This window comes from Petromyzon marinus, unplaced genomic scaffold (assembly GCF_048934315.1).
Source record: "Petromyzon marinus isolate PM22_M1 ecotype Great Lakes invasive population unplaced genomic scaffold, UKy_Petmar_22M1.pri1.0 PM_Scaffold_138, whole genome shotgun sequence".
Taxonomy (NCBI): Eukaryota; Metazoa; Chordata; class Hyperoartia; order Petromyzontiformes; family Petromyzontidae; genus Petromyzon; species Petromyzon marinus.
Window position 1 is genome coordinate 93,126 of NW_027423100.1, and position 141,875 is coordinate 235,000.

Genomic DNA, 141,875 nt, shown 5'->3' on the forward strand with positions numbered 1-141,875 from the left:
TATGGTGTAGTGTTGAGTCTATGGTGCAGTGTTGAGTTTATGGTGCAGTGTTGAGTCTATGGTGCAGTGTTGAGTCTATGGGCAGTGTTGAGTCTATGGTGTAGTGTTGAGTCTATGGTGCAGTGTTGAGTTTATGGTGCAGTGTTGAGTCTATGGTGCAGTGTTGAGTCTATGGTGCAGTGTTGAGTCTATGGTGCAGTGTTGAGTCTATTGGCAGTACTCACTCATTGTTTTTTTCGGTAAAGTCACGTATATAGAAATACAATAAAATTATATTAAAACAAAAAGCAATCACGACGTTTCGATCACAACGCAAGCGATCTTCATCAGGTGTCAAGAACAAATCTCGAGAGGTAAATACAGCAAAAAGATGAGAGACGAGAATTCAACAAACCTGAAAAAAACATTATGTGAAGCACATCCAGTGACCCCACTCACTGACCTCTGAGCGAGTGACCCCACTCACTGACCTCTGAGTGAGTGACCCCACTCACTGACCTCTGAGTGAGTGACTCCACTCACTGACCTCTGAGCGAGTGACCCCACTCACTGAACTCTGAGTGAGTGACCCCACTCACTGACAACTGAGTGACCCCACTCACTGACCTCTGAGTGAGTGACCCCACTCACTGACCTCTGAGCGAGTGACCCCACTCACTGACCTCTGAGTGAGTGACCCCACTCACTGAACTCTGAGTGAGTGACCCCACTCACTGACAACTGAGTGACCCACTCACTGACCTCTGAGTGAGTGACCCCACTCACTGACCTCTGAGTGAGTGACCCCACTCACTGACCTCTGAGTGAGAAGTAGTAGTGAGTGGTGAGTGAGTAGTGGGTGGTGAGTGGTGGTGAGTGGTGAATGGTGAGTGGCGAGTGAGTGAGTGGTGAGTGAGTGGTGAGAGTGGTGGTGAGTGGTGAATGAGTGGTGAGTGGTGAGTGAGTAGTGAGTGAGTGGTGAGTGAGTGGTGAGTGTGAGTGGTGAGTGTGAGTGGAGTGTGAGTGGTGAGTAGTGAGTGGTGGTGAGTGAGTGGTGAGTGGTGGTGAGTGGTGAGTCAGTGGTGAGTGGTGGTGAGTGTAAGTGGTGAGTGGTGAGTGAGTAGTGAGTGGTGAGTGAGTGGTGAGTGAGTAGTGAGTGGTGAGTGAGTGGTGGTGAGTGTAAGTGGTGAGTGAGTGGTGAGTGAGTGAGTGGTGAGTGAGTGAGTGGTGAGTGAGTGGTGGTGAGTGTAAGTGGTGGTGAGTGGTGGTGAGTGTGAGTGGTGAGTGTGAGTGGTGAGTGAGTGGTGAGAGTTGTCACTCAACTGGATCACGGAGCGATGTCTCCTCGTGGTGTCTCGCCACGAGCCTCGCTCCACTACCACCACAACCACCACCACATTCACCACCACCACAACCACCACATTCACCACCACCACTACCACCACCACAACCACCACCACCACCACAACTACCACCACAACCACCACCACAACCACCACCACCACCACAACCACCACCACCACAACCACCACCACCACAACCACCACCACCACTACTACCACCACCACAACCACCACCACAACCACCACCACAACCACCACCACCACCGTTCTCTGTTCGCGGTGCGAGGCACTCTGAGTCGACTTTGCGGAAGTGGGCAGTGAATGGGAAGGTGTGGGCGGGGCTTGTGGTAAAGGGCGGGGCATTGGAAATATTGGGCGGGGCTTGTGGATAGAGGGCGTGGCATGGGAAACATTGGGCGGGGCTTGGGGGAAAGAGGGCTTTGGGGTAAAAGGGGGCGGGGAGTAAGAATCGATGGGCGGGGCTAAAAATGAAGGGGGTGGGGCTAGTGTTTAAGGGGGCGGGGCTTCGAGGAAGTGTTCAACATAGAGGCTTTGGTTAGATCGCTGTGTGGTTTATATATCGAGCTGTGTGGTTTATATATAGAGCGGTGTGGTTTATATATAGACCTGTGTGGTTTATATATAGAGCTGTGTGGTTTATATATAGAGCTGTGTGGTTTATATATAAAGCTGTGTGGTTTATATATAGAGCTGTGTGGTTTATATATAGAGCTGTGTGGTATATATATAGAGCTGTGTGGTTTATATATAGAACTGGTTTATATATAGAACTGTGTGGTTTATATATAGAGCTGTGTGGTTTATATATAAAGCTGTGTGGTTTATATATAGAGCTGTGTGGTTTATATATAGAGCTGTGTGGTGTATATATAGAGCTGTGTGGTTTATATATAGAGCTGTGTGGTTTATATATAGAGATGTGTGGTTTATATATAAAGCTGTGTGGTTTATATATAAAGCTGTGTGGTTTATATATATAGAGCTGTGTGGTTTATATATAGAGCTGTGTGGTTTATATATAAAGCTGTGTGGTTTATATATAGAGCTGTGTGGTTTATATATCGAGCTGTGTGGTTTATATATAGAGCTGTGTGGTGTATATATAGAGCGGTGTGGTTTATATATAGAGCTGTGTGGTTTATATATAGAGCTGTGTGGTTTATATATAAAGCTGTGTGGTTTATATATAGAGCTGTGTGGTTTATATATAGAGCTGTGTGGTATATATATAGAGCTGTGTGGTGTATATATAGAGCTGTGTGGTTTATATATAGAGCTGTGTGGTTTATATATAGAGCTGTGTGGTTTATATATAAAGCTGTGTGGTTTATATATAAAGCTGTGTGGTTTATATATAGAGCTGTGTGGTTTATATATAGAGCGGTGTGGTTTATATATAGACCTGTGTGGTTTATATATAGAGCTGTGTGGTTTATATATAGAGCTGTGTGGTTTATATATAAAGCTGTGTGGTTTATATATAGAGCTGTGTGGTTTATATATAGAGCTGTGTGGTATATATATAGAGCTGTGTGGTTTATATATAGAACTGGTTTATATATAGAACTGTGTGGTTTATATATAGAGCTGTGTGGTTTATATATAAAGCTGTGTGGTTTATATATAGAGCTGTGTGGTTTATATATAGAGCTGTGTGGTGTATATATAGAGCTGTGTGGTTTATATATAGAGCTGTGTGGTTTATATATAGAGATGTGTGGTTTATATATAAAGCTGTGTGGTTTATATATAAAGCTGTGTGGTTTATATATATAGAGCTGTGTGGTTTATATATAGAGCTGTGTGGTTTATATATAAAGCTGTGTGGTTTATATATAGAGCTGTGTGGTTTATATATCGAGCTGTGTGGTTTATATATAGAGCTGTGTGGTGTATATATAGAGCGGTGTGGTTTATATATAGAGCTGTGTGGTTTATATATAGAGCTGTGTGGTTTATATATAAAGCTGTGTGGTTTATATATAGAGCTGTGTGGTTTATATATAGAGCTGTGTGGTATATATATAGAGCTGTGTGGTGTATATATAGAGCTGTGTGGTTTATATATAGAGCTGTGTGGTTTATATATAGAGCTGTGTGGTTTATATATAAAGCTGTGTGGTTTATATATAAAGCTGTGTGGTTTATATATAGAGCTGTGTGGTTTATATATAGAGCTGTGTGGTTTATATATAAAGCTGGGTGGTTTATATATAGAGCTGTGTGGTTTATATATAGAGCTGTGTGGTTTATATATGGAGCTGTGTGGTTTATATATAGAGCTGGTTTATATATAGATCTGTGTGGTTTACATATATAGAGCTGTGTGGTTTAGATATAGAGCTGTGTGGTTTATATACAGAGCTGTGTGGTTTATATATAAAGCTGTGTGGTTTATATATAGAGCTGTGTGGTTTATATATAGAACTGGTTTATATATAGAGCTGGTTTATATATAGAACTGTGTGGTTTATATATAGAGCTGTGTGGTTTATATATAGAGCTGGTTTATATATAGAGTTGTGTGGTTTATATATAGAGCTCTGTGGTTTATATATAGAGCTGTGTGGTTTATATATAGAGCTGTGTGGTTTATATATAGAGCTGTGTGGTTTATATATAGAGCTGTGTGGTTTATATATAGAGCTGGTTTATATATAGAACTGTGTGGTTTATATATAGAACTGTGTGGTTTAAATATAGAGCTGTGTGGTTTATATATAGAGCTGTGTGGTTTATATATAGAGCTGGTTTATATAGAGAGCTGTGTTGTTTATATATAGAGCTGTGTTGTTTATATATAGAGCTGTGTGGTTTATATATAGAGCTGGTTTATATATAGAGCTGTGTGGTTTATATATAGAGCTGTGTGGTTTATATATAGAGCTGTGTGGTTTATATATAGAGCTGTGTGGTTTATATATAGAGCTGTGTGGTTTATATATAGAGCTGTGTGGTTTATATATAGAGCTGTGTGGTTTATATATAGAGCTGTGTGGTTTATATGTAGAGCTGTGTGGTTTATATATAGAGCTGTGTGGTTTATATCTAGAGCTGGTTAATACATAGAGCTGTGTGGTTTATATATAGAGCTGTGTGGTTTATATAGAAAGCTGGTTTATATATAGAGCTGTGTGGTTTATATATAGAGCTGTGTTGTTTATATATAGAGCTGTGTGGTTTATATATAGAGCTGTGTGGTTTATATATAGAGAGAGCTGTGTGGTTTATATATAGAGCTGTGTGGTTTATATATAGAGCTGTGTGGTTTATATATAGAGCTGTGTGGTTTATATAAAGAGCTGTGTGGTTTATATATAGAGCTGTGTGGTTTATATATAGAGCTGTGTGGTTTCAATATAGAGCTGTGTGGTTTATATGTAGAGCTGTGTGGTTTATATATAGAGCTGTGTGGTTTATATATAGAGCTGTGTGGTTTATATATAGAGCTGTGTGGTTTATATCTAGAGCTGGTTTATATATAGAGTTGTGTGGTTTATATATAGAGCTGTGTGGTTTATATATAGAGCTGTGTGGTTTATATATAGAGCTGTGTGGTTTATATATAGAGCTGTGTGGTTTATATATAGAGCTGTGTGGTTTATATATAGATCTGGTTTATATATAGAACTGTGTGGTTTATATATAGAACTGTGTGGTTTATATATAGAGCTGTGTGGTTTATATATAGAGCTGTGTGGTTTATATATAGAGCTGGTTTATATAGAGAGCTGTGTTGTTTATATATAGAGCTGTGTTGTTTATATATAGAGCTGTGTGGTTTATATATAGAGCTGGTTTATATATAGAGCTGTGTGGTTTATATATAGAGCTGTGTGGTTTATATATAGAGCTGTGTGGTTTATATATAGAGCTGTGTGGTTTATATATAGAGCTGTGTGGTTTATATATAGAGCTGTGTGGTTTATATATAGAGCTGTGTGGTTTATATATAGAGCTGTGTGGTTTATATGTAGAGCTGTGTGGTTTATATATAGAGCTGTGTGGTTTATATCTAGAGCTGGTTTATATATAGAGCTGTGTGGTTTATATATAGAACTGTGTGGTTTATATATAGAGCTGGTTCATATATAGAGCTGTGTGGTTTATATATAGAGCTGTGTTGTTTATATATAGAGCTGTGTGGTTTATATATAGAGCTGGTTCATATATAGAGCTGTGTGGTTTATATATAGAGCTGTGTTGTTTATATATAGAGCTGTGTGGTTTATATATAGAGCTGGTTCATATATAGAGCTGTGTGGTTTATATATAGAGCTGTGTGGTTTATATATATAGAGAGCTGTGTGGTTTATATATAGAGCTGTGTGGTTTAAATATAGAGCTGTGTGGTTTATATATAGAGCTGTGTGGTTTATATATAGAGCTGTGTGGTTTATATATAGAGCTGTGTGGTTTATATATAGAGCTGTGTGGTTTATATGTAGAGCTGTGTGGTTTCTATATAGAGCTGTGTGGTTTATATATAGAGCTGTGTGGTTTATATATAGAGCTGTGTGGTTTATATCTAGAGCTGGTTTATATATAGAGCTGTGTGGTTTATATATAGAGCTGTGTGGTTTATATATAGAGCTGTGTGGTTTATATATAGAGCTGTGTGGTTTATATATAGAGCTGTGTAGTTTATATGTAGAGCTGTGTGGTTTATATATAGAGCTGTGTGGTTTATCTCTAGAGCTGGTTTATATATAGAGCTGTGTGGTTTATATATAGAGCTGTGTGGTTTATATATAGAGCTGGTTCATATATAGAGCTGTGTGGTTTATATATAGAGCTGTGTTGTTTATATATAGAGCTGTGTGGTTTATATATAGAGCTGGTTCATATATAGAGCTGTGTGGTTTATATATAGAGCTGTGTGGTTTATATATATATAGAGAGCTGTGTGGTTTATATATAGAGCTGTGTGGTTTAAATATAGAGCTGTGTGGTTTATATATAGAGCTGTGTGGTTTATATATAGAGCTGTGTGGTTTATATATAGAGCTGTGTGGTTTATATATAGAGCTGTGTGGTTTATATATAGAGCTGTGTGGTTTATATGTAGAGCTGTGTAGTTTCTATATAGAGCTGTGTGGTTTATATATAGAGATGTGTGGTTTATATATAGAGCTGTGTGGTTTATATCTAGAGTTGGTTTATATATAGAGCTGTGTGGTTTATATATAGAGCTGTGTGGTTTATATATAGAGCTGGTTTATATATAGAGCTGTGTGGTTTATATATAGAGCTGTGTGGTTTATATATAGAGCTGTGTGGTTTATATATAGAGCTGTGTGGTTTATATATAAAGATGTGTGGTTTATATATAGAGCTGTGTGGTTTATATATAGAGCTGTGTGGTTTATATATAGAGCTGTGTGGTTTATATATAGAGCTGTGTGGTTTATATATAGAGCTGTGTGGTTTATATCTAGAGCTGTGTGGTTTATATATAGAGCTGTGTGGTTTATATATAGAGCTGTGTGGTTTATATCTAGAGCTGTGTGGTTTATATATAGAGCTGTGTGGTTTATATAGAGAGCTGGTTTATATATAGAGCTGTGTTGTTTATATATAGAGCTGTGTTGTTTATATATAGAGCTGTGTGGTTTATATATAGAGCTGGTTTATATATAGAGCTGTGTGGTTTATATATAGAGCTGTGTGGTTTATATATAGAGCTGTGTGGTTTATATATATAGAGCTGTGTGGTTTATATATACAGCTGTGTGGTTTATATATAGAGCTGGTTTATATATAGAGCTGTGTGGTTTATATATAGAGCTGTGTGTTTATATATAGAGCTGGTTTATATATAGAGCTGTGTGGTTTATATATAGAGCTGTGTGGTTTATATATAGAGCTGTGTGGTTTATATATAGAGCTGTGTGATTTATATATAGAGCTGTGTGGTTTAAATATAGAGCTGGTTTATATATAGAACTGTGTGGTTTATATATAGAGCTGTGTGGTTTGTATATAGTGCTGTGTGGTTTATATATAGAGCTGTGTAGTTTCTGTATAGAGCTGGTTTATATATAGAGCTGTGTGGTTTATATATACAGCTGTGTGGTTTATATATAGAGCTGTGTGGTTTATATATAGAGCTGGGTGGCTTATATATAGAGCTGTGTTTTTTTATATATAGAGCTGGTTTATATATAGAGATGTGTGGTTTATATATAGAGCTGTGTGGTTTATATATAGAGCTGGTTTATATATAGAGCTGTGTGGTTTATATATAGAGCTGTGTGGTTTATATATAGAGCTGTGTGGTTTATATATAGAGCTGTGTGATTTATATATAGAGCTGTGTGGTTTATATATAGAGCTGGTTTATATATAGAACTGTGACGTTTATATATAGAGCTGGGTGGTTTATATATAGAGCTGGTTTATATATGGAGCCGTGTGGTTTATATATAGAGCTGGTTTATATATAGAGCTGGTTTATATATAGAGGTGTGTGGTTTATATATAGAGCTGTGTGGTTTATATATAGAGATGTGTGGTTTATATATAGATCTGGTTTATATATAGAGCTGGTTTATATATAGAACTGTGTGGTTTATATATAGAGCTGTGTGGTTTATATATAGAGCTGTGTGGTTTATATATAGAGCTGGTTTATACATAGAGCTGTGTGGTTTATATATACAGCTGTGTGGTTTATATATAGAGCTGTGTGGTTTATATATAGAGCTGTGTGGTTTATATATAGAGCTGTGTGGTTTATATATAGAGCTGTGTGGTTTATATATAGTGCTGTGTGGTTTATATATAGAGCTGTGTGGTTTATAAATAGAGCTGTGTGGTTTATATATAGAGCTGTGTGGTTTATATATAGATCTGGTTTATATATAGAGCTGGTTTATATATAGAACGGTGTGGTTTATATATAGAGCTGTGTGGTTTATATATAGAGCTGTGTGGTTTATATATAGAGCTGTGTGGTTTATATATAGAGCCGTGTGGTTTATATATAGAGCTGTGTGGTTTATATATAGTGCTGTGTGATTTATATATAGAGCTGTGTGGTTTATATATATAGAGCTGTGTGGTTTATATATAGAGCTGGTTTATATATAGAGCTGGTTTATACATAGAGCTGTGTGGTTTATATATAGAGCTGTGTGGTTTATATATAGAGCTGGTTTATACATAGAGCTGTGTGGTTTATATATACAGCTGTGTGGTTTATATATAGAGCTGTGTAGTTTATATATAGAGCTGTGTGGTTTATATATAGAGCTGTGTGGTTTATATATAGAGCTGTGTGGTTTATATATAGAGCTGTGTGGTTTATATATAGAGGTGTTTGGTTTATATATAGAGCTGTGTGGTTTATATATAGTGCTGTGTGGTTTATATATAGAGCTGTGTGGTTTATATATAGAGCTGTGTGGTTTATATATAGAGCTGTGTGGTTTATATATAGATCTGGTTTATATATAGAGCTGGTTTATATATAGAACTGTGTGGTTTATATATAGAGCTGTGTAGTTTATATATAGAGCTGTGTGGTTTATATATAGAGCTGGTTTATACATAGAGCTGTGTGGTTTATATATACAGCTGTGTGGTTTATATATAGAGCTGTGTGGTTTATATATAGAGCTGTGTGGTTTATATATAGAGCTGTGTGGTTTATATATAGAGCTGTGTGGTTTATATATAGAGCTGTGTGGTTTATATATAGAGCTGTGTGGTTTATATATAGTCCTGTGTGGTTTATATATAGAGCTGTGTGGTTTATATATAGAGCTGTGTTGTTTATATATAGAGCTGTGTGGTTTATATATAGATCTGGTTTATATATAGAGCTGGTTTATATATAGAACGGTGTGGTTTATATATAGAGCTGTGTGGTTTATATATAGAGCTGTGTGGTTTATATATAGAGCTGTGTGGTTTATATATAGAGCTGTGTGGTTTATATATAGAGCTGTGTGGTTTCTATATAGAGCTGTGTGGTTTATATATAGAGCTGTGTGGTTTATATATAGATCTGGTTTATATATAGAGCTGGTTTATATATAGAACGGTGTGGTTTATATATAGAGCTGTATGGTTTATATATAGAGCTCTGTGGTTTATATATAGAGCTGTGTGGTTTATATATAGAGCTGTGTGGTTTATATATAGAGCTGTGTGGTTTATATATAGAGCTGTGTGGTTTATATATAGAGCTGTGTGGTTTATATATAGAGCTGTGTGGTTTATATATAGAGATGTGTGGTTTATATATAGAGCTGTGTGGTTTATATATAGAGCTGTGTGGTTTATATATAGTGCTGTGTGGTTTATATATAGAGCTGTGTGGTTTATATATAGAGCTGTGTGGTTTATATATAGAGCTGTGTGGTTTATATATAGATCTGGGTTATATATAGAGCTGGTTTATATATAGAACGGTGTGGTTTATATATAGAGCTGTGTGGCTTATATATAGAGCTGTGTGGTTTATATATAGAGCTGTGTGGTTTATATATAGAGCTGTGTGGTTTATATATAGAGCTGTGTGGTTTATATATAGTGCTGTGTGGTTTATATATAGAGCTGTGTGGTTTATATATAGAGCTGTGTGGTTTATATATAGAGCTGGTTTATATATAGAGCTGGTTTATATATAGAGCTGTGTGGTTTATATATAGAGCTGTGTGGTTTATATATAGAGCTGGTTTATACATAGAGCTGTGTGGTTTTTATATACAGCTGTGTAGTTTATATATAGAGCTGTGAAGTTTATATATAGAGCTGTGTGGTTTATATATAGAGCTGTGTGGTTTATATATAGAGCTGTGTGGTTTATATATAGAGCTGTGTGGTTTATATATAGAGGTGTTAGGTTTATATATAGAGCTGTGTGGTTTATATATAGTGCTGTGTGGTTTATATATAGAGCTGTGTGGTTTATATATAGAGCTGTGTGGTTTATATATAGAGCTGTGTGGTTTATATATAGATCTGGGTTATATATAGAGCTGGTTTATATATAGAGCTGTGTGGTTTATATATAGATCTGGTTTATATATAGAACTGTGTGGTTTATATATAGAACTGTGTGGTTTATATATAGAGCTGTGTGGTTTATATATAGAGCTGTGTGGTTTATATATAGAGCTGGTTTATATAGAGAGCTGTGTTGTTTATATATAGAGCTGTGTTGTTTATATATAGAGCTGTGTGGTTTATATATAGAGCTGGTTTATATATAGAGCTGTGTGGTTTATATATAGAGCTGTGTGGTTTATATATAGAGCTGTGTAGTTTATATATAGAGCTGTGTGGTTTATATATAGAGCTGTGTGGTTTATATATAGAGCTGTGTGGTTTATATATAGAGCTGTGTGGTTTATATATAGAGCTGTGTGGTTTATATATAGAGCTGTGTGGTTTATATATAGAGCTGTGTGGTTTATATGTAGAGCTGTGTGGTTTATATATAGAGCTGTGTGGTTTATATCTAGAGCTGGTTTATATATAGAGCTGTGTGGTTTATATATAGAGCTGTGTGGTTTATATATAGAGCTGGTTCATATATAGAGCTGTGTGGTTTATATATAGAGCTGTGTTGTTTATATATAGAGCTGTGTGGTTTATATATAGAGCTGGTTCATATATAGAGCTGTGTGGTTTATATATAGAGCTGTGTTGTTTATATATAGAGCTGTGTGGTTTATATATAGAGCTGGTTCATATATAGAGCTGTGTGGTATATATATAGAGCTGTGTGGTTTATATATATATAGTGCTGTGTGGTTTATATATAGAGCTGTGTGGTTTAAATATAGAGCTGTGTGGTTTATATATAGAGCTGTGTGGTTTATATATAGAGCTGTGTGGTTTATATATAGAGCTGTGTGGTTTATATATAGAGCTGTGTGGTTTATATATAGAGCTGTGTGGTTTATATGTAGAGCTGTGTGGTTTCTATATAGAGCTGTGTGGTTTATATATAGAGCTGTGTGGTTTATATATAGAGCTGTGTGGTTTATATCTAGAGCTGGTTTATATATAGAGCTGTGTGGTTTATATATAGAGCTGTGTGGTTTATATATAGAGCTGTGTGGTTTATATATAGATCTGTGTGGTTTATATATAGAGCTGTGTAGTTTATATGTAGAGCTGTGTGGTTTATATATAGAGCTGTGTGGTTTATATCTAGAGCTGGTTTATATATAGAGCTGTGTGGTTTATATATAGAGCTGTGTGGTTTATATATAGAGCTGGTTCATATATAGAGCTGTGTGGTTTATATATAGAGCTGTGTTGTTTATATATAGAGCTGTGTGGTTTATATATAGAGCTGGTTCATATATAGAGCTGTGTGGTTTATATATAGAGCTGTGTGGTTTATATATATAGAGAGAGCTGTGTGGTTTATATATAGAGCTGTGTGGTTTAAATATAGAGCTGTGTGGTTTATATATAGAGCTGTGTGGTTTATATATAGAGCTGTGTGGTTTATATATAGAGCTGTGTGGTTTATATATAGAGCTGTGTGGTTTATATATAGAGCTGTGTGGTTTATATGTAGAGCTGTGTAGTTTCTATATAGAGCTGTGTGGTTTATATATAGAGATGTGTGGTTTATATATAGAGCTGTGTGGTTTATATCTAGAGCTGGTTTATATATAGAGCTGTGTGGTTTATATATAGAGCTGTGTGGTTTATATATAGAGCTGGTTTATATATAGAGCTGTGTGGTTTATATATAGAGCTGTGTGGTTTATATATAGAGCTGTGTGGTTTATATATAGAGCTGTGTGGTTTATATATAAAGATGTGTGGTTTATATATAGAGCTGTGTGGTTTATATATAGAGCTGTGTGGTTTATATATAGAGCTGTGTGGTTTATATATAGAGCTGTGTGGTTTATATATAGAGCTGTGTGGTTTATATCTAGAGCTGTGTGGTTTATATATAGAGCTGTGTGGTTTATATATAGAGCTGTGTGGTTTATATCTAGAGCTGTGTGGTTTATATATAGAGCTGTGTGGTTTATATAGAGAGCTGGTTTATATATAGAGCTGTGTTGTTTATATATAGAGCTGTGTTGTTTATATATAGAGCTGTGTGGTTTATATATAGAGCTGGTTTATATATAGAGCTGTGTGGTTTATATATAGAGCTGTGTGGTTTATATATAGAGCTGTGTGGTTTATATATATAGAGCTGTGTGGTTTATATATACAGCTGTGTGGTTTATATATAGAGCTGGTTTATATATAGAGCTGTGTGGTTTATATATAGAGCTGTGTGTTTATATATAGAGCTGGTTTATATATAGAGCTGTGTGGTTTATATATAGAGCTGTGTGGTTTATATATAGAGCTGTGTGGTTTATATATAGAGCTGTGTGATTTATATATAGAGCTGTGTGGTTTAAATATAGAGCTGGTTTATATATAGAACTGTGTGGTTTATATATAGAGCTGTGTGGTTTGTATATAGTGCTGTGTGGTTTATATATAGAGCTGTGTAGTTTCTGTATAGAGCTGGTTTATATATAGAGCTGTGTGGTTTATATATACAGCTGTGTGGTTTATATATAGAGCTGTGTGGTTTATATATAGAGCTGGGTGGCTTATATATAGAGCTGTGTTTTTTTATATATAGAGCTGGTTTATATATAGAGATGTGTGGTTTATATATAGAGCTGTGTGGTTTATATATAGAGCTGGTTTATATATAGAGCTGGTTTATATATAGAGGTGTGTGGTTTATATATAGAGCTGTGTGGTTTATATATAGAGCTGGTTTATATATAGAGCTGGTTTATATATAGAGCTGTGTGGTTTATATATAGAGCTGTGTGGTTTATATATAGAGCTGGTTTATACATAGAGCTGTGTGGTTTATATATACAGCTGTGTGGTTTATATATAGAGCTGTGTAGTTTATATATAGAGCAGTGTGGTTTATATATAGAGCTGTGTGGTTTATATATAGAGCTGTGTGGTTTATATATAGAGCTGTGTGGTTTATATATAGAGGTGTGTGGTTTATATATAGAGCTGTGTGGTTTATATATAGTGCTGTGTGGTTTATATATAGAGCTGTGTGGTTTATATATAGAGCTGTGTGGTTTATATATAGAGATGTGTGGTTTATATATAGATCTGGTTTATATATAGAGCTGGTTTATATATAGAACTGTGTGGTTTATATATAGAGCTGTGTGGTTTATATATAGAGCTGTGTGGTTTATATATAGAGCTGGTTTATACATAGAGCTGTGTGGTTTATATATACAGCTGTGTGGTTTATATATAGAGCTGTGTGGTTTATATATAGAGCTGTGTGGTTTATATATAGAGCTGTGTGGTTTATATATAGAGCTGTGTGGTTTATATATAGTGCTGTGTGGTTTATATATAGAGCTGTGTGGTTTATAATAGAGCTGTGTGGTTTATATATAGAGCTGTGTGGTTTATATATAGATCTGGTTTATATATAGAGCTGGTTTATATATAGAACGGTGTGGTTTATATATAGAGCTGTGTGGTTTATATATAGAGCTGTGTGGTTTATATATAGAGCTGTGTGGTTTATATATAGAGCCGTGTGGTTTATATATAGAGCTGTGTGGTTTATATATAGTGCTGTGTGATTTATATATAGAGCTGTGTGGTTTATATATATAGAGCTGTGTGGTTTATATATAGAGCTGGTTTATATATAGAGCTGGTTTATACATAGAGCTGTGTGGTTTATATATAGAGCTGTGTGGTTTATATATAGAGCTGGTTTATACATAGAGCTGTGTGGTTTATATATACAGCTGTGTGGTTTATATATAGAGCTGTGTAGTTTATATATAGAGCTGTGTGGTTTATATATAGAGCTGTGTGGTTTATATATAGAGCTGTGTGGTTTATATATAGAGCTGTGTGGTTTATATATAGAGGTGTTTGGTTTATATATAGAGCTGTGTGGTTTATATATAGTGCTGTGTGGTTTATATATAGAGCTGTGTGGTTTATATATAGAGCTGTGTGGTTTATATATAGAGCTGTGTGGTTTATATATAGATCTGGTTTATATATAGAGCTGGTTTATATATAGAACTGTGTGGTTTATATATAGAGCTGTGTAGTTTATATATAGAGCTGTGTGGTTTATATATAGAGCTGGTTTATACATAGAGCTGTGTGGTTTATATATACAGCTGTGTGGTTTATATATAGAGCTGTGTGGTTTATATATAGAGCTGTGTGGTTTATATATAGAGCTGTGTGGTTTATATATAGAGCTGTGTGGTTTATATATAGAGCTGTGTGGTTTATATATAGAGCTGTGTGGTTTATATATAGTCCTGTGTGGTTTATATATAGAGCTGTGTGGTTTATATATAGAGCTGTGTTGTTTATATATAGAGCTGTGTGGTTTATATATAGATCTGGTTTATATATAGAGCTGGTTTATATATAGAACGGTGTGGTTTATATATAGAGCTGTGTGGTTTATATATAGAGCTGTGTGGTTTATATATAGAGCTGTGTGGTTTATATATAGAGCTGTGTGGTTTATATATAGAGCTGTGTGGTTTCTATATAGAGCTGTGTCGTTTATATATAGAGCTGTGTGGTTTATATATAGATCTGGTTTATATATAGAGCTGGTTTATATATAGAACGGTGTGGTTTATATATAGAGCTGTATGGTTTATATATAGAGCTCTGTGGTTTATATATAGAGCTGTGTGGTTTATATATAGAGCTGTGTGGTTTATATATAGAGCTGTGTGGTTTATATATAGAGCTGTGTGGTTTATATATAGAGCTGTGTGGTTTATATATAGAGCTGTGTGGTTTATATATAGAGATGTGTGGTTTATATATAGAGCTGTGTGGTTTATATATAGAGCTGTGTGGTTTATATATAGTGCTGTGTGGTTTATATATAGAGCTTTGTGGTTTATATATAGAGCTGTGTGGTTTATATATAGAGCTGTGTGGTTTATATATAGATCTGGGTTATATATAGAGCTGGTTTATATATAGAACGGTGTGGTTTATATATAGAGCTGTGTGGTTTATATATAGAGCTGTGTGGTTTATATATAGAGCTGTGTGGTTTATATATAGAGCTGTGTGGTTTATATATAGAGCTGTGTGGTTTATATATAGTCCTGTGTGGTTTATATATAGAGCTGTGTGGTTTATATATAGAGCTGTGTGGTTTATATATAGAGCTGGTTTATATATAGAGCTGGTTTATATATAGAGCTGTGTGGTTTATATATAGAGCTGTGTGGTTTATATATAGAGCTGGTTTATACATAGAGCTGTGTGGTTTTTATATACAGCTGTGTAGTTTATATATAGAGCTGTGTAGTTTATATATAGAGCTGTGTGGTTTATATATAGAGCTGTGTGGTTTATATATAGAGCTGTGTGGTTTATATATAGAGCTGTGTGGTTTATATATAGAGCTGGTTTATATAGAGAGCTGTGTTGTTTATATATAGAGCTGTGTTGTTTACATATAGAGCTGTGTGGTTTATATATAGAGCTGGTTTATATATAGAGCTGTGTGGTTTATATATAGAGCTGTGTGGTTTATATATAGAGCTGTGTAGTTTATATATAGAGCTGTGTGGTTTATATATAGAGCTGTGTGGTTTATATATAGAGCTGTGTGGTTTATATATAGAGCTGTGTGGTTTATATATAGAGCTGTGTGGTTTATATATAGAGCTGTGTGGTTTATATATAGAGCTGTGTGGTTTATATGTAGAGCTGTGTGGTTTATATATAGAGCTGTGTGGTTTATATCTAGAGCTGGTTTATATATAGAGCTGTGTGGTTTATATATAGAGCTGTGTGGTTTATATATAGAGCTGGTTCATATATAGAGCTGTGTGGTTTATATATAGAGCTGTGTTGTTTATATATAGAGCTGTGTGGTTTATATATAGAGCTGGTTCATATATAGAGCTGTGTGGTATATATATAGAGCTGTGTGGTTTATATATATAGTGCTGTGTGGTTTATATATAGAGCTGTGTGGTTTAAATATAGAGCTGTGTGGTTTATATATAGAGCTGTGTGGTTTATATATAGAGCTGTGTGGTTTATATATAGAGCTGTGTGGTTTATATATAGAGCTGTGTGGTTTATATATAGAGCTGTGTGGTTTATATGTAGAGCTGTGTGGTTTCTATATAGAGCTGTGTGGTTTATATATAGAGCTGTGTGGTTTATATATAGAGCTGTGTGGTTTATATCTAGAGCTGGTTTATATATAGAGCTGTGTGGTTTATATATAGAGCTGTGTGGTTTATATATAGAGCTGTGTGGTTTATATATAGAGCTGTGTGGTTTATATATAGAGCTGTGTAGTTTATATGTAGAGCTGTGTGGTTTATATATAGAGCTGTGTGGTTTATATCTAGAGCTGGTTTATATATAGAGCTGTGTGGTTTATATATAGAGCTGTGTGGTTTATATATAGAGCTGGTTCATATATAGAGCTGTGTGGTTTATATATAGAGCTGTGTTGTTTATATATAGAGCTGTGTGGTTTATATATAGAGCTGGTTCATATATAGAGCTGTGTGGTTTATATATAGAGCTGTGTGGTTTATATATATATAGAGAGCTGTGTGGTTTATATATAGAGCTGTGTGGTTTAAATATAGAGCTGTGTGGTTTATATATAGAGCTGTGTGGTTTATATATAGAGCTGTGTGGTTTATATATAGAGCTGTGTGGTTTATATATAGAGCTGTGTGGTTTATATATAGAGCTGTGTGGTTTATATGTAGAGCTGTGTAGTTTCTATATAGAGCTGTGTGGTTTATATATAGAGATGTGTGGTTTATATATAGAGCTGTGTGGTTTATATCTAGAGCTGGTTTATATATAGAGCTGTGTGGTTTATACATAGAGCTGTGTGGTTTATATATAGAGCTGGTTTATATATAGAGCTGTGTGGTTTATATATAGAGCTGTGTGGTTTATATATAGAGCTGTGTGGTTTATATATAGAGCTGTGTGGTTTATATATAAAGATGTGTGGTTTATATATAGAGCTGTGTGGTTTATATATAGAGCTGTGTGGTTTATATATAGAGCTGTGTGGTTTATATATAGAGCTGTGTGGTTTATATATAGAGCTGTGTGGTTTATATCTAGAGCTGTGTGGTTTATATATAGAGCTGTGTGGTTTATATATAGAGCTGTGTGGTTTATATCTAGAGCTGTGTGGTTTATATATAGAGCTGTGTGGTTTATATAGAGAGCTGGTTTATATATAGAGCTGTGTTGTTTATATATAGAGCTGTGTTGTTTATATATAGAGCTGTGTGGTTTATATTTAGAGCTGGTTTATATATAGAGCTGTGTGGTTTATATATAGAGCTGTGTGGTTTATATATAGAGCTGTGTGGTTTATATATATAGAGCTGTGTGGTTTATATATACAGCTGTGTGGTTTATATATAGAGCTGGTTTATATATAGAGCTGTGTGGTTTATATATAGAGCTGTGTGTTTATATATAGAGCTGGTTTATATATAGAGCTGTGTGGTTTATATATAGAGCTGTGTGGTTTATATATAGAGCTGTGTGATTTATATATAGAGCTGTGTGGTTTAAATATAGAGCTGGTTTATATATAGAACTGTGTGGTTTATATATAGAGCTGTGTGGTTTGTATATAGTGCTGTGTGGTTTATATATAGAGCTGTGTAGTTTCTGTATAGAGCTGGTTTATATATAGAGCTGTGTGGTTTATATATACAGCTGTGTGGTTTATATATAGAGCTGTGTGGTTTATATATAGAGCTGGGTGGCTTATATATAGAGCTGTGTTTTTTTATATATAGAGCTGGTTTATATATAGAGATGTGTGGTTTATATATAGAGCTGTGTGGTTTATATATAGAGCTGGTTTATATATAGAGCTGTGTGGTTTATATATAGAGCTGTGTGGTTTATATATAGAGCTGTGTGGTTTATATATAGAGCTGTGTGATTTATATATAGAGCTGTGTGGTTTATATATAGAGCTGGTTTATATATAGAACTGTGACGTTTATATATAGAGCTGTGTGGTTTATATATAGAGCTGGTTTATATATGGAGCCGTGTGGTTTATATATAGAGCTGGTTTATATATAGAGCTGGTTTATATATAGAGGTGTGTGGTTTATATATAGAGCTGTGTGGTTTATATATAGAGCTGGTTTATATATAGAGCTGGTTTATATATAGAGCTGTGTGGTTTATATATAGAGCTGTGTGGTTTATATATAGAGCTGGTTTATACATAGAGCTGTGTGGTTTATATATACAGCTGTGTGGTTTATATATAGAGCTGTGTAGTTTATATATAGAGCAGTGTGGTTTATATATAGAGCTGTGTGGTTTATATATAGAGCTGTGTGGTTTATATATAGAGCTGTGTGGTTTATATATAGAGGTGTGTGGTTTATATATAGAGCTGTGTGGTTTATATATAGTGCTGTGTGGTTTATATATAGAGCTGTGTGGTTTATATATAGAGCTGTGTGGTTTATATATAGAGATGTGTGGTTTATATATAGATCTGGTTTATATATAGAGCTGGTTTATATATAGAACTGTGTGGTTTATATATAGAGCTGTGGTTTATATATAGAGCTGTGTGGTTTATATATAGAGCTGGTTTATACATAGAGCTGTGTGGTTTATATATACAGCTGTGTGGTTTATATATAGAGCTGTGTGGTTTATATATAGAGCTGTGTGGTTTATATATAGAGATGTGTGGTTTATATATAGAGCTGTGTGGTTTATATATAGTGCTGTGTGGTTTATATATAGAGCTGTGTGGTTTATAAATAGAGCTGTGTGGTTTATATATAGAGCTGTGTGGTTTATATATAGGTCTGGTTTATATATAGAGCTGGTTTATATATAGAACGGTGTGGTTTATATATAGAGCTGTGTGGTTTATATATAGAGCTGTGTGGTTTATATATAGAGCTGTGTGGTTTATATATAGAGCCGTGTGGTTTATATATAGAGCTGTGTGGTTTATATATAGTGCTGTGTGATTTATATATAGAGCTGTGTGGTTTATATATATAGAGCTGTGTGGTTTATATATAGAGCTGGTTTATATATAGAGCTGGTTTATACATAGAGCTGTGTGGTTTATATATAGAGCTGTGTGGTTTATATATAGAGCTGGTTTATACATAGAGCTGTGTGGTTTATATATAGAGCTGTGTGGTTTATATATAGAGCTGTGTAGTTTATATATAGAGCTGTGTGGTTTATATATAGAGCTGTGTGGTTTATATATAGAGCTGTGTGGTTTATATATAGAGCTGTGTGGTTTATATATAGAGGTGTTTGGTTTATATATAGAGCTGTGTGGTTTATATATAGTGCTGTGTGGTTTATATATAGAGCTGTGTGGTTTATATATAGAGCTGTGTGGTTTATATATAGAGCTGTGTGGTTTATATATAGATCTGGTTTATATATAGAGCTGGTTTATATATAGAACTGTGTGGTTTATATATAGAGCTGTGTAGTTTATATATAGAGCTGTGTGGTTTATATATAGAGCTGGTTTATACATAGAGCTGTGTGGTTTATATATACAGCTGTGTGGTTTATATATAGAGCTGTGTGGTTTATATATAGAGCTGTGTGGTTTATATATAGAGCTGTGTGGTTTATATATAGAGCTGTGTGGTTTATATATAGAGCTGTGTGGTTTATATATAGAGCTGTGTGGTTTATATATAGAGCTGGTTCATATATAGAGCTGTGTGGTATATATATAGAGCTGTGTGGTTTATATGTAGAGCTGTGTGGTTTATATATAGAGCTGTGTGGTTTATATCTAGAGCTGGTTTATATATAGAGCTGTGTGGTTTATATATAGAGCTGTGTGGTTTATATATAGAGCTGGTTCATATATAGAGCTGTGTGGTTTATATATAGAGCTGTGTTGTTTATATATAGAGCTGTGTGGTTTATATATAGAGCTGGTTCATATATAGAGCTGTGTGGTTTATATATAGAGCTGTGTTGTTTATATATAGAGCTGTGTGGTTTATATATAGAGCTGGTTCATATATAGAGCTGTGTGGTATATATATAGAGCTGTGTGGTTTATATATATAGTGCTGTGTGGTTTATATATAGAGCTGTGTGGTTTAAATATAGAGCTGTGTGGTTTATATATAGAGCTGTGTGGTTTATATATAGAGCTGTGTGGTTTATATATAGAGCTGTGTGGTTTATATGTAGAGCTGTGTGGTTTCTATATAGAGCTGTGTGGTTTATATATAGAGCTGTGTGGTTTATATATAGAGCTGTGTGGTTTATATCTAGAGCTGGTTTATATATAGAGCTGTGTGGTTTATATATAGAGCTGTGTTGTTTATATATAGAGCTGTGTGGTTTATATATAGAGCTGGTTCATATATAGAGCTGTGTGGTATATATATAGAGCTGTGTGGTTTATATATATAGTGCTGTGTGGTTTATATATAGAGCTGTGTGGTTTAAATATAGAGCTGTGTGGTTTATATATAGAGCTGTGTGGTTTATATATAGAGCTGTGTGGTTTATATATAGAGCTGTGTGGTTTATATGTAGAGCTGTGTGGTTTCTATATAGAGCTGTGTGGTTTATATATAGAGCTGTGTGGTTTATATATAGAGCTGTGTGGTTTATATCTAGAGCTGGTTTATATATAGAGCTGTGTGGTTTATATATAGAGCTGTGTGGTTTATATATAGAGCTGTGTGGTTTATATATAGAGCTGTGTGGTTTATATATAGAGCTGTGTAGTTTATATGTAGAGCTGTGTGGTTTATATATAGAGCTGTGTGGTTTATATCTAGAGCTGGTTTATATATAGAGCTGTGTGGTTTATATATAGAGCTGTGTGGTTTATATATAGAGCTGGTTCATATATAGAGCTGTGTGGTTTATATATAGAGCTGTGTTGTTTATATATAGAGCTGTGTGGTTTATATATAGAGCTGGTTCATATATAGAGCTGTGTGGTTTATATATAGAGCTGTGTGGTTTATATATATATAGAGAGCTGTGTGGTTTATATATAGAGCTGTGTGGTTTAAATATAGAGCTGTGTGGTTTATATATAGAGCTGTGTGGTTTATATATAGAGCTGTGTGGTTTATATATAGAGCTGTGTGGTTTATATATAGAGCTGTGTTGTTTATATATAGAGCTGTGTGGTTTATATATAGATCTGGTTTATATATAGAGCTGGTTTATATATAGAGCTGTGTGGTTTATATATAGAGCTGTGTGGTTTATATATAGAGCTGTGTGGTTTATATATAGAGCTGTGTGGTTTATATATAGAGCTGTGTGGTTTATATATAGATCTGGTTTATATATAGAGCTGGTTTATATATAGAGCTGTGTGGTTTATATATAGAGCTGTGTGGTTTATATATAGAGCTGTGTGGTTTATATATAGAGCTGGTTCATATATAGAGCTGTGTGGTATATATATAGAGCTGTGTGGTTTATATGTAGAGCTGTGCGGTTTATATATAGAGCTGTGTGGTTTATATCTAGAGCTGGTTTATATATAGAGCTGTGTGGTTTATATATAGAGCTGTGTGGTTTATATATAGAGCTGGTTCATATATAGAGCTGTGTGGTTTATATATAGAGCTGTGTTGTTTATATATAGAGCTGTGTGGTTTATATATAGAGCTGGTTCATATATAGAGCTGTGTGGTTTATATATAGAGCTGTGTTGTTTATATATAGAGCTGTGTGGTTTATATATAGAGCTGGTTCATATATAGAGCTGTGTGGTATATATATAGAGCTGTGTGGTTTATATATATAGTGCTGTGTGGTTTATATATAGAGCTGTGTGGTTTAAATATAGAGCTGTGTGGTTTATATATAGAGCTGTGTGGTTTATATATAGAGCTGTGTGGTTTATATATAGAGCTGTGTGGTTTATATGTAGAGCTGTGTGGTTTCTATATAGAGCTGTGTGGTTTATATATAGAGCTGTGTGGTTTATATATAGAGCTGTGTGGTTTATATCTAGAGCTGGTTTATATATAGAGCTGTGTGGTTTATATATAGAGCTGTGTTGTTTATATATAGAGCTGTGTGGTTTATATATAGAGCTGGTTCATATATAGAGCTGTGTGGTATATATATAGAGCTGTGTGGTTTATATATATAGTGCTGTGTGGTTTATATATAGAGCTGTGTGGTTTAAATATAGAGCTGTGTGGTTTATATATAGAGCTGTGTGGTTTATATATAGAGCTGTGTGGTTTATATATAGAGCTGTGTGGTTTATATGTAGAGCTGTGTGGTTTCTATATAGAGCTGTGTGGTTTATATATAGAGCTGTGTGGTTTATATATAGAGCTGTGTGGTTTATATCTAGAGCTGGTTTATATATAGAGCTGTGTGGTTTATATATAGAGCTGTGTGGTTTATATATAGAGCTGTGTGGTTTATATATAGAGCTGTGTGGTTTATATATAGAGCTGTGTAGTTTATATGTAGAGCTGTGTGGTTTATATATAGAGCTGTGTGGTTTATATCTAGAGCTGGTTTATATATAGAGCTGTGTGGTTTATATATAGAGCTGTGTGGTTTATATATAGAGCTGGTTCATATATAGAGCTGTGTGGTTTATATATAGAGCTGTGTTGTTTATATATAGAGCTGTGTGGTTTATATATAGAGCTGGTTCATATATAGAGCTGTGTGGTTTATATATAGAGCTGTGTGGTTTATATATATATAGAGAGCTGTGTGGTTTATATATAGAGCTGTGTGGTTTAAATATAGAGCTGTGTGGTTTATATATAGAGCTGTGTGGTTTATATATAGAGCTGTGTGGTTTATATATAGAGCTGTGTGGTTTATATATAGAGCTGTGTTGTTTATATATAGAGCTGTGTGGTTTATATATAGATCTGGTTTATATATAGAGCTGGTTTATATATAGAGCTGTGTGGTTTATATATAGAGCTGTGTGGTTTATATATAGAGCTGTGTGGTTTATATATAGAGCTGTGTGGTTTCTATATAGAGCTGTGTGGTTTATATATAGAGCTGTGTGGTTTATATATAGATCTGGTTTATATATAGAGCTGGTTTATATATAGAACGGTGTGGTTTATATATAGAGCTGTATGGTTTATATATAGAGCTCTGTGGTTTATATATAGAGCTGTGTGGTTTATATATAGAGCTGTGTGGTTTATATATAGAGCTGTGTGGTTTATATATAGAGCTGTGTGGTTTATATATAGAGCTGTGTGGTTTATATATAGAGCTGTGTGGTTTATATATAGAGCTGTGTGGTTTATATATAGAGCTGTGTGGTTTATATATAGAGCTGTGTGGTTTATATATAGAGCTGTGTTGTTTATATATAGAGCTGTGTGGTTTATATATAGAGCTGGTTCATATATAGAGCTGTGTGGTATATATATAGAGCTGTGTGGTTTATATATATAGTGCTGTGTGGTTTATATATAGAGCTGTGTGGTTTAAATATAGAGCTGTGTGGTTTATATATAGAGCTGTGTGGTTTATATATAGAGCTGTGTGGTTTATATATAGAGCTGTGTGGTTTATATGTAGAGCTGTGTGGTTTCTATATAGAGCTGTGTGGTTTATATATAGAGCTGTGTGGTTTATATATAGAGCTGTGTGGTTTATATCTAGAGCTGGTTTATATATAGAGCTGTGTGGTTTATATATAGAGCTGTGTTGTTTATATATAGAGCTGTGTGGTTTATATATAGAGCTGGTTCATATATAGAGCTGTGTGGTATATATATAGAGCTGTGTGGTTTATATATATAGTGCTGTGTGGTTTATATATAGAGCTGTGTGGTTTAAATATAGAGCTGTGTGGTTTATATATAGAGCTGTGTGGTTTATATATAGAGCTGTGTGGTTTATATATAGAGCTGTGTGGTTTATATGTAGAGCTGTGTGGTTTCTATATAGAGCTGTGTGGTTTATATATAGAGCTGTGTGGTTTATATATAGAGCTGAGTGGTTTATATCTAGAGCTGGTTTATATATAGAGCTGTGTGGTTTATATATAGAGCTGTGTGGTTTATATATAGAGCTGTGTGGTTTATATATAGAGCTGTGTGGTTTATATATAGAGCTGTGTAGTTTATATGTAGAGCTGTGTGGTTTATATATAGAGCTGTGTGGTTTATATCTAGAGCTGGTTTATATATAGAGCTGTGTGGTTTATATATAGAGCTGTGTGGTTTATATATAGAGCTGGTTCATATATAGAGCTGTGTGGTTTATATATAGAGCTGTGTTGTTTATATATAGAGCTGTGTGGTTTATATATAGAGCTGGTTCATATATAGAGCTGTGTGGTTTATATATAGAGCTGTGTGGTTTATATATATAGAGAGCTGTGTGGTTTATATATAGAGCTGTGTGGTTTAAATATAGAGCTGTGTGGTTTATATATAGAGCTGTGTGGTTTATATATAGAGCTGTGTGGTTTATATATAGAGCTGTGTGGTTTATATATAGAGCTGTGTTGTTTATATATAGAGCTGTGTGGTTTATATATAGATCTGGTTTATATATAGAGCTGGTTTATATATAGAGCTGTGTGGTTTATATATAGAGCTGTGTGGTTTATATATAGAGCTGTGTGGTTTCTATATAGAGCTGTGTGGTTTATATATAGAGCTGTGTGGTTTATATATAGATCTGGTTTATATATAGAGCTGGTTTATATATAGAGCTGTGTGGTTTATATATAGAGCTGTGTGGTTTATATATAGAGCTGTGTGGTTTATATATAGAGCTGGTTCATATATAGAGCTGTGTGGTATATATATAGAGCTGTGTGATTTATATGTAGAGCTGTGTGGTTTATATATAGAGCTGTGTGGTTTATATCTAGAGCTGGTTTATATATAGAGCTGTGTGGTTTATATATAGAGCTGTGTGGTTTATATATAGAGCTGGTTCATATATAGAGCTGTGTGGTTTATATATAGACCTGTGTTGTTTATATATAGAGCTGTGTGGTTTATATATAGAGCTGGTTCATATATAGAGCTGTGTGGTTTATATATAGAGCTGTGTTGTTTATATATAGAGCTGTGTGGTTTATATATAGAGCTGGTTCATATATAGAGCTGTGTGGTATATATATAGAGCTGTGTGGTTTATATATATAGTGCTGTGTGGTTTATATATAGAGCTGTGTGGTTTAAATATAGAGCTGTGTGGTTTATATATAGAGCTGTGTGGTTTATATATAGAGCTGTGTGGTTTATATATAGAGCTGTGTGGTTTATATGTAGAGCTGTGTGGTTTCTATATAGAGCTGTGTGGTTTATATATAGAGCTGTGTGGTTTATATATAGAGCTGTGTGGTTTATATCTAGAGCTGGTTTATATATAGAGCTGTGTGGTTTATATATAGAGCTGTGTTGTTTATATATAGAGCTGTGTGGTTTATATATAGAGCTGGTTCATATATAGAGCTGTGTGGTATATATATAGAGCTGTGTGGTTTATATATATAGTGCTGTGTGGTTTATATATAGAGCTGTGTGGTTTAAATATAGAGCTGTGTGGTTTATATATAGAGCTGTGTGGTTTATATATAGAGCTGTGTGGTTAATATATAGAGCTGTGTGGTTTATATGTAGAGCTGTGTGGTTTCTATATAGAGCTGTGTGGTTTATATATAGAGCTGTGTGGTTTATATATAGAGCTGTGTGGTTTATATCTAGAGCTGGTTTATATATAGAGCTGTGTGGTTTATATATAGAGCTGTGTGGTTTATATATAGAGCTGTGTGGTTTATATATAGAGCTGTGTGGTTTATATATAGAGCTGTGTAGTTTATATGTAGAGCTGTGTGGTTTATATATAGAGCTGTGTGGTTTATATCTAGAGCTGGTTTATATATAGAGCTGTGTGGTTTATATATAGAGCTGTGTGGTTTATATATAGAGCTGGTTCATATATAGAGCTGTGTGGTTTATATATAGAGCTGTGTTGTTTATATATAGAGCTGTGTGGTTTATATATAGAGCTGGTTCATATATAGAGCTGTGTGGTTTATATATAGAGCTGTGTGGTTTATATATATATAGAGAGCTGTGTGGTTTATATATAGAGCTGTGTGGTTTAAATATAGAGCTGTGTGGTTTATATATAGAGCTGTGTGGTTTATATATAGAGCTGTGTGGTTTATATGTAGAGCTGTGTGGTTTCTATATAGAGCTGTGTGGTTTATATATAGAGCTGTGTGGTTTATATATAGAGCTGTGTGGTTTATATCTAGAGCTGGTTTATATATAGAGCTGTGTGGTTTATATATAGAGCTGTGTTGTTTATATATAGAGCTGTGTGGTTTATATATAGAGCTGGTTCATATATAGAGCTGTGTGGTATATATATAGAGCTGTGTGGTTTATATATATAGTGCTGTGTGGTTTATATATAGAGCTGTGTGGTTTAAATATAGAGCTGTGTGGTTTATATATAGAGCTGTGTGGTTTATATATAGAGCTGTGTGGTTTATATATAGAGCTGTGTGGTTCATATGTAGAGCTGTGTGGTTTCTATATAGAGCTGTGTGGTTTATATATAGAGCTGTGTGGTTTATATATAGAGCTGTGTGGTTTATATCTAGAGCTGGTTTATATATAGAGCTGTGTGGTTTATATATAGAGCTGTGTGGTTTATATATAGAGCTGTGTGGTTTATATATAGAGCTGTGTGGTTTATATATAGAGCTGTGTAGTTTATATGTAGAGCTGTGTGGTTTATATATAGAGCTGTGTGGTTTATATCTAGAGCTGGTTTATATATAGAGCTGTGTGGTTTATATATAGAGCTGGTTCATATATAGAGCTGTGTGGTTTATATATAGAGCTGTGTTGTTTATATATAGAGCTGTGTGGTTTATATATAGAGCTGGTTCATATATAGAGCTGTGTGGTTTATATATAGAGCTGTGTGGTTTATATATATATAGAGAGCTGTGTGGTTTATATATAGAGCTGTGTGGTTTAAATATAGAGCTGTGTGGTTTATATATAGAGCTGTGTGGTTTATATATAGAGCTGTGTGGTTTATATATAGAGCTGTGTGGTTTATATATAGAGCTGTGTTGTTTATATATAGAGCTGTGTGGTTTATATATAGATCTGGTTTATATATAGAGCTGGTTTATATATAGAGCTGTGTGGTTTATATATAGAGCTGTGTGGTTTATATATAGAGCTGTGTGGTTTATATATAGAGCTGTGTGGTTTATATATAGAGCTGTGTGGTTTATATATAGATCTGGTTTATATATAGAGCTGGTTTATATATAGAGCTGTGTGGTTTATATATAGAGCTGTGTGGTTTATATATAGAGCTGTGTGGTTTATATATAGAGCTGGTTCATATATAGAGCTGTGTGGTATATATATAGAGCTGTGTGGTTTATATGTAGAGCTGTGTGGTTTATATATAGAGCTGTGTGGTTTATATCTAGAGCTGGTTTATATATAGAGCTGTGTGGTTTATATATAGAGCTGTGTGGTTTATATATAGAGCTGGTTCATATATAGAGCTGTGTGGTTTATATATAGAGCTGTGTTGTTTATATATAGAGCTGTGTGGTTTATATATAGAGCTGGTTCATATATAGAGCTGTGTGGTTTATATATAGAGCTGTGTTGTTTATATATAGAGCTGTGTGGTTTATATATAGAGCTGGTTCATATATAGAGCTGTGTGGTATATATATAGAGCTGTGTGGTTTATATATATAGTGCTGTGTGGTTTATATATAGAGCTGTGTGGTTTAAATATAGAGCTGTGTGGTTTATATATAGAGCTGTGTGGTTTATATATAGAGCTGTGTGGTTTATATATAGAGCTGTGTGGTTTATATGTAGAGCTGTGTGGTTTCTATATAGAGCTGTGTGGTTTATATATAGAGCTGTGTGGTTTATATATAGAGCTGTGTGGTTTATATCTAGAGCTGGTTTATATATAGAGCTGTGTGGTTTATATATAGAGCTGTGTTGTTTATATATAGAGCTGTGTGGTTTATATATAGAGCTGGTTCATATATAGAGCTGTGTGGTATATATATAGAGCTGTGTGGTTTATATATATAGTGCTGTGTGGTTTATATATAGAGCTGTGTGGTTTAAATATAGAGCTGTGTGGTTTATATATAGAGCTGTGTGGTTTATATATAGAGCTGTGTGGTTTATATATAGAGCTGTGTGGTTTATATGTAGAGCTGTGTGGTTTCTATATAGAGCTGTGTGGTTTATATATAGAGCTGTGTGGTTTATATATAGAGCTGTGTGGTTTATATCTAGAGCTGGTTTATATATAGAGCTGTGTGGTTTATATATAGAGCTGTGTGGTTTATATATAGAGCTGTGTGGTTTATATATAGAGCTGTGTGGTTTATATATAGAGCTGTGTAGTTTATATGTAGAGCTGTGTGGTTTATATATAGAGCTGTGTGGTTTATATCTAGAGCTGGTTTATATATAGAGCTGTGTGGTTTATATATAGAGCTGTGTGGTTTATATATAGAGCTGGTTCATATATAGAGCTGTGTGGTTTATATATAGAGCTGTGTTGTTTATATATAGAGCTGTGTGGTTTATATATAGAGCTGGTTCATATATAGAGCTGTGTGGTTTATATATAGAGCTGTGTGGTTTATATATATATAGAGAGCTGTGTGGTTTATATATAGAGCTGTGTGGTTTAAATATAGAGCTGTGTGGTTTATATATAGAGCTGTGTGGTTTATATATAGAGCTGTGTGGTTTATATATAGAGCTGTGTGGTTTATATATAGAGCTGTGTTGTTTATATATAGAGCTGTGTGGTTTATATATAGATCTGGTTTATATATAGAGCTGGTTTATATATAGAGCTGTGTGGTTTATATATAGAGCTGTGTGGTTTATATATAGAGCTGTGTGGTTTATATATAGAGCTGTGTGGTTTATATATAGAGCTGTGTGGTTTATATATAGATCTGGTTTATATATAGAGCTGGTTTATATATAGAGCTGTGTGGTTTATATATAGAGCTGTGTGGTTTATATATAGAGCTGTGTGGTTTATATATAGAGCTGGTTCATATATAGAGCTGTGTGGTATATATATAGAGCTGTGTGGTTTATATGTAGAGCTGTGTGGTTTATATATAGAGCTGTGTGGTTTATATCTAGAGCTGGTTTATATATAGAGCTGTGTGGTTTATATATAGAGCTGTGTGGTTTATATATAGAGCTGGTTCATATATAGAGCTGTGTGGTTTATATATAGAGCTGTGTTGTTTATATATAGAGCTGTGTGGTTTATATATAGAGCTGGTTCATATATAGAGCTGTGTGGTTTATATATAGAGCTGTGTTGTTTATATATAGAGCTGTGTGGTTTATATATAGAGCTGGTTCATATATAGAGCTGTGTGGTATATATATAGAGCTGTGTGGTTTATATATATAGTGCTGTGTGGTTTATATATAGAGCTGTGTGGTTTAAATATAGAGCTGTGTGGTTTATATATAGAGCTGTGTGGTTTATATATAGAGCTGTGTGGTTTATATATAGAGCTGTGTGGTTTATATGTAGAGCTGTGTGGTTTCTATATAGAGCTGTGTGGTTTATATATAGAGCTGTGTGGTTTATATATAGAGCTGTGTGGTTTATATCTAGAGCTGGTTTATATATAGAGCTGTGTGGTTTATATATAGAGCTGTGTTGTTTATATATAGAGCTGTGTGGTTTATATATAGAGCTGGTTCATATATAGAGCTGTGTGGTATATATATAGAGCTGTGTGGTTTATATATATAGTGCTGTGTGGTTTATATATAGAGCTGTGTGGTTTAAATATAGAGCTGTGTGGTTTATATATAGAGCTGTGTGGTTTATATATAGAGCTGTGTGGTTTATATATAGAGCTGTGTGGTTTATATGTAGAGCTGTGTGGTTTCTATATAGAGCTGTGTGGTTTATATATAGAGCTGTGTGGTTTATATATAGAGCTGTGTGGTTTATATCTAGAGCTGGTTTATATATAGAGCTGTGTGGTTTATATATAGAGCTGTGTGGTTTATATATAGAGCTGTGTGGTTTATATATAGAGCTGTGTGGTTTATATATAGAGCTGTGTAGTTTATATGTAGAGCTGTGTGGTTTATATATAGAGCTGTGTGGTTTATATCTAGAGCTGGTTTATATATAGAGCTGTGTGGTTTATATATAGAGCTGTGTGGTTTATATATAGAGCTGGTTCATATATAGAGCTGTGTGGTTTATATATAGAGCTGTGTTGTTTATATATAGAGCTGTGTGGTTTATATATAGAGCTGGTTCATATATAGAGCTGTGTGGTTTATATATAGAGCTGTGTGGTTTATATATATATAGAGAGCTGTGTGGTTTATATATAGAGCTGTGTGGTTTAAATATAGAGCTGTGTGGTTTATATATAGAGCTGTGTGGTTTATATATAGAGCTGTGTGGTTTATATATAGAGCTGTGTGGTTTATATATAGAGCTGTGTTGTTTATATATAGAGCTGTGTGGTTTATATATAGATCTGGTTTATATATAGAGCTGGTTTATATATAGAGCTGTGTGGTTTATATATAGAGCTGTGTGGTTTATATATAGAGCTGTGTGGTTTATATATAGAGCTGTGTGGTTTCTATATAGAGCTGTGTGGTTTATATATAGAGCTGTGTGGTTTATATATAGATCTGGTTTATATATAGAGCTGGTTTATATATAGAACGGTGTGGTTTATATATAGAGCTGTATGGTTTATATATAGAGCTCTGTGGTTTATATATAGAGCTGTGTGGTTTATATATAGAGCTGTGTGGTTTATATATAGAGCTGTGTGGTTTATATATAGAGCTGTGTGGTTTATATATAGAGCTGTGTGGTTTATATATAGAGCTGTGTGGTTTATATATAGAGCTGTGTGGTTTATATATAGAGCTGTGTGGTTTATATATAGAGCTGTGTGGTTTATATATAGAGCTGTGTTGTTTATATATAGAGCTGTGTGGTTTATATATAGAGCTGGTTCATATATAGAGCTGTGTGGTATATATATAGAGCTATGTGGTTTATATATATAGTGCTGTGTGGTTTATATATAGAGCTGTGTGGTTTAAATATAGAGCTGTGTGGTTTATATATAGAGCTGTGTGGTTTATATATAGAGCTGTGTGGTTTATATATAGAGCTGTGTGGTTTATATGTAGAGCTGTGTGGTTTCTATATAGAGCTGTGTGGTTTATATATAGAGCTGTGTGGTTTATATATAGAGCTGTGTGGTTTATATCTAGAGCTGGTTTATATATAGAGCTGTGTGGTTTATATATAGAGCTGTGTTGTTTATATATAGAGCTGTGTGGTTTATATATAGAGCTGGTTCATATATAGAGCTGTGTGGTATATATATAGAGCTGTGTGGTTTATATATATAGTGCTGTGTGGTTTATATATAGAGCTGTGTGGTTTAAATATAGAGCTGTGTGGTTTATATATAGAGCTGTGTGGTTTATATATAGAGCTGTGTGGTTTATATATAGAGCTGTGTGGTTTATATGTAGAGCTGTGTGGTTTCTATATAGAGCTGTGTGGTTTATATATAGAGCTGTGTGGTTTATATATAGAGCTGTGTGGTTTATATCTAGAGCTGGTTTATATATAGAGCTGTGTGGTTTATATATAGAGCTGTGTGGTTTATATATAGAGCTGTGTGGTTTATATATAGAGCTGTGTGGTTTATATATAGAGCTGTGTAGTTTATATGTAGAGCTGTGTGGTTTATATATAGAGCTGTGTGGTTTATATCTAGAGCTGGTTTATATATAGAGCTGTGTGGTTTATATATAGAGCTGTGTGGTTTATATATAGAGCTGGTTCATATATAGAGCTGTGTGGTTTATATATAGAGCTGTGTTGTTTATATATAGAGCTGTGTGGTTTATATATAGAGCTGGTTCATATATAGAGCTGTGTGGTTTATATATAGAGCTGTGTGGTTTATATATATATAGAGAGCTGTGTGGTTTATATATAGAGCTGTGTGGTTTAAATATAGAGCTGTGTGGTTTATATATAGAGCTGTGTGGTTTATATATAGAGCTGTGTGGTTTATATATAGAGCTGTGTGGTTTATATATAGAGCTGTGTTGTTTATATATAGAGCTGTGTGGTTTATATATAGATCTGGTTTATATATAGAGCTGGTTTATATATAGAGCTGTGTGGTTTATATATAGAGCTGTGTGGTTTATATATAGAGCTGTGTGGTTTCTATATAGAGCTGTGTGGTTTATATATAGAGCTGTGTGGTTTATATATAGATCTGGTTTATATATAGAGCTGGTTTATATATAGAGCTGTGTGGTTTATATATAGAGCTGTGTGGTTTATATATAGAGCTGTGTGGTTTATATATAGAGCTGGTTCATATATAGAGCTGTGTGGTATATATATAGAGCTGTGTGGTTTATATGTAGAGCTGTGTGGTTTATATATAGAGCTGTGTGGTTTATATCTAGAGCTGGTTTATATATAGAGCTGTGTGGTTTATATATAGAGCTGTGTGGTTTATATATAGAGCTGGTTCATATATAGAGCTGTGTGGTTTATATATAGAGCTGTGTTGTTTATATATAGAGCTGTGTGGTTTATATATAGAGCTGGTTCATATATAGAGCTGTGCGGTTTATATATAGAGCTGTGTTGTTTATATATAGAGCTGTGTGGTTTATATATAGAGCTGGTTCATATATAGAGCTGTGTGGTATATATATAGAGCTGTGTGGTTTATATATATAGTGCTGTGTGGTTTATATATAGAGCTGTGTGGTTTAAATATAGAGCTGTGTGGTTTATATATAGAGCTGTGTGGTTTATATATAGAGCTGTGTGGTTTATATATAGAGCTGTGTGGTTTATATGTAGAGCTGTGTGGTTTCTATATAGAGCTGTGTGGTTTATATATAGAGCTGTGTGGTTTATATATAGAGCTGTGTGGTTTATATCTAGAGCTGGTTTATATATAGAGCTGTGTGGTTTATATATAGAGCTGTGTTGTTTATATATAGAGCTGTGTGGTTTATATATAGAGCTGGTTCATATATAGAGCTGTGTGGTATATATATAGAGCTGTGTGGTTTATATATATAGTGCTGTGTGGTTTATATATAGAGCTGTGTGGTTTAAATATAGAGCTGTGTGGTTTATATATAGAGCTGTGTGGTTTATATATAGAGCTGTGTGGTTTATATATAGAGCTGTGTGGTTTATATGTAGAGCTGTGTGGTTTCTATATAGAGCTGTGTGGTTTATATATAGAGCTGTGTGGTTTATATATAGAGCTGTGTGGTTTATATCTAGAGCTGGTTTATATATAGAGCTGTGTGGTTTATATATAGAGCTGTGTGGTTTATATATAGAGCTGTGTGGTTTATATATAGAGCTGTGTGGTTTATATATAGAGCTGTGTAGTTTATATGTAGAGCTGTGTGGTTTATATATAGAGCTGTGTGGTTTATATCTAGAGCTGGTTTATATATAGAGCTGTGTGGTTTATATATAGAGCTGTGTGGTTTATATATAGAGCTGGTTCATATATAGAGCTGTGTGGTTTATATATAGAGCTGTGTTGTTTATATATAGAGCTGTGTGGTTTATATATAGAGCTGGTTCATATATAGAGCTGTGTGGTTTATATATAGAGCTGTGTGGTTTATATATATATAGAGAGCTGTGTGGTTTATATATAGAGCTGTGTGGTTTAAATATAGAGCTGTGTGGTTTATATATAGAGCTGTGTGGTTTATATATAGAGCTGTGTGGTTTATATATAGAGCTGTGTGGTTTATATATAGAGCTGTGTTGTTTATATATAGAGCTGTGTGGTTTATATATAGATCTGCTTTATATATAGAGCTGGTTTATATATAGAGCTGTGTGGTTTATATATAGAGCTGTGTGGTTTATATATAGAGCTGTGTGGTTTATATATAGAGCTGTGTGGTTTCTATATAGAGCTGTGTGGTTTATATATAGAGCTGTGTGGTTTATATATAGATCTGGTTTATATATAGAGCTGGTTTATATATAGAACGGTGTGGTTTATATATAGAGCTGTATGGTTTATATATAGAGCTCTGTGGTTTATATATAGAGCTGTGTGGTTTATATATAGAGCTGTGTGGTTTATATATAGAGCTGTGTGGTTTATATATAGAGCTGTGTGGTTTATATATAGAGCTGTGTGGTTTATATATAGAGCTGTGTGGTTTATATATAGAGATGTGTGGTTTATATATAGAGCTGTGTGGTTTATATATAGAGCTGTGTGGTTTATATATAGTGCTGTGTGGTTTATATATAGAGCTGTGTGGTTTATATATAGAGCTGTGTGGTTTATATATAGAGCTGTGTGGTTTATATATAGATCTGGGTTATATATATATAGAGCTGGTTTATATATAGAACGGTGTGGTTTATATATAGAGCTGTGTGGTTTATATATAGAGCTGTGTGGTTTATATATAGAGCTGTGTGGTTTATATATAGAGCTGTGTGGTTTATATATAGAGCTGTGTGGTTTATATATAGTGCTGTGTGGTTTATATATAGAGCTGTGTGGTTTATATATAGAGCTGTGTGGTTTATATATAGAGCTGGTTTATATATAGAGCTGGTTTATATATAGAGCTGTGTGGTTTATATATAGAGCTGTGTGGTTTATATATAGAGCTGGTTTATACATAGAGCTGTGTGGTTTTTATATACAGCTGTGTGGTTTATATATAGAGCTGTGTAGTTTATATATAGAGCTGTGTGGTTTATATATAGAGCTGTGTGGTTTATATATAGAGCTGTGTGGTTTATATATAGAGCTGTGTGGTTTATATATAGAGGTGTTAGGTTTATATATAGAGCTGTGTGGTTTATATATAGTGCTGTGTGGTTTATATATAGAGCTGTGTGGTTTATATATAGAGCTGTGTGGTTTATATATAGAGCTGTGTGGTTTATATATAGATCTGGTTTATATATAGAGTTGGTTTATATATAGAACTGTGTGGTTTATATATAGAGCTGTGTAGTTTATATATAGAGCTGTGTGGTTTATATATAGAGCTGGTTTATACATAGAGCTGTGTGGTTTATATATACAGCTGTGGTTTATATATAGAGCTGTGTGGTTTATATATAGAGCTGTGTGGTTTATATATAGAGCTGTGTGGTTTATATATAGAGCTGTGTGGTTTATATATAGAGCTGTGTGGTTTATATATAGATCTGGTTTATATATAGAGTTGGTTTATATATAGAACTGTGTGGTTTATATATAGAGCTGTGTAGTTTATATATAGAGCTGTGTGGTTTATATGTAGAGCTGTGTGGTTTATATACAGAGCTGTGTGGTTTATATATAGAGCTGTGTGGTTTATATATAGAGCTGTGTGGTTTATATATAGAGCTGTGTGGTTTATATATAGTCCTGTGTGGTTTATATATAGAGTTGGTTTATATATAGAACTGTGTGGTTTATATATAGAGCTGTGTAGTTTATATATAGAGCTGTGTGGTTTATATATAGAGTTGGTTTATATATAGAACTGTGTGGTTTATATATAGAGCTGTGTAGTTTATATACAGAGCTGTGTGGTTTATATATAGAGCTGGTTTATACATAGAGCTGTGTGGTTTATATATACAGCTGTGTGGTTTATATCTAGAGCTGGTTAATATATAGAGCTGTGTGGTTTATATATAGAGCTGTGTGGTTTATATATAGAGCTGTGTGGTTTATATATAGAGCTGTGTGGTTTATATATAGAGGTGTTAGGTTTATATATAGAGCTGTGTGGTTTATATATAGTGCTGTGTGGTTTATATATAGAGCTGTGTGGTTTATATATAGAGCTGTGTGGTTTATATATAGAGCTGTGTGGTTTATATATAGATCTGGTTTATATATAGAGTTGGTTTATATATAGAACTGTGTGGTTTATATATAGAGCTGTGTAGTTTATATATAGAGCTGTGTGGTTTATATATAGAGCTGGTTTATACATAGAGCTGTGTGGTTTATATATACAGCTGTGGTTTATATATAGAGCTGTGTGGTTTATATATAGAGCTGTGTGGTTTATATATAGAGCTGTGTGGTTTATATATAGAGCTGTGTGGTTTATATATAGAGCTGTGTGGTTTATATATAGATCTGGTTTATATATAGAGTTGGTTTATATATAGAACTGTGTGGTTTATATATAGAGCTGTGTAGTTTATATATAGAGCTGTGTGGTTTATATGTAGAGCTGTGTGGTTTATATACAGAGCTGTGTGGTTTATATATAGAGCTGTGTGGTTTATATATAGAGCTGTGTGGTTTATATATAGAGCTGTGTGGTTTATATATAGTCCTGTGTGGTTTATATATAGAGTTGGTTTATATATAGAACTGTGTGGTTTATATATAGAGCTGTGTAGTTTATATATAGAGCTGTGTGGTTTATATATAGAGTTGGTTTATATATAGAACTGTGTGGTTTATATATAGAGCTGTGTAGTTTATATACAGAGCTGTGTGGTTTATATATAGAGCTGGTTTATACATAGAGCTGTGTGGTTTATATATACAGCTGTGTGGTTTATATCTAGAGCTGGTTAATATATAGAGCTGTGTGGTTTATATATAGAGCTGTGTGGTTTATATATAGAGCTGTGTGGTTTATATATAGAGCTGTGTGGTTTATATATAGAGCTGTGTGGTTTATATATAGTCCTGTGTGGTTTATATATAGAGTTGGTTTATATATAGAACTGTGTGGTTTATATATAGAGCTGTGTAGTTTATATATAGAGCTGTGTGGTTTATATATAGAGTTGGTTTATATATAGAACTGTGTGGTTTATATATAGAGCTGTGTAGTTTATATACAGAGCTGTGTGGTTTATATATAGAGCTGGTTTATACATAGAGCTGTGTGGTTTATATATACAGCTGTGTGGTTTATATCTAGAGCTGGTTAATATATAGAGCTGTGTGGTTTATATATAGAGCTGTGTGGTTTATATATAGAGCTGGTTCATATATAGAGCTGTGTGGTTTATATATAGAGCTGTGTTGTTTATATATAGAGCTGTGTGGTTTATATATAGAGCTGGTTCATATATAGAGCTGTGTGGTTTATATATAGAGCTGTGTGGTTTATATATATATAGAGAGCTGTGTGGTTTATATATAGAGCTGTGTGGTTTAAATATAGAGCTGTGTGGTTTATATATAGAGCTGTGTGGTTTATATATAGAGCTGTGTGGTTTATATATAGAGCTGTGTGGTTTATATATAGAGCTGTGTGGTTTATATATAGAGCTGTGTGGTTTATATGTAGAGCTGTGTAGTTTCTATATAGAGCTGTGTGGTTTATATATAGAGATGTGTGGTTTATATATAGAGCTGTGTGGTTTATATCTAGAGCTGGTTTATATATAGAGCTGTGTGGTTTATATATAGAGCTGTGTGGTTTATATATAGAGCTGGTTTATATATAGAGCTGTGTGGTTTATATATAGAGCTGTGTGGTTTATATATAGAGCTGTGTGGTTTATATATAGAGCTGTGTGGTTTATATATAAAGATGTGTGGTTTATATATAGAGCTGTGTGGTTTATATATAGAGCTGTGTGGTTTATATATAGAGCTGTGTGGTTTATATATAGAGCTGTGTGGTTTATATATAGAGCTGTGTGGTTTATATCTAGAGCTGTGTGGTTTATATATAGAGCTGTGTGGTTTATATATAGAGCTGTGTGGTTTATATCTAGAGCTGTGTGGTTTATATATAGAGCTGTGTGGTTTATATAGAGAGCTGGTTTATATATAGAGCTGTGTTGTTTATATATAGAGCTGTGTTGTTTATATATAGAGCTGTGTGGTTTATATATAGAGCTGGTTTATATATAGAGCTGTGTGGTTTATATATAGAGCTGTGTGGTTTATATATAGAGCTGTGTGGTTTATATATATAGAGCTGTGTGGTTTATATATACAGCTGTGTGGTTTATATATAGAGCTGGTTTATATATAGAGCTGTGTGGTTTATATATAGAGCTGTGTGTTTATATATAGAGCTGGTTTATATATAGAGCTGTGTGGTTTATATATAGAGCTGTGTGGTTTATATATAGAGCTGTGTGGTTTATATATAGAGCTGTGTGATTTATATATAGAGCTGTGTGGTTTAAATATAGAGCTGGTTTATATATAGAACTGTGTGGTTTATATATAGAGCTGTGTGGTTTGTATATAGTGCTGTGTGGTTTATATATAGAGCTGTGTAGTTTCTGTATAGAGCTGGTTTATATATAGAGCTGTGTGGTTTATATATACAGCTGTGTGGTTTATATATAGAGCTGTGTGGTTTATATATAGAGCTGGGTGGCTTATATATAGAGCTGTGTTTTTTTATATATAGAGCTGGTTTATATATAGAGATGTGTGGTTTATATATAGAGCTGTGTGGTTTATATATAGAGCTGGTTTATATATAGAGCTGTGTGGTTTATATATAGAGCTGTGTGGTTTATATATAGAGCTGTGTGGTTTATATATAGAGCTGTGTGATTTATATATAGAGCTGTGTGGTTTATATATAGAGCTGGTTTATATATAGAACTGTGACGTTTATATATAGAGCTGTGTGGTTTATATATAGAGCTGGTTTATATATGGAGCCGTGTGGTTTATATATATAGCTGGTTTATATATAGAGCTGGTTTATATATAGAGGTGTGTGGTTTATATATAGAGCTGTGTGGTTTATATATAGAGCTGGTTTATATATAGAGCTGGTTTATATATAGAGCTGTGTGGTTTATATATAGAGCTGTGTGGTTTATATATAGAGCTGGTTTATACATAGAGCTGTGTGGTTTATATATACAGCTGTGTGGTTTATATATAGAGCTGTGTAGTTTATATATAGAGCAGTGTGGTTTATATATAGAGCTGTGTGGTTTATATATAGAGCTGTGTGGTTTATATATAGAGCTGTGTGGTTTATATATAGAGGTGTGTGGTTTATATATAGAGCTGTGTGGTTTATATATAGTGCTGTGTGGTTTATATATAGAGCTGTGTGGTTTATATATAGAGCTGTGTGGTTTATATATAGAGATGTGTGGTTTATATATAGATCTGGTTTATATATAGAGCTGGTTTATATATAGAACTGTGTGGTTTATATATAGAGCTGTGTGGTTTATATATAGAGCTGTGTGGTTTATATATAGAGCTGGTTTATACATAGAGCTGTGTGGTTTATATATACAGCTGTGTGGTTTATATATAGAGCTGTGTGGTTTATATATAGAGCTGTGTGGTTTATATATAGAGCTGTGTGGTTTATATATAGAGCTGTGTGGTTTATATATAGTGCTGTGTGGTTTATATATAGAGCTGTGTGGTTTATAAATAGAGCTGTGTGGTTTATATATAGAGCTGTGTGGTTTATATATAGATCTGGTTTATATATAGAGCTGGTTTATATATAGAACGGTGTGGTTTATATATAGAGCTGTGTGGTTTATATATAGAGCTGTGTGGTTTATATATAGAGCTGTGTGGTTTATATATAGAGCCGTGTGGTTTATATATAGAGCTGTGTGGTTTATATATAGTGCTGTGTGATTTATATATAGAGCTGTGTGGTTTATATATATAGAGCTGTGTGGTTTATATATAGAGCTGGTTTATATATAGAGCTGGTTTATACATAGAGCTGTGTGGTTTATATATAGAGCTGTGTGGTTTTATATAGAGCTGGTTTATACATAGAGCTGTGTGGTTTATATATACAGCTGTGTGGTTTATATATAGAGCTATGTAGTTTATATATAGAGCTGTGTGGTTTATATATAGAGCTGTGTGGTTTATATATAGAGCTGTGTGGTTTATATATAGAGCTGTGTGGTTTATATATAGAGGTGTTTGGTTTATATATAGAGCTGTGTGGTTTATATATAGTGCTGTGTGGTTTATATATAGAGCTGTGTGGTTTATATATAGAGCTGTGTGGTTTATATATAGAGCTGTGTGGTTTATATATAGATCTGGTTTATATATAGAGCTGGTTTATATATAGAACTGTGTGGTTTATATATAGAGCTGTGTAGTTTATATATAGAGCTGTGTGGTTTATATATAGAGCTGGTTTATACATAGAGCTGTGTGGTTTATATATACAGCTGTGTGGTTTATATATAGAGCTGTGTGGTTTATATATAGAGCTGTGTGGTTTATATATAGAGCTGTGTGGTTTATATATAGAGCTGTGTGGTTTATATATAGAGCTGTGTGGTTTATATATAGAGCTGTGTGGTTTATATATAGTCCTGTGTGGTTTATATATAGAGCTGTGTGGTTTATATATAGAGCTGTGTTGTTTATATATAGAGCTGTGTGGTTTATATATAGATCTGGTTTATATATAGAGCTGGTTTATATATAGAGCTGTGTGGTTTATATATAGAGCTGTGTGGTTTATATATAGAGCTGTGTGGTTTATATATAGAGCTGTGTGGTTTATATATAGAGCTGTGTGGTTTCTATATAGAGCTGTGTGGTTTATATATAGAGCTGTGTGGTTTATATATAGATCTGCTTTATATATAGAGCTGGTTTATATATAGAACGGTGTGGTTTATATATAGAGCTGTATGGTTTATATATAGAGCTCTGTGGTTTATATATAGAGCTGTGTGGTTTATATATAGAGCTGTGTGCTTTATATATAGAGCTGTGTGGTTTATATATAGAGCTGTGTGGTTTATATATAGAGCTGTGTGGTTTATATATAGAGCTGTGTGGTTTATATATAGAGCTGTGTGGTTTATATATAGAGATGTGTGGTTTATATATAGAGCTGTGTGGTTTATATATAGAGCTGTGTGGTTTATATATAGTGCTGTGTGGTTTATATATAGAGCTGTGTGGTTTATATATAGAGCTGTGTGGTTTATATATAGAGCTGTGTGGTTTATATATAGATCTGGGTTATATATATAGAGCTGGTTTATATATAGAACGGTGTGGTTTATATATAGAGCTGTGTGGTTTATATATAGAGCTGTGTGGTTTATATATAGAGCTGTGTGGTTTATATATAGAGCTGTGTGGTTTATATATAGAGCTGTGTGGTTTATATATAGTGCTGTGTGGTTTATATATAGAGCTGTGTGGTTTATATATAGAGCTGTGTGGTTTATATATAGAGCTGGTTTATATATAGAGCTGGTTTATATATAGAGCTGTGTGGTTTATATATAGAGCTGTGTGGTTTATATATAGAGCTGGTTTATACATAGAGCTGTATGGTTTTTATATACAGCTGTGTGGTTTATATATAGAGCTGTGTAGTTTATATATAGAGCTGTGTGGTTTATATATAGAGCTGTGTGGTTTATATATAGAGCTGTGTGGTTTATATATAGAGCTGTGTGGTTTATATATAGAGGTGTTAGGTTTATATATAGAGCTGTGTGGTTTATATATAGTGCTGTGTGGTTTATATATAGAGCTGTGTGGTTTATATATAGAGCTGTGTGGTTTATATATAGAGCTGTGTGGTTTATATATAGATCTGGTTTATATATAGAGTTGGTTTATATATAGAACTGTGTGGTTTATATATAGAGCTGTGTAGTTTATATATAGAGCTGTGTGGTTTATATATAGAGCTGGTTTATACATAGAGCTGTGTGGTTTATATATACAGCTGTGGTTTATATATAGAGCTGTGTGGTTTATATATAGAGCTGTGTGGTTTATATATAGAGCTGTGTGGTTTATATATAGAGCTGTGTGGTTTATATATAGAGCTGTGTGGTTTATATATAGAGCTGTGTGGTTTATATATAGTCCTGTGTGGTTTATATATAGAGTTGGTTTATATATAGAACTGTGTGGTTTATATATAGAGCTGTGTAGTTTATATATAGAGCTGTGTGGTTTATATATAGAGTTGGTTTATATATAGAACTGTGTGGTTTATATATAGAGCTGTGTAGTTTATATACAGAGCTGTGTGGTTTATATATAGAGCTGGTTTATACATAGAGCTGTGTGGTTTATATATACAGCTGTGTGGTTTATATATAGAGCTGTGTGGTTTATATATAGAGCTGTGTGGTTTATATATAGATCTGGTTTATATATAGAGCTGGTTTATATATAGAACGGTGTGGTTTATATATAGAGCTGTGTGGTTTATATATAGAGCTGTATGGTTTATATATAGAGCTGTGTGGTTTATATATAGAGCTGTGTGGTTTATATATAGAGCTGTGTGGTTTATATATAGAGCTGTGTGGTTTATATATAGATCTGGTTTATATATAGAGCTGGTTTATATATAGAACGGTGTGGTTTATATATAGAGCTGTGTGGTTTATATATAGAGCTGTGTTGGTTATATATAGAGCTGTGTGGTTTATATATAGAGCTGTGTGGTTTATATATAGAGCTGTGTGGTTTATATATAGAGCTGTGTGGTTTATATATAGAGATGTGTGGTTTATATATAGAGCTGTGTGGTTTATATATAGAGCTGTGTGGTTTATATATAGTGCTGTGTGGTTTATATATAGAGCTGTGTGGTTTATATATAGAGCTGTGTGGTTTATATATAGATCTGGTTTATATATAGAGCTGGTTTATATATAGAACTGTGTGGTTTATATATAGAGCTGTGTAGTTTATATATAGAGCTGTGTGGTTTATATATAGAGCTGGTTTATACATAGAGCTGTGTGGTTTATATATACAGCTGTGTGGTTTATATATAGAGCTGTGTGGTTTATATATAGAGCTGTGTGGTTTATATATAGAGCTGTGTGGTTTATATATAGAGCTGTGTGGTTTATATATAGAGCTGTGTGGTTTATATATAGAGCTGTGTGGTTTATATATAGTCCTGTGTGGTTTATATATAGAGCTGTGTGGTTTATATATAGAGCTGTGTTGTTTATATATAGAGCTGTGTGGTTTATATATAGATCTGGTTTATATATAGAGCTGGTTTATATATAGAGCTGTGTGGTTTATATATAGAGCTGTGTGGTTTATATATAGAGCTGTGTGGTTTATATATAGAGCTGTGTGGTTTCTATATAGAGCTGTGTGGTTTATATATAGAGCTGTGTGGTTTATATATAGATCTGCTTTATATATAGAGCTGGTTTATATATAGAACGGTGTGGTTTATATATAGAGCTGTATGGTTTATATATAGAGCTCTGTGGTTTATATATAGAGCTGTGTGGTTTATATATAGAGCTGTGTGGTTTATATATAGAGCTGTGTGGTTTATATATAGAGCTGTGTGGTTTATATATAGAGCTGTGTGGTTTATATATAGAGCTGTGTGGTTTATATATAGAGCTGTGTGGTTTATATATAGAGATGTGTGGTTTATATATAGAGCTGTGTGGTTTATATATAGAGCTGTGTGGTTTATATATAGTGCTGTGTGGTTTATATATAGAGCTGTGTGGTTTATATATAGAGCTGTGTGGTTTATATATAGAGCTGTGTGGTTTATATATAGATCTGGGTTATATATATAGAGCTGGTTTATATATAGAACGGTGTGGTTTATATATAGAGCTGTGTGGTTTATATATAGAGCTGTGTGGTTTATATATAGAGCTGTGTGGTTTATATATAGAGCTGTGTGGTTTATATATAGAGCTGTGTGGTTTATATATAGTGCTGTGTGGTTTATATATAGAGCTGTGTGGTTTATATATAGAGCTGTGTGGTTTATATATAGAGCTGGTTTATATATAGAGCTGGTTTATATATAGAGCTGTGTGGTTTATATATAGAGCTGTGTGGTTTATATATAGAGCTGGTTTATACATAGAGCTGTGTGGTTTTTATATACAGCTGTGTGGTTTATATATAGAGCTGTGTAGTTTATATATAGAGCTGTGTGGTTTATATATAGAGCTGTGTGGTTTATATATAGAGCTGTGTGGTTTATATATAGAGCTGTGTGGTTTATATATAGAGGTGTTAGGTTTATATATAGAGCTGTGTGGTTTATATATAGTGCTGTGTGGTTTATATATAGAGCTGTGTGGTTTATATATAGAGCTGTGTGGTTTATATATAGAGCTGTGTGGTTTATATATAGATCTGGTTTATATATAGAGTTGGTTTATATATAGAACTGTGTGGTTTATATATAGAGCTGTGTAGTTTATATATAGAGCTGTGTGGTTTATATATAGAGCTGGTTTATACATAGAGCTGTGTGGTTTATATATACAGCTGTGGTTTATATATAGAGCTGTGTGGTTTATATATAGAGCTGTGTGGTTTATATATAGAGCTGTGTGGTTTATATATAGAGCTGTGTGGTTTATATATAGAGCTGTGTGGTTTATATATAGAGCTGTGTGGTTTATATATAGTCCTGTGTGGTTTATATATAGAGTTGGTTTATATATAGAACTGTGTGGTTTATATATAGAGCTGTGTAGTTTATATATAGAGCTGTGTGGTTTATATATAGAGTTGGTTTATATATAGAACTGTGTGGTTTATATATAGAGCTGTGTAGTTTATATACAGAGCTGTGTGGTTTATATATAGAGCTGGTTTATACATAGAGCTGTGTGGTTTATATATACAGCTGTGTGGTTTATATATAGAGCTGTGTGGTTTATATATAGAGCTGTGTGGTTTATATATAGATCTGGTTTATATATAGAGCTGGTTTATATATAGAACGGTGTGGTTTATATATAGAGCTGTGTGGTTTATATATAGAGCTGTATGGTTTATATATAGAGCTGTGTGGTTTATATATAGAGCTGTGTGGTTTATATATAGAGCTGTGTGGTTTATATATAGAGCTGTGTGGTTTATATATAGATCTGGTTTATATATAGAGCTGGTTTATATATAGAACGGTGTGGTTTATATATAGAGCTGTGTGGTTTATATATAGAGCTGTGTGGGTTATATATAGAGCTGTGTGGTTTATATATAGAGCTGTGTGGTTTATATATAGAGCTGTGTGGTTTATATATAGAGCTGTGTGGTTTATATATAGAGATGTGTGGTTTATATATAGAGCTGTGTGGTTTATATATAGAGCTGTGTGGTTTATATATAGTGCTGTGTGGTTTATATATAGAGCTGTGTGGTTTATATATAGAGCTGTGTGGTTTATATATAGAGCTGTGTGGTTTATATATAGATCTGGGTTATATATAGAGCTGGTTTATATATAGAACGGTGTGGTTTATATATAGAGCTGTGTGGTTTATATATAGAGCTGTGTGGTTTATATATAGAGCTGTGTGGTTTATATATAGAGCTGTGTGGTTTATATATAGAGCTGTGTGGTTTATATATAGTGCTGTGTGGTTTATATATAGAGCTGTGTGGTTTATATATAGAGCTGTGTGGTTTATATATAAATCTGTTTTATATATAGAGCTGGTTCATATATAGAACGGTGTGGTTTATATATAGAGCTGTGTGGTTTATATATAGAGCTGTGTGGTTTATATATAGAGCTGTGTGGGTTATATATAGAGCTGTGTGGTTTATATATAAAGCTGTGTGGTTTATATATAGAGTTGGTTTATACATAGAGCTGTGTGGTTTATATATACAGCTGTGTGGTTTATATATAGAGCTGTGTGGTTTATATATAGAGCTGTGTGGTTTATATATAGAGCTGTGTGGTTTATATATAGAGCTGTGTGGTTTATATATAGTGCTGTGTGGTTTATATATAGAGCTGTGTGGTTTATATATAGAGCTGTGTGGTTTATATATAAATCTGTTTTATATATAGAGCTGGTTCATATATAGAACGGTGTGGTTTATATATAGAGCTGTGTGGTTTATATATAGAGCTGTGTGGTTTATATATAGAGCTGTGTGGGTTATATATAGAGCTGTGTGGTTTATATATAAAGCTGTGTGGTTTATATATAGAGTTGGTTTATACATAGAGCTGTGTGGTTTATATATACAGCTGTGTGGTTTATATATAGAGCTGTGTGGTTTATATATAGAGCTGTGTGGTTTATATATAGAGCTGTGTGGTTTATATATAGAGCTGTGTGGTTTATATATAGTGCTGTGTGGTTTATATATAGAGCTGTGTGGTTTATATATAGAGCTGTGTGGTTTATGTATAGAGCTGTGTGGTTTATATATAGATCTGGTTTATATATAGATCTGGTTTATATATAGAACTGTGTGGTTTATATATAGAGATGTGTGGTTTATATATAGAGCTGGTTTATATATAGAGCTGTGTGGTTTATGTGTAGAGGTGTGTCGGGAGGGGGTACACGTGGTTGCAGGGCAGTGGTTACAACCACGTCCGTTACGGACCACCCTGGGGGGCTCTGGGGGACGCTGGGATCCCTCCCGAGACCCCGCCCCTGAGTGAGGGACGCTGTAAAAGGTGGGACCCCGGGTGCTGGGGTTGAGCTCGACTCACGCAAGACGAAGCACCGGTGAAGAAGGAAGGTCGGCTAGCTAGACCCTGGAGCTCCTTTGGCCCCGATGCCCTTATGAGGGCCGGACTCGTGTGGCTGGTGGCCGTGACCTACGCCGTAGCGGGGCTAGGTCACACAGCCTCGGGAGATAGGCCCAGGTGTGAAGGAACCAGGGAGCTAGAGTCGTCTTGGGCCGTTCCCTCTGTAGGGTGCGGGTGGTGAGGCCGTCACCTCTCCAGGCATTAGATCCGTTACTGCGATCGAAGTGTTGGTCATAAATACGCGTTGCCTCTACGAACAGTCTCCGACGTTATTAAGGCCCACTACACATACACACAGCAGACGTACAACATGCATGCAACATACATACAACACGTATACAACATACACACGACTTACAGCATTCATACAACATGCATGCAACATACATACAACACGTATACAACATACACACGACTTACAGCAGACGTACAACATGCATGCAACATACATACAACACGTATACAACATACACACGACTTACAGCATACATACAACATGCATGCAACATACATACAACACGTATACAACATACACACGACTTACAGCATACATACAACATACATGCAACATACATACAACACGTATACAACATACACACGACTTACAGCATACATACAACATGCATGCAACATACATACAACACGTATACAACATACACACGACTTACAGCATTCATACAACATACATGCAACATACATACAACACGTATACAACATACACACGACTTACAGCATACATACAACATGCATGCAACATACATACAACACGTATACAACATACACACGACTTACAGCATTCATACAACATACATGCAACATACATACAACACGTATACAACATACACACGACTTACAGCATACATACAACATGCATGCAACATACATACAACACGTATACAACATACACACGACTTACAGCATACATACAACATACATGCAACATACATACAACACGTATACAACATACACACGACTTACAGCATACATACAACATGCATGCAACATACATACAACACGTATACAACATACACACGACTTACAGCATTCATACAACATACATGCAACATACATACAACACGTATACAACATACACACGACTTACAGCATACATACAACATGCATGCAACATACATACAACACGTATACAACATACACACGACTTACAGCATTCATACAACATACATGCAACATACATACAACACGTATACAACATACACACGACTTACAGCATACATACAACATGCATGCAACATACATACAACACGTATACAACATACACACGACTTACAGCATACATACAACATACATGCAACATACATACAACACGTATACAACATACACACGACTTACAGCATTCATACAACATGCATGCAACATACATACAACACGTATACAACATACACACGATAAAGTCACCACGTAGAATGAGAATACAATAATAAATTGATAAAATAAAATAACACAATAATATTCTCACTGTCAATTTGTTGTTTTAATCTCATTTCTACGCGGTGGCGACTTTACCGAGAGAACCAAAGGAGATGATGAATCCTTGCAGTCACGAAAGCTTTCAATCGAAACATACAACACGACTTACAGCACACGTACAACATGGGTGCGTGGTGACTCCCTCGGAGACAGGGCTCTGTTTTCCACACCACACGCCAGCCACGCGCCCGTCCCTCCACGCTGTGCCACCGACCCCAGAAGAGTCCGCAGGCCGCCTGGCTAGCGGCGTCTCGACGGCGGCGACGGACAGCGGCACGGCAAGGCGGCGGCGGAGATCCACTTCCAGCGACAGCCCCGAGCTCCAATGCCGGGCACCCCTCTCGTCCTCGCTCCGGCCTCGCCACGCCCCCCTGGAACCTACCCGTCGGCTCTGGTCCTCTCCTCAGATCTCCTTCCCCCCGCCGTATCTCCCCTCTGCCGACGTGTGGTACCGGCCTCTGCTTGCCGGTACCACTTCCCCGCCAGCAGAGCCGGCGTGGTTACACCGCGGCTGACCCGGCTGACCCCTCAACGTGAAGGGGGGGGGGCCTCGGGGCAAGAGACTCTCGGCCGAGCGCAGCGAGGGGAGCGCAGGGGCGGAGCGTCGTCAACGAGCCGAGCCTCGGCCGCCCCGCGGGGGGTTAGCGGAGCGGCGAGCGGCGAGAGGCGGAGCGGCGAGAGGCGGAGCGGCGAGAGGCGGAGAGGCGAGAGGCGAGAGGCGGAGAGGCGAGAGGCGGAGCGGCGAGAGGCGGAGCGGCGAGAGGCGGAGCGGCGAGAGGCGGAGCGACGAGAGGCGGAGCGGCGAGAGGCGAGAGGCGGAGCGGCGAGAGGCGGAGAGGCGAGAGGCGGAGCGGCGAGAGGCGGAGCGACGAGAGGCGGAGCGGCGAGAGGCGGAGCGGCGAGAGGCGAGAGGCGGAGCGGCGAGAGGCGGAGAGGCGGCGAGAGGCGGAGCGGCGAGAGGCGGAGCGGCGAGTGGCGGAGCGGCGAGTGGCGGAGAGGCGGAGCGGCGAGTGCCCGGCAGCCCCGCCCCGCTAGCCGGCGGAGCGGCGAGAGGCCGCTCGGGCGTCGGGCGCGGGGACCCCTGCGGACGGGGCAGAGCGCCGGGCGCCCGCCGCCGCTCCGGAGAGGGCGAGGCCGCCACGTGCACGGGGTGAAGCAGGCGGCTTCGACGGCAGGCGACGGGGAAGCAGCGAGGCCCCGGGGGCGCCCCGGGGCCCCGGGGGCGCCCCCGGGGCCTCCGGCGGAGTCTCCCGTTTCCGTGCCTGCCGCCTTCCGGGATTCCCTTGGGGCCGCTTCGCGCCGATCGCCCGGGCGTGAGGTGCGTGGGCGAGGGTCGGGCGCGTCGCCACCCTGACCCGAGGGGAGGCGGAGGAAGCCGTAGAAGTGCGTGGGGTGGGGGGGGTGGTCCGGCGCTGTTTTTACCACAACCCCGGCCCCCCGCCCCCCGCCCCGGGCTGGCTGAGAGTCCCTCCCGCGCCGCTAACGCTGCAGCTGACGTCACTCTCCGGGTGAACAAAAGCGCAGGGCCGCTGCACCTCCTTCCGCTCCGGTGGTGGGTGTACACCCAGGACCCCATTCAAACCCACAGCGGCCTGGTCTCAGCTATCGGATGAAAGTTGCGAGCGAGAATTTCATCGTCGCTTGCGGCTGGGATTGGCTTCGTCCCCGACTCCTCCTGATGTCGAGGGTAAATGGGCGAGGTTTAGGACTGTAACTCATGCAGCTGCAATGGCTGCTTTGGGTACGCGGTCCAGACCTCCCCAGAGACCCTGGCTGACAGAGGAGGTGTTCAGGATGGTTGAGAAAAAGCGACAGGCCCGCTGTCATCGGCTACAGAATCCCACGTCAGAGAATGAGGAGGCTTGCCGCAGCCTTCGCTCGGAGGTTCGGAGAGCCGTGAGGCGCTGCAAGGATGGGTGGTGGTCGCGGGTTGCTGAGGAGATGGAGTCTGCCTCAGTGGCCCTCGATCACAAATCTCTATTTGACTCTATCAAAAAAGTAACCTACAGCGCCACACCTATTACCGTCATTAGGCGAAAAAAAGGTGATCCAATCTCCGACCCCCAGGAACAGGTTTGCAGATTTTCTGAGCATTTCTGTGAGGTCCTGGGGGAGGGGAAATCCCTCAGCCAGGAATACATCGTGGCACAAAGTGAGGATGACCCTGCTGAGGCTGCAGTGCCTCAAATATTGGAAGAAGTCACCCCCTGTGAGTGGCTGGCTGAGGTGCCATCTGCTGAGGAAGTACTGAAGGCGATCCAGAGTCTGAGACCAGGAAAGGCAGTGGGCAGAGATGATCTCCCAAGCGAAATGCTGAGGGAGGGTAGCGTTTGTGCACAGACTGCCCTATATGACATCATAACAACAGTCTGGACCACTGGACAGGTTCTGCAGGATTGGAAGGATGCCCTGGTGGTCCCCCTCTTTAAGAAGGGGGACCGCACAGACTGTAACAACTACAGGGGCATCTCACTCCTCAGTGTGCCGGGAAAGGTCCTTGCAAGGATTATTCAACATCGCCTTGCCAGGCACGCTGAGGAGAGGCTTGCGGAGCCCCAATGCGGTTTCAGGAAAGGGCAGTCCTACACAGATGCCATATTTTCTGTCCGTCTGCTACAGCAGAGGTGTAGAGAATTCCAGCAAGACCTACATCTCTGCTTTATTGACCTGGTCAAGGCCTATGATACCATCAATAGGCCTGGGCTCTGGGTTGTTCTTCGTGCTTTTGGAGTACCTGACCCGCTGCTCACGATCATTAAGGACCTTCATAATGGTGAGCGGGCCCGGGTAAAACTACGTGGCCGGGAGTCCGAGCCTTCCCTGTGCACCTTGGGGTGCGACAGGGATGTCCTCTGGCTCCCACATTATTTAACATCTATTTCGACCACGTAGTTCGTGAAGCCTTCAATAGCTGTACCGGGGGAATCTCCATATGGTACAGATATAATGGGAGGCTAATCGATGCCCGGGTGCGGTCAAGGGATGGCTCCCTATTGCTCAACCACGTTATGTATGCTGATGACTTGGTAATAGCTGCTCAGTCAGAGGGGGAGTTGGAGACGCTGCTGCTGAGACTGGAGCGTGCCACTAAGAGGTGGGGCCTTACCATCAGCCCCACCAAAACTAAGCACCTGCCTGGGTATTTTGTACCATCGGACACTCCACCCCCACAACTCCCAATCGGTGATGGGGCAGTTGTGGAGAGAGTGGAGAGTTTCCCATACCTGGGCAGTGTGCTTATGACTGGCTCCAGTTTAACAGCAGAGGTCTCACTCCGAATCAGTCGAGCGGCAATATCTTTTCATCAGTTGCGTAACGCTGTGTGGAAGCTACCTGGTCTGTCGCTCCGCACTAAGCTTCAGGTCTTCTCGGCCACGGTCATTCCCTCCCTTCTCTACGCTTGCGAAACGTGGACCCCCCTAATGGAACATCTTCGCCGGTTAGAAACATTTAGGCTGACCTGCCTACGATCCATCCTGGGTTTAACCAGACTGGATTGTGTGAGGAGCTCACAAATCCTTGAAAGATCTGGGCAGGGTCCCATCGGTGAGCTCCTCCGGCAGGCAAGGCTGCGATGGCTGGGTCATGTAGCCCGCATGCCCAGCCACCGCATGCCGAAACAGCTTTTGTTCGGCCGGATTGAGGGGGCTAAGCGGGCGCGGCACGGGCTAGAGAAGAGATGGAGTGATGTGGTACAGGAGGACGTGGAGTTGAGTGGACTTGCCGATGACTGGTACCAGCGGTGTCAAGATCGGCCTCTGTGGAGGAGGCTCGTGAAGGATGCTACTGGGCAGTTGGAGGCAGTCGCCCTCCAACAACAACGGTGGGCAGAGGAGCGACGCTCAGAACAGCGAGCGGAGCGCCGGGTGGCTAAAGCACAGCAGGTTGGCACAGTAGGGGGCACAGGTGGTGCATCAGCCAGTCATCTCAGTCAGTCGACCCGTGGCACCTGGGTCTGCCCCGTGACCTCCTGCCAGCGGGCGTTCGACACTTCACGTGGCCTCAGGGTGCACATAGCCTTGCACAAGCGTCGTGGTGACGTCACCGCCACTTAGTGGCGAATGGCGGTTGTTGTTGTTGTGTATGTGTGTCTATGTGTGTGTATGTATGTGTGCATGTGTGTGTGAATGTGTGTGAGTGTGTATGTGTGTATGTGTGTGTATGTGTGTGTATGTGTGTGTATGTGTGTGTATTTGTGTGTGTATGTGTGTGTATGTGTGTGTATGTGTGTGAGTGTGTATGTGTGTATGTGTGTATGTGTATGTGTGTGTATGTCTGTGTGTATGTGTGTGCATGTGTGTGTATGTGTGTGTGTATGTGTGTGTATGTGTGTGTATGTGTGTATGTGTGTGTATGTGTTTGTGTATGTGTGTGTATCTGTATATGTGTGTATGTGTGTGTATGTGTGTGTAGTCCGGCAAAACAACCCCCTACCTCCTCGCGGTGCAGGACGGGCAACTCTGTCGTGGACAGTGCTGTGGGGGGAGATCCAATTTTGATTGGCTCCTCCCCTCATGGCATATGTGTCCACCACAAGGGCTAAACGGGGGCTCTGGACGGGTGCGAGGGGCTGGTAACCCTTCCACCTTCAATTAATTACCACGAAACCACGAGTTAAACTGAAATATGTAACTAATAAGCTTGTGCCGGAGTCCCCGGGGGGCCAGGCGTCTATGACGTCTCCTGGCCAAACCCCAATTGGCGGAGCCAGGAGACTGAATACCTACCCTCGGGGCTCCTCCAGAAACAACGAAAAGCCACTACGGGTGGCCACGTGGAATGTTCGAACACTCACTGCGGAGGAGAGGCTGCCACTCCTCTGTCGGGAGCTGGACCGGTACCGCCTGGATCTATGCGGCATTCAGGAGGTCCGGTGGACCGGCTCTGGCTCCTGCCACCATGAGGGATGGACAGTCCTCTACTCGGGGCAGCAGACTGCCAAACAACAGGGTGTGGCTTTTCTTTTGAACAGAAGAATGAAGGGGGCGTGGGAGCGTGGTGGTGAGGTGTGGGAAGCTGTAAGCCCCAGGCTACTTTGGGCTCGCCTTCCCCTCAACCGGAGGCGAGGAATGGTGGTCGTGGTTACTTATGCCCCCACCGAAGATGAACATCCGTGGAGGGATGCAGGCAAAGCCGATGAGTCAGATGCCTTCTATGACCTCCTGTCACAGGTGCTGGCTAAAGTGGCCCCTCGGGATAGAGTCATCATGTTGGGTGACTTCAATGCCCGAGTTGGTCATGATACTGGCATCTGGTCTGGAGTGATTGGAGGGCATGGGCCAGATCAGCTCAATAACAACGGTAGGAGGCTGCTAGATTTTTGTGCAGCCCATGGGCTTGTAATTACCAACACGCTGTTTCGGCATCGGCGCATCCACACAACATCATGGATGCATGCCGGGTCCAAGCAAGAACATTTGCTGGACTACATAGTGACGGACCAGCGGATGCGAGCCCATGTCCTTGACACTAGGACCTACCGTGGAGCTGATCTGCCTTCTGACCATCGACTAGTCATCTGTAAGATGCGCCTGCCATTCTTCCACTCCGGTGGTGGGTGTACACCCAGGACCCCATTCAAACCTAAAGTGGCCTGGTCTCAGTTATCTGATGAAAGTTGCAAGCGAGAATTTCATCATCGTTTGCGGCTGGGATTGGCATCGTCCCCGACTCTTCCTGTCGTCGAGGGTAAATGGGCGAGGTTTAGGACTGTGACTCATGCAGCTGCAATGGCTGCTTTGGGTACACGGTCCAGACCTCCCCAGAGACCCTGGCTGACAGAGGAGGTGTTCAGGATGGTTGAGAAAAAGCGACAGGCCCACTGTCATCGGCTACAGAATCCCACGTCAGAGAATGAGGAGGCTTTACCGCAGCCTTCGCTCGGAGGTTCGGAGAGCCGTGAGGCACTGCAAGGATAGGTGGTGTGAATGTCTCTGATCTTACATTGACGTGTCAATGTCTCTGATCTTACATTGACGTGCGAATGTCTCTGATCTTACATTGACGTGTGAATGTGTCACTTTAACATCACTAGCCCCTCCCACTTCGCTGATGACCCGTGGGCTCCACCCATCTGAAGCTTCAGCTCTCTCGCTCTTCGTGCCCCTGATGACGATTGCCTGCGTTGCGATGGAAACGTGTTTTCTTGTTTTTTGTGTGTTAATTTTATTTGAACCGAACAACATCACTTTACCGAAAGACGCAAGCATATTAATAGGAATTGCTACTCCTACTGCTACTACTATAAAATAATTACTATACAAAGACACCCACACACGTTCTTTCCATCATAACGTCTTTAATAACGGCTTTAATAACAGCTGTGAAAGATGGTGGTGGTGAAGGTGGTGGTGAAGATGGTGAAGGTGATGATGTTTATGGTGGTGGTGATGGTGGTCGTGATGGTGTTGATGGTGGTGATGATGGTGTAGGTGGTGGTGAAGATGGTGAAGGTGGTGATGATGTTGTTGGTGATGATGATGAAGGTGATGATGTTTGTGGTGGTGGTGGTGATGGTGGTGGTGATGGTGAATGTGATGTTGATGGTGGTGATGATGGTCAAGGTGATGGTGGTGGTGATGGTGATGGTGATGATGTTGATGGTGGTGATGATGGTGAACATGATGGTGAAGGTGATGGTGGTCGTGATGGTGATGATGGTGAAGGTGATGGTGGTGAAGGTGATGGTGGTGGTGATGATGTTGATGGTGGTGATGATGGTGAAAGTGATGATGATGATGGTGAAGGTGATGGTGATGGTGGTGGTGATGGTGATGATGTTGATGGTGGTGATGCTGCTGCTGCTGATGATCCCACTCTCACGACGCCACCACCACCATCACCACCATCCAAGCGTCTTCTCACTTGGTCTGCTGCGGCTGCTGCTGCTGATCCCCCTCTTACCACAACAACACCACCACTACCACCACCACCTCCACCATCACTACCATCACCACCATCACCACCACCATCACCCACCTCCACCTCCACCACCTCCACCACCCCCACCTCCATCACCACCACCACCACCACCACCGCCACCCCCACCACCACCACCACCCTCACCACCGCCACCACCACCACCACCCGCACCACCATCACCCCCCACCACCTCCACCACCTCCACCACCACCACCACCACCTCCACCACCACCACCTCCACCACCTCCACCACCTCCACCACCACCACCTCCACCACCTCCACCACCACCACCACCACCTCCACCACCACCACCACCTCCACCACCACCTCCACCACCTCCACCACCACCACCACCACCTCCACCACCCCCACCCCCATCACCCCCACGTCACTTCGTCTTTTGCACCTTCTGTGCCGACTTGGTGACTTTCCCCTGCGAGGCGACCTTCTTCTCCACCTGCTTGATGACCCCCACGGCCACCGTCTGCCTCATGTCGCGCACCGCAAAGCGCCCTGGCAACAACAACAACAACATCAATTAACAACAACAATAAACAACAATACACAACAAGAACAACAACAACAATTAACAACAAGAATACACAACAACAATTAATAACAATACACAACAACAATTAACAACAATACACAACAACAACAATACACAACAACAATTAACAACAATACACAACAACAACAATACACAACAACAACAATGAACAACAATACACAACAACAACAATACACAACAACAACAATGAACAACAACAATACACAACAAGAACAACAACAACAATTAACAACAACAATACACAACAACAACAATTAACAACAACAATTAACAACAATACAACAACAATTAACAACAATACACAACAACAACAATTAACAACAACAATGAACAACAATACACAACAACAACAATGAACAACAACAACAACAATGAACAACAATACACAACAACAACAATGAACAACAATACACAACAACAACAATTAATAACAATACACAACAACAACAATTAAGAATACACAACAACAATAAACAACAATACACAACAACAATACACAACAACAATACACAACAACAATGAACAACAATACACAACAACAATGAACAACAATACACAACAACAACAATTAATAACAATACACAACAACAACAACAATTAAGAATACACAACAACAATTAACAACAATAAACAACAACAATACACAACAACAATACACAACAACAATGAACAACAATACACAACAACAATTAACAATACACAACAACAACAATACACAACAACAACAATTAACAACAATGCAACAACAATGAACAACAATACACAACAACAACAATACACAACAACAACAATGAACAACAATACACAACAACAACAACAATTAAGAATACACAACAACAATTAACAACAATAAACAACAACAATACACAACAACAATACACAACAACAATGAACAACAATACACAACAATGAACAACAATACACAACAACAACAATTAACAACAATACACAACAACAATTAACAACAACAATTAACAACAATACACAACAACAACAATACACAACAACAACAATGAACAACAATACACAACAACAACAATTAACAACAATACACAACAACAACAATTAACAACAATACACAACAACAACAATTAACAACAATACACAACAACAATTAACAACAATACACAACAACAACAATACACAACAACAATTAACAACAATACACAACAACAACAATACACAACAACAATTAACAACAACAATTAACAACAATACAACAACAATTAACAACAATACACAACAACAACAATTAACAACAACAATGAACAACAATACACAACAACAACAATGAACAACAACAACAACAATGAACAACAATACACAACAACAATGAACAACAATACACAACAACAACAATTAATAACAATACACAACAACAACAACAATTAAGAATACACAACAACAATTAACAACAATAAACAACAACAATACACAACAACAATACACAACAACAATGAACAACAATACACAACAACAACAATTAACAATACACAACAACAACAATACACAACAACAACAATTAACAACAATGCAACAACAATGAACAACAATACACAACAACAACAATGAACAACAATACACAACAACAACAACAATTAAGAATACACAACAATTAACAACAATAAACAACAACAATACACAACAACAATACACAACAACAATGAACAACAATACACAACAACAATTAACAACAACAATTAACAACAATACACAACAACAACAATACACAACAACAACAATTAACAACAATACACAACAACAACAATGAACAACAATACACAACAACAACAATGAACAACAAGACACAACAACAACAATTAACAACAATACACAACAACAACAATTAACAACAATACACAACAACAATTAACAACAATACACAACAACAATTAACAACAATACACAACAACAACAATGAACAACAACAATTAACAACAATACACAACAACAACAATTAACAACAATACAACAACAACAATTAACAACAACAACAATTAACAACAATACACAACAAAAACAATGAACAACAACAATTAACAACAATACACAACAACAACAATTAACAACAATACACAACAACAACAATTAACAACAATACACAACAACAATTAACAACAATACACAACAACAACAATACACAACAACAATTAACAACAATACACAACAACAACAACAACAATACACAACAACAACAATGAACAACAATACACAACAACAATTAACAACAACAATACACAACAACAACAATTAACAACAACAATTAACAACAATACACAACAATAACAATCAACAACAATACACAACAACAACAACAACAATAAACAACAATACACAACAACAATAAACAACAATACACAACAACAATACACAACAACAATAAACAACAACAATAAACAACAATACACAACAACAACAACAACAATACACAACAACAATACACAACAACAATACACAACAACAACAACAATACACAACAACAATATACAACAACAACAACAATACACAACAACAATGAACAACAATACACAACAACAAGAATGAACGACAAAAACAACAAACAATAATGTTGTAGGCGGTGTGTTGGTGTGTGGGTGTTGGTGGCAGTGTGTTGGTGTTGGTGTGTTGGTGGCGGTGTGTTGGTGGCGGTGTGTTGGTGTTGGTGTGTTGGTGACGGTGTGTTGGTGTTGGTGTTGGTGTGTTGGTGGCGGTGTGTTGGTGGCGGTGTGTTGGTGGCGGTGTGTTGGTGTTGGTGTGTTGGTGGCAGTGTGTTGGTGTTGGTGGCGGTGTGTTGGTGGCGGTGTGTTGGTGTGTGGGTGTTGGTGGCGGTGTGTTGGTGTGTTGGTGTTGGTGGCGGTGTGTTGGTGTTGGTGACGGTGTGTTGGTGTTGGTGTGTTGGTGTTGGTGTGTTGGTGTTGGTGTGTTGGTGTTGGTGTGTTGGTGTTGGTGACGGTGTGTTGGTGTTGGTGTGTTGGTGTTGGTGTGTTGGTGTTGGTGTGTTGGTGTTGGTGTGTTGGTGTTGGTGTGTTGGTGGCGGTGTGTTGGTGTTGGTGTGTTTGTGGCGGTGTGTTGGTGTTGGTGTGTTGGTGTTGGTGGCGGTGTGTTGGTGTTGGTAGCGGTGTGTTGGTGGCGGTGTGTTGGTGTGTTGGTGTTGTTGGCGGTGTGTTGGTGTTGGTGGCAGTGTGTTGGTGTTGGTGGCGGTGTGTTGGTGGCGGTGTGTTGGTGGTGGTGTGTTGGTGGCGGAGTTGCATGGTAACACTGCAATGAGCGGTGCCATGGGGGGAGGGCCAATTGAGATTGGCCATTCTCCTCACGGTGTTGGTAGCCACCACAGCGGCCAAAGGGGGATCTGGACGACTACATATTAAACTAAGCTCGTGCCGGAGGCCCCGGGGGGACAGGTGTCTGTGACGTCTCCTGGCCAAACCCCAATTGGCGGATCCAGGAGACTGAATCTTTACCCTCGGGGCTCCTCCAGAAATCAGCAAAATCCACTGCGGGTGGCCACGTGGAATGTTCTAAAGCTCACTACGGAGGAGAGGCTGCCACTCCTCTGTCGGGAGCTGGACCGGTACTGCCTGGATCTCTGTGGCATTCAGGAGGTCCGGTGGACCGGTTCTGGCTCCTGCCACCATGAGGGGTGGACAGTCCTCTACACGGGGCAGCAGACTGCCAAACAACAGGGTGTGGCTCTTCTTCTGAACAAAATGATGAATGGGGGTGTGGGAGCGTGGCGGTGAGGTGTGGGAAGCTGTAAGCTCGGGCTACTTTGGGCTCGCCTTTCCATCAACCGGAGGCGAGGAGTGGTGGTCGTGGTTACTTATGCCCCCACCGAAGATGAACATCCGTGGAGGGATGCAGGCAAAGCCGATGAGTCAGATGCCTTCTATGACCTCCTGTCACAGGTGCTGGCTAAAGTGTCCCCTCGGGATAGAGTCATCTTGTAGGGTGACTTCAATGCCCGAGTTGGTCATGATGCTGGCACCTGGTCTGGAGTGATTGAAAGGCATGGGCCAGATCAGCTCAATAACAATGGTAGGAGGCTGCCACGCTGAAGAGAGGCTTGCGGAGCCCCAATGCGGTTTCAGGAAAGGGCGGTCCTGCACAGATGCCATATTTTCTGTCCGTCTGATACAGCAGAGGTGTAGGGAATTCCAGCAAGACCTACATCTCTGCTTTATTGACCTGGTCAAGGCTCTGGGTTGTTCTTCGTGCTTTTGGAGTACCTGACCCTCTGCTCACGATCATTAAGGACCTTCATGATGGTGAGCGGCCCGGGTAAAACTACGCGGCCGGGAGTCAGAGCCATTCCCTGTACACCTTGGGGTGTGACAGGGATGTCCTCTGGCTCCCACATTATTTAACATCTATTTCGACCACGTGGTTCGTGAAGACTTCAATAGCTGTACCGGGGGAATCTCCATATGGTACAGATATAATGGGAGGCTGATCGATGCCCGGGTGCGGTCAAGCGATGGCTCCCTATTGCTCAACCACGTTATGTATGCTGATGATTTGGTAATAGCTGCTCAGTCAGAGGAGGAGTTGGAGACGCTGCTGCTGAGACTGGAGCGTGCCACTAAGAGGTGGGGCCTTACCATCAGCCCCACCAAAACTAAGCACCTGCCTGGGTATTTTGTACCATCGGACACTCCACCCCCACAACTCCCAATCGGTGATGGGGCAGTTGTGGAGAGAGTGGAGAGTTTCCCATACCTGGGCAGTGTGCTTATGACCGGCTCCGGTTTAACAGCTCACTCCGAATCAGTCGAGCGGCAATACATTTTCATCGGTTGCGTAACGCTGTGTGGAAGCTACCTGGTCTGTCGCTCCGCACTAAGCTTCAGGTCTTCTCGGCCACGGTCATTCCCTCCCTTCTCTTCGCTTGCGAAACGTGGACCCCCCTAATGGAACATTTTCGCCGGTTAGAAACATTTAGGCTGGCCTGCCTACGATCCATCCTGGGTTTAACCAGACTGGATTGTGTGAGGAGCTCACAAATCCTTGAAAGATCTGGGCAAGGTCCCATCGGTGAGCTCCTCCGGCGGGGAAGGCTGCGATGGCTGGGTCATGTAGCCCGCATGCCCAGCCACCGCATGCCGAAACAGCTTTTGTTCGGCCGGATCGAGGGGGCTAAGCGGGCGCGGCACGGGCTAGAGAAGAGATGGAGTGATGTGGTACAGGAGGACGTGGAGCTGAGTGGACTTGCCGATGACTGGTACCAGCGGTGTCAAGATCGGCCTCTGTGGAGGAGGCTCGTGAAGGATGCTACTGGGCAGTTGGAGGTAGTCGCCCTCCAACAACAACGGAGGGCGGAGGAGCGATGCTCACAACAACGAGCGGAGCGTCGGGTGGCTAAAGCACAGCAGGTTGGCACAGTAGGGGGCACAGGTGGTGCATCAGCCACTCATCTCAGTCAGTCGACCCGTGGCACCTGGGTCTGCCCCGTGACCTCCTGCCAGTGGGCGTTCGACACTTCACGTGGCCTCAGGGTGCACATAGCCTGGCACAAGCGTCGTGGTGACGTCACCGCCACTTAGTGGCGAATGGCGGTTGTTGTTGTTGTCACTGTGTGTGTCACTGTGAATGTGTCACACTCTGTGTATGTGTGACACTGTGCCATACCGAGTGGAGGATACTTGGCGAAGCTCTCCACACACATGGTGTGTCACTGTGTGTGTGTGTGTGACACTGTGTATGTGTCACTGTGTGTGAAACTGTGTATGTGTCACTGTGTGTGTGACACTGTGTGTGTGTGTCACTGTGTGTGTCACCCTGACATACCGAGTGGAGGATACTTGGCGAAGCTCTCCACACACATGGTGTGTGTCACTGTGTGTGTGTCACTGTGTGTGTGTCACACTCTGTGTGTGTGTGTCACTGTGTGTGTGACACTGTGTGTGACACTGTGTGTGACACTGTGTGTGTCACTGTGTGTGTGACACTGTGTGTGACCACTGAGTCTTACCCAGTGGTGGGTACTTGGCGAAGCTCTCCACACACATGGGCTTGCCGGGCACCATGATGACGATGGCGGCGTCCCCGCTCTTGAGGCTCTTGGGGTTCTCCTCCAACTTCTTGCCCGAGCGGCGATCGATCTTCTCACGCAGCTCGGCGAACTTGCAGGCGATGTGAGCTGTGTGGCAGTCCACCACCGGGGCATAGCCCGCAGAGATCTGGCCCGGGTGGTTCAAGATGATCACCTGGGGAGAGGAGGGGGAGGGTGGGTGAGTGGGTGGGTGAGTGAGTGGGTGAGTGGGTGAGTGAGTGTGTGGGTGGGTGGGTGAGTGGGTGGGTGGGTGGGTGAGTGGGTGGGTGAGTGGGTGGGTGTGTGGGTGGTTGAGTGTGTGGGTGGGTGGGTGAGTGGGTGGGTGAGTGAGTGGGTGTGTGGGTGGTTGAGTGTGTGGGTGAGTGAGTGGATGAGTGGGTGAGTATGTGAGTGAGTGTGTGGGTGGGTGAGTTTGTGGGTGAGTGTGTGGGTGTGTGAGTGATTGAGTGTGTGAGTGTGTGGGTGAGTGGGTGAGTGTGTGGGTATGTGGGTGAGTGAGTGAGTGTGTGGGTGGGTGGGTGAGTGGGTGAGTGAGTGAGTGAGTGGGTGAGTGTGTGGGTGAGTGTGTGGGTGAGTGAGTGTGTGAGTGAGTGTGTGGGTGTGTGTGTGGGTGTGTGGGTGAGTGAGTGTGTGAGTGTGTGAGTGTGTGGGTGAGTGAGTGAGTGAGTTTGTGAGTGTGTGTGTGGGTGTGTGGGTGAGTGTGTAAGTGAGTGAGTGTGTAAGTGTATAAGTGAGTGTGTAAGTGAGTGTGTAAGTGAGTGTGTAAGTGAATGAGTGTGTAAGTGAGTGTGTAAGTGTGTGTAAGTGTGTGTAAGTGTGTAAGTAAGTGTGTAAGTGTGTAAGTAAGTGTGTAAGTGAGTGTGTAATTGTGTAAGTGAGTGTGTAAGTGAGTGTGTAAGTGTGTAAGTGAGTGTGTGAGTGTGTAAGTGTGTGTGTAAGTGAGTGTGTAAGTAAGTGTGTGAGTGTGTAAGTGAGTGTGTAAGTACGTGTGTGAGTGTGTAAGTAAGTGTGTAAGTAAGTGTGAGTGTGGAAGTGTGTAAGTGAGTGTGTAAGTGAGTGTGTAAGTGAGTGTGTAAGTGTGTAAGTAAGTGTGTAAGTGTGTAAGTGAGTGTGTAAGTTAGTGTGTAAGTGTGTAAGTGAGTGTGTAAGTGTGTAAGTAAGTGTGTAAGTGAGTGTGTTTAATTTGTAAGTAAATGTGTAAGTAAGTGTGTAAGTGAGTGTGTAAGTGAGTGTGTAAGTGTGTAAGTGAGTGTGTAAGTGAGTGTAAGTGAGTGTGTAAGTGAGTGTGTAAGTGAGTGTGTAAGTGAGTGTAAGTGAGTGTGTAAGAGTGTAAGTGTGTAAGTAAGTGTGTAAGTGTGTAAGTAAGTGTGTAAGTGAGTGTGTAAGTGTGTAAGTGAGTGTGTAAGTGAGTGTGTAAGTGAGTGTGTAAGTGTGTAAGTGAGTGTGTAAGTGTGTGTGTAAGTGAGTGTGTAAGTGTGTGAGTGTGTAAGTGTGTAAGTGAGTGTGTAAGTGTGTAAGTGAGTGTGTAAGTGTGTAAGTAAGTGTGTAAGTGAGTGTGTAAGTGTGTAAGTGTGTAAGTAAGTGTGTAAGTAAGTGTGTAAGTGAGTGTGTGTGTAAGTGAGTGTATAAGTGTGTAAGTGTATAAGTGTGTAAGTGTATAAGTAAGTGTGTAAGTAAGTAAGTGTGTAAGTGTGTGCGTAAGTGTGTAAGTGAGTGAGTGTGTAAGTGAGTGTGTAAGTCCGTAAGTAAGTGAGTAAGTGTGTAAGTAAGTGTGTAAGTGTGTGTAAGTGTGTAAGTCTGTAATTGAGTGTGTAAGTAAGTGTGTAAGTGTGTGTTTGAGTGTGTAAGTGTGTAAGTAAGTGTGTAAGTGTGTGTGTGAATGTGTAAGTGTGTAAGTGAGTGTGTAAGTGTGTAAGTGTGTGTGTGAGTGTGTAAGTGTGTAAGTAAGTGTGTAAGTGAGTGAGTGTGTAAGTGAGTGTGTAAGTGAGTGTGTAAGTGTGTAAGTGAGTGTGTAAGTGAGTGTGTAAGTAAGAGTGTAAGTGAGTGTGTAAGTGTGTAAGTGAGTGTGTAAGTGTGTAAGTAAGAGTGTAAGTGAGTGTGTAAGTATGTAAGTAAGTGTGTAAGTGAGTGTGTAAGTGAGTGTGTAAGTAAGAGTGTAAGTGAGTGTGTAAGTGTGTAAGTGAGTGTGTAAGTGTGTAAGTGTGTAAGTAAGTGTGTAAGTGAGTGAGTGTGTAAGTGAGTGTGTAAGTGAGTGTGTAAGTGTGTAAGTAAGAGTGTAAGTGAGTGTGTAAGTGAGTGTGTAAGTAAGAGTGTAAGTGAGTGTGTAAGTGTGTAAGTGAGTGTGTAAGTGAGTGTGTAAGTGAGTGTGTAAGTAAGAGTGTAAGTGAGTGTGTAAGTGTGTAAGTGAGTGTGTAAGTGTGTAAGTAAGAGTGTAAGTGAGTGTGTAAGTGTGTAAGTAAGTGTGTAAGTGAGTGTGTAAGTGAGTGTGTAAGTGAGTGTGTAAGTAAGAGTGTAAGTGAGTGTGTAAGTGTGTAAGTGAGTGTGTAAGTGTGTAAGTAAGTGTGTAAGTGTGTGTGTAAGTGTGTAAGTGTGTAAGTGAGTGTGTAAGTGTGTAAGTGAGTGTGTAAGTGTGTAAGTAAGTGTGTACGTGTGTGTGAGTGTGTAAGTGAGTGTGTAAGTGTGTAAGTAAGTGTGTAAGTGTGTAAGTAAGTGTGTAAGTGTGTAAGTGAGTGTGAGTGTGTAAGTGAGTGTGTAAGTGTGTAAGTAAGTGTGTAAGTGTGTAAGTAAGTGTGTAAGTGTGTAAGTGAGTGTGTGTGTGAGTGTGTAAGTGTGTAAGTGTGCAACCTGTGCTGTGAAGTTTGCGGCCTCCATGGGGGGGTCGTTCTTGCTGTCACCTGTCACGTTACCTCGCCTCACGTCTACAGCACAACACACACAGCACACACTTACTTACTTATACACTTACTTATACACTTACTTACTCACACACTCACTCACTTACACACTCACTCACTTACACACACACTTACACACTTACTTATACACTTACTTACACACTTACTCACACACTCACTTACACACTCACTTACACACTTACGCACTCACCTACACACTTACACACTCACTTACACTCTTACTTACACACTTACTTACACACTGACTTACATACTCACTCACTTACACACTCACTTACACACTCACTTACACACTCACCACACACTCACTTACACACTCACTTACACACTCACCACACACTCACTTACACACTCACTCACTTACACACTCACTTACACACTTACTCATACACACTCACACACTCACTTACACACTCACTTACACACTCACTTACACACTCACCACACACTCACTTACACACTCACTTACACACTCACCACACACTCACTTACACACTCACTCACTTACACACTCACACACTCACTTACACACTCACTCACTTACACACTCACTTACACACTCACTTACACACTCACTCACTTACACACTCACTGTGTCACACACAGTGATACACACACGGGCAACTCTGTCGTGGACAGTGCTGTGGGGGGAGGTCCAATTCCGATTGGCTCCTCCCCTCATGGCGTCTGTGACCACCACAGGGGCTAAACGGGGGCTCTGGACGGGTGCGAGGGGCTGGTAACCCCTCCACCTTCAATTAATTAATTACCATTAATTACCACTAAACCACGAGGAATATGTAACTAATACGCTTGTGCCGGAGGCCCCGGGGGGCCAGGCGTCTATGACGTCTCCTGGCCAAACCCCATTTGGCGGAGCCAGGAGATTGAATCTCTACCCTCGGGGCTCCTCCAGAAACAACAAAAAGCCACTACGTGTGGCCACGTGGAATGTTCGAACGCTCACTGTGGAGGAGAGGCTGCCACTCCTCTGTCCGCAGCTGGACCGGTACCGCCTGGATCTCTGTGGCATTCAGGAGGTCGGGTGGACCGGTTCTGGCTCCTGCCACCATGAGGGGTGGACAGTCCTCTACACGGGGCAGCAGACTGCCAAACAACAGGGTGTGGCTCTTCTTCTGAACAAAATGATGAATGGGGGCGTGGGAGCGTGGCGGTGAGGTGTGGGAAGCTGTAAGCTCCAGGCTACTTTGGGCTCGCCTTCCCATCAACTGGAGGCGGGGAATGGTGGTCGTGGTTACTTATGCCCCCACCGAAGATGAACATCCGTGGAGGGATGCAAGGAAGGCCGATGAGTCAGATGCCTTCTATGATCTCCTGTCACAGGTGCTGGTAAAGTGGCCCCTCGGGATAGAGTCATCATGTTGGGTGACTTCAATGCCCGAGTTGGTCACGATGCTGGCACCTGGTCTGGAGTGACTGGAGGGCATGGGCCAGATCAGCTCAATTTTGTGCAGTTCATGGGCTTGTAATTACCAACACGCTGTTCCGGCATTGGCACATCCACACAACATCATGGATGCATGCCGGGTCCAAGCAAGAACATCTGCTGGACTACATAGTGACGGACCAGCGGATGCGAGCCCATGTCCTTGACACCAGGACCTACCGTGGAGCTGATCTGCCCTCTGACCATCGACTAGTCATCTGTAAGATGCGCCTGCCATTCTTCCACTCCGGTGGTGGGTGTACACCCAGGACCCCATTCCAACCGAAAGTGGCCTGGTCTCAGCTATCGGATGAAAGTTGCAAGCGAGAATTTCATCATCGCTTGCGGCTGGTATTGGCATCGTCCCCGACTCCTCCTGATGTCGAGGGTAAATGGGCGAGGTTTAGGACTGTGACTCCCCAGAGACCCTGGCTGACAGAGGAGGTGTTCAGGATGGTTGAGAAAAAGCGACAGGCCCACTGTTATCGGCTACAGAATCCCACGTCAGAGAATGAGGAGGCTTACCGCAGCCTTCGCTCGGAGGTTCGGAGAGCCGTGAGGCGCTGCAAGGATGGGTGGTGGTCGCGGGTTGCTGAGGAGATGGAGTCTGCCTCAGTGGCCGTGATCACAAATCTCTATTTAACTCCATCAAAAAAGTAACCTGCAGCGCCACACCTATTACCATCATTCGGGGAAAAAACGGTGATCCAATCTCCGACCCCCAGGAACAGGTTTGCAGATTTGCTGAGCATTTCTGTGAGGTCCTGGGGGAGGGAAAATCCCTCAGCCAGAAAAACATCGTGGCACAAAGTGAGGATGACCCTGCTGAGGCTGCGGTGCCTCAAATATTGGAAGTCACCCCCTGTGAGTGGCTGGCTGAGGTGCCATCTGTTGAAGAAGTACTGAAGGCGATCCGGAGTCTGAGACCAGGAAAGGCAGCGGGCAGAGATGATCTCCCAAGCGAAATGCTGAGGGAGGGTGGCGTTTGTGCACAGACTGCCCTATATGACATCATAACAACAGTCTGGACCACTGGATGGGTTCCGTAGGATTGGAAGGATGCCCTGGTGGTCCCCCTTATTAAGAAGGGGGACCGCACAGACTGTAACAACTACAGGGACATCTCACTCCTCAGTGTGCCGGGAAAGGTCCTGGCAAGGATTATTCAACATTGCCTTGCCAGGCACGCTGAGGAGAGGCTTGCGGAGACCCAATGCGGTTTCAGAAAAGGGCGGTCCTGCACAGATGCCATATTTTCTGTCCGTCTGCTACATCAGAGGTGTAGGGAATTCCAACAAGACCTACATCTCTGCTTTATTGACCTGGTCAAGGCCTATGATACCATCAGTAGGCCTGGGCTCTGGGTTGTTCTTCGTGCTTTTGGAGTACCTGACCCTCTGCTCACGATCATAAAGGACCTTCATGATGGTGAGCGGGCCCGGGTAAAACTACGTGGCCAGGAGTCAGAGCCATTCCCTGTACACCTTGGGGTGTGACAGGGATGTCCTCTGGCTCCCACATTATTTAACATCTATTTCGACCACGTAGTTCGTGAAGCCTTCAATAGCTGTACCGGGGCATTCTCCATATGGTACAGATATAATGGGAGGCTGATCGATGCCTGGGTGCGGTCAAGGGATGGCTCCCTATTGCTCAACCACGTTATGTATGCTGATGATTTAGTGATAGCTGCTCATTCAGAGGAGGAGTTGGAGACGCTGCTGCTGAGACTGGAGCGTGCCACTAAGAGGTGGGGCCTTACCATCAGCCCCACCAAAACTAAGCACCTGCCTGGGTATTTTGTACCATCGGACACTCCACCCCCACAACTCCCAATTGGTAATGGGGCAGTTGTGGAGCGAGTGGAGAGTTTCCCATACCTGGGCAGTGTGCTTATGACCGGCTCCAGTTTAACAGCAGAGGTCTCACTCCGAATCAGTCGAGCGGCAATATATTTTCATCGGTTGCGTAACGCTGTGTGGAAGCTACCTGGTCTGTCGCTCCGCACTAAGCTTCAGGTCATCTAGGCCATGGTCATTCCCTCCCTTCTCTATGCTTGCGAAACGTGGACCCCCATAATGGAACATCTTCGCCGGTTAGAAACATTTAGGCTGGCCTGCCTACGATCCATCCTGGGTTTAACCAGACTGGATTGTGTGAGGAGCTCACAAATCCTTGAAAGATCTGAGCAAGGTCCCATCGGTGAGCTCCTCCGGCGGGCAAGGCTGCGATGGCTGGGTCATGTAGCCCGCATGCCCAGCCAACGCATGCCGAAACAGTTTTTGTTTGGCCGGATTGAGGGGGCTAAGCGGGCGCGGCACGGGCTAGAGAAGAGATGGAGTGATGTGGTACAGGAGGACGTGGAGCTGAGTGGACTTGCCGATGACTGCTTCCAGCGGTGTCAAGATCGGCCTCTGTGGAGGAGGCTCGTGAAGGATGCTACTGGGCAGTTGGAGGTAGTCGCCCTCCAACAACAACGGAGGGCGGAGGAGCGATGCTCACAACAACGAGCGGAGCGCCGGGTGGCTAAAGCACAGCAGGTTGGCACAGTAGGGGGCACAGGTGGTGCATCAGCCAGTCATCTCAGTCAGTCGACCCGTGGCACCTGGGTCTGCCCCGTGACCTCCTGCCAGCGGGCGTTCGACACTTCACGTGGCCCCAGGGTGCACATAGCCTGGCACAAGTGTCGTGGTGACGTCACCGCCACTTAGTGGTGAATGGCGGTTGTTGTTGTGTCACTGTGGGTATGTATCACTGTGTGTATCTATCACTGTGTATGTATCAATGTGTGTGTATGTATCACTGTGTGTGTATCACTGTGTATCACTGTGTATGTATCACTGTATGTATCACTGTGTGTATAACTGTGTGTATCACTGTGTATGTATCACTGTGTGTGTATGTATCACTGTGTATCACCGTGTGTGTATCACTGTGTGTGTATCACTGTGTGTATCACTGTTTGTATCACTGTTTGTGTATCACTGTGTGTATCACTGTATGTGTATCACTGTATGTATCACTGTGTGTACCACTGTGTGTGTATCACTGTGTATGTATCACTGTGTGTCTATCACTGTGTGTATCTATCACTGTGTGTGTGTATCACTATATGTATCACTGTGTGTGTGTATCACTGTGTGTATCACTGTGTGTATCACTGTGTGTATCACTGTATGTGTATCACTGTATGTATCACTGTGTGTACTACTGTGTGTGTATCACTGTATGTATCACTGTGTGTATGTATCACTGTGTGTATGTATTACTGTGTGTGTATTACTGTGTGTATCACTGTGTGTATGTATCACTGTGTGTGTATCACTGTGTGTGTATTACTGTGTGTATCACTGTGTGTGTGTATCACTGTGTGTGTATCACTGTATGTATCACTGTGTGTATGTATCACTGTGTGTATGTATCACTGTGTGTGTATTACTGTGTGTATCACTGTGTGTATCACTGTATGTGTATCACTGTATGTATCACTGTATGTATCACTGTATGTGTATCACTGTATGTATCACTGTGTGTATCACCGTGTGTGTATCACTGTATGTATCACTGTGTGTATGTATCACTGTGTGTATGTATCACTGTGTGTGTATTACTGTGTGTATCACTGTGTGTGTGTATCACTGTGTGTGTATCACTGTGTGTATGTATCACTGTGTGTGTGTATCACTGTATGTATCACTGTGTGTATCACTGTGTGTGTGTATTACTGTGTGTATCACTGTGTGTGTATCACTGTGTGTGTGTATCACTGTGTGTGTGTATCACTGTGTGTATCACTGTATGTGTATCACTGTGTGTGTGTATCACTGTGTGTATGTATCACTGTGTATGTATCACTGTGTGTGTATGTATCACTGTGTGTATGTATCACTGTGTGTATCACTGTGTATCACTGTGTATGTATCACTGTGTGTATGTATCACTGTATGTATCACTGTGTGTGTATCACTGTGTGTATCACTGTGTGTATGTATCACTGTGTGTATGTATTACTGTGTGTATGTATCACTCTGTGTGTATCGCTGTGTGTATGTATCACTGTATGTATCACTGTGTGTGTATCACTGTGTGTATCACTGTGTGTATGTATCACTGTGTGTATGTATCACTGTGTGTATCACTGTGTGTATGTATCACTGTGTGTATCACTGTGTGTATCTATCACTGTGTATGTATCACTGTGTGTGTGTATCACTGTATGTATCATGTGTGTATGTATCACTGTGTGTGTATCACTGTGTGTGTATCACTGTGTGTATGTATCACTGTATGTATCACTGTGTGTATGTATCACTGTATGTATCACTGTGTGTATGTATCACTGTGTGTATCACTGTGTGTATGTATCACTGTGTGTATCACTGTGTGTATGTATCACTGTATGTATCACTGTGTGTGTATCACTGTATGTATCACTGTGTGTATCACTGTGTATGTATCACTGTGTGTATGTATCACTGTATGTATCACTGTGTGTATGTATCACTGTGTGTATCACTGTGTGTGTCACTGTGTGTATCACTGTGTGTATCACTGTGTGTGTGTATCACTGTGTGTGTATCACTGTGTGTATCACTCTGTGTGTATCACTGTGTGTGTATGTATCACTGTGTGTATCACTGTGTATATCTTTGTCTTTGTATATCTTTGTCTTTGTATCACTGTGTGTATCACTGTGTGTGTGTATCACTGTGTATATGTATCACTCTGTGTGTATCACTGTGTGTATGTATCACTGTGTGTATCACTGTGTATGTATCACTGTGTGTATCACTGTGTATGTATCACTGTGTGCATCACTGTGTATATATCACTGTGTGTATGTATCACTGTGTGTATGTATCACTGTGTGTGTATCACTGTATGTATCACTGTGTGTGTCACTGTGCGTATGTATCACTGTGTGTATGTATCACTGTGTGTATCACTGTGTGTGTGTATCACTGTGTGTATCACTGTGTGTGTCACTGTGCGTATGTATCACTGTGTGTATGTATCACTGTGTGTATCACTGTGTGTGTGTATCACTGTGTGTGTCACTGTGCGTATGTATCACTGTGTGTGTGTATCACTGTGTGTGTATCACTGTGTATGTATCACTGTGTGTATCACTGTGTGTGTCACTGTGTGTATGTATCACTGTGTGTGTGTATCACTGTGTGTGTATCACTGTGTATGTATCACTGTGTGTATCACTGTGTGTGTGTATCACTGTGTGTGTATCACTGTGTGTGTCACTGTGTGTGTATCACTGTGTGTGTATCACTGTGTGTATCACTGTGTGTGTGTGTCACTGTGTGTGTGTGTATCACTCTGTGTATCACTGTGTGTGTATCACTGTGTGTATCACTGTGTGTGTCACTGTGTGTATCACTGTGTATATGTATCACTGTGTGTGTATCACTGTGTATATCACTGTGTATCACTGTGTATGTATCACTGTGTGTGTATGCACCCTTGACGGAGACGTTCTTGACGTTGAATCCGACGTTGTCCCCCGGCAGGGCCTCTGTGAGCGCCTCGTGGTGCATCTCCACAGACTTCACCTCCGTGGTGATGTTCACCGGAGCGAAGGTCACCACCATGCCCGGCTTGAGCACTCCGGTCTCCACGCGGCCCACGGGCACCGTGCCGATGCCTGGACACAACAACAACAACAAACAACAACAATAAACAACAACAACAATAAACAATAAACAACAACAATAAACAACAACAACAAACAATAAACAACAACAATAAACAATAAACAACAACAACCTCAACAATAAACAACAACAAACAATAAACAACAACAACCATAAACAACAACAACAAACAACAACAACAATAAACAACAACAAACAACAACCTCAACAATAAACAACAACAATAAACAACAACAACCATAAACAACAACAACAATAAACAATAAACAACAACAACCTCAACAATAAACAACAACAACAACAATAAACAATAAACAACAACAACCTCAACAATAAACAACAACAACCTCAACAATAAACAACAACAACAATAAACAATAAACAACAACAACCTCAACAATAAACAACAACAACAAACAACAACAACAAACAACAACAAACAACAACCAGCAACGACAATAAACAACAACAACCACGCACTCATCCACTAACTCACCCCACGTCTCTCTCCCCGTGTCTCTATCCCCGTGTCTCTCCCCCCATGTCTCTCTCCCCGTGTCTCTCTCCCCGTGTCTCTCTCCCCGCGTCTCTCTCCCCGTGTCTCTCCCCCCATGTCTCTCTCCCCGTGTCTCTCTCCCCGTGTCTCTCTCCCCGCGTCTCTCTCCCCGTGTCTCTCCCCCCATGTCTCTCTCCCCGTGTCTCTCCCCCCATGTCTCTCTCCCCGTGTCTCTCTCCCCGTGTCTCTCCCCCCGTGTCTCTCTCCCCGTGTCTCTCTCCCCGTGTCTCTCTCCCCGCGTCTCTCCCCCCGCGTGTCTCTCTCCCCGTGTCTCTCTCCCCGTGTCTCTCTCCCCGTGTCTCTCCCCCCGTGTCTCTCTCCCCATGTCTCTCTCCCCGTGTCTCTCTCCCCGCGTCTCTCTCCCCGCGTCTCTCTCCCCGCGTCTCTCTCCCCGCGTCTCTCTCCCCGCGTCTCTCTCCCCGCGTCTCTCTCCCCGCGTCTCTCCCCCCATGTCTCTCTCCCTGTGTCTCTCCCCCCATGTCTCTCTCCCCGTGTCTCTCTCCCCGTGTCTCTCTCCCCGTGTCTCTCTCCCCGCGTCTCTCTCCCCGCGTCTCTCTCCCCGCGTGTCTCTCTCCCCGCGTCTCTCTCCCCGCGTCTCTCTCCCCGTGTCTCTCCCCCCGCGTGTCTCTCTCCCCGCGTCTCTCTCCCCGCGTCTCTCTCCCCGCGTCTCTCCCCCCGCGTCTCTCTCCCCGCGTCTCTCTCCCCGCGTCTCTCTCCCCGCGTCTCTCTCCCCGCGTCTCTCTCCCCGTGTCTCTCCCCCCCCGTGTCTCTCTCCCCGCGTCTCTCTCCCCGCGTCTCTCCCCCCGTGTCTCTCTCCCCGCGTCTCTCTCCCCGCGTCTCTCTCCCCGCGTCTCTCTCCCCGCGTCTCTCTCCCCGTGTCTCTCTCCCCGTGTCTCTCCCCCCATGTCTCTCTCCCCGCGTCTCTCCCCCCGTGTCTCTCCCCCCATGTCTCTCTCGCCGCGTCTCTCCCCCCGCGTGTCTCTCCCCCCGCGTGTCTCTCTCCCCGTGTCTCTCTCCCCGCGTCTCTCTCCCCGCGTCTCTCTCCCCGCGTCTCTCTCCCCGCGTCTCTCTCCCCGTGTCTCACTCCCCACGTCTCTCTCCCCGTGTCTCTCCCCCCGTGTCTCTCTCCCCGTGTCTCTCTCCCCGTGTCTCTCCCCCCATGTCTCTCTCCCCGTGTCTCTCCCCCCATGTCTCTCTCCCCGTGTCTCTCTCCCCGTGTCTCTCCCCCCGTGTCTCTCTCCCCGTGTCTCTCTCCCCGTGTCTCTCTCCCAGCATCTCTCCCCCCGCGTGTCTCTCTCCCCGTGTCTCTCTCCCCGTGTCTCTCCCCCCGTGTCTCTCTCCCCGTGTCTCTCTCCCCGTGTCTCTCTCCCCGCGTCTCTCTCCCCGCATCTCTCTCCCCGCGTCTCTCTCCCCGCGTCTCTCTCCCCGCGTCTCTCTCCCCGCGTCTCTCCCCCCATGTCTCTCTCCCCGTGTCTCTCCCCCCATGTCTCTCTCCCCGTGTCTCTCTCCCCGTGTCTATCCCCCCATGTCTCTCTCCCCGCGTCTCTCCCCCTGTGTCTCTCCCCCCATGTCTCTCTCCCCGCGTCTCTCCCCCCGCGTGTCTCTCTCCCCGTGTCTCTCTCCCCGTGTCTCTCTCCCCGTGTCTCTCTCCCCGCGTCTCTCTCCCCGCGTCTCTCTCCCCGCGTGTCTCTCTCCCCGCGTCTCTCTCCCCGCGTCTCTCTCCCCGTGTCTCTCCCCCCGCGTGTCTCTCTCCCCGCGTCTCTCTCCCCGCGTCTCTCTCCCCGCGTCTCTCCACCCGCGTCTCTCTCCCCGCGTCTCTCTCCCCGCGTCTCTCTCCCCGCGTCTCTCTCCCCGAGTCTCTCTCCCCGCGTCTCTCTCCCCGCGTCTCTCTCCCCGCGTCTCTCTCCCCGCGTCTCTCTCCCCGCGTCTCTCTCCCCGTGTCTCTCTCCCCGTGTCTCTCCCCCCATGTCTCTCTCCCCGCGTCTCTCCCCCCGTGTCTCTCCCCCCATGTCTCTCTCCCCGCGTCTCTCCCCCCGCGTGTCTCTCCCCCCGCGTGTCTCTCTCCCCGTGTCTCTCTCCCCGCGTCTCTCTCCCCGCGTCTCTCTCCCCGCGTCTCTCTCCCCACGTCTCTCTCCCCGTGTCTCTCTCCCCGCGTCTCTCTCCCCGCATCTCTCTCCCCGCGTCTCTCTCCCCGCGTCTCTCTCCCCGCGTCTCTCTCCCCGCGTCTCTCCCCCCATGTCTCTCTCCCCGTGTCTCTCCCCCCATGTCTCTCTCCCCGTGTCTCTCTCCCCGTGTCTATCCCCCCATGTCTCTCTCCCCGCGTCTCTCCCCCTGTGTCTCTCCCCCCATGTCTCTCTCCCCGCGTCTCTCCCCCCGCGTGTCTCTCTCCCCGTGTCTCTCTCCCCGTGTCTCTCTCCCCGTGTCTCTCTCCCCGCGTCTCTCTCCCCGCGTCTCTCTCCCCGCGTGTCTCTCTCCCCGCGTCTCTCTCCCCGCGTCTCTCTCCCCGTGTCTCTCCCCCCGCGTGTCTCTCTCCCCGCGTCTCTCTCCCCGCGTCTCTCTCCCCGCGTCTCTCCCCCCGCGTCTCTCTCCCCGCGTCTCTCTCCCCGCGTCTCTCTCCCCGCGTCTCTCTCCCCGCGTCTCTCTCCCCGCGTCTCTCTCCCCGCGTCTCTCTCCCCGCGTCTCTCTCCCCGCGTCTCTCTCCCCGTGTCTCTCCCCCCGCGTGTCTCTCTCCCCGCGTCTCTCTCCCCGCGTCTCTCTCCCCGCGTCTCTCCCCCCGCGTCTCTCTCCCCGCGTCTCTCTCCCCGCGTCTCTCTCCCCGCGTCTCTCTCCCCGCGTCTCTCTCCCCGCGTCTCTCTCCCCGCGTCTCTCTCCCCGCGTCTCTCTCCCCGCGTCTCTCTCCCCGCGTCTCTCTCCCCGTGTCTCTCTCCCCGTGTCTCTCCCCCCATGTCTCTCTCCCCGCGTCTCTCCCCCCGTGTCTCTCCCCCCATGTCTCTCTCCCCGCGTCTCTCCCCCCGCGTGTCTCTCCCCCCGCGTGTCTCTCTCCCCGTGTCTCTCTCCCCGCGTCTCTCTCCCCGCGTCTCTCTCCCCGCGTCTCTCTCCCCACGTCTCTCTCCCCGTGTCTCTCTCCCCGCGTCTCTCTCCCCGCATCTCTCTCCCCGCGTCTCTCTCCCCGCGTCTCTCTCCCCGCGTCTCTCTCCCCGTGTCTCTCTCCCCGTGTCTCTCTCCCCGCGTCTCTCTCCCCGCGTCTCTCCCCCCGTGTCTCTCTCCCCGCGTCTCTCTCCCCGCGTCTCTCTCCCCGCGTCTCTCTCCCCGCGTCTCTCTCCCCGTGTCTCTCTCCCCGTGTCTCTCCCCCCATGTCTCTCTCCCCGCGTCTCTCCCCCCGTGTCTCTCCCCCCATGTCTCTCTCCCCGCGTCTCTCCCCCCGCGTGTCTCTCCCCCCGCGTGTCTCTCTCCCCGTGTCTCTCTCCCCGCGTCTCTCTCCCCGCGTCTCTCTCCCCGCGTCTCTCTCCCCACGTCTCTCTCCCCGTGTCTCTCTCCCCGCGTCTCTCTCCCCGCATCTCTCTCCCCGCGTCTCTCTCCCCGCGTCTCTCTCCCCGCGTCTCTCTCCCCGCGTCTCTCCCCCCATGTCTCTCTCCCCGTGTCTCTCCCCCCATGTCTCTCTCCCCGTGTCTCTCTCCCCGTGTCTATCCCCCCATGTCTCTCTCCCCGCGTCTCTCCCCCTGTGTCTCTCCCCCCATGTCTCTCTCCCCGCGTCTCTCCCCCCGCGTGTCTCTCTCCCCGTGTCTCTCTCCCCGTGTCTCTCTCCCCGTGTCTCTCTCCCCGCGTCTCTCTCCCCGCGTCTCTCTCCCCGCGTGTCTCTCTCCCCGCGTCTCTCTCCCCGCGTCTCTCTCCCCGTGTCTCTCCCCCCGCGTGTCTCTCTCCCCGCGTCTCTCTCCCCGCGTCTCTCTCCCCGCGTCTCTCCCCCCGCGTCTCTCTCCCCGCGTCTCTCTCCCCGCGTCTCTCTCCCCGCGTCTCTCTCCCCGCGTCTCTCTCCCCGCGTCTCTCTCCCCGCGTCTCTCTCCCCGCGTCTCTCTCCCCGCGTCTCTCTCCCCGCGTCTCTCTCCCCGTGTCTCTCTCCCCGTGTCTCTCCCCCCATGTCTCTCTCCCCGCGTCTCTCCCCCCGTGTCTCTCCCCCCATGTCTCTCTCCCCGCGTCTCTCCCCCCGCGTGTCTCTCCCCCCGCGTGTCTCTCTCCCCGTGTCTCTCTCCCCGCGTCTCTCTCCCCGCGTCTCTCTCCCCGCGTCTCTCTCCCCACGTCTCTCTCCCCGTGTCTCTCTCCCCGCGTCTCTCTCCCCGCGTCTCTCTCCCCGCGTGTCTCTCTCCCCGCGTCTCTCTCCCCGCGTCTCTCTCCCCGTGTCTCTCCCCCCGCGTGTCTCTCTCCCCGCGTCTCTCTCCCCGCGTCTCTCTCCCCGCGTCTCTCCCCCCGCGTCTCTCTCCCCGCGTCTCTCTCCCCGCGTCTCTCTCCCCGCGTCTCTCTCCCCGCGTCTCTCTCCCCGCGTCTCTCTCCCCGCGTCTCTCTCCCCGCGTCTCTCTCCCCGCGTCTCTCTCCCCGCGTCTCTCTCCCCGTGTCTCTCTCCCCGTGTCTCTCCCCCCATGTCTCTCTCCCCGCGTCTCTCCCCCCGTGTCTCTCCCCCCATGTCTCTCTCCCCGCGTCTCTCCCCCCGCGTGTCTCTCCCCCCGCGTGTCTCTCTCCCCGTGTCTCTCTCCCCGCGTCTCTCTCCCCGCGTCTCTCTCCCCGCGTCTCTCTCCCCACGTCTCTCTCCCCGTGTCTCTCTCCCCGCGTCTCTCTCCCCGCGTCTCTCTCCCCGCGTCTCTCTCCCCGTGTCTCTCTCCCCACGTCTCTCTCCCCGTGTCTCTCCCCCCGCGTCTCTCTCCCCGCGTCTCTCTCCCCGCGTCTCTCTCCCCGCGTCTCTCTCCCCGCGTCTCTCTCCCCGCGTCTCTCTCCCCGTATCTCTCTCCCCGCGTCTCTCTCCCCGCGTCTCTCTCCCCGCGTCTCTCTCCCCGTGTCTCTTTCCCCGTGTCTCTCTCCCCGTGTCTCTCTCCCCGTGTCTCTCTCCCCGTGTCTCTCTCCCCGCGTCTCTCCCCCCGCGTCTCTCCCCCCGCGTGTCTCTCTCCCCGTGTCTCTCTCCCCGTGTCTCTCTCCCCGTGTCTCTCTCCCCGTGTCTCTTTCCCCGCGTCTCTCTCCCCGTGTCTCTCTCCCCGTGTCTCTCTCCCCGTGTCTCTCTCCCCGTGTCTCTCTCCCCGCGTCTCTCCCCCCGCGTGTCTCTCTCCCCGTGTCTCTCTCCCCGTGTCTCTCTCCCCGTGTCTCTCCCCCCGTGTCTCTCCCCCCGCGTCTCTCTCCCCGCGTCTCTCTCCCCGCGTCTCTCTCCCCGCGTCTCTCTCCCCGCGTGTCTCTCCCCGTGTCTCTCTTCCCGTGTCTCTCTCCCCGTGTCTCTATCCCCGTGTCTCTCTCCCCGTGTCTCTCTCCCCGTGTCTCTCTCCCCGTGTCTCTCTCCCCGCGTCTCTCCCCCCGCGTCTCTCCCCCCGCGTGTCTCTCTCCCCGTGTCTCTCTCCCCGTGTCTCTCTCCCCGTGTCTCTCTCCCCGTGTCTCTTTCCCCGTGTCTCTTTCCCCGTGTCTCTCTCCCCGCGTCTCTCTCCCCGCGTGTCTCTCCCCGTGTCTCTCTTCCCGTGTCTCTCTCCCCGTGTCTCTATCCCCGTGTCTCTCTCCCCGTGTCTCTCTCCCCGTGTCTCTCTCCCCGTGTCTCTCTCCCCGCGTCTCTCCCCCCGCGTCTCTCCCCCCGCGTGTCTCTCTCCCCGTGTCTCTCTCCCCGTGTCTCTCTCCCCGTGTCTCTCTCCCCGTGTCTCTTTCCCCGTGTCTCTTTCCCCGTGTCTCTCTCCCCGTGTCTCTCTCCCCGTGTCTCTCTCCCCGTGTCTCTCTCCCCGTGTCTCCCTCCCCGTGTCTCCCCGTGTCTCTTTCCCCGTGTCTCCCCGTGTCTCTCTCCCCGTGTCTCTCTCCCCGTGTCTCCCCGTGTCTCTCTCCCCGTGTCTCTCTCCCAGTGTCTCTCTCCCCGTGTCTCTCTCCCCGTGTCTCTCTCCCCGTGTCTCCCCGTGTCTCCCTGTGTCTCTCTCCCCGTGTCTCTCTCCCCGTGTCTCCCTCCCCGTGTCTCTCTCCCCGTGTCTCCCTCCCCGTGTCTCTCCCCGCGTGTCTCTCTCCCCGTGTCTCTCTCCCCGTGTCTCTCTCCCCGTGTCTCTCTCCCCGTGTCTCTCTCCCCGTGTCTCTCTCCCCGTGTCTCCCTCCCCGTGTCTCCCCGTGTCTCTTTCCCCGTGTCTCCTCGTGTCTCTCTCCCCGTGTCTCTATCCCCGTGTCTCTCTCCCCGTGTCTCTCTCCCCGTGTCTCCCCGTGTCTCTCTCCCCGTGTCTCTCTCCCCGTGTCTCCCTCCCCGTGTCTCTCTCCCCGTGTCTCCCTCCCCGTGTCTCCCCGCGTCTCTCTCCCCGTGTCTCCCCGCGTCTCTCTCCCCGTGTCTCTCTCCCCACGTCTCTCTCCCCGTGTCTCCCCGCGTCTCTCTCCACGCGTCTCTCTCCCCGTCTCTCCCCGTGTCTCCCCGTGTCTCTCTCCCCGTGTCTCTCCCCCCGTGTCTCTCTCCCCGTGTCTCCCTCCCCGTGTCTCCCCGTGTCTCTCTCCCCGTGTCTCCGCGTCTCTCTCCCCGTGTCTCTCTCCCCGTGTCTCCCCGTGTCTCTCTCCCCGTGTCTCTCTCCCCGTGTCTCCCTCCCCGTGTCTCTCCGTGTCTCCCTCCCCGTGTCTCCCCGCGTCTCCCTCCCCGTGTCTCCCCGTGTCTCTCTCCCCGTGTCTCTCTCCCCGTGTCTCTCTCCCCGTGTCTCTCCCCCCGTGTCTCCCTCCCCGTGTCTCCCTCCCCGTGTCTCCGCGTGTCTCCCCGCGTCTCTCCGTGTCTCTCTCCCCGTGTCTCTCTCCCCGTCTCTCCCCGTGTCTCTCTCCCTGTGTCTCTCTCTCCGTGTCTCTCACCCCGTGTCTCTCTCCCCGTGTCTCTCTCCCTGTGTCTCTCTCTCCGTGTCTCTCTCTCCGTGTCTCTCTCCCCGTGTCTCTCTCCCCGTGTCTCTCTCCCCGTGTCTCCCCGTGTCTCTCCCCCGTGTCTCCCCGTGTCTCCCCGTATCTCTCCGTGTCTCCCCGTGTCTCCCTCCCCGTGTCTCCCCGTGTCTCTCTCCCCGTGTCTCCCCGCGTCTCTCTCCCCGTCTCTCCCCGTGTCTCTCTCCCCGTGTCTCTCTCCCCGTGTCTCTCTCCCTGTGTCTCTCTCTCCGTGTCTCTCTCCCCGTGTCTCTCTCCCCGTGTCTCTCTCCCCGTGTCACCCCGTGTCTCTCCCCCGTGTCTCCCCGTGTCTCCCCGTGTCTCTCCGTGTCTCCCCGTGTCTCCCTCCCCGTGTCTCCCCGTGTCTCTCTCCCCGTGTCTCCCCGCGTCTCTCTCCCCGTCTCTCCCCGTGTCTCCCCATGTCTCTCTCCCCGTGTCTCTCCCCCCGCGTCTCTCTCCCCGCGTCTCTCTCCCCGCGTCTCCCTCCCCGTGTCTCCCCGCGTCTCTCCGTGTCTCTCTCTCCCCGTGTCTCTCTCCCCGTGTCTCTCTCCCCGTGTCTCTCTCCCCGTGCCTCTCTCCCCGTCTCTCTCCCCGTGTCCCTCACCGCCGATCTTGTAGACGTCTTGTAAAGGCAGCCGCAGGGGCTTGTCCGTGGGTCGAGAGGGAGGCAGAATGCTGTCCAGCGCCTCCAGCAGAGTCACTCCCACAGAGTTGCCCTCCTTGCGCTCGACCTTCCAGCCCTTGAACCACGGCATCTGTGGGGTTCAGCGTTTAGTGGGGCAACCCGGAACGGTGGCCAGGGTAGCACACACACACACCACACTCATCATACACACATCATACATCATACACACATCATACACACCACTCACCACACACATCATACACACATCATACACACCACTCACCACACACATCATACACACACATCATACATACACACACCACACACACCACACACTACACATCATACACACATCATACACACATACATACACATCATACACACATCATACATACATCATACACACATCATACATACACACCATACACACCGCACACACACATACACACACCACACACACACCATACACATCATACACACATCATACATACACACCATACACACCACACACACACACATACACACACCACACACACAGCACACCATACACACACATCATACACCACACTCACCACACACACCACACACCATACATCATACACACATCATACACACACATCATACACACACACATCATACACACACATCATACACACACACACATCATACACACATCATACACACACAACACACACACCAAACATACACACACACCACACACACACCACACACACATCACACACACACACCACACACAAACCATACACACACCACACACACACCACACACACCACACACACCACACACCATACATCATACACAACTATACACACATCATACACACACCATACACACCACACACACACATACACACACCACACACACACCACACACACACCATACACATCATACACACATCATACACACACACCATACACATCATACACACACCATACACACATCATACACACACACATCATACACACATCATACACACATCATACACATCATACACACCACACACACATCATACACACACCACACATACACACATCATACACACATCATACACACACCATATACACACCACACACACACACACACACCATACACACATCATACACACACCATACACACACCACACACATCATACACACACATCATACACACATCATACACACACCACACACACACACCATAAACACCACACACACCACAAACACACCATTCACACCACACACACACACCACACACACACACATCACACACCATTCACACCACACACACACACACCACACACACCACACACACACCACACACCACACACACCACACACACACACCACACACCATTCACACCACACACACACACCACACACCATTCACACCACACACACATCATACACACACCATACACACCACACACACCATTCACACCACACACACACACGACACACACCATAAACACCACACACACACTACACACACCACAAACACCACACACACCACACACACCATAAACACCACACACACCATTCACGTGCTGTAGCCACCCGGCGCTCCGCTCGTTGTTGTGAGCGTCGCTCCTCCGCCCTCCGTTGTTGTTGGAGGGCGACTACCTCCAACTGCCCAGTAGCGTCCTTCACGAGCCTCCTCCACAGAGGCGAATCTTGACACCACTGGTACCAGTCATCGGCAAGTCCACTCAGCTCCACGTCCTCCTGTACCACATCACTCCATCTCTTCTCTAGCCGGTGCCGCGCCAGTTTAGCCCACTCGATCCGGCCGAACAAAATCTGTTTAGGCATGCAGTGGCTGGGCATGCGGGCTACATGACCCAGCCAACGCAGTCTTGCCTGCCGGAGGAGCTCACCGATGGGACTTTGCCCAGATCTTTCAAGGATTTGTGAGCTCCTCACACAATCCAGCCTGGTTAAACCCAGAATTGATCGTAGGCAGGCCAGCCTAAATGTTTCTAACTGGCGAAAATGTTCCATTTGGGGGGTCCACGTTTCGCAAGCAAAGAGAAGGGAGGGAATGACCGTGGCCGAGAAGACCTGAAGCTTAGTGCGGAGCGACAGACCAGGTAGCTTCCACACAGCGTTACGCAACCGATGAAAAGAAATTGCCGCTCGACTAATTCGGAGTGAGATCTCTGCTGTCAAACCGGAGCCGGTCATGAGCACACTGCCCAGGTATGGGAAACTCTCCACTCTCCCCACAACTGCCCCATCACCGATTGGGAGTTGTGGGAATGGAGTGCCCGATGGTACAAAATGCCCAGGAAGGTGCTTAGTTTTGGTGGGGCTGATGGTAAGGCCCCATCTATTAGTGGCACGCTCCAGTCTCAGCAGCAGCGTCTCCAACTCCTGCTCTGAATGAGCAGCTATTACCAAATCATCGGCATACATAACGTGGTTGACCAATAGGGAGCATCCCTTGACCGCACCCGGGCATCGATCAGCCTCCCATTGTATCTGTACCAAATGGAGATTCCACCGGTACAGCTATTGAAGGCTTCACGAACTACGTGGTCAAAATAGATGTTAAATAATGTGGGAGCCAGAGGACATCCCTGTCGCACGCCAAGGTGAACAGGGAATGGCTCGGACTCCCGGCCACGTAGTTTTACCTGGGCCCGCTCACCATCATGAAGGTCCTTAATGATCGTGAGCAGAGGGTCAGGTACTCCAAAAGCATGAAGAACAACCCAGAGCCCAGGCCTAGTGATGGTATCATAGGCCTTGACCAGGTCAATAAAGCAGAGATGTAGGTCTTGTTGGAATTCCCTACACCTCTGCTGTAGCAGACGGACAGAAAATATGGCATCCGTTCAGGATCGCCCTTTCCTGAAACCACATTGGGGCTCTGGAAGCCTCTCCTCAGCGTGCCGAGCAAGGCGATATTGAATAATCCTTGCCAGGACCTTTACCGGCACACTGAGGAGTGAGATGTCCCTGTAGTTGTTACAGTCTGTGCGGTCCCCCTTCTTAAAGAGGGGGACCACCAGGGCATCCTTACAATCCTGCGGAACCCGTCCAGTGGTCCAGACTGTGTTATGATGTCATGTAGGGCAGTCTGTGCACAAACGCCACCCTCCCTCAGCATTTCGCTTGGGAGACCATCTCTGCCCAGTGCCTTTCCTGGTCTCAGACTCTGGATCGCCTTTAGTACTTCCTCAACAGATGGTACCTCAGCCAGCCACTCACAGGGGATGACTTCTACCTCCAATATTTGAGGCATCGCAGCCTCAGCAGGGTCATTCCCACTTTGCCCCACGATGTTTTCCAATTCGAGGGATTTACCCTCCCCCAGGACTTCACAGAAATGCTCAGCAAATCTGCAAACCTGTTCCTGGCAGTCGGAGATTGGATCACCGTTTTTTCCCCTAATGATGGTAATAGGTGTGGCGCTGCAGGTTACTTTTTTGATGGAGTTAAATAGCGATTTGTGATCACGGGCCACTGAGGCCGACTCCATCTCCTCAGCAACCCGCGACCACCACCCATCCTTGCAGTGCCTCACGGATCTCCGAACCTACAAGTGAAGGCTGCGGTAAGCCTCCTCATTCTCTGACGTCGGATGCTGTAGCCGATTAGAGTGGGCCTGTCGCTTTTGCTCAGCCATCCTGAACACTTCCTCTGTCAGCCAGGGTCTCTGGGGAGGTCTGGACCACGTACACAAAGCAGCCATTGCAGCTGCCTGAGTCACAGTCCTAAACCTCGCCCATTTACCCTCGACATCAGGAGGAGTGGGGGACGATGCCAACCCCAGCCACAAGCGATGATGAAATTCTCGCTTGCAACTTTCATCAGATAAGTGAGACCAGATCACCTTAGGTTTGAATGGGGTCCTGGGTGTACACCCACCACCGGAGTGGAAGAATGGCAGGCGCATCTTACAGATGACAAGTCGATGGTCAGAGGGCAGATCAGCTCCATGGTAGGTCCTGTTGACAAGGACATGGGCCTGCATCCGCTGTTGCGTCACTATGTAGTCCAGCAGCTGTTCTTGCTTGGACCCGGCATGCATCCATGATGTTGTGTAGATGTGCCGATGCCGAAACAGTGTATCGTTAATTACAAGCCCATGGGCTGCACAAAAATCTAGCAGCCTCCTACCATTGTTAGTGAGCTGATCTGGCCCATGCCTTCCAATCAATCCAGACCAGGTGCCAGTATCATGACCAACTCGTGCATTGAAGTCACCCAGATGACTCTATCCTAAGGGGCCACTTTAGCCAGCATCTGTGACAGGAGGTCATAGAAGGCATCTGACTCATCGGCCTTGCATGCATCCCTCCACGGATGTTCGTCTTCGGTGGGGGCATAAGTAACCACGACCACCATTCCTCGCCTCCGGTTGATGGGAAGGCGAGCCCAAAGTAGCCTGGGGCTTACAGCTTCCCACACCTCACCGCCACGCTCCCACGCCCCCTTCATTCTTTTGTTCAGAAGAAGACCCACACCCTGTTGTTTGGCAGTCTGCTGCCCCGAGTAGAGGACTGTCCACCCCTCATGGTGGCAGGAGCCAGAACCGGTCCACCAGACCCCCTGAATGCCGCATAGATCCAGGCGGTACCGGTCCAGCTCCCGACAGAGGAGTGGCAGCCTCTCCTCTGCAGTGAGCGTTCGAACATTCCACGTGGCCACACGAAGTGGCTTTTTTGTTGTTTTTGGAGGAGCCCCGAGGGTAAAGATTCAATCTCCTGTCTCCGCTACACACATCGACACACGCACACACACATGTACACACACACACACACATGTACACACACACTGACACACACGTACACACACACACGTACACACGTACACACTGACACACTCACGTTGGGGCTGGCCTCCAGCATGTTGTCGCCGTGCCAGCCCGACACGGGCACGAAGGCCACGGAGCCGGTGTTGTATCCGATCTTCTTGATGTAGGCGCTCACTTCCTTGACGATCTCGTCGAAGCGCCGGTCGCTGTACGGGGGCTCCGTCGAGTCCATCTTGTTGACCCCCACGACCATCTGCTTCACCCCCAGCGTGTAGGCGAGCAGGGCGTGCTCGCGCGTCTGGCCGCTCTTCGAGATGCCCGCCTCGAACTCGCCCACGCCGGCAGCCACAATGAGCACGGCGCAGTCCGCCTGGGCCGGGGATGGGGATGGGGAGAGGAGGAGGAGGAGGAAGGGGGGTCGACCGTAGTGCAGTAGCAGCATAGCAGCATACCATAGCACTACACCATAGCAGCATACCATAGCAGCATACCATAGCAGCATACCATAGCACTACAATGTAGCACCATACCATAGCACCATAGCACTACGACGTAGCACCATACCATAGCACCATAGCACTACGATGTAGCACCATACCATAGCACCATAGCACTACACCATAGCACTACACCATAGCACTACACCATAGCACCACACCATACCATAGCACCATAGCACTACACCATAGCACTACACCATAGCACTACACCATAGCACTACAATGTAGCACCATACCATAGCACTACAATGTAGCACCATACCATAGCACTACAATGTAGCACCATACCATAGCACCATAGCACTACGACGTAGCACCATACCATAGCACCATAGCAGCATACCATAGCACCACACCATAGCACTACACCATAGCACCACACCATACCATAGCACCATAGCACTACACCATAGCACTACACCATAGCACCATACCATGGCACCATACCATAGCAGCATAGCATCATACCACACCACAGCACTACACCACAGTACTACAATGTAGCACTACACTATAGCACTACACCATAGCACCATACCATAGCAGCATACCATAGCACCATACCATAGCACCATACCATAGCACCATAGCACTACACTGTACCAGCATAGCACCATAGCACTACAATGTAGCACCATACCATAGCACTACACCATAGCACTACACCATAGCACTACACCATAGCACTACACCATAGCACTACACCATAGCACTACACCATAGCACCACACCATAGCACTACACCATAACACTACACCATAGCACCACACCATAGCACTACACCATAGCACTACACCATAGCACCATAACACTACACCATTGCACTACACCATAGCACTACAATGTAGCACCATACCATAGCACTACACCATAGCACTACAATGTAGCACCATACCATAGCACTACACCATAGCACTACAATGTAGCACCATACCATAGCACTACACCATAGCACTACAATGTAGCACCATACCATAGCACTACAACATAGCACCACACCATAGCACCACACCATAGCACCACACCATAGCACCACACCGTAGCACTACACCATAGCACTACACCATAGCACTACACCATAGCACTACACCATAGCACTACACCATAGCACTACAACATAGCACCACACCATAGCACTACACTATAGCACTACACCATAGCACTACACCATAGCACTACAACATAGCACCACACCATAGCACCACACCGTAGCACTACACCATAGCACTACACCATAGCACTACACCACAGCACTACAATGTAGCACTACACCATAGCACTACACCATAGCACTACACCATAGCTCTACACCATAGCACTACACCATAGCACTACACCATAGCACTACACCATAGCACCACACCATAGCACTACACCATAGCACTACAATGTAGCACTACACCATAGCACTACACCATAGCACTACACCATAGCACTACACCATAGCACTACACCATAGCACTACACCATAGCACCACACCATAGCACTACACCATATCACTACACCATAGCACTACACCATAGCACTACACCATAACACCACACCATAGCACTACACCATAGCACCACACCATAGCACTACAATGTAGCACTACACCATAGCACCATAGCACCACACTGTATCACAATACACTGTAGCACTACACTGTATCACAATGTACTGTAGCACCATACTGTATCACAATGTACTGTAACACCACACTGTATCACAATGCACTGTATCACCACACTATATCACAATACACTGTATCACCACACTGTACCACAATGCACTGTAGCACCACACTGTAACACAATACACTGTAGCACCACACTGTATCACAATGAACTGCAGCACCGCACTGTACCACAATGCACTGTATCACCACACTGTATCACAATACACTGCAGCACCACACTGTACCACAATGCACTGTATCACCACACTGTATCACAATACACTGTAGCACCACACTGTACCACAATACACTGCAGCACCACACTGTATCACAATGCACTGTAGCACCACACTGTACCACAATGCACTGTATCACCACACTGTATCACAATACACTGTAGCACCACACTGTATCACAATACACTGCATCACCACACTGTACCACAATGCACTGTAGCACCACACTGTATCACAATACACTGTATCACCACACTGTATCACAATGCACTGCAGCACCACACTGTATCACCACACTGTATCACAATGCACTGTAGCACCACACTGTATCACCACACTGTATCACCACACTATCACAATGCACTGCAGCACCACACTGTATCACCACACTGTATCACAATGCACTGTAGCACCACACTGTATCACCACACTGTACCACAATACACTGTAGCACTACACTGTATCACAATGTACTGTAGCACCACACTGTATCACAATGTACTGTAACACCACACTGTATCACAATGCACTGTATCACCACACTATATCACAATACACTGTATCACCACACTGTACCACAATGCACTGTAGCACCACACTGTAACACAATACACTGTAGCACCACACTGTATCACAATGCACTGCAGCACCGCACTGTACCACAATGCACTGTATCACCACACTGTATCACAATACACTGCAGCACCACACTGTACCACAATGCACTGTATCACCACACTGTATCACAATACACTGTAGCACCACACTGTATCACAATACACTGCAGCACCACACTGTATCACAATACACTGTAGCACCACACTGTACCACAATGCACTGTATCACCACACTGTATCACAATACACTGTAGCACCACACTGTATCACAATACACCGCATCACCACACTGTACCACAATGCACTGTAGCACCACACTGTATCACAATACACTGTATCACCACACTGTATCACAATGCACTGCAGCACCACACTGTATCACCACACTGTATCAGAATGTACTGTAGCACCACACTGTATCACCACACTGTATCACAATGCACTGCAGCACCACACTGTATCACCACACTGTATCACAATGCACTGTAGCACCACACTGTATCACCACACTGTATCACCACACTATCACAATGCACTGCAGCACCACACTGTATCACCACACTGTATCATAATGCACTGTAGCACCACACTGTATCACCACACTGTACCACAATGCACTGTAGCACCACACTGTACCACCACACTGTATCACAATACACTGTAGCACCACACTGTATCACCACACTGTATAACAATGCACTGCAGCACCACACTGTATCACCACACTGTATCACAATGCACTGTAGCACCACACTGTATCACCACACTGTATGACAATGCACTGTAACACCACACTGTATCATCACACTGTATCACAATGCACTGCAGCACCACACTGTATCACCACACTGTATCACAATGCACTGTAGCACCACACTGTATCACCACACTGTATCACAATGCACTGTAGCACTACACTGTAGCACCACACTGTATTGCAATGCACTGTAGCACCACACTGTATCACAATGCACTGTAGCATCACACTGTAGCACCACACTGTATTGCAATGCACTGTAGCTGCACACTGTATCACAATGCACTGTAAAACAACACTGTAGCACCACACTGTATCACAATGCACTGTAGCACCACACTGTACCACAATGCACTGTATCACCACACTGTATCACAGCACACTGTAGCACCACACTGTATCACAATACACTGTAGCACCACACTGTATCACAATGCACTGCAGCACCACACTGTACCACAATGCACTGTATCACCCCACTGTATCACAATACACTGTAGCACCACACTGTATCACAATACACTGTATCACCACACTGTATCACAATGCACTGTATCACCACACTGTATCACAATGCACTGTACCACAATACACTGTATCACCACACTGTACCACAATGCACTGCAGCACCACACTGCATCACCACACTGTATCACAATGCACTGTAGCACCACACTGTATCACCACACTGTATCACAATGCACTGTAGCACCACACTGTATCACCACACTGTATCACAATGCACTGCAGCACCACACTGTATCACCACACTGTATCACAATGCACTGTAGCACCACACTGTATCACCACACTGTATCACAATGCACTGTACCACCACACTGTATCACAATGCACTGTAGCACCACACTGTATCACCACACTGTATCACCACACTGTATCACAATGCACTGCAGCACCACACTGTATCACCACACTGTATCACAATGCACTGTAGCACCACACTGTATCACCACACTGTATCACAATGCACTGTAACACCACACTGTATCACCACACTGTATCACAATGCACTGCAGCACCACACTGTATCACCACACTGTATCACAATGCACTGTATCACCACACTGTATCACCACACTGTATCACAATGCACTGTAGCACCACACTGTATCACCACACTGTATCACAATGCACTGCAGCACCGCACTGTATCACCACACTGTATCACAATGCACTGTAGCACCACACTGTATCACAATACACTGTATCACCACACTGTATCACAATGCACTGTATCACCACACTGTATCACCACACTGTATCACAATACACTGTATCACCACACTGTATCACAATACACTGTAGCACCACACTGTATCACACTGCACTGTAGCACCACACTGTATCACAATGCAATGATGGTGATGATGATGGTGGTGATGGTGATGATGATGGTGGTGATGGTGGTGATGATGATGATGGTGGTGATGGTGATGATAGTGATGGTGGTGATGGTGATGGTGGTGATGATGATGGTGGTGATTGTGGTGATGATGGTGATGGTGGTGATGATGGTGATGGTGGTGATGATGGTGATGGTGGTGACGATGGTGATGATGGTGATGATAGTGATGATGGTGATGGTGATGATAGTGATGATGGTGATGAGATGATTGTGATGGTGATGAAGGTGATGGTGGTGATGATGGAGATGATGATGGTGGTGATGATGGTGGTGATGATGATGATGATGGTGGTGATGATGGAGATGTTGATGGTGATGGTGATGATGGTGGTGATGATGGTGACGATGGTGATGATGGTGGTGATGATGGTGACGATGGTGATGATAGTGGTGATGATGGAGATGATGGTGATGATGGTGACGGTGTCTCACCTGCGAGGTGCCGGTGATCATGTTCTTGATGAAGTCGCGATGTCCTGGTGCATCGATGATGGTGATGGTGATGATGGTGGTGGTGATGGTGGTGATGATGGTGATGATGATGGTGGTGATGGTGATGATGGTGCTGGTGATGATGATGGTGGTGATGATGGAGATGATGATGGTGGTGATGATGGAGATGAAGGTGATGGTGGTGATGATGGAGATGATGATGGTGGTGATGATGGAGATGAAGGTGATGGTGGTGATGATGGAGATGATGATGGTGGTGATGATGGTGACGATGGTGATGATGATGGTGGTGATGATGGAGATGATGATGGTGGTGATGATGGTGACGGTGTCTCACCTGCGAGGTGCCGGTGATCATGTTCTTGATGAAGTCGCGATGTCCTGGTGCATCGATGATGGTGATGGTGATGATGGTGGTGATGGTGGTGATGGTGGTGATGATGGTGATGATGATGGTGGTGATGATGGTGATGGTGGTGATGATGATGGAGATGATGATGGTGATGATGGTGACGGTGTCTCACCTGCGAGGTGCCGGTGATCATGTTTTTAATGAAGTCGCGATGTCCTGGTGCATCGATGATGGTGATGTAGAACTTCTGTGTCTCGAACTTCCACAGCGAGATGTCGATGGTGGTGATGATGGAGATGATGATGGTGATGATGATGGTGATGATGATGGTGGTGATGATGGAGATGATGATGGTGATGATGATGATGGTGATGATGATGGAGATGATGATGGAGATGGTGATGGTGATGATGGTGACGGTGTCTCACCTGCGAGGTGCCGGTGATCATGTTTTTAATGAAGTCGCGATGTCCTGGTGCATCGATGATGGTGATGTAGAACTTCTGCGTCTCGAACTTCCACAGCGAGATGTCGATGGTGGTGATGATGGAGATGATGATGGTGATGATGATGGTGGTGATGATGGAGATGATGATGGTCATGATGGTGACGGTGTCTCACCTGCGAGGTGCCGGTGATCATGTTTTTAATGAAGTCGCGATGTCCTGGTGCATCGATGATGGTGATGTAGAACTTCTGTGTCTCGAACTTCCACAGCGAGATGTCGATGGTGATGCCTCGCTCACGCTCCGCCTTCAGCTTGTCCAGCACCCACGCGTACTTGAACGAGCCCTTGCCCATCTGCCGTGGTGGTGATAGTGGTGGTGGTGGTGGTCGTGGTGGTGGTTGTAGTGGTGGTGGTCACGGTGGTGGTGGTGGCGGTGGTGGTGGTGGCCATGGAGGTGTTGGTAGTCGTGGTGGTGGTGGTGACGGTGGTGGTGGTATTGGTGGTGGTGGTCGTGGTGGTGGTGGTGGTGATGGTGGTGGTGGTGGTGGTAGTGGTGGTGGTGATGGTGGTGGTCGTGGTGGTGGTAGTGGTGGTGATGGTGGTGGTGGTCGTGGTGGTGGTAGTGGTTGTGGTGGTGGTGGTGATGGTGGTGGTGGTGGTTGTGGTGGTGGTGATGGTGGTAGTGGTCGTGGTGGTGGTGGTCGTGGTGATGGTCGTGGTGGTGACGGTGGTTGAGGTGGTGTTGATAGTGGTGGTGGTGGTGGTGGCGGTGGTGGTGGTGACGGTGGTGGTGGTGGCCATGGAGGTGTTGGTAGTCGTAGTGGTGGTGGTGGTGACGTTGGTGGTCGTGGTGGTGGTGGTGATGGTGGTGGTGGTCGTGGTGGTGGTCGTGGTGATGGTAGTGGTGGTGGTGGTTGAGGTGGTGACGGTGGTGGTGGTGACGGTGGTGGTGGTGGTGGTCGTGTTGGTGGTGTTTGTGGTGGTGGTGGTAGTAACAGTAGTGGTGGTAGCAATGGTGGTGTTGTTGATAGCAGTGGTGGTAGTAGTGGTTGGTGGTGGTGGTGATGGTTGCAATGGTGGTGGTGGTAGTTAGGGTAGCGGGGAGCGGTGGTGCAGCAGTTAGCACGCTGCACTCCGAGCCCGATTCCCGTTCACGGCTCGCTAACAGCACTTGCTCCAACAGTCTGCGTAGGCTACACGGGGGATCTTTGTCTTTGGTAGCGATGGTGGTGGTACCATCGGTATCACCAGAACTAGCATGAGCAGCAGCAACACCACCACCACCATCAACACCACCATCAACACCACCTCCACCACCACCACCTCCACCGCCACCACCTCCATCACCTCCACCACCACCACCACCATCAACACCACCTCCACCACCACCACCACCACCTCCATCACCTCCACCACCACCTCCACCACCACCACCACCACCACCACCTCCACCATCACCATCAACACCACCTCCACCACCACCACCTCCATCACCTCCACCACCACCTCCACCACCACCACCACCCCCACCACCACCACCATCACCACCATCACCTCCACCACCTCCATCACCTCCATCACCACCACCACAACCACCATCAACACCACCTCCACCACCTCCATCACCACCACCACCACCACCACCACCACCACCTCCACCACCACCACCACCATCACCTCCACCAACACAACCACCACCACCTCTACAACCACCACCACCTCCACCACAACCACCACCATCAACACCACCACCATCAACACCACCATCAACACCACCTCCACCACCACCATCAACACCACCTCCACCACCACCTCCATCACCACCACCTCCACCACCACCATCAACACCACCTCCACCACCACCTCCACCACCACCATCACCACCACCACCATCACCTCCACCACCACCACCTCCATCACCTCCATCACCACCACCACCACAACCACCACCATCAACATCACCTCCACCACCTCCATCACCACCACCTCCACCACCACCACCATCACCTCCACCACCTCCACTTCCACCACCTCCACCACCACCACAACCACCACCACCACAACCACCACCACCTCCACAACCACCACCACCTCCACCACAACCACCACCATCAACACCACCACCACCATCACCACAACCACCACCACAACCACCACTACCTCCATCACCACCACCTCCACCATCACCACCACCACTATCACCACCACTACCACCTCCACCTCCACCACCACAACCTCCATCACCTCCATCACCACCACCACCACAACCACCACCATCAACACCACCTCCACCACCTCCATCACCACCACCTCCACCACCACCACCATCACCTCCACCACCTCCACCACCACCACCACCACCACCACAACCACCACCACCTCCACAACCACCACCACCTCCACCACAACCACCACCATCAACACCACCACCACCATCACCACAACCACCACCACAACCACCACTACCTCCATCACCACCACCTCCACCATCACCACCACCACCACCACCATCACCACCACTACTACCACCACCATAACCACCACCACAACAACCACCACAACCACCACCACAACCACCACCACCCTCACCTCTGCCGCCTCCTTCTCGAACTTCTCGATAGTCCTCTTGTCGATGCCGCCGCACTTGTAGATGAGGTGCCCCGTGGTGGTCGACTTCCCCGAGTCCACGTGGCCGATGACCACGATGTTGATGTGGATCTTCTCCTTCCCCATGGTGCTCGCCTTGCCTTGGTGCACGCCAATCGATCTCCGCTCGCCCAGCCCCTCTGGGCTCGCACGCACAGAGCCGAGGGGTTGACGGATCACGAACACGCATCGCCCCCGCGGTGGTTGTGGTGTGGTGGTAGTGGTGGTGGTTGTGATGGTGGTGGTGATGGTGTTGGGTGAACACAGTATGGTGGTGGTTGTGGTGTTTGTGGTGGTGTTTGTGATGGTGGTGGTGATGATGGGTGAACACAGTATGGTGGTGGTTGTGGTGGTTGTGGTGATGGTGGTGGTGATGGTGGGTGAACACAGTATGGTGGTGGTTATAGTGGTTGTTGTGGTGGTTGTGGTTGTTATGATGGTGATGGTGGTGATTGTTGTGATAGTGGTGGTGATGGTGGTGGTTGTGGTGGTGGTTGTGGTGGTGGTGGTGATGGGGGTGGTGATGGTGGTGGTGATGGTGGGTGAGCACAGTATGGTGGTGGTTGTGGTGTTTGTGGTGGTGATTGTGATGGTGGTGGTGATGGTGGTGGTGATGGTGGGTGAGCACAGTATGGCGGTGGTTATAGTGGTTGTTGTGGTGGTTGTGGTTGTTATGATGGTGATGGTGGTGATTGTTGTGATAGTGGTGGTGATGGTGGTGGTTGTGGTGGTGGTGATGGGGGTGGTGATGGTGGGTGAACACAGTATGGTGGTGGTTGTGGTGGGATGGTGGTGGTGGTTGTAGTGGTGGTTGCGATGGTGGTGGGTGAACACAGTATGGTGGTGGTGTTTGTGGTGGTGGTTGTGATGGTGGTTGTGGCTATTGTGCTGGTGGTTATAGTGGTTGTTGTGGTGGTTGTGGAGGTTGTGGTGGTTGTCGTTGTTATTATGGTGATGGTTGTGGTTGTTGTGATAGTGGTTGTTGTGGTTGTTATGATGGTGATGGTGGTGGTTGTGGTTGTTGTGCTTGTTGTGATGGTGGTTGTGGTTATTGTGATGGTGGTGGTTATAGTGGTTGTTGTGATAGTGGTTGTTGTGGTGGTTGTGGTTGTTATGATGGTGGTGATGTTGGTTGTGGAGGTTGTGGTGGTGGAGGTTGTGGTGATGGTGGTGGTTGTGGTTGTTGTGATGGTGGGGGTTATAGTGGTTGTTGTGGTGGTTGTGGTTGTTATGATGGTGGCGATGGTGGTTGTGGAGGTTGTGGTGGTGGAGGTTGTGGTGATGATGGTGATGGTGGTGATTGTTGTGGTGGTGGTGGTGATGTTGGTGGTTGTGGTGGTGGTTGTGATGGTGGTGGTTGTGGTTGTTGTGATGGTTGAGACAGTAACAGAGGCAGTTTCTGGTCGCGTCATGGTGGAACCAGCGGGTCACTGGGCGCTTGTTGCTCGGGAAGAGAGAAGAGAGATGAGATGTTGACTACCTCGCCAGATACACACGAGGTCGTGGGTCTCCACCCCTCACCCTGACGATGACTGAGTGAGTGGGTGAGATGTTGACTACCTCGCTAGGTACACACGAGGTCGTGGGTCTCCACCCCTCACCCTAAACGATGTCTGAGTGAGTGGGTGAGATGTTGACTACCTCGCCAGGTACACAGGAGGTCGTGGGTCTCCACCCCTCACCCTGATGATGTCTGAGTGAGTGGGTGAGATGTTTACTACCTCGCCTGGTACACAGGAGGTCGTGGGTCTCCACCCCTCACCCTGACGATGACTGAGTGAGTGGGTGAGATGTTGACCCTGACGATGACTGAGTGAGTGGGTGAGATGTTGACTACCTCACCAGGTACGCAGGACGTCGTGGGTCTCCACCCCTCACCCTGACGATGACTGAGTGAGTGGGTGAGATGTTGACTACCTCGCCTGGTACACAAGAGGTCGTGGGTCTCCACCCCTCAACCTGACGATGACTGAGTGAGTGGGTGAGATGTTGACTACCTCGCCAGGTACACAGGAGGTCGTGGGTCTCCACCCCTCACCCTGACGATGACTGAGTGAGTGGGTGAGATGTTTACTACCTCGCCTGGTACACAGGAGGTCGTGGGGGAGATGTTGACTACCTCGCCAGGTACACACGAGGTCGTGGGTCTCCACCCCTCACCCTGACGATGTCTGAGTGAGTGGGTGAGATGTTGACTACCTCGCCTGGTACACAGGAGGTCGTGGGTCTCCACCCCTCACCCTGACGATGACTGAGTGAGTGAGTGAGATGTTGACCCTGACGATGACTGAGTGAGTGGGTGAGATGTTGACTACCTCGCCAGGTACACAGGACGTCGTGGGTCTCCACCCCTCACCCTGACGATGTCTGAGTGAGTGGGTGAGATGTTGACTACCTCGCCTGGTACACAGGAGGTCGTGGGTCTCCACCCCTCACCCTGACGATGACTGAGTGAGTGGTGAGATGTTGACTACCTCGCCTGGTCCACACGAGTTCGTGGGTTCGATCCTGACCCCTGGCGATGTCTGAGTGAGTGGGTGAGATGTTGACTACCTCGCCTGGTCCACACGAGGTCGTGGGTCTCCACCCCTCACCCTGACGATGACTGATTGAGTGGGTGAGATGTTGACTACCTCGCCTGGTACACACGAGGTCGTGGGTTCGATTTGTCTCCCTCCACATTTAGAATAAACATCACACGTGTAGATGATTTGGATGCTGCTATAAATTGCCACGCGACTTTGCACAGCTTACCGGTGTTTGCGTATTCTGTTTGTGTTTGTTGTTGTTATTGTAGCGGTCTGACCCCTTGCCCCCTACTGGAACATCTCGCGAAAAAAGAGCTTTATAGCTTTTCGGATTCGTCCTCCTGCTGCTGATTCACTTTGGTTGAGCAGCTATCATTTGATAAAGACTCCAACGTTAAAGTCTTCCATAGACTCCAACGTCAAAGTCTCCCATAGATTCCAATGTTAAAGTCTCCCATAGACTCCAATGTTAAATTCTCCCATAGATTCCAATGTTAAAGTCTCCCATAGACTCCAATGTTAAAGTCTCCCATAGACTCCAATGCTAAAGTCTCCCATAGACTCCAATGTTAAAGTCTCCCATAGACTCCAATGTTAAAGTCTCCCATAGACTCCAATGTTAAAGTCTCCCATAGACGCCAATGTCAAAGTCTCCCATAGACTCCAATGTTAAAGTCTCCCATAGACTCCAATGTTAAAGTCTCCCATAGACTCCAATGTTAAAGTCTCCCATAGACTCCAATGTTAGAGTCTCCCATAGACTCCAATGTTAAAGTCTCCCATAGACTCCAATGTTAATGTCTCTACCCATAGACTCCAATGTTAAAGTATTCCATAGACTCCAATGTTAAAGTCTCCCATAGACTCCAATGTTAGAGTCTCCCATAGACTCCAATGTTAAAGTCTCCCATAGACTCCAATGTTAAAGTCTCCCATAAACTCCAATGTCAAAGTCTCCAATAGACTCCAACGTTAAAGACTCCCATAGACTCGAATGTCAAAGTCTCCCATAGACTCCAATGTTAAAGTCTCCCATAGACTCCAATGTTAAAGTCTCCCATAAACTCCAATGTCAAAGTCTCCAATAGACTCCAACGTTAAAGACTCCCATAGACTCCAATGTCAAAGTCTCCCATAGACCCCAATGTTAAAGTCTCCCATAGACTCCAATGTTAAAGTCTCCCATAGACTCCAATGTTAAAGTCTCCCATAGACTCCAATGTTAAAGTCTCCCATAGACTCCAATGTTAGAGTCTCCCATAGACTCCAATGTTAAAGTCTCCCATAGACTCCAATGTTAAAGTCTCTACCCATAGACTCCAATGTTAAAGTCTCCCATAGACTCCAATATTAAAGTCTCCCATAGACTCCAATGTTAGAGTCTCCCATAGACTCCAATGTTAAAGTGTCCCATAGACTCCAATGTTAGAGTCTCCCATAGACTCCAATGTTAAAGTCTCCCATAGATTCCAATGTTAAAGTCTCCCATAGACTCCAATGTTAAAGTCTCCCATAGACTCCAATGTTAGAGTCTCCCATAGACTCCAATGTTAAAGTCTCCCATAGACTGCAATGTTAAAGTCTCCCATAGACTCCAATGTTAGAGTCTCCCATAGACTCCAATGTTAAAGTCTCCCATAGACTCCAATGTTAGAGTCTCCCATAGACTCCAATGTTAAAGTCTCCCATAGACTCCAATGTTAAAGTCTCCCATAGACTCCAATGTTAAAGTCTCCCATAGACCCCAATGTTAAAGTCTCCCATAGACCCCAATGTTAGAGTCTCTACCCATATACTCCAATGTTAAAGTCTCTACCCATAGACCCCAATGTTAAAGTCTCCCATAGACCCCAATGTTAGAGTCTCTACCCATAGACTCCAATGTCCAAATTAAATAATTTGTTAGGGAGTTTCCACGCACGGAGGCTGCTGTTGCGACTGCTATCCCGTCTGCTGTCACCAGGAGCTGCTGTTGCTGCAGCTATCCTGTCGGCTATGGCCAGGAGCTGCTGTTGCTGCAGCTATCCCGTCGGCTATGGCCAGGAGCTGCTGTTGCTGCAGCTATCCTGTCGGCTATGGCCAGGAGCTGCTGTTGCTGCAGCTATCACGTCGGCTATGGCCAGAAGCTGCTGTTGCTACAGCTATCCCGTCTGCTGTAGCCAGGAGCTGCTGTTGCTGCAGCTATCCCGTCAGCTGTCGCCAGGAGCTGCTGTTGCTGCAGCTATCTCGTCAGCTATCAACAGGAGCTGCTGTTCCTGCAGCTATCCCGTCGGCTATCAACAGGAGCTGCTGTTCCTGCAGCTATCCCATCGGCTATAACCAGGAGCTGCTGTTGCTGCAGCTATCCCGTCGGCTATTGCCAGGAGCTGCTGTTGCGACTGCTATCCCGTCGGCTATAACCAGGAGCTGCTGTTGCGACTGCTATCCCGTCAGCTATGGCCAGGAGCTGCTGTTGCCACAGGTATCCCGTTGGCTATGGCCAGGAGCTGCTGTTGCTGCAGCTATCCCGTCGGCTATGGCCAGGAGCTGCTGTTGCTGCTCTTCCGTCAGCTGTCGCCAGGAGCTGCTGTTGCGACTGCTATCCCGTCGGCTATGGCCAGGAGCTGCTGTTGCTGCAGCTATCCCGTCGGCTAAGGCCAGGAGCTGCTGTTGCTGCAGCTATCCCGTCGGCTGTCACCAGGAGTCGCTGTTGCTACTGCTATCCCGTCAGCTGTCACCAGGAGTCGCTGTTGCGACTGCTATCCTGTCAGCTGTCGCTAGGAGCTGCTGTTGCTGCAGCTATCCCGTCATCTGTCACCAGGAGCTGCTGTTGCTGCAGCTATCCCGTCAGATATGGCCAGGAGCTGCTGTTGCGACTGCTATCCCGTCGGCTATCGCCAGGAGCCGCCGTGCGGAAATATATAACAGCAGTGAAGTACCTCTAAAAGCGTGATGATGATGACGTCGATTGTATATATGGAGGGGGGAAAAACCGGAGGGCCAGGAGAAAAATCCACGCGACCATCACGGGGAGAGAGAGAAGCAGACTCCAAATATACAGCAGCGGGCGTCAGGTTCCGGGATGGAACCCACGACCTCCTGTACACCAGGCGAGGTAGTCAACATCTCATAGCCATCGTGATGATGATGATGAGAGAGAGAGACACTCAAACTCCACATCTACAGCAGCAGCAGCAGGCATCGTGAGGGTCGCGATTAAACCCACGACCTCCTGTAGACCAGGTGAGGTAGTTAACATCTCATAGCCACCGTGATGATGAGAGAGAGAGATGCAGACTCCAAATATACAGCAGCAGCAGCAGGCATCGTGAGGATTGGGATTGAACCTACGACCTCCTGTACACCAAGCGAGGTAGTCAACATCTCATAGCCACCGTGATGATGATGATGAGAGAGAGAGACTCAAACTCCACATCTACAGCAGCAGCAGCAGGCATCGTGAGGATTGGGATTGAACCTACGACCTCCTGTACACCAGGCGAGGTAGTCAACATCTCATAACCACCGTGATGATGATGATGAGAGAGAGAGACTCAAACTCCACATCTACAGCAGCAGCAGCAGCAGGCATCGTGAGGATTGGGATTGAACCTACGACCTCCTGTACACCAGGCGAGGTAGTCAACATCAATCCGGTACGAAGACCAGCGGGAGGGGTTGGTCAATGCCGTCACACTAATAACAAGGGGCGTGGATTGCTGCTTCGTGGGCTATTCACAGTGGTTTCTTGCAGCCAGGGAGGGTATTGAAGGCACTTTTGATAATAGGTTGTTCCCGTTTTATCTGGCAACAAAACGCAGCTGTGTTAAGATGTTAAAACACCAAACCGAAACCTTTAACAAGGAATCGCGTGGTGCATTGAACCACAATATTTGCGGTCAGAATGAAAAAAATAACAACACACTATGATAATCGAATTGGCATTGTCCTTGAAACTGATTGGTCCACACCAGAGACGGCTTTTTTCTTTTGAGCCTCGTCTCAAACGGTGCTAGACCAGAGGACGCCAAAAGGCGTCACACAGCTCAAAGACAACGCCACTATCAGAGTATTGAGGGCTCGTGGTGAGCATCTACATCATTAGACCTCCTTTGTCAGTACCAAACAATATTAATAATAGAGTTTGTCCCCTTTTTGTCTGGCAACAAATCTGAAACCTTTTGACAAGGAATCACGTGGTGCATTACCCACAATACACTTGTTAAAATACAAAAAAACACACTGATAATGTATATGCATTGTCCTTGAATCTGATTGGTCCACACCAGAGACGGCTTTTTCTTTTGAGCCTCGTCTCAAACGGTGCTAGACCAGAGGACGCCAAAAGGCGTCACACAGCTCAAAGACAACGCCACTATCAGAGTATTGAGGGCTCGTGGTGAGCATCTACATCATTAGACCTCCTCTGCCGGTACCAGAATACAATAATAGAGTTTGTCCCCTTTTTGTCTGGCAACAAATCTGAAACCTTTTGACAAGGAATCACGTGGTGCATTACCCACAATACACTTGTTAAAATACAAAAAAACACACTGATAATGTATATGCATTGTCCTTGAATCTGATTGGTCCACACCAGAGACGGCTTTTTCTTTTGAGCCTCGTCTCAAACGGTGCTAGACCAGAGGACGCCAAAAGGCGTCACACAGCTCAAAGACAACGCCACTATCAGAGTATTGAGGGCTCGTGGTGAGCATCTACATCATTAGACCTCCTTTGTCAGTACCAAACAATATTAATAATAGAGTTTGTCCCCTTTTTGTCTGGCAACAAATCTGAAACCTTTTGACAAGGAATCACGTGGTGCATTACCCACAATACACTTGTGGTCAAAATACAAACAACCACACTGATAATGTATATGCATTGTCCTTGAATCTGATTGGTCCACACCAAAGACAGTTTTCTTTTGAGCCTCGTCTCAAACGGTGCTAGACCAGAGGACGCCAAAAGGCGTCACACAGCCCAAAGACAACGCCACTATCAGAGTATTGAGGGCTCGTGGTGAGCATCTACATCATTAGACCTCCTTTGTCAGTACCAAACAATATTAATAATAGAGTTTGTCCCCTTTGTTTCTGGCGACAAAACTGGCGTAGCTGAGATGCTGAAACTACCAAAACGAAATCTTCTGCAGGGGATCTTAGCAAAGCTGTTCCTGTTTGTTGCCGGGGGAAAAAAAATGGGTGGAGGGGAGCGGCAAAAACCCTGCAGCATCAATCTTGATTCGAAACTTTCGTGAGTGCAGGTGCCCAAACTCGCTGGCCCTGTCGGTAGAGTCATCACGTGGGGTAGAAAGACAATAGATCACGTGACGTTCCGTGCGCAGCACAAGCATTCGTCATGAGGTTGGGACAATGCTGCGGCTGTCCCGCCTGGCGATGCCCGCTTGCGTTGAGCCCGAAACGTCACGTGACCTGTTTCGTTTTCTACCCACGTGACTTTACAGGAAGAAGCACAGTGCCTATTATTATTATGATTATATTTTGGTGATGGCAAAGGGGATCCCATGATGAAGGCCCTTCTGTTGGGTACCGAACCACTGCTAGCCCCGCCCCCCCACCCTCGGCCCCGCCCCCCCACCCTCGGCCCCGCCCCCCACCACCCTCGGCCCCGCCCCCACACCCACCCCACCCACCCCACCCACTCCCACACCCACTCCACCCACCCCCAGCCCCACCCCCCACACTCTCAGCCCTGCCCCCACCCCCACCCCACCCACTCCCACCCTCACCCCCACACCCACTCCACCCCACCCCACCCCACACCCACCCACTCCACCCACCCACACCCCACCCCACCCACTCCCATCCCCACACCACCCACACCCACCCACACCACCCACACCCACCCACTCCACCCACCACTAGCCCCACACTCACACCCACCCCCACTCCACCCACACCCCCACCCACCCCCACTCCACCCACACCCCCACTCCACCCACTCCACCCACTCCACCCACCCCGCACAGCGATTCAAATTTCCTTCCAACGTGTGGTAAGGGAGCCGCCTGACCCTTGCTCGCCTCCGCTCCACGCCACTCCCATCCCCACACCCACCCACTCCACCCACCACTAGCCCCACACTCACACCCACCCCCACTCCACCCACACCCCCACCCACCCCCACTCCACCCACCCCCACTCCACCCACTCCACCCACTCCACCCACCCCGCACAGCGATTCAAATTTCCTTCCAACGTGTGGTAAGGGAGCCGCCTGACCCTTGCTCGCCTCCGCTCCACGCCACTCCCATCCCAACACCACCCACACCCACCCACACCACCCACACCCACCCACTCCACCCACCACTAGCCCCACACTCACACCCACCCCCACCCACCCCACCCCCACCCACCCCCACTCCACCCACCCCCACTCCACCCACTCCACCCACCCCGCACAGCGATTCAAATTTCCTTCCAACGTGTGGTAAGGGAGCCGCCTGACCCTTGCTCGCCTCCGCTCCACGCCACTCCCATCCCCACACCCACCCACTCCACCCACCACTAGCCCCACACTCACACCCACCCCCACCCACCCCACCCCCACCCACCCCCACTCCACCCACACCCCCACTCCACCCACTCCACCCACTCCACCCACCCCGCACAGCGATTCAAATTTCCTTCCAACGTGTGGTAAGGGAGCCGCCTGACCCTTGCTCGCCTCCGCTCCATGCCACAAGCTTCGGCCAGTGACGTGCCAGCAGCTGAGTTTCAACTTTCACCGGCTTTGTTTGAATACCCCAATAGGGGGGTTTTGTTTTTACCCTTTTACCTGGCACCAGAGCTGACGTCCTTTATACGAGGGGACCATGTTTTACAATAACCACAACACACGAGCAATCGAAATATAAAATATATAACAAGAGAAAAATCAACGAGAGACAACTCTGATCATCATATTGGCACTGCCCTTGAGTTTGATTGGTCCACACCCGAGACGGCTTTTCTTAGAGCCCTTGAGTTCTCCACATCGGTGTTGGACCAGATGACGACAAAAGGCGTTTCAACGTCTTAGGGGACGTCCATGAATGACGTCACACCCCCCCAACCCCCACCCACCTCCCACCACTTCGTCACACGACGTCACAAAAAGCCAGACCTTCCCCCCTCAAATATGACGTCACAAAGCTCTGCCCACCACCCCCCTCCCCCACCCCCCCCAAAAAAAATATAAATATAAAAAACATTCTTCAAATCGCTTTGAACTATTGTCGTTGTAGTTGCGTGCTTAACGCGTTGTCTGTATTTATTTAAAGTCGCGCATTTTGATGTGACGTCACATTTCTAAAACCCCCTACCCCCCCCCCCCTTCATCACACAACGTCACAAACGTCTGACCGCCCCCCCCCACACACCCCCTAGGTGCTTGACGTCATTTATGGACGGCCCCATATTACACCTCGACAAGATGTTCGGGCTCCACCCACCCGCCATGTAGTGGCTATTTCATTTAAGAAGCGACGTTGGCTATCCACGTGACCATAGCTGCCCGACGAAGTGACGGCTTACCATCGCCATCACGTGGACATTAATAGCAGCAGCAGCAGCAGGCAAATAACTCTCGGGACGCGTCACGTGGATTCTAAATGTGGAGGGGAAAAACACGGGGAGAGAGAGACTCCAAATATACAGCAGCAGCAGCAGCAATAGGCGTCGTCAGGGTCGGGATCGAACCCACGACCTCCTGTACACCAGGCGAGGTAGTCAACATCTCATAGCCATCGTGATGATGATGATGAGAGAGAGACACTCAAACTCCACATCTACAGCAGCAGCAGCAGGCATCGTGAGGGTCCGGGATCGAACCCACGACCTCCTGTACACCAGGCGAGGTAGTCAACATCTCATAGCCATCGTGATGATGATGATGAGAGAGAGAGAGACGCAGACTCCAAATATACAGCAGCAGCAGGCATCGTCAGGGTCGGGATCGAACCTACTACCTCCTGTACACCAGGCGAGGTAGTCAACATCTCCTAGCCACCGTGATGATGATGATGAGAGAGAGAGACACAGACTCCAAATATACAGCAGCAGCAGCAACAGGCGTCGTCAGGGTCGGGATCGAACCTACGACCTCCTGTGTACCAGGCGAGGTAGTCAACATCTCCTAGCCACCGTGATGATGATGAGAGAGAGAGACACTCAGACTCCACATCTACAGCAGCAGGCATCGTCAGGGTCGGGATCGAACCTACGATCTCCTGTACATCAGGCGAGGTAGTCAACATCTCATAGCCATCGTGATGATGATGATGAGAGAGAGAGACGCAGACTCCAAATATACAGCAGCAGCAGGCATCGTCAGGATCGGGATCGAACCTACGACCTCCTCTATACTAGGCGAGGTAGTTAACATCTCCTAGCCACCATGATGATGATGAGAGAGACACGCAGACTCCAAATATGCAGCAGCAGCAGGCATTGTCAAGGTCGGGATGGAACATACGACCTCCAGTACACCAGGCGAGGTAGTAAACATCTCATAGCCACCGTGATGATGATGATGATGAGAGAGAGAGACACTCAAACTCCACATCTACAGCAGCAGCAGCAGGCATCGTGAGGATCGGGGTAGAACCCACGACCTCCTGCACACCAGGTGAGGTAGTCAACATCTCATAGCCACCGTGATGATGATGATGAGAGAGAGACACTCAAACTCCACATCTACAGCAGCAGCAGCAGGCATCGTGAGGATCGGGGTAGAACCCACGACCTCCAGCACACCGGGCGAGGTAGTCAACATCTCATAGCCACCGTGATGATGATGATGATGAGAGAGACACGCAGACTCCACATCTACAGCAGCAGCAGGCATCGTGAGGATCGGGATCGAACCCACGACCTCCTGCACACCAGGCGAGGTAGTCAACATCTCATAGCCACCGTGAAGCCCCAAAATCTATCGTTGTTTTAATGTCTATTAAATCGTCACCTGGTGAGCGACTGACTTCCGTTGGCGTCTAGGAAAGGACCTCAACCACGTGGCCAATCTCGGGATAATTCCTGCCTTGTATCCCCTAGAAGCCTAATCCATGAACATATAACCATGGTGTTGTTTGTTTTGTTTAAAAATCTTATTGGACCTCCAGCTGGCGAGCGACCGACTTCCATTTCGGACCTGCTAAAGGCCTCAACCACGTGGCCAATCTCGGGCAAAACCTTCCTTGCATCCCTTGTAAGCTTAATCGAGTAAACATGTAAATATAATTTTGATTTAAAGCTTTCGTGAATGCAGGGATTCATATTCTTGGTTGTTTCCGGTAAAGTCACCACGTAAGAAGGGAAACGATAAAATAATAAAAATATAAAAAACAATAAAAATTATAAAACAATAAATTATTGTTTCATATTTTTATGATCTCATTGTTTCCCTTGTACGTGGCTTTACCGAAAGAACCAAGAATATGTAAAAATAATGTCGTTGTTTTGTTTTAATATCTCATTGGACCTCCGGCTGGCGAGCGAGCGAGCGACTTCCATTTCGGGGGCGTTACCACAAAGGGGCTCGAGCCACGTGGCCCCGCGACCAATCAGATCTGGAGCCACGGGGGGGGGGTGGTGGTGGGAGTGTAGGGGTGGGTCACGCCCTGCAAGCTCTGCGCCGACGTCACCACCGCCGCGTCCAGCCAATAGGAGCCGCTCTAGGGAGCAGGCGGTGACGCTGTCCGCAAAGCCCCACCCCCACACTCGACTCTTGTCTCTCCAAGCGTAGAAGAGTGTGCTGGTTTTTGGCCTACTCTTCCGCGCTTAAGACCCAGTCAGCACGCGCATTCGGGGTGTGTGACGAGTTGTGTTTGTGCGTTGGGCTCCTATCACACCGTACGTAGCCCACCGTGCCAATCGCAGGTTCTAAAGAAATTAGTTTGGCTATCTCGACGATGATTTTAAAGTGCAGAAGAGCTCCCGAGTGACTTCCTGATATCGAAGGGAAGAGATCCATAGAGACCCACACAGAGATCCAGAGACCCATGTAGAACCATAGAGACCCACACAGAGATCCACAGACTCATGTAGAACCATAGAGATCCACACAGAGATCCAGAGACTCTTGTAGAACCATAGAGACCCACACAGAGATCCAGAGACTCTTGTAGAACCATAGAGACCCACACAGAGATCCACAGACTCATGTAGAACCATAGAGACCCACACAGAGACCCAGAGACTCATGTAGAACCATAGAGACCCAAACAGAGACCCACAGACTCATGTAGAACCATAGACACCCACACAGAGATCCAGAGACTCATGTAGAACCATAGAGACCCACACAGAGATCCACAGACTCATGTAGAACCATAGAGACCCACACAGAGATCCAGAGACTCATGTAGAACCATAGAGACCCACACAGAGATCCACAGACTCATGTAGAACCATAGAGACCCACACAGAGATCCACAGACTCATGTAGAACCATAGAGACCCACACAGAGATCCAGAGACTCATGTAGAACCATAGACACCCACAGAGAGATCCAGAGACTCATGTAGAACCATAGACACCCACACAGAGATCCACAGACTCATGTAGAACCATAGAGACCCACACAGAGATCCAGCGACTCATGTAGAACCATAGAGACCCACACAGAGATCCAGAGACTCATGTAGAACCATAGAGACCCACACAGAGATCCAGAGACTCATGTAGAACCATAGATACCCACACAGAGATCGAGAGACTCTTGTAGAACCATAGAGACCCAAACAGAGACCCACAGACTCATGTAGAACCATAGACACCCACACAGAGATCCAGAGACTCATGTAGAACCATAGAGACCCACACAGAGATCCACAGACTCATGTAGAACCATAGAGACCCACACAGAGATCCAGAGACTCATGTAGAACCATAGACACCCACAGAGAGATCCAGAGACTCATGTAGAACCATAGACACCCACACAGAGATCCACAGACTCATGTAGAACCATAGAGACCCACACAGAGATCCAGCGACTCATGTAGAACCATAGAGACCCACACAGAGATCCAGAGACTCATGTAGAACCATAGAGACCCACACAGAGATCCAGAGACTCATGTAGAACCATAGAGACCCACACAGAGATCCAGAGACCCATGTAGAACCATAGAGACCCACACAGAGATCCACAGACTCATGTAGAACCATAGAGATCCACACAGAGATCCAGAGACTCTTGTAGAACCATAGAGACCCACACAGAGATCCAGAGACTCTTGTAGAACCATAGAGACCCACACAGAGATCCACAGACTCATGTAGAACCATAGAGACCCACACAGAGACCCAGAGACTCATGTAGAACCATAGAGACCCAAACAGAGACCCACAGACTCATGTAGAACCATAGACACCCACACAGAGATCCAGAGACTCATGTAGAACCATAGAGACCCACACAGAGATCCACAGACTCATGTAGAACCATAGAGACCCACACAGAGATCCAGAGACTCATGTAGAACCATAGACACCCACAGAGAGATCCAGAGACTCATGTAGAACCATAGACACCCACTCAGAGATCCACAGACTCATGTAGAACCATAGAGACCCACACAAAGATCCAGCGACTCATGTAGAACCATAGAGACCCACACAGAGATCCAGAGACTCATGTAGAACCATAGAGACCCACACAGAGATCCAGAGACTCATGTAGAACCATAGAGACCCACACAGAGATCCACAGACTCGTGTAGAACCATAGACACCCACACATAGATCCAGAGACTCATGTAGAACCATAGAGACCCACACAGAGATCTAGAGACTCATGTAGAACCATAGAGACCCACACAGAGATCCAGAGACTCATGTAGAACCATAGAGACCCACACAGAGATGTAGAGACTCATGTAGAACCATAGAGACCCACACAGAGATCCACAGACTCCTGTAGAACCATAGACACCCACACAGAGATCCAGAGACTCATGTAGAACCATAGAGACCCACACAGAGATCCAGAGACTCATGTAGAACCATAGAGACCCACACAGAGATCCACAGACTCGTGTAGAACCATAGACACCCACACATAGATCCAGAGACTCATGTAGAACCATAGAGACCCACACAGAGATCTAGAGACTCATGTAGAACCATAGAGACCCACACAGAGATCCAGAGACTCATGTAGAACCATAGAGACCCACACAGAGATGTAGAGACTCATGTAGAACCATAGAGACCCACACAGAGATCCACAGACTCCTGTAGAACCATAGACACCCACACAGAGATCCACAGACTCATGTAGAACCATAGAGACCCACACAGAGATCCAGAGACTCCAATAGAACCATAGAGACCCACACAGAGATCCACAGACTCATGTAGAACCATAGAGACCCACACAGAGATCCAGAGACTCATGTAGAACCATAGACACCCACAGAGAGATCCAGAGACTCATGTAGAACCATAGACACCCACACAGAGATCCACAGACTCATGTAGAACCATAGAGACCCACACAGAGATCCACAGACTCCTGTAGAACCATAGACACCCACACAGAGATCCAGAGACTCATGTAGAACCATAGAGACCCACACAGAGATCCAGAGACTCATGTAGAACCATAGAGACCCACACAGAGATCCAGAGACTCATGTAGAACCATAGAGACCCACACAGAGACCCACAGCCTCATGTAGAACCATAGACACCCACACAGAGATACAGAGACTCATGTAGAACCATAGAGACCCACACAGAGATCCACAGACTCATGTAGAACCATAGACACCCACACAGAGATCCACAGACTCATGTAGAACCATAGACACCCACACAGAGATCCAGAGACTCATGTAGAACCATAGAGACCCACACAGAGATCCAGAGACTCATGTAGAACCATAGAGACCCACACAGAGATCCAGAGACTCATGTAGAACCATAGACACCCACACAGAGATCCACAGACTCATGTAGATCCATAGAGACCCACACAGAGATCCACAGACTCATGTAGAACCATAGAGACCCACACAGAGACCCACAGACTCATGTAAAACCATAGAGACCCACACAGAGATCCACAGACTCATGTAGAACCATAGAGACCCACACAGAGATCCAGAGACTCATGTAGAACCATAGAGACCTACACAGAGATCCACAGACTCATGTAGACCCATAGAGACCTACACAGAGATCCAGAGACTCATGTAGAATCATAGAGACCCACACAGAGATCCAGAGACTCATGTAGAACCATAGAGACCCACACAGAGATCCACAGACTCATGTAGAACCATAGACACCCACAGAGAGATCCAGAGAATCATGTAGAATCATAGAGACCCACACAGAGACCCACAGACTCATGTAGAACCATAGACACCCACACAGAGACCCACAGACTCATGTAGAACCATAGACACCCACAGAGAGATCCAAAGACTCATGTAGAACCATAGAGACCCACACAGAGACCCACAGACTCTTGTAGAACCATAGAGACCCACACAGAGATCCAGAGACTCATGAAGAACCATAGACACCCACACAGAGATCCACAGACTCATGTAGAACCATAGACACCCACACAGAGATCCACAGACTCATGTAGAACCATAGAGACCCACACAGAGACCCACAGACTCATGTAGATCCATAGAGACCCACACAGAGATCCACAGACTCATGTAGAACCATAAACACCCACACAGAGATCCAGAGACTCATGTAGAACCATAGAGACCCACACAGAGACCCACAGACTCATGTAGAACCATAGACACCCACACAGAGATCCAGAGACTCATGTAGAACCATAGAGACCCACACAGAGATCCACAGACTCATGTAGAACCATAGACACCCACACAGAGATCCAGAGACTCTTGTAGAACCATAGACACCCACACAGAGATCCACAGACTCATGTAGAACCATAGAGACCCACACAGAGATCCACAGACTCATGTAGAACCATAGACACCCACACAGAGATCCAGAGACTCATGCAGAACCATAGAGACCCACACAGAGATCCACAGACTCATGTAGAACCATAAAGACCCACACAGCGATCCAGAGACTCATGTAGAACCATAGAGACCCACACAGAGATCCACAGACTCATGTAGAACCATAGACACCCTCACAGAGATCCACAGACTCATGTAGAATCATAGAGACCCACACAGAGATCCACAGACTCATGTAGAACCATAGACACCCACACAGAGATCCACAGACTCATGTAGAACCATAGAGACCCACACAGAGATCCACATACTCATGTAGAACCATAGAGACCCACACAGAGATCCAGAGACTCATGTAGAACCATAGACACCCACACAGAGACCCACAGACTCATGTAGAACCATAGACACCCACACAGAGATCCAGAGACTCTTGTAGAACCATAGAGACCCACACAGAGATTCAGAGACTCATGTAGAACCATAGAGACCCACACAGAGATCCAGAGACTCATGTAGAACCATAGAGACCCACACAGAGATCCACAGACTCCTGTAGAACCATAGAGACTCACACAGAGATCCAGAGACTCATGTAGAACCATAGATACCCACACAGAGATCGAGAGACTCTTGTAGAACCATAGAGACCCACACAGAGATCCAGAGACTCTTGTAGAACCATAGACACCCACACAGAGATCTAGAGACTCATGTAGAACCATAGACACCCACACAGAGATCCACAGACTCATGTAGAACCATAGACACCCACACAGAGATCCACAGACTCATGTAGAACCATAGAGACCCACACAGAGATCCAGAGACTCATGTAGAACCATAGAGACCCACACAGAGATCCAGAGAATCATGTAGAACCATAGACACCCACACAGAGATCCACAGACTCATGTAAAACCATAGAGACCCACACAGAGATCCAGAGAATCATGTAGAACCATAGAGACCCACACAGAGATCCAGAGACTCATGTAGAACCATAGACACCCACACAGAGATCCACAGACTCATGTAGAATCATAGAGACCCACACAGAGATCCACAGACTCATGTAGAACCATAGAGACCCACACAGAGATCCAGAGACTCATGTAGAACCATAGACACCCACACAGAGATCTAGAGACTCATGTAGAACCATAGAGACCCACACAGAGATCCAGAGCCTCATGTAGAACCATAGAGACCCACACAGAGATCCACAGACTCATGTAGAACCATAGACACCCACACAGAGATCCACAGACTCATGTAGAACCATAGAGACCCACACAGAGACCCACAGACTCATGTAGAACCATAGAGACCCACACAGAGACCCACAGACTCATGTAGAACCATAGACACCCACACAGAGATCCAGAGACTCCTGTAGAATCATAGAGACTCACACAGAGATCGAGAGACTCATGTAGAACCATAGAGACCCACACAGAGATCCAGAGACTCTTGTAGAACCATAGAGACCCACACAGAGATCCACAAACTCATGTAGAATCATAGAGACCCATAGAGATCCAGAGACTCATGTGGAACCATAGACACCCACACAGAGATCCACAGACTCATGTAGAACCATAGACACCCACACAGAGACCCACAGACTCATGTAGAACCATAGAGACCCACACAGAGATCCAGAGACTCCAATAGAACCATAGAGACCCACACAGAGATTCAGAGACTCATGTAGAACCATAGACACCCACACAGAGATCCAGAGACTCATGTAGAACCATAGAGACCCACACAGAGACCCACAGACTCATGTAGAACCATAGAGACCCACACAGAGATCCAGAGACTCATGTAGAACCATAGAGACCCACACAGAGATCCACAGACTCCTGTAGAACCATAGACACCCACACAGAGATCCAGAGACTCATGTAGAACCATAGAGACCCACACAGAGATCCAGAGACTCATGTAGAACCATAGAGACCCACACAGAGACCCACAGACTCATGTAGAACCATAGACACCCACACAGAGACCCACAGCCTCATGTAGAACCATAGACACCCACACAGAGATACAGAGACTCATGTAGAACCATAGAGACCCACACAGAGATCCACAGACTCATGTAGAACCATAGACACCCACACAGAGATCCAGAGACTCATGTAGAACCATAGAGACCCACACAGAGATCCACAGACTCATGTAGAACCATAGACACCCACACAGAGATCCAGAGACTCATGTAGAACCATAGACACCCACAGACTCATGTAGAACCATAGACACCCACACAGAGATTCAGAGACTCATGTAGAACCATAGAGACTCACACAGAGATCCAGAGACTCATGTAGAACCATAGAGACCCACACAGAGACCCACAGAGACTCATGTAGAACCATAGAGACCCACACAGAGACCCACAGACTCTTGTAGAACCATAGAGACCCACACAGAGATCCAGAGACTCATGAAGAACCATAGACACCCACACAGAGATCCAGAGACTCAGGTAGAACCATAGAGACCCACACAGAGATGCAGAGACTCATGTAGAACCATAGACACCCACACAGAGATCCACAGACTCATGTAGAACCATAGAGACCCACACAGAGATCCAGAGACTCATGTAGAACCATAGAGACCCACACAGAGATCCACAGACTCATGTAGAACCATAGACACCCACACAGAGATCCACAGACTCATGTAGAACCATAGAGACCCACACAGAGATCCAGAGACTCATGTAGAACCATAGACACCCACACAGAGATCCACAGACTCTTGTAGAACCATAGAGACCCACACAGAGATCCAGAGACTCATGTAGAACCATAGAGACCCACACAGAGATCCAGAGACTCATGTAGAACCATAGAGACCCACACAGAGATCCAGAGACTCATGTAGAACCATAGAGACCCACACAGAGATCCACAGACTCATGTAGAACCATAGAGACCCACACAGAGATCCATAGACTCATGTAGAACCATAGAGACCCACACAGAGATCCAGAGACTCTTGTAGAACCATAGAGACCCACACAGAGATCCAGAGACTCATGTAGAACCATAGACACCCACACAGAGATCCAGACACTCATGTAGAACCATAGAGACCCACACAGAGATCCACAGACTCATGTAGAACCATAGACACCCACACAGAGATCCACAGACTCATGTAGAACCATAGAGACCCACACAGAGATCCACAGACTCATGTAGAACCATAGAGACCCACACAGAGATCCAGAGACTCATGTAGAACCATAGACACCCACACAGAGATCCACAGACTCATGTAGAACCATAGAGACCCACACAGAGATCCAGAGACTCATGTAGAACCATAGAGACCCACACAGAGATCCACAGACTCATGTAGAACCATAGAGACCCACACAGAGACCCACAGACTCATGTAGAACCATAGACACCCACACAGAGATCCAGAGACTCATGTAGAACCATAGAGACCCACACAGAGATCCACAGACTCATGTAGAACCATAGACACCCACACAGAGATCCACAGACTCATGTAGAACCATAGAGACCCACACAGAGATCCACAGACTCATGTAGAACCATAGAGACCCACACAGAGATCCACAGACTCCTGTAGAACCATAGACACCCACACAGAGATCCAGAGACTCATGTAGAACCATAGAGACCTACACAGAGATCCAGAGACTCATGTAGAACCATAGACACCCACATAGAGATTCAGAGACTCATGTAGAACCATAGAGACCCACACAGAGATCCAGAGACTCATGTAGATCCATAGAGACCTACACAGAGATCCACAGACTCATGTAGATCCATAGAGACCTACACAGAGATCCAGAGACTCATGTAGAACCATAGAGATGCACACAGAGATCCACAGACTCATGTAGAACCATAGATACCCACACAGAGATCCACAAACTCATGTAGAATCATAGAGACCCATAGAGATCCAGAGACTCATGTAGAACCATAGAGACCCACACAGAGACCCACAGACTCATGTAGAACCATAGACACCCACACAGAGATCCAGAGACTCATGTAGAACCATAGACACCCACACAGAGATCCACAGACTCATGTAGAACCATAGAGACCCACACAGAGATCCACAGACTCATGTAGAACCATAGAGACCCACACAGAGATCCAGAGACTCATGTAGAACCATAGAGACCCACACAGAGATCCACAGACTCATGTAGAACCATAGAGACCCACACAGAGATCCAGAGACTCCTGTAGAACCATAGAGATCCAGAGACTCATGTAGAACCATAGAGACCCACACAGAGACCCACAGACTCATGTAGAACCATAGAGACCCACACAGAGATCCAGAGACTCATGTAGAACCATAGACACCCACACAGAGACCCACAGACTCATGTAGAACCATAGAGACCCACACAGAGATCCAGAGACTCATGTAGAACCATAGACACCCACAGACTCATGTAGAACCATAGAGACCCACACAGAGATCCACAGACTCATGTAGAACCATAGACACCCACACAGAGATCCACAGACTCATGTAGAACCATAGAGACCCACACAGAGACCCAGAGACTCCTGTAGAACCATAGAGACCCACACAGAGATCCAGAGACTCATGTAGAACCATAGAGACCCACACAGAGATCCAGAGACTCCTGTAGAACCATAGAGACCTACACAGAGATCCAGAGACTCATGTAGAACCATAGAGACCCACACAGAGATCTAGAGACTCATGTAGAACCATAGAGACCCACAGAGAGATCCACAGACTCATGTAGAACCATAGAGACCCACACAGAGATCCAGAGACTCATGTAGAACCATAGAGACCCACACAGAGATCCACAGACTCAGGTAGAACCATAGAGACCCACACAGAGATCCACAGACTCATGCAGAACCATAGACACCCACACAGAGATCCAGAGACTCATGTAGAACCATAGACACCCACACAGAGATCCAAAGACTCATGTAGAACCATAGACACCCACACAGAGATCCACAGACTCATGTAGAACCATAGAGACCCACACAGAGATCCAAAGACTCATGTAGAACCATAGACACCCACACAGAGATCCAAAGACTCATGTAGAACCATAGACACCCACACAGAGATCCATAGACTCATGTAGAACCATCTAGACCCACACAGAGACCCACAGACTCATGTAGAACCATAGACACCCACACAGAGATCCATAGACTCATGTAGAACCATAGAGACCCACACAGAGATCCAGAGACTCATGTAGAACCATAGACACCCACACAGAGATCTAGAGACTCATGTAGAACCATAGACACCCACACAGAGATCCAGAGACTCATGTAGAACCATAGAGACCCACATAGAGACCCAGAGACTCATGTAGAACCATAGAGACCCACACAGAGATCCACAGACTCATGTAGAACCATAGACACCCACAGAGAGATCCAGAGACTCATGTAGAACCATAGAGACCCACACAGAGATCCAGAGACTCATGTAGAACCATAGAGACCCTCACAGAGATCCACAGACTCATGTAGAACCATAGAGACCCACACAGAGATCCAGAGACTCATGTAGAACCATAGAGACCCACACAGAGATCCAGAGACTCATGTAGAACCATAGAGACCCACACAGAGATCCACAGACTCATGTAGAACCATAGAGACCCACACAGAGATCCAGAGACTCATGTAGAACCATAGAGACCCACACAGAGATCCACAGACTCATGTAGAACCATAGAGACCCACACAGAGATCCAGAGACTCTTGTAGAACCATAGAGACCCACACAGAGACCCACAGACTCATGTAGAACCATAGAGACCCACACAGAGATCCACAGACTCATGTAGAACCATAGAGACCCACACAGAGATCCAGAGACTCATGTAGAACCATAGAGACCCACACAGAGACCCACAGACTCATGTAGAACCATAAAGACCCACACAGCTACCCACAGACTCATGTAGAACCATAGACACCCACACAGAGACCCACAGACTCATGTAGAACCATAGACACCCACACAGAGTTCCACAGACTCATGTAGAACCATAGAGACCCACACAGAGATCCAGAGACTCTTGTAGAACCATAGAGACCCACACAGAGATCCACAGACTCATGTAGAACCATAGACACCCACACAGAGTTCCACAGACTCATGTAGAACCATAGACACCCACACAGAGACCCACAGACTCATGTAGAACCATAGAGACCCACACAGAGATCCAGAGACTCATGTAGAACCATAGACACCCACACAGAGATCCAGACACTCATGTAGAACCATAGAGACCCACACAGAGATCCACAGACTCATGTAGAACCATAGACACCCACACAGAGATCCACAGACTCATGTAGAACCATAGAGACCCACACAGAGATTCAGAGACTCATGTAGAACCATAGAGACCCACACAGAGATCCAGAGACTCATGTAGAACCATAGACACCCACACAGAGATCCATAGACTCATGTAGAACCATAGAGACCCAAACAGAGACCCACAGAGACTCATGTAGAACCATAGAGACCCACACAGAGATCCATAGACTCATGTAGAACCATAGAGACCCACACAGAGATCCAGAGACTCATGTAGAACCATAGACACCCACACAGAGATCCACAGACTCATGTAGAACCATAGAGACCCACACAGAGATCCAGAGACTCATGTAGAACCATAGACACCCACACAGAGATCCACAGACTCATGTAGAACCACAGAGACCCACACAGAGATCCACAGACTCATGTAGAACCATAGACACCCACACAGAGATCCATAGACTCATGTAGAACCATAGAGACCCACACAGAGATCCACAGACTCATGTAGAACCATAGAGACCCAAACAGAGACCCACAGAGACTCATGTAGAACCATAGAGACGCACACAGAGATCCATAGACTCATGTAGAACCATAGAGACCCACACAGAGATCCAGAGACTCATGTAGAACCATAGAGACCCACACAGAGATCCACAGACTCATGTAGAACCATAGAGACCCACACAGAGATCCACAGACTCATGTAGAACCATAGACACCCACACAGAGATCCAGAGACTCATGTAGAACCATAGAGACCCACACAGAGATCCAAAGACTCATGTAGAACCATAGACACCCACACAGAGATCCACAGACTCATGTAGAACCATAGAGACCCAAACAGAGACCCACAGAGACCCATAGAGACCCATAGTCATAGAGACCCACAGAGATCCATATGGACTCATGGAGACCCATAGAGACCCATAGAGACCCATAGTCATAGAGACCCACAGAGATCCACATGGACTCATAGAGACCCATAGAGACCCATAGAGACCCATAGTCATAGAGACCCACAGAGATCCACATGGACTCATGGAGACCCATAGAGACCCACAGAGATCCATATGGACTCATGGAGACCCATAGAGACCCATAGAGACCCATAGTCATAGAGACCCACAGAGATCCACATGGACTCATGGAGACCCATAGAGACCCACAGAGATCCATATGGACTCATGGAGACCCATAGAGACCCATAGAGACCCATAGTCAGAGACCCACAGAGATCCACATGGACTCATGGAGACCCACAGAGATCCATAGAGACCCATAGTCATAGAGACCCACAGAGATCAATATGGACTCATGGAGACCCACAGAGATCCATAGAGACCCATAGTCATAGAGACCCACAGAGATCCATATGGACTCATGGAGACCCATAGAGACCCATAGAGACCCATAGTCATAGAGACCCACAGAGATCCACATGGACTCATAGAGACCCATAGAGACCCATAGAGACCCATAGTCATAGAGACCCACAGAGATCCACATGGACTCATGGAGACCCATAGAGACCCACAGAGATCCATATGGACTCATGGAGACCCATAGAGACCCATAGAGACCCATAGTCATAGAGACCCACAGAGATCCACATGGACTCATGGAGACCCATAGAGACCCACAGAGATCCATATGGACTCATGGAGACCCATAGAGACCCATAGAGACCCATAGTCAGAGACCCACAGAGATCCACATGGACTCATGGAGACCCACAGAGATCCATAGAGACCCATAGTCATAGAGACCCACAGAGATCAATATGGACTCATGGAGACCCACAGAGATCCATAGAGACCCATAGTCAGAGACCCACAGAGATCCACATGGACTCATGGAGACCCAAAGAGATCCATAGAGACCCATAGTCAGAGACCCACAGAGATCCACATGGACTCATGGAGACCCGTAGAGATCCATAGAGACCCATAGTCATAGAGACCCACAGAGATCAATATGGACTCATGGATACCCATAGAGACCCATAGAGACCCATAGTCAGAGACCCACAGAGATCAATATGGACTCATGGAGACCCATAGAGATCCATAGAAACCCATAGTCAGAGACCCACAGAGATCCACATGGACTCATGGAGACCCATAGAGATCCGTAGAGACCCATAGTCAGAGACCCACAGAGATCCACATGGACTCATGGAGACCCATAGAGATCCATAGAAACCCATAGTCAGAGACCCACAGAGATCCACATGGACTCATGGAGACCCACAGAGATCCATAGAGACCCATAGTCATAGAGACCCACAGAGATCAATATGGACTCATGGATACCCATAGAGACCCATAGAGACCCATAGTCAGAGACCCACAGATATCCATATGGACTCATGGAGACCCACAGAGACCCATAGAGACCCACAGAGACGCATATTAAAACTCAAGTGTTTTTATGTTAGCAGGTGTAAGGCTCCTCCAAGCATCACCACTGTGTGGGAATGTGGAACAGGAGCGAAATAACTCCAAAAGCGTGATGATGATGATGATCAATGTAGAGAGGGAGAAGCAAATCACATGACCAGAGAAATCCACAACCACGCACAGAGACAGAGCAGAACATTGAGACGTTATCTGTCTCCCTGTCTGTCTCTCTGTCTGTCTCTGTGTCTCTCTGTGTCTCTGTCTCTCTGTCTGTCTCTCTGTCTGTCTCTGTGTCTCTGTGTCTCTCTGTCTCTCTGTCTGTCTCTCTGTCTCTCTGTCTGTCTCTCTGTCTGTCTCTGTGTCTCTCTGTCTCTGTGTCTCTGTCTGTCTCTGTATCTCTCTCTGTCTCTCTGGCTGTTTCTCTGTCTGTCTCTCTGTCTGTCTCTGTGTCTCTCTGTCTCTGTGTCTCTCTGTCTGTCTCTCTGTCTGTTTCTCTGTCTGTCTCTGTGTCTCTCTGTCTCTGTGTCTCTGTCTGTCTCTGTATCTCTCTGTCTGTCTCTCTGTCTGTCTCTCTGTCTGTCTCTCTGTCTGTCTGTATCTCTCTGTTTGTCTCTGTGTCTGTCTCTCTGTCTGTCTCTCTGTCTGTCTCTCTGTCTGTCTCTGTGTCTCTCTGTCTGTCTCTCTGTCTCTCTGTCTGTCTCTCTGTCTGTCTCTGTGTCTCTCTGTCTCTGTGTCTCTGTCTGTCTCTGTATCTCTCTCTGTCTCTCTGGCTGTTTCTCTGTCTGTCTCTCTGTCTGTCTCTGTGTCTCTCTGTCTCTGTGTCTCTCTGTCTGTCTCTCTGTCTGTTTCTCTGTCTGTCTCTGTGTCTCTCTGTCTCTGTGTCTCTGTCTGTCTCTGTATCTCTCTCTGTCTCTCTGTCTGTCTCTCTGTCTGTCTCTCTGTCTGTCTCTCTGTCTGTATCTGTGTCTCTCTGTCTCTCTGTCTGTCTCCCTGTCTGTCTCCCTGTCTCTCTCTGTCTGTCTCCCTGTCTCTCTGTCTGTCTCTCTGTCTGTCTCTGTGTCTCTCTGTCTCTGTGTCTCTCTGTCTCTCTGTCTCTCTGTCTGTCTGTCTCTGTGTCTATCTGTCGGTCTGTCTCGCTGTCTCTCTGTCTGTCTCCCTGTCTCTCTCTCTGTCTGTCTCCCTGTCTCTCTGTCTGTCTCTCTGTCTGTCTCCCTGTCTCTTTGTCTGTCTCGCTGTCTCTCTCTGTCTGTCTCTGTGTGTCTCTCAGTCTGTCTCTCTGTCTCTCTGTCTGTCTCTCTGTCTGTCTCCCTGCCTCTTTGTCTGTCTCGCTGTCTCTGTCTGTCTCTGTCTGTCTCTGTATCTCTCTGTATCTGTATCTCTCTGTCTCTCTCTCTGTCTCTCTGTCTGTCTCTGTGTCTATCTGTGTGTCTCCCTGTCTCTCTGTCTGTCTCTCTGTCTGTCTCTCTGTCTGTCTCCTTGTCTCTCTGTCTGTCTCTCTGTCTGTCTCTCTGTGTCTCTGTGTCTCTCTGTCTGTCTCTCTGTCTGTCTCTCTGTCTGTCTCTCTGTCTGTCTCTCTGTGTCTCTGTGTCTCTCTGTCTCTCTGTCTGTCTCTCTGTCTCTCTCTGTCTATCTGTCTCTGTGTCTCTCTCTCTGTTTCTGTATCTCTCTGTCTCTCTGTCTGTCTCTATGTCTGTCTCTCTGTCTCTTTGTCTGTCTCGCTGTCTCTCTCTGTGTCTCTGTGTGTCTTTGTGTCTCTCTGTGTCTCTGTGTCTCTCTCTGTCTCTGCGTCTCTCTGTCTCTGTGTGTCTGTGTCTCTCTGTGTCTCTGTGTCTCTGTGTCTCTCTGTCTGTCACTCTGTGTCTCTCTGTCTCTGTGTATCTGTGTCTCTCTGTCTTTGTGTCTCTGTCTCTGTGTCTCTCTGTCTGTCTGTCACTCTGTGTCTCTCTCCCTGTCTGTCTCTGTGTGTCTCTGTGTCTCTCTGTGTCTCTCTGTCACTCTGTGTCTCTGTGTCTGTCTGTCACTCTGTGTCTCTGTGTCTCCCTGTCTGCCACCCACCTTGCCTCGGGTTCCAACTGCGATGACACAAAGGGAGCTGAGGGATCGTGGGGAGACTTCATGACTGGGGCACCGCAGCGGGGAACCAATGGGGATCGTGTGGAGCACGTGACCTTAAAGTAACCCCCCCGCTCTCTACTCACCACCCACACACCACACACTCACCACACACCACACACACACACCACACACACACCACACACTCACCACACACACACCACCCACACACCACACACACACCACACACTCACCACACCACACACACACCACACACTCACCACACACTCACCACCCACACACCACACACACACCACCCACACACCACCCACCCACACACCACCCACTCACCACCCAATCACCACCCACACACCACACACACACCACCCACACAACCCACACACAACCCACACACCACACACACACCACCCACACACCACACACACACCACCTACCCACCACCCACTCACCACCCACACAACCCACATACAACCCACACACCACCCACACACTACCCACACACAACCCACACACCCCGCACACACCGCCCACACACTACCCACACACCACGCACACACAACCCACACATCACCCACATACCACCCACACACCCCCCACACACCCCCCACACACCACCCACACACCACCCACACACAACCCACACACCACCCACACACCCCCCACACACCACCCACACACCCCCCACACACCCCCCACACACCACCCACACACAACCCACACACAACCCACACACCACCCACACACAACCCACACACAACCCACACACCACCCACACACCACCCACACACCACCCACATACTACCCACACACACCACCCACACAACCCACACACCACCCACACACCACCCACACACAACCCACACACCCCCTACACACCACCCACACACATCACCCACACACCACCCAACACACCCCCCACACACCACCCACATACCACCCACACACCACCCACGCAGCACCCACTCACCACCTTCTCCCTGTGTCTCGGTGGGAATTTTTAAATAGTACTGCGTGTGTGCGTGTCAGGTTCTGAGAGCCGTGAGGCTCTGCAAGGATGGGTGGTGGGCGCTGGTTGCTGAAGAGATGGAGTCTGCCTCAGTGGCCCGCGATCACAAATCTCTATTTAACTCCATCAAAAAAGTAACCTGCAGCGCCACACCTATTACCATCATTAGGGGAAAAAAGACGGTGATCCAATCTCCGACCCCCAGGAACAGGTTTGCAGATTTGCTGAGCATTTCTGGGAGGTCCTGGGGGAGGGAAAATCCCTCAGCCAGGAAAACATCGTGGCACAAAGTGAGGATGACTCTGCTGAGGCTGCGGTGCCTCAAATATTGGAAGAAGTCACCCCCTGTGAGTGGCTGGCTGAGGTGCCATCTGTTGAGGAAGTACTGAAGGCGATCCGGAGTCTGAGACCAGGAAAGGCAGCGGGCAGAGATGATCTCCCAAGCGAAATGCTGAGGGAGGGTGGCGTTTGTGCACAGACTGCCCTATATGACATCATAACAACTGTCTGGACCACTTAATGGGTTACACAGGATTGGAAGGATGCCCTGGTGGTCCCCCTCTTTAAGAAGGGGGACCGCACAGACTGTAACAACTACAGGGGCATCTCACTCCTCAGTGTGCCGGGAAAGGTCCTGGCAAGGATTATTCAACATCGCCTTGCCAGGCACGCTGAGGAGAGGCTTGCGGAGCCCCAATGCGGTTTCAGGAAAGGGCGGTCCTGCACAGATGCCATATTTTCTGTCCGTCTGCTACAGCAGAGGTGTAGGGAATTCCAACAAGACCTACATCTCTAATGTATTGAAACACACACAGACACTTGCCCCAACACACACAGAGACACTTGCCCCAACACACACACACAGAGACACTCGCCCCAACACACACACAGACACTTGCCCCAACACACACACACACACACAGACACTCGCCCCAACACACACACACAGACACTCGCCCCAACACACACACACACAGACACTCGCCCCAACACACACACAGACACTTGCCCCAACACACACACAGAGACACTTGCCCCAACACACACACACAGACACTCGCCCCAACACACACACACACAGACACTTGCCCCAACACACACAGAGACACTCGCCCCAACACACACACAGACACTCGCCCCAACACACACACACAGAGACATTTGCCCCATTACACACACACAGAGACACTTGCCCCAACATGCCCGGCCAGGCTACTCGGGGGATCTTTGCCTTTAGAGGTCATTCACGAACACGCCCCGATCTGACACCGCGGGGGGGAGGGTGGGGGCGAGTCTCACAAACCCACCACAGCCCCGCCCCCTACGACGCACAGCCCCCCGTAGCCACGCCTTCCATCCCCAGCCCCGCCCCTCAGCCCTGCCCCTCTAGCTCCGCCCACTTCCCCCCTTGCCTCCCATAGCCCCGCACCGCCTCCACCTACTCCCCCACAGCCCCGCCCCCCTGCTCCACCTCCTGCCTCGCCCCGCCCCCTCTCCCATAGTCCAGTATCCAGCCCCGCCCTCTCTCCCAAGCCCCGCCCCCAGACCCCCCACTAGTCCCGCCCCCAGCCACCCCATCCCGCCCCCTCCCCAACTCCAGCCCCGCCCCCAACCCCACCCTCCCCCCCACAGTACCCCAGCCCCACCCCCACCTGTTCCCCCAGCCCCGCCCCCAGCCCCTCCAACCCCGCCCCTCCCCCAACAAGCCCCGCCCTATTCCGCCACCACCCCGCCCCCAGCCCCCACCTCATCCCCCCCAGGCCCCTGTCACCACCTGCTGCGTTCATTCAAGACATGGACGAGGGTTCATTCTCCTTTCATTCCCCTCTCATTCCCTTTCATTCCCATCTCATTCCCTTTCATTCCCCTCTCATTCCCTTTCATTCACCTTTCATTCCCTTTCATTCCCATCTCATTCCCTTTCATTCCCCTCTCATTCCCTTTCATTCCCCACATTCCCTTTTCATTCCCATCTCATTCCCTTTCATTCTCCTCTCACTCCCCTTTCATTCCCATCTCATTCCCTTTCATTCCCCTCTCATTCACCTCTCATTCCTTTCTCATTCTCCTCTCATTCCCTTCTCATTCACCTCTCATTCCTCTCTCATTCTCTTCTCATTCTCCTCTCATTCACCTCTCATTCACCTCTCATTAACCTCTCATTCACCTTTCATTCCCTTCTCATTCTCCTCTCATTCTCCACTCATTCCCCTCTCATTCCCCTCTCATTCCCTTCTCATTTTCCTCTCATTCTCCACTCATTCCCCTCTCATTCCCCTCTCATTCCCATCTCATTCCCTTCTCATTCTCCTCTCATTCTCCACTCATTCTCCTCTCATTCCCCTCTCATTCACCTCTCATTCACCTATCATTCTCCTCTCATTCTCCTCTCATTCTCCTCTCATTCCCCTCTCATTCCCTTCTCATTCTCCTCTCATTCTCCACTCATTCCCCTCTCATTCCCCTCTCATTCCCTTCTCATACCCTTCTCATTCTCCACTCATTCCCCTCTCATTCCCCTCTCATTCACCTCTCATTCACCTATCATTCTCCTCTCATTCTCCTCTCATTCTCCTCTCATTCACCTCTCATTCTCCTCTCATTCTCCTCTCATTCTCCTCTCATTCTCCTCTCATTCACCTCTCATTCCCCTCTAATTCTCCACTCAATCCCCTCTCATTCTCCTCTCATTTCTCTCTCATTTTCCTCTCATTCACCTCTCATTCCCCTCTCATTCCCCTCTCATTCCCCTCTCATTCTCCTCTCATTCACCTCTCATTCCCCTCTCATTCGCCTCTCATTCCCCTCTCATTCCGGTCTCATTCACCTCTCATTCTCCTCTCATTCTCCTTTCTTTCCCCTCTCATTCACCTCTCATTCTCCACTCTCATTCCCCTCTCATTCTCCTCTCTTTCCTCCACTCATTCTCCTCTCATTCTCCTCTCATTCCCCTCTCACTCTTCTCTCATTCTCCTCTCATTCTCCTCTCATTCCCCTCTCATTCCCCCTCATTCCCCTCTCATTCTCCTCTCATTCTCCTCTCATTCTCCTTCGTGGCACAAAGTGAGGATGACCCTGCTGAGGCTGCCATGTCTCAAATATTGGAAGAAGTCACCCCCTGTGAGTGGCTAGCTGAGGTGCCATCTGTTGAGGAAGTACTGAAAGCGATCCAGAGTCTGAGACCAGGAAAGGCAGCGGGCAGAGATGATCTCCCAAGTGAAAAGCTGAGAAAGGGTGGCGTTTGTGCACAGACTGCCCTATATGACATCATAACAACAGTCTGGACCACTGGACGGGTTCCGCAGGATTGGAAGGATGCCCTGGTGGTCCCCCTCATTAAGAAAGAGGACCGCACAGACAGTAATTAGGACAGGGGCATCTCAATCCTCAATGTGTCGGGAAAGGTCCTGGCAAGGATTATTCAACATCGCCTTGCCAGGCACGCTGAGGAGAGGCTTGCGGAGCCCCAATGCGGTTTCAGGAAAGGGCGGTCCCACACAGCAAAGGTATAGGGAATTCCAGCAAGACCTACATCTCTGCTTTATTGACCTGGTCAAGGCCTATGATGCCATCAGTAGGCCTGGGCTCTGGGTTGTTCTTCGTGCTTTTGGAGTCCCTGACCCTCTGTTCACAATCATGAAGGACCTTCATGATGGTGAGTGGGCCCGGGTAAATCTACGTGGCCAGGAGTCGGAGCCATTCCCTGTTCACGTTGGAGTGTGACAGGGATGTCCTCTGTCTCCCACATTATTGATCTATTTCGACCACGTAGTTTGTGAAGCCTTCAATGGCTGTATCGGAGGAATTTCCATCTGGTACAGATGCCATGGGAGGCTGATCGATGCCCGGGTGCGGTCAAGGGATGGCTCTCTATTACTGAACCACGTTATGTATCCCGATGATTTGGTGATTGCTGTTCGCTCAGAGGAGGAGTTGGAGACGCTGCTGCTGAGACTGGAGCGTGCCACTAAGAGATGGGGCCTTACCATCAGCCCCACCAAAACTAAGCACCTGCCTGGGTATTTTGTACCATCGGACACTCCACCCCCACAACTCCCAATTGGTGATGGGGCAGTTGTGGAGAGAGTGGAGAGTTTCCCATTCCTGGGCAGTGTGCTCATGACCAGCTCCGGTTTAACAGCAGAGGTCTCACTCCGAATCAGTCGAGCGACAATATCTTTTCATCGGTTGCGTAACGCTGTGTGGAAGCTACCTGGTCTGTCGCTCCGCACGAAGCTTCAGATCTTCTCGGCCACGGTCATTCCCTCCCTTCTCTACGCTTGCGAAACGTGGACCCCCTTAATGAAAATGTCCGTCCTGGGTTTATCCAGGCTGAATTGTGTGAGGAGCTCACATTCTAGAAAGATCTGGACAAAGTCCTATCGGTGAGCTCCTCCGGCAGACAAGGCTACGTTGGCTGAGTCATGTAGCCCGCATGCCCAGCCACCGCATGCCGAAACAGATTTTGTTTGGCCGGATTGAGGGGGCTAAGCGGGCGCGGCACGGGCTAGAGAAGAGATCGAGTGATGTGGTACAGGAGGACGTGGAGCTGAGTGGACTTGCCGATGACTGGTACCAGCGGTGTCAAGATCGGCCTCTGTGGAGGAGGCTCGTGAAGGACGCTACTGGGCAGTTGGAGGCAGTCGCCCTCCAACAACAACGGAGGGCGGAGGAGCGACGCTCACAACAACGAGCGGAGCGCCGGGTGGCTAAAGCACAGCAAGTTGGCACAGTAGGGGGCACAGGTGGTGCATCAGCCAGTCATCTCAGTCAGTCGACCCGTGGCACCTGGGTCTGCCCCGTGACCTCCTGTCAGCGGGCGTTCGACACTTCACGTGGCCTCAGGGTGCACATAGCCTGGCACAAGCGTCGTGGTGACTTCACCGCCACTTAGTGGCGAATGGCGGTTGTTGTTGTTGTTGGTGGGGTAGTGCATAGAGTGGTGGTGGTGGTGAAGGTGGTGGGGGTGGTGTTGGGGGTAGTGGTGGTGGTGGTGATGGTAGTGGTGGTGCTGTTGGTAGGGGTGGTGGTGGTAGTGGTGATGGTGGTGATAGTGGTCGTGGTGGTAGTGGTGGTGCTGTTGGTAGGGGTGGTGCTGGGAGGGGTGGTGGTGGTAGGGGTGGTGGTGGTGGTAGGGGTGGTGCTGGTAGGGGTGATGGTGGTGGTAGTGGTGGTGGTGGTAGTGGTGCTGCTGTTGGTAGGGGTGGTGGTGGTAGGGGTGGTGGTGGTAGGGGTAGTGGTAGTAGGGGTGGTGGTGGTGGTAGGGGTGGTGGTGCTGGTAGGGGTGGTGCTGGTAGGGGTGATGGTGGTAAGGGTGGTGCTTGTAGGGGTAGTGCTTCTAGCGGTGATGGTGGTGATAGTGGTGGTGGTAGTGGTGGTGCTGTTGGTAGGGGTAGTGGTGGTGGTAGGGGTGGTGGTGGTAGGGGTGGTGGTGGTAGGGCTAGTGCTGTTGGTAGGGGTGGTGGTGGTGGTGGTAGGGGTGTGGTGGTGGTAAGGGTGGTGCTGGTAGGAGTGATAGTGGTGGTAGTGGTGGTAGCTGTGAGTGGATTCACCAATTCTATTTTTTCTCTGCAACGAGAATTCCGCAGCTAAACTTACCGTCTCTCCAGCTCGCTCGCTCGCTCACTGTACAGAGACACTCGGAGGCTGGGTTCGAGCCCAGGGTCTGGGTGTGTCTCTCTCTGTCTCTCTCTTACTCAGTGTGTTCACAATGGCCATGTCGGAGACAGATTTCCTGGGTTCGAGTCCAGGGTCTGGGTGTGTCTCTCTGTCTCTCTGTGTCTCAGTGTGTTCACAATGGCCATGTCGGAGACACAGATAGCCTGGGTTCGAGCCCAGGGTCTGGGTGTGTCTCTCTGTGTCTCTCTTACTCAGTGGGTTCACAATGGCCATATCGGAGACACTGATAGCCTGGGTTCGAGCCCAGGGTCTGGGTGTGTCTCTATGTCTCTCTGTGTAACAGTGTGTTCACAATGGTCGTGTTAACGATACAGAGGGCCAGGTGTTCGAACCCTGGGTCTGGAGGTCTTTCTGTGTCTCTGTGTCTCTCAGTGGGTTCACAAAGACCGTGTCGGAGACTCTGAGACCCTCGGTTCGAGCCGTGGGTCTGGGTGTCTCTCTCTGTCTCTCTATCTATGTCCATCAGGGGATTCCAATGGCCGGGGCTCACAGCCCTGCAACTCTATCCCGCTTTAGCCAGCACCTGGGACAGGAGGTTATACACAGGCATCGAATTCATCTTCAGCCTTGCCTGCATCCCTCCACTGACGTTCATCTTCTGTGGTTGGCGTGTAAACAACCATTACAACCACCACTACCACCACCTCCTCCACCCCTACCACCACCACCACTACCACCACCTCCTCCACCCCTACCACCACCACCACCACCCCTACCACCACTACCCCCAAAACGACCACCCCTATGATCACCACCACCACCCCCCACCACCATTACCCCCACCAGCTCCACCACCACCCCAATCACCACTCCCACCACCTCCACCCCTCCCACCACCACCACCACCACTCCATCCACTACCCCACCAACAACAACAACCGCCATTCGCCACTAAGTGGCGGTGACGTCACCACGACGCTTGTGCCAGGCTATGTGCACCCTGAGGCCACGTGAAGTGTCGAACACCCGCTGGCAGGAGGTCACTGGGCAGACCCAGGTGCCACGGGTCGACTGACTGAGATGACTGGCTGATGCACCACCTGTGCCCCCTACTGTGCCAACCTGCTGTGCTTTAGCCACCCGGCGCTCCGCTCGTTGTAGTGAGCGTCGCTCCTCCGCCCTCCGTTGTTGTTGGAGGGCGACTGCCTCCAACTGCCCAGTAGCATCCTTCACGAGCCTCCTCCACAGAGGCCGATCTTGACACCGCTGGTTCCAGTCATCGGCAAGTCCACTCAGCTCCACGTCCTCCTGTACCACATCACTCCATCTCTACCCCCACCACCTCCACCACCTCCACCACCACCTCCACCACCTCCACCACCTCTACCACCACCTCCACCACCACCACCACCACCACCACCACCTCCACCACCACCTCTACCACCTCCGCCACCACCTCCACCACCATCTCCACCACCACCTCCACCTCCACCACCTCCACCACCACCACCTCCACCACCACCTCCACCACCATTTCCACCACCATCTCCACCACCACCACCACCTCCACCACCACCACCACCTTAGAATTCACAGCTCTCCACAGCTCTATCGCGACGCTCCCACGCACAACCCCCCGTCGTGATTACGTTCAGAAGCAGAGCCACTCCACGTTAGTGTGGCAGGCGCCTGCCACGTGGTCGGGCACTGTCCAGCCCTCATGCTGGCTGGAGCCAGAGCCCGGCCACCGGACCCTTCCGACTACCGTAGGAGGTCACAGCGGTAGTGGTCACAGTGATAGTGGTCACAGTGATAGTGGTCACGGTGGTAGTGATCCAGGTGGTAGTGGTCACAGTGGTAGTGGTCACAGTGGTAGTGGTCACAGTGGTAGTGGTCCAGGTGGTAGTGGTCACGGTGGTAGTGGTCACAGTGGTAGTGGTCCAGGTGGTAGTGGTCCAGGTGCTTGTGGTCACAGTGGTAGTGGTCACAGTGGTAGTGGTCACAGCGGTAGTGGTCACAGTGATAGTGGTCACAGTGATAGTGGTCACGGTGGTAGTGATCCAGGTGGTAGTGGTCACAGTGGTAGTGGTCACAGTGGTAGTGGTCACAGTGGTAGTGGTCCAGGTGGTAGTGGTCACGGTGGTAGTGGTCACAGTGGTAGTGGTCCAGGTGGTAGTGGTCCAGGTGCTTGTGGTCACAGTGGTAGTGGTCACAGTGGTAGTGGTCACAGTGGTAGTGGTCACGGTGGTAGTGGTCCAGGTGCTTGTGGTCACAGTGGTAGTGGTCACGGTGGTAGTGGTCACAGTGGTAGTGGTCACAGTGGTAGTGGTCCAGGTGGTAGTGGTCCAGGTGGTAGTGGTCACAGTGGTAGTGGTCACAGTGGTAGTGGTGACAGCGGTAGTGGTCACAGTGGTAGTGGTCACAGTGGTAGTGGTCACAGTGGTAGTGGTCCAGGTGGTAGTGGTCCAGGCGGTAGTGGTCCAGGTGGTAGTGGTCACAGTGGTAGTGGTCCAGGTGGTAGTGGTCCAGGTGGTAGTGGTCACGGTGGTAGTGGTCACAGTGGTAGTGGTCACGGTGGTAGTGGTCACAGTGGTAGTGGTCACAGTGGTAGTGGTCACAGTGGTAGTGGTCCAGGTGCTGGTGGTCATAGTGGTAGTGGTCACAGTGGTAGTGGTCACAGCGGTAGTGGTCCAGGTGCTTGTGGTCACAGTGGTAGTGGTCACAGTGGTAGTGGTCACAGTGGTAGTGGTCCAGGTGCTGGTGGTCATAGTGGTAGTGGTCACAGTGGTAGTGGTCACAGTGGTAGTGGTCCAGGTGGTAGTGGTCCAGGTGCTTGTGGTCACAGTGGTAGTGGTCACAGCGGTAGTGGTCACAGCGGTAGTGGTCACGGTGGTAGTGGTCACAGTGGTAGTGGTCACAGTGGTAGTGGTCACAGTGGTAGTGGTCACAGTGGTAGTGGTCACAGTGGTAGTGGTCACGGTGGTAGTGGTCACGGTGGTAGTGGTCACAGTGGTAGTGGTCACAGTGGTAGTGGTCACAGTGGTAGTGGTCACAGTGGTAGTGGTCACAGTGGTAGTGGTCACGGTGGTAGTGGTCACGGTGGTAGTGGTCACAGTGGTAGTGGTCACAGTGGTAGTGGTCCAGGTGGTAGTGGTCCAGGTGGTAGTGGTCCAGGCGGTAGAGGTCCAGGCGGTGGTGGTCCAGGCGGTAGTGGTCCAGGTGGTAGTGGTCCAGGTGGTAGTGGTCACGATGGTAGTGGTCCAGGTGGTAGTGATCCAGGTGGTAGTGGTCCAGGCGGTAGTGGTCCAGGTGGTAGTGGTCCAGGTGGTAGTGGTCACAGTGGTAGTGGTCCAGGCGGTAGTGGTCCAGGTGGTAGTGGTCCAGGTGGTAGTGGTCCAGGCGGTAGTGGTCCAGGTGGTAGTGGTCCAGGCGGTAGTGGTCACAGTGGTAGTGGTCACAGTGGTAGTGGTCACAGCGGTAGTGGTCACAGTGGTAGTGATCCAGGCGGTAGTGGTCCAGGTGGTAGTGGTCCAGGTGGTAGTGGTCCAGGTGGTAGTGGTCCAGGTGGTAGTGGTCACAGTGGAAGTGGTCACAGTGGTAGTGGTCACAGTGGTAGTGGTCCAGGTGGTAGTGATCCAGGCGGTAGTGGTCCAGGTGGTAGTGGTCCAGGCGGTAGTGGTCCAGGCGGTAGTGGTCCAGGTGGTAGTGGTCCAGGCGGTAGTGGTCCAGGCGGTAGTGGTCCAGGCGGTAGTGGTCCAGGCGGTGGTGGTCCAGGCGGTGGTGGTCCAGGCGGTGGTGGTCCAGCTCCCGACGTGGCAAGCGGGAACCTCTCCCCGCCAATTCTCCGCCTATTCAAGGCGCTGTTGGGACCGGCGAAAGGGAACTTCCAGACTCCGTGGGGAAAAGTCGCCCGGTTCGAGAAATCCAAAGGGTCACTCCGTCACTCTCACCGCAGGGTCCCTTTAAGAACACCCGCCCCATTGCAGTGTCCCGTTAAGAACCCTATCACTCAAGCAGGGTCCCTTTAAGAACCCTCTCACTTACCAAAGGGTTCCTTTAAGAACCCTTTCACTCACAACAGGATCCCTTTAAGAACCCTCTCACTCAAGCAGGGTCCCTTTAAGAACCCTCTCACTCAAGCAGGGTCCCTTTAAGAACTCTCTCACTCAAGCAAGGTCCCTTTAAGAACCCTCTCACTTACCAAAGGGTTCCTTTAAGAACCCTTTCACTCACCACAGGGTCCCTTTAAGAACCCTCTCACCACAGGGTCCCTTTAAGAACCCTCTCAAGCAGGGTCCGTTTAAGAACCCTCACACACAAAAGGCTCCTTTTAAGAATCCTCCCACTCAAGGAAGGGTCCCTTTAAGAGCCTTTAACTCAGCAGGGTCCCTTTAAGAACCCTCTCACTCACCACAGGGTCCCTTTAAGAACCCTCTTACTCAAACAGGGTCCCTTTAAGAACCCACTTACTCAAGCAGGGTTCCTTTAAGAACCGTTTCATCAAGCAGGGTCCCTTTAAGAACCCTCTAACTCGAACAGGGTCCCTTTAAGAACCCTCTTACTCGAGCAAGGTCCCTTTAAGAACCCTCTTACTCGAGCAGGGTCCCTTTAAGAACCCTCTTACTCAAGCAGGGTCCCTTTAAGAACCCTTTCACTCACCGCAGGGTCCCTTTAAGAACCCTCTTGCTCAAGCAGGGTCCCTTTAAGAACCCTCTCACTCATGCAGGGTCCCTTTAAGAACCCTCTCACTCAAGCAGGGTCCCTTTAAGAACCCGCTTACTCGAGCAGGGTCCCTTTAAGAACCCTCTTACTCAAGCAGGGTCCCTTTAAGAACCCTTTCACTCACCGCAGGGTCCCTTTAAGAACCCTCTTGCTCAAGCAGGGTCCCTTTAAGAACCCTCTTACTCATGCAGGGTCCCTTTAAGAACCCTCTTACTCAAGCAGGGTCCCTTTAAGAACCTTCTTAATCAAGCAGGGTCCCTTTAAGAACCCTCTCACTCAAGCAGCGTCCCTTTAAGAACCCTCTCACTCACCAAAGGTCCCTTTAAGAACCCTCTTACTCAAGCAGGGTCCCTTTAAGAACCCTCACTAACAACAGGTCGGTTAACCCCGCCCACTAGTGGGGTAACCCCGCCCACAGGTCGGTTAACTCCGCCCACTAGCGGGGTAAACCCGCCCACAGGTCGGTTAACCCCGCCCACTAGTGACGTAACCCCGCCCACTAGTGACGTAACCCCGCCCACTAGTGGCGTGACCCAGCCCACAGGGGGTGAGGGGTGGATGTGGTTAGGCCTGGGGGAGGGGGTTTGCGGGGTGGACACGGCCATTTTGAACCCAGCAAGGTGCAAGCACGGAACGTCGGACAACAGCGAGGCACGAGCGAGCTCCGTCTCAATTTCTCATCTTTAATGGGTGCTACAGAATCCGCCGCTGTTGATAATCAACCAGCAGTGGATAGACCATGGTGGCGGTGAGGAATGCCTCGAATTATAGTGAGAGAGGAGGAAGTGGGTGGGTGACTAGGTGGGTGACTAGGTGAGTGACTAGGTGAGTGACTAGGTGAGTGAGTGACTAGGTGGGTGACTAGGTGAGTGACTAGGTGGGTGACTAGGTGAGTGACTAGGTGAGTGACTAGGTGAGTGAGTGACTAGGTGGGTGACTAGGTGAGTGACTAGGTGGGTGACTAGGTGAGTGACTAGGTGAGTGAGTGACTAGGTGGGTGACTAGGTCAGTGACTAGGTGGGTGACTAGGTGGGTGGCTAGGTGAGTGGCTAGGTGAGTGGCTAGGTGAGTGACTAGGTGAGTGAGTGACTAGGTGGGTGACTAGGTGAGTGACTAGTTGGGTGACTAGGTGAGTGGCTAGATGGGTGACTAGGTCAGTGAGTGACTAGGTGACTGGCTTTATGGGTGAGTGACTAGGTGATCGCGTGACTAGCTGAGTGGCTAGATGGGTGACGAGGTGAGTGATTGACTAGGTGAGTGACTAGGTGAGTGGCTAGATGGGTGACTAGGTGAGTGATTGACTAAGTGAGTGACTAGGTGAGTGGCTAGATGGGTGAGTGACTAGGTGAGTGACTAAGTGAGTGACTAGGTGAGTGGCTGGATGGGTGAGTGACTAGGTGAGTGAATGACTAAGTGAGTGACTAGGTGAGTGGCTAGATGGGTGAGTGACTAGGTGAGTGAGTGACTATGTGAGTGACTAGGTGAGTGGCTAGATGGGTGAGTGACTAGGTGAGTGAGTGATTAGGTGAGTGACTAGGTGAGTGGCTAGATGGGTGAGTGACTAGGCGAGCGCGTGACTAGGTGAGTGACTAGGTGAGTGGCTAGATGGGTGAGTGACTAGGTGAGTGAGTGACTAGGTGAGTGACTAGGTGAGTGACTAGGTGAGTGGCTAGATGGGTGAGTGACTAGGTGAGTGAGTGACTAGGTGAGTGACTAGGTGAGTGACTAGGTGAGTGGCTAGATGGGTGGCTAGATGGGTGAGTGACTAGGTGAGTGACTAGGTGAGTGACTAGGTGAGTGGCTAGATGGGTGAGTGACTAGGTGGGTGACTAGGTGAGTGACTAGGTGAGTGACTAGGTGAGTGACTAGGTGAGTGGCTAGATGGGTGAGTGACTAGGTGAGTGACTAGGTGAGTGACTAGGTGAGTGGCTAGATGGGTGAGTGACTAGGTGAGTGACTAGGTGAGTGACTAGGTGAGTGGCTAGATGGGTGAGTGACTAGGTGGGTGACTAGGTGAGTGACTAGGTGAGTGACTAGGTGAGTGACTAGGTGAGTGGCTAGATGGGTGAGTGACTAGGTGAGTGACTAGGTGAGTGACTAGGTGAGTGAATGACTAAGTGAGTGACTAGGTGAGTAGCTAGATGGGTGAGTGACTAGGTGAGTGAGTGACTATGTGAGTGACTAGGTGAGTGGCTAGATGGGTGAGTGACTAGGCGAGTGAGTGACTAGGTGAGTGGCTAGATGGGTGAGTGACTAGGTGATCGCGTGACTAGGTGAGTGGCTAGTTAGGTGACTAGGTGAGTGAGTGACTAGGTGAGTGACTAGGTGGGTGAGTGACTAGGTGAGTAGCTAGATGGGTGAGTGACTAGGTGAGTGAGTGACTAGGTGAGTGACTAGGTGGGTGAGTGACTAGGTGAGTAGCTAGGTGGGTGAGTCACTAGGTGAGTGAGTGAGTAGGTGAGTGACTAGTTGAGTGGCTAGATGGGTGAGTGACTAAGTGAGTGACTAGGTGAGTGGCTAGATGGGTGAGTGACTAGGTGAGTGAGTGACTATGTGAGTGACTAGGTGGGTGAGTGACTAGGTGAGTAGCTAGGTGAGTGGCTAGATGGGTGAGTGACTAGGCGAGCGCGTGACTAGGTGACTAGGTGAGTGGCTAGATGGGTGAGTGACTAGGTGAGTGAGTGACTAGGTGAGTGACTAGGTGAGTGACTAGGTGAGTGGCTAGATGGGTGAGTGACTAGGTGAGTGAGTGACTAGGTGAGTGACTAGGTGGGTGAGTGACTAGGTGAGTAGCTAGGTGGGTGAGTCACTAGGTGAGTGAGTGAGTAGGTGAGTGACTAGGTGAGTGGCTAGATGGGTGAGTGACTAAGTGAGTGACTAGGTAAGTGGCTAGATGGGTGAGTGACTAGGTGAGTGAGTGACTATGTGAGTGACTAGGTGGGTGAGTGACTAGGTGAGTAGCTAGGTGAGTGGCTAGATGGGTGAGTGACTAGGCGAGCGCGTGACTAGGTGAGTGACTAGGTGAGTGGCTAGATGGGTGAGTGACTAGGTGAGTGAGTGACTAGGTGAGTGACTAGGTGAGTGACTAGGTGAGTGGCTAGATGGGTGAGTGACTAGGTTATTGAGTGACTAGGTGAGTGACTAGGTGAGTGACTAGGTGAGTGGCTAGATGGGTGGCTAGATGGGTGAGTGACTAGGTGAGTGACTAGGTGAGTGACTAGGTGAGTGGCTAGATGGGTGAGTGACTAGGTGGGTGACTAGGTGAGTGACTAGGTGAGTGACTAGGTGAGTGACTAGGTGAGTGACTAGGTGAGTGGCTAGATGGGTGAGTGACTAGGTGAGTGACTAGGTGAGTGACTAGGTGAGTGGCTAGATGGGTGAGTGACTAGGTGAGTGACTAGGTGAGTGACTAGGTGAGTGACTAGGTGAGTGGCTAGATGGGTGAGTGACTAGGTGGGTGACTAGGTGCGTGACTAGGTGAGTGACTAGGTGAGTGACTAGGTGAGTGGCTAGATGGGTGAGTGACTAGGTGAGTGACTAGGTGAGTGACTAGGTGAGTGAATGACTAAGTGAGTGACTAAGTGAGTAGCTAGATGGGTGAGTGACTAGGTGAGTGAGTGACTATGTGAGTGACTAGGTGAGTGGCTAGATGGGTGAGTGACTAGGCGAGTGAGTAACTAGGTGAGTGACTAGCTGAGTGGCTAGATGGGTGAGTGACTAGGTGATCGCGTGACTAGGTGAGTGGCTAGTTAGGTGACTAGGTGAGTGACTAGGTGGGTGAGTGACTAGGTGAGTAGCTAGATGGGTGAGTGACTAGGTGAGTGAGTGACTAGGTGAGTGACTAGGTGGGTGAGTGACTAGGTGAGTAGCTAGGTGGGTGAGTCACTAGGTGAGTGAGTGAGTAGGTGAGTGACTAGTTGAGTGGCTAGATGGGTGAGTGACTAAGTGAGTGACTAGGTGAGTGGCTAGATGGGTGAGTGACTAGGTGAGTGAGTGACTATGTGAGTGACTAGGTGGGTGAGTGACTAGGTGAGTAGCTAGGTGAGTGGCTAGATGGGTGAGTGACTAGGCGAGCGTGTGACTAGGTGACTAGGTGAGTGGCTAGATGTGTGAGTGACTAGGTGAGTGAGTGACTAGGTGAGTGACTAGGTGAGTGACTAGGTGAGTGGCTAGATGGGTGAGTGACTAGGTGAGTGAGTGACTAGGTGAGTGACTAGGCGAGTGACTAGGTGAGTGGCTAGATGGGTGGCTAGATGGGTGAGTGACTAGGTGAGTGACTAGGTGAGTGGCTAGATGGGTGAGTGACTAGGTGGGTGACTAGGTGAGTGACTAGGTGAGTGACTAGGTGAGTGGCTAGATGGGTGAGTGACTAGGTGAGTGACTAGGTGAGTGACTAGGTGAGTGAATGACTAAGTGAGTGACTAGGTGAGTGGCTAGATGGGTGAGTGACTAGGTGAGTGAGTGACTATGTGAGTGACTAGGTGAGTGGCTAGATGGGTGAGTGACTAGGTGAGTGAGTGACTAGGTGAGTGACTAGGTGAGTGGCTAGATGGGTGAGTGACTAGGTGATCGCGTGACTAGGTGAGTGGCTAGTTAGGTGACTAGGTGAGTGAGTGACTAGGTGAGTGACTAGGTGGGTGAGTGACTAGGTGAGTAGCTAGATGGGTGAGTGACTAGGTGAGTGAGTGACTAGGTGAGTGACTAGGTGGGTGAGTGACTAGGTGAGTAGCTAGGTGGGTGAGTCACTAGGTGAGTGAGTAGGTGAGTGACTAGTTGAGTGGCTAGATGGGTGAGTGACTAAGTGAGTGACTAGGTGAGTGGCTAGATGGGTGAGTGACTAGGTGAGTGAGTGACTATGTGAGTGACTAGGTGGGTGAGTGACTAGGTGAGTAGCTAGGTGAGTGGCTAGATGGGTGAGTGACTAGGCGAGCGCGTGACTAGGTGAGTGACTAGGTGAGTGGCTAGATGGGTGAGTGACTAGGTGAGTGAGTGACTAGGTGAGTGACTAAGTGAGTGACTAGGTGAGTGGCTAGATGGGTGAGTGACTAGGTGAGTGAGTGACTAGGTGAGTGACTAGATGAGTGACTAGGTGAGTGGCTAGATGGGTGGCTAGATGGGTGAGTGACTAGGTGAGTGACTAGGTGAGTGGCTAGATGGGTGAGTGACTAGGTGGGTGACTAGGTGAGTGACTAGGTGAGTGACTAGGTGAGTGACTAGGTGAGTGGCTAGATGGGTGAGTGACTAGGTGAGTGACTAGGTGAGTGACTAGGTGAGTGGCTAGATGGGTGAGTGACTAGGTGAGTGACTAGGTGAGTGACTAGGTGAGTGACTAGGTGAGTGGCTAGATGGGTGAGTGACTAGGTGGGTGACTAGGTGAGTGACTAGGTGAGTGACTAGGTGAGTGACTAGGTGAGTGGCTAGATGGGTGAGTGACTAGGTGAGTGACTAGGTGAGTGACTAGGTGAGTGACTAGGTGAGTGGCTAGATGGGTGAGTGACTAGGTGAGCGCGTGGATGAGTGACTGAGTGGGGGGTGTGATGATGATGCTGCTGCTGATGGTGATGCTGCTGCTGATGATGATGCTGCTGATGACGATGATGATGCTGCTGATGCTGCTGCTGATACTGCTGCTGATGCTGATGACGCTGCTGCTGTGGTGTCACGTGCGGACGATGACGTCGCCCCTGGATCCGTTCTCCGCTCCTCCCTCTCCTCCGCCCCCGGCGCCCAGTTTCGACGCCTCCGCCGTAACCGCGACTGCGTCGTAGCGTCGTCTGTAAACGCCCCGCGAGACGAGCGCCACCAGGAACATCTCCACGACGAGCAGCTGCTGGTTCATGCCTCCAGGGGTGAGGGCAGGCGGCGTGGTGACCGTGCAGGAGAAATTATGGACGGTGGTTTGATGGGTCGGTTGGGGGTTTTTCATCGGAGTTCAAAACGAAACGCGAAGAATTTTTTTTTTAAGTGAAATGATTTTGAGACTTCTTCTCAGAGGTGTGAACTCGTGGGAGGGAGGGGGGGTTGGGGTTTGGGGGATGGTGGCACATTTTGGAAGAGTGGCTTCGGGTTGGTCGGTGAGTGGGTGAGTGGGTGGGTGAGTGAGTGGATGGGTGGGTGAGTGGGTGGGTGGGTGAGTGAGTGGGTGGGTGGGTGAGTGGGTGGGTGGGTGGGTTGGTGAGTGGGTGAGTGGGTAGGTGGGTGAGTGGGTGGGTGGGTGAGTGAGTAGGTGGGTGGGTGAGTGGGTGAGTGAGTGAGTGGGTGGGTGGGTGAGTGGGTGGATGAGTGGGTGGGTGGGTGAGTGGGTGAGTGAGTGAGTGGGTGGGTGGGTGAGTGGGTGAGTGAGTGGATGGGTGGGTGAGTGGGTGGGTGGGTGAGTGGGTGGGTGGGTGAGTGGGTGGGTGGGTGGGTTGGTGAGTGGGTGAGTGGGTGGGTGGGTGAGTGGGTGGGTGGGTGGGTGAGTGAGTGGGTGGGTGGGTGAGTGGGTGAGTGAGTGAGTGGGTGGGTGGGTAAGTGGGTGGATGAGTGGGTGGGTGGGTGGGTGAGTGGGTGGGTGGGTGGGTGAGTGAGTGAGTGGGTGAGTGGGTGGGTGGGTGGGTGAGTGAGTGGGTGGGTGGGTGGGTGAGTGGGTGGGTGGGTGGGTGAGTGAGTGGATGGGTGGGTGGGTGAGTGGGTGGGTGAGTGGGTGGGTGGGTGAGTGGGTGGGTGAGTGGGTGGGTGGGTGAGTGGGTGGGTGTGTGGGTGAGTGGGTGGGTGAGTGAGTGGGTTAGTGGGGGAGTGGGTGGGTGAGTGGGTGAGTGGGTGGGTGAGTGGGTGAGTGAGTGAGTGAGTGGGTGAGCGAGTGGGTGGGTGGGTGTGTGAGTGAGTGGGTGAGTGAGTGGGTGAGTGAGTGGGTGGGTGGGTGAGTGAGTGAGTGGGTGAGTGGGTGGGTGAGTGAGTGGGTGGGTGGGTGGGTGAGTGGGTGGGTGAGTGGGTGAGTGCATGGGTGGGTGGGTGGGTGAGTGGGTGGGTGGGTGAATGAGTGAGTGGGTGGGTGGGTGGGTGCAAAACAACCCCGTACCTCCTCGCGGTGCCGGACGGGCAACTCTGTCGTGGACAGTGCTGTGGGGGGAGGGCCAATTCCGATTGGCTCCTCCCCTCATGGCGTCTGTGACCACCACAGGGGCTAAACAGGAGATCTGGACGGGTGCGAGGGGCTGGTAACCCCTCCACCTTCAATTAATTACCACGAAACCACGAGTTAAACTGAAATATGTAACTAATAAGCTTGTGCCGGAGGCCCCGGGGGGCCAGGCGTCTATGACGTCTCCTGGCCAAACCCCAATTGGCGGAGCCAGGAGATTCAATCTCTACCCCCGGGGCTCCTCCAGAAACAACGAAAAGCCACTACGTGTGGCCACGTGGAATGTTCGAACGCTCACTGCGGAGGAGAGGCTGCCACTCCTCTGTCCGGAGCTGGACCGGTACCGCCTGGATCTCTGTGGCATTCAGGAGGTCCGGTGGACCGGTTCTGGCTCCTGCCACCATGAGGGGTGGACAGTCCTCTACTCGGGGCAGCAGACTGCCAAACAACAGGGTGTGGCTCTTCACTTAAACAAAAGAATGAAGGGGGCGTGGGAGCGTGGCGGTGAGGTGTGGGAAGCTGTAAGCCCCAGGATACTTTGGGCTCACCTTCCCATCAACCGGAGGCGAGGAGTGGTGGTCGTGGTTACTTATGCCCCCACCGAAGACGAACATCCGTGGAGGGATGCAGGCAAAGCTGATGAGTCAGATGCCTTCTATGACCTCCTGTCACAGGTGCTGGCTAAAGTGGCCCCTCGGGATAGAGTCATCATGTTGGGTGACTTCAATGCCCGAGTTGGTCATGATGCTGGCACCTGGTCTGGAGTGATTGGAGGGCATGGGCCAGATCAGCTCAATAACAGCGGTAGGAGGCTGCTAGATTTTTGTGCAGCCCATAGGCTTGTAATTACCAACACGCTGTTCCGGCATCGGCGCATCCACACAACATCATGGATGCATGCTGGGTCCAAGCAAGAACAGCTGCTGGACTACATAGTGATGGACCAGCGGATGCGATCCCATGTCCTTGACACCAGGACCTACCATGGAGCTGATCTGCCCTCTGACCATCGACTTGTCATCTGTAAGATGTGCCTGCCATTCTTCCACTCCGGTGGTGGGTGTACACCCAGGACCCCATTCCAACCTAAAGTGGCCTGGTCTCAGTTATCTGATGAAAGTTGCGAGCGAGAATTTCATCATCGCTTGCGGCTGTGGTTGGCATCGGCATCGTCCCCCACTCCTCCTGATGTCGAGGGTAAATGGGCGAGGTTTAGGACAGTGACTCATGCAGCTGCAATGGCTGCTTTGGGTACGCGGTCCAGACCTCCCCAGAGACCCTGGCTGACAGAGGAGGTGTTCAGGATGGTTGAGAAAAAGCGACAGGCCCACTGTCATCGGCTACAGAATCCCATGTCAGAGAATGAGGAGGCTTACCGCAGCCTTCGCTCAGAGGTTCTGAGAGCCGTGAGGCGCTGCAAGGATGGGTGGTGGTCGCGGGTTGCTGAGGAGATGGAGTCTGCCTCAGTGGCCCGTGAACACAAATCTCTATTTAACTCCATCAAAAAAGTAACCTGCAGCGCCACACCTATTACCATCATTAGGGGGGTAAACGGTGATCCAATCTCCGACCCCCAGGAACAGGTTTGCAGATTTGCTGAACATTTCTGTGAGGTCCTGGGGGAGGGAAAATCCCTCAGCCAGGAAAACATCGTGGCACAAAGTGAGGATGACCCTGCTGAGGCTGCGGTGCCTCAAATATTGGAAGAAGTCACCCCCTGTGAGTGGCTGGCTGAGGTGCCATCTGTTGAGGAAGTACTGAAGGCGATCCGGAGTCTGAGACCAGGAAAGGCAGCGGGCAGAGATGATCTCCCAAGCGAAATGCTGAAGGAGGGTGGCGTTTGTGCACAGACTGCCCTATATGACATCATAACAACAGTCTGGACCACTGGACGGGTTCCG

At 46.2% G+C, this 141,875-nt stretch overlaps 2 protein-coding genes and 1 long non-coding RNA gene across 4 annotated transcripts in view; all 3 read right to left on the bottom strand.

The window, feature by feature from the left end:
- The window catches only part of LOC142922666 (uncharacterized), a 93,119-nt gene extending 91,618 nt beyond the window's left edge, over positions 1-1,501 (bottom strand). The window contains exon 1 of the long non-coding RNA XR_012940215.1: positions 1,303-1,501. This is a non-coding gene — a long non-coding RNA (uncharacterized LOC142922666). The remainder of the gene's footprint in view (positions 1-1,302) is intronic.
- Positions 1,502-55,779: 54,278 nt separating this feature from the next.
- On the bottom strand, positions 55,780-121,619 carry LOC142922665 (elongation factor 1-alpha 2). Of its 2 annotated transcripts, XM_076063499.1 has the most exons (9): positions 121,490-121,619; positions 94,118-94,314; positions 91,702-91,881; positions 85,155-85,451; positions 80,304-80,454; positions 71,853-72,035; positions 64,862-64,935; positions 61,937-62,171; positions 55,780-55,910 (listed from the first exon to the last, which is right to left on the bottom strand). In XM_076063499.1, exons 2-9 carry the CDS (start codon positions 94,259-94,261, stop codon positions 55,786-55,788), a joined length of 1,389 nt encoding a protein of 462 aa, XP_075919614.1. In that variant the 5' UTR covers positions 94,262-94,314; positions 121,490-121,619; the 3' UTR covers positions 55,780-55,785. The 2 variants fall into 2 exon arrangements, with proteins under 2 accessions (XP_075919614.1, XP_075919613.1); XM_076063498.1 differs by lacking the exons at positions 94,118-94,314; positions 121,490-121,619 and having other exon boundaries at positions 91,509-91,784.
- Positions 121,620-133,517: 11,898 nt separating this feature from the next.
- The window catches only part of LOC142922667 (organic solute transporter subunit alpha-like), a 22,329-nt gene continuing 13,971 nt past the window's right edge, over positions 133,518-141,875 (bottom strand). The window contains exon 5 of the mRNA XM_076063500.1: positions 133,518-138,695. Within this exon, the coding sequence (XP_075919615.1) occupies positions 138,514-138,695 (182 nt within the window). The 3' untranslated portion in view covers positions 133,518-138,513. The remainder of the gene's footprint in view (positions 138,696-141,875) is intronic.

Coding starts and splice junctions, on each gene's coding strand:
- LOC142922665 (XM_076063499.1), bottom strand. CDS start 94,261: ATGGGGAAGGAGAAGATCCACATCAACATCGTGGTCATCGGCCACGTG. Junction 80,455..85,154: donor TGCTGGAGGCCAGCCCCAAC/GTGAGTGTGTCA, acceptor TGAACCCCACAG/ATGCCGTGGTTCAAGGGCTG. Junction 72,036..80,303: donor AGACGTCTACAAGATCGGCG/GTGAGGGACACG, acceptor TGTTGTGTCCAG/GCATCGGCACGGTGCCCGTG.